This window comes from Dryas octopetala, chromosome 6, assembly GCF_963921425.1.
Source record: "Dryas octopetala chromosome 6, drDryOcto1.1, whole genome shotgun sequence".
NCBI lineage: Eukaryota > Viridiplantae > Streptophyta > Magnoliopsida > Rosales > Rosaceae > Dryas > Dryas octopetala.
The window spans coordinates 5771912-5883683 of record NC_141371.1 but is presented as its reverse complement, the minus strand read 5'-3'; the positions used below and the strand labels follow the sequence as shown (position 1 = coordinate 5883683).

Genomic DNA, 111772 nt, shown 5'->3' with positions numbered 1-111772 from the left:
TGTGGTCCTATATTACATAGATATTAATTAATAATTGACTACGCTGAAGGAATAGGTGTGAGGTTTTGTCTTTAACAATTTGGTGTAATTAAGAAAAATATGTCATTTGATGAGTGTGATAATTACTTAATCGATGTGAGACAATTGTACTTAATTAATAACTTCAAACATAATTGTGTAAGATGTATGATCTGATGTATGAAATTAAATTTGAATTTTAAAACAAATTATTAGGGGCATGTTTGGTTTGGTACCCGGCCATTTACCAAAATCTGGACTCTTCTGGAAACATGTAGCATCTAAGTGGGGCTGTTTTCTTAACTTTGAAGCTCTAGTAAGGACAAAAATTAGCACATTGGAGGACGGTCTCATTCATTCTTCACTTCCACTCATCACATCTTTTTACCTAATTACAAACTGGTGTTAAACAATGAGCCTGGACACATGTCATTGCTTATGATTTTTTTTTTTTTTTGTTTTTTCTTTTTTGGAAAGAAGGCAAGTTCAAGAAGCACAAATCATCAAAGTAACAAAGGATCGAAGACCCATATTTTATGCATGTAAACAATCATTGAGCGTGTTAATTAATTTATTTCTTGATTGTCACCCCCTGATACTGGGTAATTAAAAATATTTCCCAAATTCAAGGTGTAATTAGAAAATAAAATGAGATTACTAATTTGTTTTTGGTTATGTTGGAGGGAATTAAACTTGAACCTAACCTAATAATTTGGGTTAGTAATCTCATTTTATTTGGGTTGACCCCCAGAACTAGTAATTCCCCCAGAAATAGTAATTAGAAAATCATTTGAACCTATCCTCATCATTTGGGTTGACCCCCAGAACTAACTGCTAAATACTCTTTAGAAGGAATCAAACTGTGATTGTTTAGAACTCATATAGGATTCAACGTTTATGTAAATATTTTGTAAAAACAAAATCATTCTCTTATATATATGTACATAAAATTCATCCTAGCTAACACCTCAGTTCGCCTAACCATTATCCTGCTCATCAGAAGTTTAGAATTTGTTTATAAACCAAAGGCAAAGCCAAAATCATTGCGCAGTGAATAGAATATGTAATATATATGTCAATTAGGCAATGTCACGACATATCATATTCACACACTCGTACAAAATAATGAAGTATCATACTTATATCAGAAATTCAGAATTATATATATAACCATATCATCCCTTCAAGGTTCATATGAGATTTAAGAAGTGGCCCTCATGTGACCCTTTTGGCCTTACTGCCCTGTACGTGTGAACTCATAAATTACTGAGGTTCTCTTGTTTATGAAAATTTTCAACAAATCCACATATTGTTGCAGATAATGTGAATGTCCTCATCAGATAATTACATACCACATTTCATGTATTTATCTCCATAGATAATCATATAATATTAGCTAGATAAATACTCATTTTATTTTCCTGTATTTATCTTAGTGATAATGTATTTATCATAAGATGTATATCTGATGTAAATGTTTATCACTTGAAGCCTATAAATAGAGGCTCTATGGAATGAAAAAGACACTTTTCTCTCTGAAGTTCTTTATTTTTACAACACATAAATATATAGGTAAGCGCAAAACAATATTTCATAAAATAGACATTTTTAATTTCAAATATAGAGATATTTTATAAAAAAACACAAAATTTATGTATAAGAATATTAGGACTTTCATCTTCATTACATAATATAGAAATTTTGCAACATTACATAAATTACTCACCTTGACTTAAAGCATGTCCCTCAAGACTTATAGCATCTCTCTCCTTCTCACTTCCCATATATCTTCAAATTGCTTCTCTTAAATTAGCTTGTAACAGAGATGGAAAAATCGGTGATTATATAGAAGATTACATTTTGCATGTCATCTCCAAGTGGGTAATTAAAAGAAACAAGTGGCTAGAACAATGGTGAGGAAGAATGTGGCGTTGACAGCTCAAAAGGAAAAGAAATATCTTGTGTTTAGGCAATTGACAACTCAAGAACCCCCATGCAGTGGTGGAATGAAGATAAATGCTAGATAATATATTGTTTTGCTGGTGATTGTTATACATGGCCATCATGCATTAAGACAATTGACACGTACAAAAATGGCCTGGTAAACTTGCTAATAAATGTAACCAAATAACTCGATCAAGGCAACTAACAAGGTGTCTTGTTGCATGTAGCCAAAGACATGCACATCGTGGTAATTAATGAAGCGCGACACATATTAAGTCTATGCTTACTACACTAATTGGGTGGCTTGAAAATTAGATAATTAGTGTCCCGGCCACCTCCAACATGTAGCTCCACGAGATCATATGATATACAAATAAATTTGATAGTTTATAAATTTTTATTTTAGTATAAATTAAAAAGTGAATATATTTGATACATGTTTGTACCATAAATTTTTTCACCCATAGTACTGTATTCCAAAATTTTAAGCTATTACGAAATAAAATAACATTGTAATTAACGTGCTAATTAACACCCTCTCTCACATGTAGTCTCAATCTGCAGGTGAAGAGCAGACATATACTAACAAACAAAAACATACAGAATTATAGACGGAGGATTCAACACTATTGCGTAATTTATATCAAGATTCTTACCATGTTAGATAGCTGTTGTGATTAAAAGCTTAAACTGATGTATATCAACCAAAAAATCTCATTTACATGCAGAACAATGCACTTGTTTTGTACTGCATATAAATATAAACAATGTGATAACTGGTATGATGCGGAATTGCCCAAAAAAAATCAAAACTAATCCATTAATGTGTTCAATGGACTGTGGAAGTGATGTCTGTATCTTCAATTTTATGAATCATATATATACCAGAGATTGTTAGAGCATATATAGCCTCCATAATTGGGGGGTGGGGGGCAAGTCTATCCAATTTTTAATGATTATAGATGATATATATATCATTGGTATCTATCATATATAATTTTGTATGAATAATTGTTCACACTCTTTAAATAATACAGGTGTCACTGCAATATTGCAGAAATACGTCAATTTGGAATAGTTTACAATGCCCTTAGCCAGTTGCCAACGCAAGATACATTGATTACTTTGTGATCCATCTTGCTTCCATATATCAAATTCAAATATATAGTATATGATATGCATGACAGCAATAAAACGTCTTCTAAGTTGGCTTTATTGATCTCTGCCCTTTTTAATTATATGATGTATCTGTATGTACAGATATATAGATATATATATGGAATTGTTATCTTGCCACTTGCCAGAGAGTTGATTAACATAAAATGTTTATATTGTCATATTATAAATATAGATTATTAATTATATTAATTTTTATCAAATGTGTGTTTCCAAATTTATGATCTAACAACATAGTAGTGGTTCATGTGCATCCTTGGCACACTAGTTTCCTTTGCTTGTCAATTGCCCCTACCTCGATCAACTTCTTTGAAGTATTTCAATAAACATCTTACCCCATCTCCCATGCACCCTTAAGCAAAATAGCAAAGTAAAAATGAGTTGTTGGCCTATTTAATGGTTAAATAATATGTCGATGTAGGCGATTCCTTCACTCACCCTTAGGGGTGGGCATTTAAACCGCGAACCGGACACACCGAACCAAACCGGGGGTTAAAAAACCGTATTGACCAAAACCGGTCAAAGATTGGACCGAATTGGACCGGACCGGTCCTATACGGTTCCGGTTCCGGTTTTGCTTTCCTTGAAGCCGGGCGGGACCGGACCGGACCGGACCGTATGTGTATAAACATATATATATTTATACCATTTTATATTTTTATACACACATTTATATATATTTTAGATAATAAAATTAATATTAACCTAGTTATATTTTAGACCCTAAAATATATTTTATATATATCCCTATATGGCCTATATAGTATATTATATATATATAGTACTATATAGTATATAGTTTATAATACTATAGTATATCCTAACTTATAATTTTTTTATATATATTATTGTTTACTATAAGACTATACCCTATACCCTAAATGGCCTATGGCCCCTATACTCTAAACCCCAATTGAAACCCTCAAACCCCAATTAGATTAGTTAATTACAAATTACCAATTTAAACCCCAATTGAAACCCTCAAACCCCAATTAGATTAGTCAATTACAAATTACCAATTTAAACCCCAATTGAAACCCTAAAACCCCAATTAGATTAGTCAATTACAAATTACCAATTTAAACCCCAATTGAAACCCTAAAACCCCAATTAGATTAGTCAATTACAAATTACCAATTTAAACCCCAATTGAAACCCTCAAACCCCAATTAGATTAGTCAATTACAAATTACCAATTTAAACCCCAATTGAAACCCTCAAATCCCAATTAGATTAGTCAATTACAAATTACCAATTTAAACCCCATTTGAAACACTAATTATATATTTGATAGTATTATATAGTATATAATTTATAATACTATAGTATATCCTAACTTATAATTTTTTTATGTATATGTTTACTACAAGACTATACCCTAAATACCCTATACTCTAAACCCCAATTGAAACCCCAATTGAAACCCTCAAACCCCAATTAGATTAGTCAATTACAAATTACCAATTTAAACCCTAATTGAAAATTTGAAACACTAATTATATATTTGATAGTACCCATATAATATATAGTTTATAATATTATAGTATATCCTAACTTATAATTTTTGTATGTATATGTTTATAAGTTTATTATAAGACTATATCATATACCCTAAATACCCTATACTCTAAACCCCAATTAAAACACTAAAATTAAATGAAACCCCAAAATCAAATGAAACCCCAATTGAAAATTTGAAACCCTCAAAAAGTCAAACCCTAATTACTAATTAGATTAGTCAATTACCAATTTACCCATTTGGCCATTTTTGGCAATTACCCTACCCAATTACAGATTACCCCGATCCCCAACCCTAAAGCCCCAATTGATTTCTGTCTCACACTCTCACGCATCCAATCTCACTCACCCAGCCAAGTCTCTGCCTCTCTGACTCTCTCACGCAGCCAGCCAGCCAAGTCTCTGCTCTGTCTCTCACTCTCAGCTCTCACACTCATCTCAGGTAACCATCTCTCATCTCGCATCTCTCATGATCTCATCTAGTCATCTCTGTCTCTCATCTCTCACTCTCACTCGCGAATCGCAATCAGCTGACTCAACCACTCAAGTCTCTGATCTCGTCGGCGTCGGCGTCGTCGCAGCGAATCAAAAGCCGTTTCGGTACATCTCGTCGGCGTCGTCTCAGGTAACCATCTCTCTCACTCTCATCTCTCATCTCGCGTCTCTCTCTGTCAGTTTATCATCTCTGTCTCTCATCTCTCACTCTCTCATCTTGTCATCTCTTTGCAATTTGGGGTTTGATTTCGGGTTTGTGTTTCTATTAAGGTTATTCTGTAATTTTTGTGCAATTTTTTTGTTCTTCCTTGCAATTTCGATTTTAAATTAGGGTTTATAGTTAATGACTTAATGTGGGGTTTGATTTCAGGTTAGGGTTTACATTAGGGTTATTCTATAATTTTTGTGCAAATTTGTGGTTCTTCCTTGCAATTTTGATTTTAAATTAGGGTTTATAGTTAATTTGGGGTTTGATTTCGGGTTAGGGTTTACATTAGGGTTATTCTGTAATTTATGTGCAATTTTGTGGTTCTTCCTTGCAAGGGTCTTGTGGTGTATTTGATGGATGCTGGCAGGGGTTTTATGGTGTATTTGATGGCTGCTGGCAAGGTTTATTTGAAGACAATGAGTGATTTATGGTGTTTGCTGGCTGGGGGATATGAAATTTTGTAATTATTGATTAATGGGTTGTTTTGATCCATATTGTGAATCCTCTTTACATATCTGTATACTGTATAAGCAAATTTGTGTTTTATTGTGTTGTGCTGTGTTTTATTGTGTCAAATTACAGGGTATGTTTGATTGTAGACCATAATATGTCTGGCAGGCCCTTAGCTGCTATTCATGGTCTAGTTTCTGGTTACCAATTTGATTTGCTAGCTTGTGGCTTTGTTTTCTCTTGGATTTTAATTTTCTGTCGTTTCTTGAACTGTGGTGCAGTGAAAAGCTTATGAGTGCATGTTAATTTGTTATGAAATGAGAAGTGAGAACATGACAGGATGGTATAGTAGTATGGTTGATTATTTTTTGGCCCAAATTTTTAATTGGGCTCAGACTAAAAAGCCCAAAACAGTAAGGCCCAAAACAGAAACAGTGCACTGGACCGGACCGGAACTGTTACAGTTTGGTTTGGTCCAGTTCTGCTGCAACAATTCTCCCACACCGGCACCGCACCGCACCGTATTGCCCTCTACAGTGCAGTGCCGGTGTAGGGGGAGAACTGGGCCGGACCGCACCGTGCCCACCCCTACTCACCCCATCTAAATCTGTCACAAAATATAAGCATTTTATGTTGTCGTGACATTTTAATTGTAAATTATTAATATCAAATGAATAGTTTGACAAGGTGACAAATATCTTGATAAGAAAATTCTAGATATATCTAAGATATATAATAGTATAATACAGGCAATTATAATTAAAATTGAAGGCTGTGCCGCCACTAATAAAGTGCAAATGACACCATAACATAGGGCATGACACACCAGCTTGCTATATTAAATGTACTGGCCGGGGGAAATGATTGGTGCCCAAAGATTACAGAATAGGGAAAAGTACAACTACAAGAGAATTAAGTAGATGAAAAAAGGTCGAAATGGAAAATGGGTATACCCTTGTATAGTCATTCTTTCCCATTCACCATACCCTTAAAATATAGGGCAGATAGCTACATATAATTTGAAAACAAAACAATATTTGCAGTGGTGGCGGCTACCACTACTAGATGGGTCTGAAGAAAGAACCATTTCTGACTCTTCCCCCTCAATTATTTCAACTACCTGGGCTGGCCGTGACCATGACCCTCGTATTGTTCTTATTATTACTGCTAATTAACAATTTAATATACTATGATTTAGTTAACTAATTAATTAATTATAATAGTATTATTCTTCAGACTCCTAGCCTCAAGTTGGTGAGGTTGAGAATATTTAATTAAAATCATGATCTGGCAGTCAATATTTTACTGTTACATTGGTTTTAATTTATGCAGTGGAGGAGTTGTTGGGAATATTTGAAATTTGGTGCATAAAAGTCAACACGGTTCACGGACTGGGTCTTTTTGTTCCTCAACATGCTTTGGTTTCACTTCAGAATTGCAAATGGAATTGAATTCTCTACTATTTATTTTTAATGTTATTTTATATTTGTATCTAAAACAAAGTAGTTTGGAGTCTCAAAATTATATCATGTAATATGTCATATGTATTATTAATAACGGATTATAATAATTGATATAATCAATAAACTTCATAATGTAATATGTGATCGATCTAAAAATGTACTCCCTAAAAAAAAGGTCTATGTACTAGACGAGTACAAATCCAATAATGGTAGCATCCCCAAAATATCTGGTGAGGCTCTTCTTTTGGCTTTATACAGGATGTGCAAGTTTTGTACTGCAAGACCAATAGAGAAAGCTTCTCAAAGTGGTTCATTGGTTTTTAAAGTAAAAAGTAGTTTAATATTGATTTAACAAGAGAATTTGACATTTAACAGATTTGAGTAGTAGATACTATATACATGGGGCTGAAGCTTTTACCATATATATATATATTTGGCCAATTAATGACAATTCCAATCTGGATTGAGTGTGTTTAATGTCGTATTTTGTCGTTGAATAATTGCTAGCTAGCTAAGCCTTCTTGTCTGATTTGAATGCCTGCATAAGATCATGAGAGGAGCCAGACGTAGACATATGCGTACCTGGTCTAAATACCATACAGAGGCGTAAATCTTATATGTGAGAGGTGCCCCACTCATTGAAGACCCTCTCCCATACAGAGTACTAATTAACACTCTTTCACCTGCAGTCTCATCTTTGAAGAGACAAACTATATTATATTATTATTAGTATAGGGGAATCTTCATCGTTCAAGAAATAAATAAGGTGAAATTTTTCTTGAAATTTGATGCAGCACGCATAGCACATGATTATTGACTTTAGAGTAATAGGTGCAAATCTAGCCATTAGTTGGTGTCTGACTTTTGCATACCATACCTTTTTTGGAATGGAAACGACGAAATCGCGTTTAAAGTTGTTCTGCAGTTTTTTGGCTTTTTAATTGTCTTTTATTATTTTTAATATTTATTTTTGTTGTTAAATATACCATTTATGGCTTAAGGCTGTATGGTATTTAGACGTTTTGGTGAGATATAATAGAGGTTATTTTAATCTGATTAATAAAAAATTGAAGTTTCTTTGGAAACCTTTCTATCAACTTGGAATCCGTTTGGATCAACAAGGTTATAGGCCCCTTGTTCTTGGTATTCTTAATCTAGAGAAGAATCAACAAGTCTAAAGTTTGTGTGTGTGTGTGTTGTGATTCATCACCAGTGCTGTGTCAAAATTAGAATTCTGTTATCATGTCAAATAATTATTGAACTTAAAAAATTTAAACGGCCGGTGAGATAATAAACGAATAACTTGTAGATATGATTTGGTCTTCATATCTTATATGGTCTTTCTAAGTAGAGATCCAAAAACGAAAACAAGCTCAAACATGTGATTTGCATTGTAATGAAGACCATATAAGATATACATCCCAAGGTTGATTGAGTTTGGTGGAGGATTGATTCTTAGATCCCAAAAATTATTTAGCTATTGGTACATTTTGTACTTTGTCCGAAGGCTTAATTAATATATTTAGCAAGAAAGTTGGTCACGTACGTTTACCCAGGCCAATATGAAAAACTTTTTCCTTGATTAAACAAGGATTTTTTTAGTCCACCAATTATTATTGAAGTACTCAACTTTGATTGTTGGGTTGGTAGATGATCATGCATATAATATAACAAGTGTTGGGCAACTGCTAGCATGCCATGCATGATGTTTTGCCCGCCGCAAACCCATACGATGTGCTCCCACAAGAAATGACTAATTCTAAGCATCTCAACCATTCAATTTTAATTTTCTAAACCACACCATGTACCATTATTCACCAGATATATGTGTTTTATATATAGAATTTCTTATGAATTAGGTCTTCAATAAGAATATGTAATTTTTCAATGCCATTAAATAGAATGAGTAATACTAAATGGATCATATTGTTTTACTATGTTTTATAGTAATTGTGTGTCAATTTATAGTTGATGATATCAATTAATGATGTCATGTTATTAATTGGTTAATTTGGATTGTTAAGAGTTTTCGAAGTTAACTCAAGTGTTGAAGGTGAGTGGAGTAATAAGTTAAGATTATGATAGGTTTAGTGTTCGATTTTCTCTAATATAATAAAAAAAAATTATTAAAAGATTGAATGAATAAAATGTAACTCAAATTATGTTATATTTTTCAAGTTTTATATTAGACATGAATGGTTAAGATGCATAAATTAGACGCATCTCATCATTGTATCTTTGAATCGTCTATAATTCAAGAATTTATTGAAAATCCACTCTAGGCACTAGAGTTATACTATTTATATTTTAAATCTTTAAAAAGTGGAGCAATTACTAGCTGCTAGCCCCACAAATTATTGGTGATGAATTATCGATCTCATGAGCCTTGTTTGCTTTCCAACAAGGAGGCCATTAGTGTTTGGATTTTGACAAGACCTTCTTTAGTTCTTTATGCTCAAAAGCGAAGTTGTTTGTCCCATTATGATTTTCTAGGTAGCCGTTCAACGGCCTACAATCTTCAATCTAAAAGCCCTACAAAACTAAAGTTCTATAACCACAGCTATCATGCATATGTAGGTATATGGAGTTCCATCCAACTCATGAGTCATGAGTGGGGTGGCTTTCACAAATGCAGATCCCCAAGTCCCCAGCGGTCACGTTCTTGAACTAGCTTGATTGAAAAAGAAGAGATTCGTAGCTATAGCCTATAGCTAGCTAGCTTGGCTCATTGATTTTATATATTTACTGAGGAGGTCAAATGCTTCTTACTGTGATTGCAGTACTTCATCTTTTCAGTGTCCTATGATGTGTATGTTTGTTGTTACAAGATCAAAATCATGAGTTCATCTGTATGTAGACACATAGAGTGTATACACTCGTCAATTACGTGTGAATCTTTACTCGGAGTGAAGAGTAGTTTAATCCTAGAGAGAGACATGTTTGGGGACATTACAGCATGCCACATATTTGTTTAATTATTTACCATCAAACTTCTTTTACTCTGAAAGGTCCAAAGTAAAATGCAAACAGCTGTATGAGGCAAACATTGTGATGTGATCACAATCTACATGTAAAGTAGTTCCCAAGCCATTTTAAAAGAGGATATATCTTTCGTACGTCCACTTCCCACTAAATAAAGGAGAAAGCAACAAACTCCGATAGTCAGAATCATCACTGACTCACTTACTATTAGATGCTTGAAAAAGACTGACCCTTCATTCCAAGGAGAAAACAAAACAAAAAGACAAAAGCCACTACCGTCCATCAATCCTCCTCCATCAAACACTGACCCCCCTATCACTCATTTCTTCCAAGTTCTAAGCCCATCATGTCTTGAGCCCCAAGTATCAAGTAGTCCCAATTCCTAAGCCCTATGTCTCAAGCCATGGACCTTGAGCCATAAGCCACGAATCTCAGCCCGAGAATTCTAAGCTACAAACTCAGAGGCCCAAGGTTTGAAGTCAAGGTTTATAGCTCCGAGCTCATGACTTATGGCTCAAGGTTTGATAGGACCGATACCCCAAGCAATCACGAACCATGAAAGGGAATCGGGGTCTAAGGCTTGAGTTCAAACTTATGGATTTGATTTGCAGAAATCAAAGTTGGGTTTAGGATTCAATGTTCAGGCACTCAAGGTCCAATGTCCAAGGCTACTCAAAGCTTAAGTTTCAGAATTCAAGGTTTGGGTTGATCCTTTGGGGCTCAGAGGCCTAGATCTGAAAGTTAAGGCCTTAAGATTAGGATTTAATGTTTCTGACTTTCCTCAAACAATTCCACTCGAAACATTAAAAATAACTTCTTATTCTTCTTCTGATTTTGGATTGTATTTACAATATTTCCAAAACCGCGTTTTTTTTGGATTTATTGTATCCCTTATTTCCAAAAACAAGAAACTGTAAGTAGATCAAGAACCAAATGACACCTAGTATGTTCTTTGCATATACAACACTGTTCTATTACAATCAATTCGCACAGAGGAGGCATCCTTTCAACAGAATACCATTTTATATAAACATAATCCCCTGAAATCACTATGCAGGGACAACATCTGGTTGAATGGGTGGTGACCGACCATCCTCCACATTCTTACCCTCAGTGGTCTCTTTAGCCTCTTTATCTTCTTCTTGGAACCCTTGCTTGAATCTATCATAATTTGTGGTCTCGTTTGACTTAAATGGGCGCTCTCCCAATACTCGAATCAAGTCATCTTGGTGAAGGACTTCCTTTTCCAGCAACAGCTCTGCTATCTGTCCTACATGCTCTTTGTGCTCCTCTATCAGCTGAACAGTGCGCACATATGCTTTAGCCACCCATTCTCTAACTTCAGTGTCAATTATTGCACCAGTCTTGCTACTGTAGGGCTTGGTCATCTCAAATGCATCATCCCTTTGAGGAAAAGAAAGAAGACCCACCTTGTCACTGAATCCATACACTGCAACTTGGGCATATGTCATTTTGGTCACTTTCTCCAAGTCATTCTGTGCTCCAGTTGAAATCTTTCCCAACAAAACCTACTCAAGAGTAAAAGGGCAGTATGTTCATTAATGACTTGATTAGAAGTCAGTTGATAAAACCTCAGAAGTTACAAGGATATCTTCTGTGTTAAATTAGAATGAGTTGTCATCATAGCAATTCCATGACTTCAACTTTCTAGATACAGGGACCTCGTCATGCTAAACCACCCACAAGTTTTTGTCACTAGTAAATAACAAACTAAGATGTCTGATCACAGATACAGACACACACACACACACCCTGGTAAACACACAGAACTAGCGAAAGTAAGTGACGATCATGAGAATGTGAACACCTTTCTATGTAAGTTTCAAAAGGAAATGAAGTTCAAGAAGAGAGAAGCTTTCACCCCTCTGTTTTAAGAGCTACAAAAGACCCCTTAATGTCTTTTTGTAAACTTCAACCTTTGAGTCTACAGCGTCATGCATGATCATTTTATGAATAGTAAATTAATTGTGAACAGAATGAAACAAAACTTCGTCTGCAGTCACAAACTATTCAGACATTGCAACAGAAATGGGCATATTAGTTATGATTCAGCATTCATGTGAAAGATGTCATGAACAAGATGGCATTTTCAGAATTTTAAACTTCATATTTCAGTTTCATTTGTCATACTTCAATGAGTGATATACCAGGCTAAGAAAGAGACAGTAACTTCACCTGCTCAGCAGCTCGCCCACCAAGGGTCATGCAGGTCATATCAAAAAGCTGCTCTTTGGTCATAAGAAGATTTTCATTAGGAACATACTGAGCAAATCCCAGTGCTGCAGTACCACGTGGAACAATAGTTACTTTAAGCAAGGGTTCTGCATGTTCCAAGAACCAACCAGCAACAGCATGACCAGATTCGTGGTAAGCAACAGTCCGTCTTTCCTGCTTGCTTACTACCTGGAAAAAAAAAAAAAAAACTGTAAGATTTAAATATATTGGTAAAAGAATATAGAAAGTCTCTGATGTCCAAATAGTTGTTTACAACACTATTTTAGGTTGTTCAGGTACAACCTAAGAATTATTGATGCCAAAGATATTATCTCACTTTTGCATGTCTATACAAAACCTTCTAATACTCAGCTATTAATCTTTGAATCATAAAGGAGTCAAACAACTATGCAGGCTGCAACAGTTACCTTGTTCTTCTTTTCTAGACCACCTATCACCCTGTCTATAGCTGCCTCAAAATGTTCCATTGTGATCTTTGCGCTCTCATTCCTTGCAGCAATCAAGGCAGCTTCATTACAGATATTTGCTATGTCTGCTCCAGCAAATCCAGGAGTTAGAGCAGCAAGCCTCTCTGAGTAAAATGATGGTTCCCGATCCAGCTTGAGCTTGTTCAGATATATTTGAAAAATCTGGTTACGGCCTTTGATGTCTGGTTTATCAATAGTAATTTGTCGGTCAAACCGACCAGGCCTCAAGAGAGCTTTATCCAGAATGTCAGGCCTATTGGTGCCAGCAAGTACAACAACTCCAGCAGTGGTTCCAAATCCGTCCATTTCTACAAGCAACTGATTGAGGGTACTTTCACGCTCGTCATGACTACCTGAAAAGCCTCCACGCCCTCTTGCCCGGCCAATTGCATCAATCTCATCAATAAATATTATACTGGGTGCGCATTGTCTTGCCTCTTGAAACAAGCTTCGAACCCTTGATGACCCAACACCAACAAACATTTCCATAAAATCCGAACCAGATATTGATAGAAAAGGCACCCCAGATTCACCTGCAGTTGCCTTAGCAAGGAGTGTCTTTCCTGTGCCAGGAGGACCAACAAGAAGGGCACCTTTTGGAATTTTTGCTCCCAACTCCTCATATTTCTTAGGGATCTTGAGAAAGTGCACAAACTCCATTATTTCTTGCTTAGCCTCATCACAGCCAGCTACATCTTTAAAAAAAACCTGAATCGTAAGTTAACATTAGTGCAGTAGTTGTTAATAACTCAGTTTAAGTTTCACTTTAATACTCAGACAAAAAATATGATGAAGGCAAACACAAGTGATACAAATGCATACTTAACCTTGTTTTTGGCATTCTTATCCACTTTCGTGATCGGTGCTTTCCCTATATTGAATATTCCTCGGCCACCTTTTCCACCCGAACCACCAATGCCAGGCATTTTTCGCCCCATTAACCAAAGGGCTCCCAAAAGCATCACTGTTGGCCCATACCTTATCAACTCTTGGTACCAATTGACTTGGGATACATAAATTACAGGAACATAATCATGACGGTCAAACCCTAAAGCTTCTTGGGCTTCCTCCAATTTTTCCTCGAAAGATTCTACACTCCCAATGTTAAAATAAAATTTATACTGGCTTTTCTTTCCTCCTGAAGGAGAACCATCAAGAGGACCCTTGACAGCATCATCATTACTCTGATCTATAGTGTGTGGGGAGCTCCTCACATACACTTTTGCAACTGATTTGTTTGAAACTTCAATGTGATCCACCAGCCCAGGTTCAAGTAGAGTGTTTTTAAATTCTTGAAAACTTATCTGAGAAAAATATCAATCAGCTTAAACAGAAATAATTGAAGAAAAAAAATGGGAAAAATAAAGCAGACGACATGAAGTTTGAGAAAATTAGATATAATTTCTCCATAGTTGCAGGGGAAAATGCAAAAGCACAAGTACTAAGGTCAAAAATGTTTCAAACTTCAACAAATTATAGCAGTTTATCGGAGTACATAACAGCAGTGAAATGGCTAGGTTACCACCATTGTTCGGCACATGACCTACAAGATGTTAGTTCCAGTGAGTTTAAGAAATGCCATATCCATAACACTTGTGCTTTGGTTCCTCCTTTGGGGTGAATTTGACAGAATAACAATAATCTAAAATGCACCGAAGCTTGCATTCCATATGTATCATTCTAAGTCCCCAACACAGAAATCCACAACAGTCATATTAAGGTGAACATAATGCAGCAACATTTCATTAGCACCAACAAGAAGGATGTATGCAGATGCCAACAAATCAAGTGTTATCTAGCATAAGAAAATAGACTGTTATACACAAACAGTGTGACCTTAACTGACCTATCCATCTATTCAACACTAATAAACTAATTTAAGAACCAAACATAAAAAACACCAGCAAACAAATTTCTGTAAGAGTAGTTATAACCTGCTTCGCTTGATGAGGATTAAACAACAATGATGTTAAAACAAAGCTAAAGAACATTGAAGGAGCGATTAACATGCGTTGAATCGGAATTGAAAATTTTCCCTGGGTATTACTATTCCCCTGACCACCTGCACTTGATCCCTCTGAAGAAAAGCTGAAACTAATGAGCATAGTAAAATGATGTTGCACTTACCCACAACACATTAATGAGAAAAAAATAAAAAGATTAATATGTGACACACCTTTTGTCTTTGACCGGGATTTCTGTTCATTCCCTTTAGGAATTTCCTTCTTATTTCTCGGATAATAATTCTCATAATCTAAACCAATAACCCATATTGTAAAATACAAACATAAAATACATTATGCTAAGCATCAAATGTATACAACCAAACAAAAACAAGTTTTTCTTTTAATGGGCAGAGAGCTTCTTACTTTTCTTATCGGGCCTTTGGCTGGAGAAGAAGCGACGCATTCTAGGGTTTGCAAGAAGAGATTTCCAATTCGACAAGTAGGCATTCGAAACGAGCTGCATCCCAGCTCCATTATAAGTTAAATATCCCCTCAGAAACCGTAACCCGCCATCAACGCCTGAAATGCACGCATTGCCGAGTGGCGTCGACGACGGCGAAAACGGTTCAGTCCTTCCGTTGAATGTACCCGATTTTACGTTCTACACAGCAACATATCAGCTTTCATTAGCCGATAAAAAAGAATAAATTTAGAGAAAAATATTTAAATATGAGTTTAATTTTGTTTTCACTCTTTGGAATGTGGAACGAGCCGAGTGAGAGAGAGAGCGTCCGGTGCTTGAGAAAATCATGGTGTGGAGGCTTGAAAACTGGCAGAGGCGGGTGCTTCTGAAACCCTAGAGAGAACTTGCGGGTCCGTTTGGTTGCCGAGAAAATTTCAGCTGCGAAAGTTTTAAAGGGCATGGAATGGAGAGAAAGAGAAATAGCGCCAGAAAGGTTTACCGGGATCGGGATTGTTTGGGACTGGGAGAACAGAGACGGGGAAAGGAAATGTTTTCATGTCCAGAATCAGAAACCGCCTCTTTATTATGAAATTACGTATTCACCCTTGCTTTCGGGGCATAGGAAATGTGGCTAGAAAAGGTTAGTTTTGTCAGTATGTAAGGTTTCTTCAAGTTTGGGACCTGAAGAGGGTTCCAATATGGCAATATGTACGGTTGGTTTGGTCATCTCACTCAGTCACTCCCATGTTAATAGAATTATATAATTTTTTTTTTTGTTGGATAGAAATAGAATTATATCATTTAAACCTATAAATACATATCGGTGAAAAAAAATACAATTGAAGACATCAATGAAATAGCCCGTAAATTTCTTGAATCTCCTAATTACCTCTACTTTTTTATGGCCTTAGCATTTTTTTCCATTTCTGATTTTTCACGAGTTTTACCAATACAATAAAATTATAATTGTAAAGTGTGTAATGTTTCACAATCACTATTGCAAAGAATGTGCATTAACGAGATATAAAAATGTAACATTACAATAGCCAAATCAAATCTCAAAATTTTAGATCCTAATTAATGTGACAATACTTTATTTTTCTTGACAATTTTGCCTTGGAGGACCATATACCTCTTTCCCTTATGCATAGTATAACACAAAATCAACTTAACATGTCAAATGTCCCTATAGTATAACACAAAATTAACTTAATTCCTTATATAATTACCTTGTAGTCTGAAATATTCTTTCTTGCTTCCTCATATTGACTATAAATTAATAAATTCTACATTGGATTTTAACATACATGCATATCATTATTGCACCATATTGTATATAGTTCACATATATAGAAAGTCCTAGGATTATTGGGCTCTAGACAACTAAATATATGGACTCATCCAATGCTATATATGATTTAGCCCAACATCAAAATACCAAGTGGGCCAAGACAGAGAAGAAGGAGAGGTTGGAGGTGATCGATAGGAAGAGCATGAAGAATTTGAAGAAGCACTTGATGGGTTTCTTATCATAAATGGCACCACATCTTGAAGCAACCCTTGTGAGCCACGCTCTTCTTCAACAAATTCTTGATGGTAGTCCGTAAATGTGTTGGGCTGTGGTTCAGGGTCCAGGTCCGGGGTCACACTTCGTGGGCTTTCTTGGGTTTCTTGTTCTTGGTCTTGGGCTTCAGTCTGCGAGGTTTTCTTCTTAGGCTTTTTTGTTGGTGGACTGGTGTTCTGGGCCTGGCTCAGCTGGAAAAATGGGTATGCAAAGTGCAAGTGCAGCCCTTCATAGGTGATGACGAGTGTATCTGGGTCCTCACTGGCCCTCTCCACTTGCTTCTTTGCACTGCACCTTGGGTTTGTGCACCTGTAATAGCTCCTTTTTTGTTTTACAAAAAAACCCATAGAAGAAAAAGGCTTGGTAAGAAAATGTACAGCAAAAAAACAAAAAAGGAAATCAATTTGAGATATACTTGAAATTGCATGATTGTATATTTGTATATCATTATGCATTTGGGTTTGGACAATTTCTAGACAAGGTGGTGGGGTGGCTTTAGGCTTGTAGCAATGTGTCAACCTTGTTTAATGTCTTGTCAGAGTTGATACTGTTGCCTAGTCCTAGGCTTGGACCCCATTTAGGCTAAGTTTTATTTCTTTTTTTCTTTTTTTTGGTTGTACAACATCTAAAGTTACTTGCATGGGCATATTTAAGTATAAATGTATAATATATGTGGTTGAAGTATAAATGTATAATATATGTGGTTGAAGTGATGAATAGGGTAGTTGGGGTCATGTTGCACTAATTAGTATAGAGTATTGTTGTGAAGTCTTGCTTAATTAGTATTAAAGTCGTCTAAGTCATGCGGATTCCTACTAAGACATATAACATAATGAAGTGGTTTAGGATCATCCTAAGCTTTTAATGCAAAGTTGAATGGTTTAGGTCCCTAATAAACAAATGATGTGACTATTATTAACTCTCTCTCTCTCTCTTTCTTTTTTTTTTTTTTTTTTCCACTTTTCACTTAGAATGACTAGAGTTATAATTTACAATACACATTTTTACAATAACTTATATTTTTTTTTTTTCTATTAACTAAAAGATATCGCTATTTACACTTCTCTTAAAACTTTTTACACAAGTCTATACAAATAAAATAATTAGACGAGGCATATACATCTTCTTTTCAAATTAATTAACTCATTTTGAATATTTGTGAGAAGATGAAGTATAACACCGTCTCACACTAAAAACTTTTGCTCTATGAAAATTTAAAAAATTAAAATAAATAATTTTGCCCAAAAAAGGCAAAAGAGGATAAGATGGGAGTGCCCGTAGTGATTATGAAATATGCTATATTTCATTTTCTTATTGCATATAGAAGGAGAAGAAGAAGAAGGAGCTAAGTAAAATGGTTACCTAGGATTTGGGCTGTTCTTAATGGATTTTTGGCCGTACTTCCTCCATTTATACCCATCATCAGCCATTGTTCCATTGCCACAGCTTTTGATCTTCAGAGTATACTTGTGCTCAACCTTACTCAAACCCCTTTCCAATATTGAAAGTCTGTAACAAAATAACATAATGCATGCATTTATATCAAAATACAAAACCCAATTAAATTTTTGAAAATTCTTTGGTGTATGTGCATATCACATACACATACATTCTTAATCCTTAAATTTGACAAGTTCACACTTTTCTATATTATAAATTTGTACGTGAACCATTTTATCTGTTTGTATATCATAGTATTCGTATAATAGATGTACTCCCAAATTCCAAGTACAAACCTGGCTTGTGAAAGTTCTTGGGGTTGGACAGTTCCAGTAGTGACTGACAAAGCATTCTCAAAGTCATGGATTGTTGGGCCAGAATAGACATGGGGTATGAGCCGATTCATAGCCTCCTTATTGGAAAGGCTCATCAATTGCGATTCCACTGCAGCCTCCTCTGGTAGCACAAAGAATGGAGACTCATTGTCTAGAAGCTCTCTCACAAGCTCTTCTTCTTCCGACCCATCTGACCAATTAGTAGCAGCCATTGCTTCCTCCATTGTAAACTTGGTCATGCATTAGAAGAAGAAGCTTAGCTGTTAAATAAGAGAAGAAAAGGCAGAGATGAAATGGATTGATATATAAGAAGAGAGAAAGACTCTGATATGATGAAGAAATAAATTAAGAAGACAAAAAGTGGAGCAGATGAAGAGGAAGTTGTCACGTCTACGTGTTTGCCTCTTGACTTTAAAAGTAAGAGGGTGTGTGTGTGCGGGAATTTTGTATGGATTCTACTTTGACTTAACTAGGATTTCTATTCTTGTCAAACACAGTAACATATATATTTGGTAAACTCAACACTGGCCACCACCTCATTATTTTGATGGGGCATAGTCTTTTTCCTTGTGCATATATGCCAAAGTAATTTAATTGCCCACAAGAGGATCAAGTTAAACAAACAATTTTCTTTGTTTTTTTTTTTTTCTTTCTCATAATTTTACACAAGCAAGAGTCACTGGGTCATTTCCTTTCTTTGTTGCTTTGTTCATGCATTAATTCTCTGTGTTTTCATATAGGGTGTACCTTTGTCTAGTTATATATTGTGTTTTGATGGGATAGAGGCATTATGTTTAAGGTGGACCAAAGCTACCTGACCCATGACCCTTTGTTTCAACCAAAGCAAGAGTCAACCACTAAAGAATCAATAAAAATATACCCTTTTCAATATTGTTTTGGAAGAGTTGTTCTCTCTCTTCGAATAAACAAAGAGTTGATATCTTCATTATCACTCCATTCTCAGTTGTTTAAGGATGCATAATTGGCTAGCTGGATAGTTAACTTTTAAACTAGGAATAGATTAACTTTGATGAATTGAAAAGAAAAAGTATTCAATTAAGGGATCAAGTTATAGAACCCAACTTTCTCTAGCTCTCTTAATGATCAGGTTGGATATATATCATGGGTTCCACTCCATGGATGTGAGAGATTATAATTTGAAAAACAGTAGAAAAAAAAAAGTTTAAATTAAACTTATAACATCAAAAGTGATGTACATTTGATCAATTAAATTAAACCATAATTTTATTACTATTGCATGCTGTTGTTTTAAGTGTTAAACCACATGCTGTTTGCGTGTGTAGAGATTAAAAATTCTTTTGCAGCTGATATATTGGTCATAAAGTTCTTTTCTTGCTTCATTGGTATAAATATGAAATCAATAGATATAAATGAGTACTGATAATATTAGGTACCATACTTTGAAACATCATGTTTGAATTTACACTTGGGTCATTTTCAACATTACAAACAATCGAATATATGCTAATTATAGCACAGATAATATAAACATTAAAGCACCTATACTCCAATACTCGATCATAAGAGCTCTCAAGCTAAGTATTGGAAAATGCCAGGAAACCAAACCAAAGTAGTTCCTAGAAGAGTAGCTTGAGCTTGAAGAACCATTATATTAAAGTATTAAACACACTCTAGAAGGCATGATTTCCAAATCTCTACGTTTCATTATTTGGATTTTAGAGAGGTACATTTTTGTAGTCGGTGGACTGGTGGTGCAAATTTTGGTCAGTGCCTATGTCTAATTACAACTCACTGGCCCACAGATATACAATTGCCTCCATCTTTCTTAGAAGATGAAACCAAATTAACTCTTGTAACTAAATATCCATCCACATATATTCGTTCATTATGAGATTATACATATATATATTATGTGTTTCAGTGTGAGACTGTAAATCTAACCTACACATTCGGATTGAGAATTTAAATGGAACAAGTTATAACCACGTACATTGACAATTTGTCACGAGTCCTTGTTATGAAAGAAACGACATGTCGCATAAGAAATGGACAAGATAAAAACAATTTGAAAAATCTAGGGTGGTATGGTATGTATTATTGAACCACCATCGTATTTACAAGTTTATCTTGAGCACAAGGGGATCATCCGATTCCGAGTGGTTGCTTCAAAGTGAGGGCAGGTTTGGAAGTATGTGGCTTTGACTTTGTGAATCCTAGAAAAGGGTCTATAGCGGGAGCACGTGGCCCCACCACGTAAAAACAAACGGGGGGTTGACTGTCAGAAACGGGCGAGCGAGAGGCGTCGTTTAGCGAGGAGAGAGGAGGTGGGGAGGTTAAATGAGTTAAGACCAGAAAACCAAATCTCGGCTGGACGTGCTCTCAAAAGTCAACCCTTTTGGGGCGTGGGGCCGGCGAGTGGAGACACGTGTGAGAGCGGGGGTCCCACTGGTGTGGAACTTCACGAGTGGAGCTGTCGACGTCGTGGATCGGAGCCCTGGATCCGAAAAATGACGGTGCAACAACCAAAGATGCATGAAAGTGGTTTGGGGCCTTGGGGGTAGGACAAAAAAGAGAAGGAGGGGTGGGTCCCAAAGAAACTGGGTCTGCTCTCTGCGGGAAGGGCACATGTCCTAATCGTCCTTGGCAAATGGGTGTGTTTCCCGAGTAGTCAAAAACAATATTCTTTCTTCAGCTGCATGCGGTGGTTACAGTTGGCAAACCGTATGGGTCGGGCTAGTCCAATATTATAATGAGTCTGGTTTGACCCGTTTTTAAAAAGAGTAGGGACGTAGGGTTACCGCCTTATTCTCTCTCTGTTTTTCTTTTTTGTCCTAAATGGCCCATAGGTGATAGGTTCATACAAGAAGGTAAGAACAACTTTTTTTTCTCAAGAATGTCTCAACTGGATAAATTCACTTATTTTACCCAATTCTTCGGCCTTTTGCATGATTCAAATAAAATGTATTTTGAAAAAGTGACAATCAAGTGTTGTCATTGTATTTTGGGTTAGTATACCTTTTATTTTATATTTATAGAATTTAATTTGTCGACAGTCAACCAATCTTTTGGTTCATGGGGACATAAGGAAGATGTGTGGACCTAGTAGATTTTAGGTTAAAATCTCATTTATTAAATTGTGGAATAAAATGGCCCCACCAACTGTGCATTTTGTATTTCTCATTAAAAAAAAAAAAAAACAGTGCATTTCGTAGAGCCAAATGGGCTTGACTCAATAGCCCAACTATTGCCACGAAGATTTCGAAGTCTTTGGACTTGACTTGGGCCTAGTCTAGTTAAGATGGAATTGATTTAGCTTGACTTATTCAACTCGTAGATCTAAAAAAGCCCAAGATCGATGCGGCCATCACCATCTCTTTCCTAGGCCTGGACCAGCCTAGTCCAAACTTTTAAAAGTTCTAAAAAGGAGGAGAGAGAGAGAGAGAGAGAGAGAGAGAGAGAGAGAGAGAATAGGAGGATCAGCTATTCAATTTGAATGGCAGCTTGCCAGCTTCATAGTAATAATATTTGGCATCACACTAGAGATAATATACAAGGGGTGTTATTATGATAAAAAATTTCATGAGACGGTTCTATATATTTAATGTGTCTACCTCTTTCATTAATTTATATTTATCTTTCTCATTATGTGACTTGGATGTATAAGACTATCTCATGAAAGTTTTTGTTATGTACCTATTTATAATCCTAAGTTCATAACCCAAAAATTTAAGAGCAAATTTCATTTTGCATTTCTGAAGTTTGGTCAAATTGTCAAGTTGCTTCCTCAGGTTTCAATTTTGGCAATTTAAAACCTAAGATTTGAAATTAAAGACAATATGGTCCCCTAGTAAGTCCAACTTAATAGTTAGATGTTAAATATTGCTTATGTGACACATGTGGGACCCATATAGTTAATTGTTGATGGTTGCTTCAAATAAATTCAATTGTTGACTTATTAATAGAAGATTTAGTATCTCCGGCCATTAAGTATACAACAAAGCAGCACTACCATCACAACCCAGGAAGCCAACAAAATCAACCACATGATCTTTTGCCTTTTCTGTGCTCTTGCAAGATAAATGTTTTTGAAATTGCCTTTATGATGATTGCAGACATTAATTGTGGGTTCCACATATAACACATAAGTATTTAACCTAATAGTCAGATTTACTAAGGGGCTACATTGTCTTTGATTTTAAACTTTGAGTTTTAAATTGCTAAAATTAAAACCTGAGTGAGCAACTTGACAATATAAGCAAACCACGAGAGTGCAAAGTGAAATTGGTTCAAAATTTAATGCCCACACCTAATTCTTAAACAATATACCCTCATTGGGCCTTGTGGTACTCCAAGATTCCAAGCCCATCCTTTCGTTTAATCTATTTTAATGAAAGGTGGGCTCATGAACCTAAAAGCACTAAATAACTCCTACTCATCTTAAACGTGATATGGCCCATTAGCCGTATAAGCAACGGCCTAGACATTCCATCTGAACCACACACTCGATCTCCACCGTAGATCCAACCTCACTACCCACCGCTTTAAACTTGGCCCAACGAAACGTTGGAAAGCCATTTTCAAACGAATAAATTTCCCGCTACATTTCACTGACTCGAAAGTTGGCGCCGCCCCAACTTGAAAAAAGATAAAATATACAAACACGTGGAAGAACACGTAGATCTAAACACCCATTAAAAATCGGACACGTCGTCCCTCCCCCTCATGTTTAGCTGTCACGCACCCAACCACACACGATCACGCACCCACATACCAATTTTATAAGGTTGTAAAAAAACGTTTATAAAAACCGCGCTTCTCTTGTTGTACTGTGGAATCCTTGTGTGATCAACGGAGTTGTTGTCGGCTTCATCGAACGGTTGAGATTTGAGAAATGGAGGGTGGGGATTGTACGACGCCGAAGCGGCGGGAGTGTCGGATACCGGAGGCGCTTCGGTGTCCGCCGCCACCGAGGAAGAAAGCGGTTGGGGAAAAGAAGCGGGACCCACCGAAGAACGGGTACTTCCAGCCGCCGGACCTTGATGCTCTGTTTGCTCTGCCTCCGAGAACTCAAGCTTGTGCGTAGCACTTTTCGTTGAATTTGTCGTACACGGTGATTTGTTCGTTTGTTTTCTTCGGTACATATATAATGTTCTTCTTTTCTTTCTTTTTTTTTTTTTAATAATTTTTATTTTTATTTTGATCCTCTGTGAGGGATTGTGATTTTCCAAGTTTTTGTTATGAAGAAAAGATGGAAAATAGTGATTGCATACCACAAAGGCAGAAGCAAAAGTTGTGGGTCATATGTTATTTCACATTTTCACCTCAAGTGAATGTTGGATTACTCGATGTATTATTTGTTTCGATTTAGTCAAATATTACAAATTCAAGACATATGAATTCATGAATGTAATAAATTTGATTTCATGTTATAATTCATTTCCTTTTTTCTCATACACTTTCAGATATGAATTCAATTTTAATAATTATTTTATAATACATGACTAAAATAAAAATTAAGTGAAAATAAGCTAAGACAGAATTTCAATGCTTAAAAAATGAGCTAAAAAATACACTCCCGTTCTATTAAAATATCAATTATCTTTTTTAAAAAAATGTTTTGTTGTGATATATTATATGAGATGTTTTGTAAATGCCCAAATACATTAGGAAAAAAAAAAAAATACATACATGCTTTGTAGAGAATGGAAAGAAGTGCGTTGCCAATTGGCCATTAGAGAATGACAATTTCGGCTTAAGCAGATAGATGGATGAGGATCTTGCGTGGGACGGGCATCTCTTGGAGTAGGTTAAAGAGATTTTATTAGCTTTTTCTATAATTCATTATGTGTTTGTTGTAATATGGTTGCTCGCAATTTAGCTAGATTTGCATTACATTGTGATTCCCGAATTGTATAGGAGAATAAGGCTCCTCCTTGGTTGGAGCATCATCTCCTCTCAGACTTTTTTTTTTTTTTTGGCCACTCATCTCCTCTCAGACTTGTAATCCCTTTGCTTGCTTCAATAAAAATTTCGGTTATAAAAAAAAAAAAAAAAAAAAAAAAAAAAAAAGAGAATGACAAGTAGTAGTAGATGAAAAAGATGATGCAAACCTTTCCAATCACATTATGAAAATTTCTTTACAAGTGAACATGAAGCAAAATGCAACCCAATAAAAAGCTTCATCTGAATTTGGTACCAATGTGATGTGATCATTGCATTTGCATGTAGATGAAGGAGAGGCCTTGTGGCAGTCAACAAATACTGGGTCCTAGCGAGCGTCCTAGGCTGTTTGGCATATTACCCAATGAGTTTGATGCACTTCCTTCCCAAGCAATTGCTGCGCTTGATCTCGTTTGATGTTTTTTGACCAAACACATCATAAAGACATAAAGTGTTGACCACAATCATCACATCATTCAGGAAATTATAATTCTCTGCCTTTTCTTAATTACTAGGATTTCCAGATTACACAAACACTAACATATCGTTTACTCAAAAAGAAAAAAAGAAAAAAAGAAAAAAACACAAACACATATTAGTCAGTTTGACACGTGGCATGGATCAGATGGCCCATCCCTTTCCCCGAACCACTTGGTATTGTAGGACAGCTTGGTAGCTTCACCAACATGACCAACGGATGTCTTGGAGAGGACGTGGATGATTTGAATCGACTCATATGGTGAAAAATCTAATTATTTTATTTCTTAGTTTTCAAGATAGAATAGTTGGAGTCAGGCCCACGAGGAGGCCCAAATAAGGACTGCAAATAAAGGGAAATAGGAACTACCTTGAGCATACGTAAAAGGTAAAAGACGAATACTACTTAGTTTTCTACCACCACCTAAATTCTTGATTGTGGACTAGAAGTAACTTCTATGATTGATGATATATGCATGCCCCACCTACGAGATTGGAATTCATGGTTATTGTAGTTGTTGGGTTTGTATGGTTGATACAAGTCATGATTGCAGATAAAATTTGATCTTACATCGAAAATATGATTCAATAATTTATAGTATATAAAGTGAATACAAAACTAAGTTTTTTATAGATAAAACCGTAAACCTAGATGGGTTCATCTCGTGACCTCACCTTGTGTTAGACTATGAGTGATTATGTTAGTCGGGAACAATCAAATTTAGTAGTGAGCTAATGCTATCAAGTATAATTTGCTTTCTAACTTTCTATAGATGTTGTGTGGGGACTTCACAGTTTTCACACACTACTGGTTTAATTGTAAATCAATGCTCTTGCTAATTAAAACAATCTTAATTAAGCTGCACACACTACTGGTTTAATTGTAAATGCTCTCAAAGTAAGGAAAAATTAAATAAGAAGCCATTCCTAAAATGGGAAATCTACAAATTTAAGGTCGGTAACAATTCTACGCTAGCTAGTAAACCATGAATTAAGTGACTTGTTAACTACATAATCAGGCCAATTTGGCATTTCTTGACCAGAAGGGCTATTGGGGTAATCAAGATTAATGCAGATGAAACAGGTAGAATCTTACTTAATAGACACTCTAAAATTCAGCTCGACCAACAGCAAAGCTGAACACACAAGGAGAGACCATCTCAATCTCAACAGCAAACATGAAGTACGTACTCCCATGAAAATTCTGTTTCTAAAACAATATAATATTACAATCAACCCCCTATATTAAGGTATCTTCACTAGCTCTCTCTGCACATTGCACTCTCATAGTCTCATTGTTCAGAGTCTAGCCCCCAAAATATTGTCTCCCTCAGAGAGAAACACAGAGAGAGAGAGAGAGAGAGCATTAATGGGTTCCCTCCATTTTCCTTGTTCTACTTCAATGGCAGCTTTGCTGTTTGGTTTTTGTGTTGCAGTAGCACTGATGCCAGAGTTTGCTGCAGGCATAACAAGACACTACACTTTCAATGTACATTTATTCATCACTTTGAGCCTCAACAATTTGACTTTGATGCTATATGTATATGTATATATATGTATATGTATATGTAATTCCTAAATTTTGCTACTGATTTATAGATTAAGTACCATAATGTAACGAGGTTGTGCAACACAAGGAGCATTATAAGTGTGAATGGAAAATTCCCAGGGCCTAGATTGGTGGCAAGGGAAGGTGACCAAGTCCTCGTTAAAGTGGTCAATCATGTCTCAAACAATGTTACAATTCACTGGTATGAATCTATATCTATATAATTAGCATATGCATGCATGCATACATAGTGAAAGGAATTGAACAACTATGTTTGTTTGATTTGTAGGCATGGGGTTAAACAACTTAGAAGTGGATGGGCAGACGGTCCATCTTACATTACACAGTGTCCCATACAGACAGGTCAGGTATACACATACAACTTCACCATCACAGGGCAGAGAGGAACTCTGCTATGGCATGCTCACATCTCATGGTTGAGATCCACCCTTTATGGACCCATCATCATTCTCCCAAAGCGCAATGATTCTTACCCATTTGACAAACCCTACAAGGAGGTCCCCATTATTCTTGGTATGTAGCATAGCAGCTATAGCTAGCTAGAGTTTGGACAATTTGGACCATGTTGAATATTTTGACATTGTGTAAAACAAGTTTTTCTTTGCATGGATTTGGGTGTACAGGAGAGTGGTTTAACGTAGACCCTGAGGCTGTGATTCGCCAGGCTCTTCAGACTGGAGGAGGACCCAATGTCTCAGATGCATACACCATTAATGGTCTTCCAGGCCCATTATACAACTGTTCTTCTAAAGGTACAAATTTAAGAAGAATTCACATAATCAATTATTCTGATTGAAATTGACAGTCAAATTAACTACGTAATATAGCAAAGTAATGTTTTCTGAACCATGCAACATTCTAATGCATTCTCATGTGGGTTTTGCAGATGTATTCAAGCTGAAGGTGAAACCAGGCAAGACATACCTCCTCCGCCTAATCAACGCTGCACTCAACGACGAGCTCTTCTTCAGCATAGCCAATCACAGCCTAACCGTGGTGGAAGCGGATGCTGTCTACGTCAAACCTTTCGACACTGACACCCTTTTCATCACCCCAGGCCAAACCACAAACATCCTCCTCAAAACCAAGCCCAATTTCCCCAACGCCACCTTCCTCATTGCGGCAAGGCCTTACTTCACCGGGGCTGGCACCCTCGACAACACCACCACCGTTGGATTCCTCGAATACGAGCACCCATCAAGCACTCCCCACTCTTCCATCAAAAGTCTTCCCCTCTTCAAACCAAGCCTTCCACCCATCAACGCCACCAAGTTTGTCAACGTCACCCAATTTGTTCAAAACTTGGCCCAAAAATTCCGTAGCTTGGGCAACAAGCAATTCCCAGCCAATGTTCCACAGACTGTGGACAAGAGGTTCTTCTTCACCGTAGGACTTGGGACGAGCCCATGTCCCCAAAACTCCACGTGTCAAGGACCCAATGGCCTGAAATTTGCAGCTTCGGTTAACAATGTCTCTTTTGCCCTGCCATCAACAGCAATGCTTCAAGCACACTTTTTTGGACAGTCCAATGGGGTTTACACCACTGATTTTCCCACCAAGCCACTTGCGCCGTTTAATTTCACCGGGACGCCGCCAAATAACACCAATGTGAGCAATGTCACAAGAGCAGTGGTGCTGCCATTCAACACTAGTGTGGAGTTGGTGATGCAGGACACAAGCATTCTTGGTGTTGAGAGCCACCCTCTCCATCTACATGGGTTCAATTTCTTCGTTGTTGGACAAGGTTTTGGAAACTATGATCCCAATAAGGACCCTGCTGGATTTAATCTGGTGGACCCTGTTGAGAGGAACACCATAGGTGTTCCATCTGGCGGTTGGGTTGCCATTCGATTCTTCGCAGATAACCCAGGTATGTAATTCACAGTCTAATAAGATAATATGTCAAATTAAATTACCACTATCCTTAACCAACTGGTTTTATTTGATATGCTGTTTCTCAGGAGTGTGGTTTATGCACTGCCACTTGGATATCCATACAAGCTGGGGTCTAAGGATGGCGTGGATCGTTTCGGATGGGCCACAACCCAATCAGAAGTTGCTACCACCACCGTCTGATCTTCCAAAGTGTTGACTTTGACTGACCATATATGCGTCCGGATTTCCCTTCTTTTTTCCTCTTTTTGAGTGATCTTGTATTGATTTTTCCCATTTAACTTTAAAACTATGTTGACATGATCGAGTCATCAAAAGAATATATAACTAGGGATTTTCTCAGAAGCATCAATGTGAAGTTTTCCCTACCAATAAAATAATGTAGAGATAACACTGCCATAATGGTGTTGTTATTTGCAAAAGTTTTCGGGAAACGAGAATAACGCTCCCCTTTTTTTCGGATTAACCAGAATATATAAAAAGCTAGTCAAAATATTACTTGGTTACATGATTCACGTACAACAGATACATTAAAAACTGTACACATTTGCTGCTCACATCCAAGCAATGACTGCTACATCATAAGCATTGAAAAATACTGCTCGAATTCTTGATCAATGGTTGGCTTCCGGCTGCTTGCTGATTGAGCCTCTGCAAACACAAGAATGAAAATGCCACGCCAGTCAGTAAATGATAAAACAAAGATTCTACATGTAATTTTTTTGTCAGAGATTCTACATGTAATTAGATATATATTACATAGCAATGATGCAATGATACTTGATCCTGAAATCCTAAAACAGAAACTTCCATACAAAACCTCAATTACCTTGATTTACACTCCATCTTCCAGATGAAAGTACATAAGTATTTGGGTTCAAACTATTGGAGTAGAGAATATCTTCAACTTCCTTATCTGTACATTGCTCAATGAAGTCATCTCCACATTCTGAGCAAATGTAATCTACCTGGTTTCCAAATTTGTGAAATGCTTGTATTCCACCATCAGGATGGGTAGAAGCCGCTTTCACCACTGTTATACTTTCCAAACTGTTGCTGGTATCTTTTAAACTATTTCCAATGCAATCGACAGATGAAGTGGAAGGCCTATCGTAAGGGTATGTCTTTGCATAAGCAGGTTCAAGTTTAGCCTCGGAATAAACTGACATTACAGAATCAGAATCTCCAGTAAAACTATTGCTATCTTTTGCTGATTCAAGTTCAGACCCATCGTCCAGGGCTAGTCCCTTCACTTTTCCCTTGATTATGTGTGTCTGCTTCTTCTGTACTTCAGGATTTTCATCAAACATGGAGATAGGTAGATCAGAAGGAAAGTTCTGTTCCCAGCATTTATATTTTGATATAGGCAAGCCCAATTGCTCAGCCTGAAATTTTCTTTTCCTGATTGTCTTTAGAATATGGGATCTGCACGTATAAGTAAGTAACAGGATAACTAAGGACTGCAATTACCAATAATTTAGGCAAACAAGAATTACCAACTACTTCAGGTTCGCTAGCCTTTTGACAAACTATTGAGTCCCATTAAGTCCCAACTCCCATCTAAGTATAAGCCTAAGCTAAGACAAAATGAAGTGGAATATAATCAAATCACCAAGTATTAAGCATATGAAACTGATCAAGAAGTAAGAGCTTATTTCACAAGGAAGCCATAAAGATCAAGAACAAGAGCACAGCTTGGATAAATAAGTGACCAATAAATATATTACAACACAAAATATTAAACCCAAATTCAAAGTCATAGAACTGAAGGGCACAAAAGTAATCACTTCAGTAAATAAATAACAGTGAGAACAGAAATCCTTAGGCCACAACTTACCAAGCAGTCAAGTAAAATGACAGTGTCTGATGACAACTTTCCCAGTGGTAACAACCACTCATGATTGAAATTCAATTTTGTATTTGAGTCAGTGACCAACTGAGGCCAGGGATATAATTTGATTCTTTGAGCTCCAATTGAGTTGTGCGTGTTTATACTTAATTTGTTTTTGGGTTGGTATAATTTGGTTTTTTCAAGAATCAAGTGAGAGAAATAGTACTAGGATGTCTGGATCCAGTAAACAGATCCAATTTAACTCTACTTTATAACCGCCCCCTTTAAATCCAAATAACTAATTACTTCTATTTGGGGCAACCTATTTTGCATTAAATTCAATCCAAGATGAAAATAATACGCTCCAAATTTGGCTACTTGCAGATGAAACCCAAAAATAATTACTCAATTAAACGCACTGGGATCAATTCAGCTACTTCATTAAATCAAACAAAGGGCGATAATCTTTATAATGATTGAAAAGGAACAGAAAATAGAAACCCAGATATTAAAACCTGTCAATTTCAGATGGGCGTTCCTGGTAATCCTCCATCTCGACCCACAGAGAGAGAAGCTCAGCTCGACGAGTTTTACAGAGAACTCAACTCAGTCAACTCAGTGAATCCAAAACAAAAAAATGATATCGAGTGCTCTGACACTGATGATTTGCCATACTATATAGTACATACGAGAAACATATCTCTCCTCCTTTTGGTTTGCAATACAAACTTGACACAGTTTAAAAATGGCGCGTGAAATTAACGTGAGAAGAGAAGATCTGACAAGATCTGTACCGCTTGATTAAGGCGCGTTTTAAAGATTGCTCGGACGTCGCGTGGTTAATGACTTAAAGCGGATTCAGATAGGGCCATTTCGACTCCACGTGGTTTGGCGCGAAGTTCCTTGCTTTGAAGCCCCACTTTTATCAACATGGACCACCCCATTATTTAATTTCCAAAAACGCCCCGTTATTTATCCACAATAATACAAAGCCCCTTATATATTTTGTGTTTTCTCAGAGATATTGTCACTTGACTCACTTCATTTTCCTCATGTGCATGAAAGAGCATCTGAGAACTTGGGTAGGCATGAACATGTACATACACTAGCATTGGAGATGACAATTTTTGCCTGATCCTCAAAATTTTTAATTTCAATTGAACCAAGGATTCAGTAAATAAAAAGTGAAACATCATTTCTTTTATTTTTTTTTTAACGTTACAAAGGATTACAACTCTTCCAAGTTACACAAACAACCACCCCACTGTCTCCTCTTCAAAAGGTTACTTTGTTTGGTATGCTGGGATGCTGATTCTCTCTCTGTACAAACCTATCAGTTGAGAAGATGCTGTAAAGTGTAAACTATAGTTCAGAGTAACTACCCGAAGAAAAAAAGGAAAAAGAAATGAAACCACACATCCTGTGTCTAGTTGCTCAAAGACCGATTAGTTTTGGCTATTGACAAGAACCCTATATACTCATTGCTTCCCTAAAATCCCGTTACTCGAAAAGTTTCATGCACTCCTAGACCATGAATTTCATTTAGCAGGAGCACAAGAAAAGACCTTTTCTTCTTTGGAGCGACTCTTAGGAGGACACTTCAAAATGACTGCCAGACATCATCACAAGACCGAACTATACAACCCATCACACTGGTAAGTTTTGTTCTCACCAATGCAAACCAAGATGATGAACCAAGAAACTTCAATTTGACGTTGATACACCAGAAGGGTAATCATAGGCTGTACGGAAGTGAAGTCCGGATCCAATATGTCCCGATGTGGGGCATGCCCAACTGAAGATATTTGGACCTAGTACCTGAAGCAGTCAAACATGAATAGAATGTGATGGATGAGTAGAATAAAATCGTAATAACAAATACACCACAGGAGAAGAAGGGGAAATACCGTCGTCAAATTTTCATAGGCACCGAGATCATATGGATGTGAATAGATTTGCCCTCCTTTCTCTGCAAGCCACATAGCTCTCACTCCTTCATGATACTGCCAGAAAGGAAGGGAAAAAAAGTGCCAATGAAATAGTAATCCAGATATCAAAATCAGGTTAGGTTGGCCACCAAACAGCTGAACAATGAAATACAATTTGTTAATTCCTAATAACCTCAATTGTGGTCTTGTTTTGCAAAATGAGGTAGATATGCCAACCTAAAAGAACACTGAGTGCCACACACAAGGGAACTAGCAACAGCCCAGAAATGACCTGAAAATGAACATAAAAATGATTAGTAAACTGTCTCATATGCAAGGCTCAAACATACACCAAACACATAACCTTACATATGCAGCCCTAAAAGAGTCTCCACTTTGCTGCTCATCCTTTTGGAAATCATTGGTTAGACTACCCACAAGCAAAACCTGAAAATTGTAAGCGTAGAACCAACTTGAAAATAATGAAACAATTAAAATAAAGGAAAGCAAATTGTTTCAAAAAATATTGAAAGGAACACACCCGGAAGTCAATGCATGCAATTATAGTATAAGGAATAGTCAGGAAAAGGAAGAAAAATGCATAAGTCAAGTTGGATTAAATAACATAATAACTTACCAGGGAATAGGTGCATGCTATCACAGCATACACAACAAAGATGAAGAAGACCTTATAGTTTGCATGGCCGACACAATTGTTAATCCATATGCAATGGTGGTCCTTACAACCAAGAGGCAGCACTTCAACACATTATCCAGGGCATAGAAGGCATTAAAGATAACATAGATAAAGCATACCATTCGCAAAACACATCTTCTGCATACACGACAATGATGTGCACGAGCCGGCTTATAGTGAGAACACTTTTGGCAATATCTCAAATCACCTCCCTGCAAAAGCATTTCACCCAACAGTCATCTAGGAGACTAGGAATCAAAGCTCACTTTTCTATTCCATTGCAAGTAAGGATTACTTGTTCCTAATAGTTTTTTTTTTCTTATTGTTATTAATATAAAAGTAATAACGATTATAATAATAACAATAAAAATAATAATGATAATAATGTTGGACAACCATTTCAGATCACATCTTCATTGAAAGAAATCAAAGGCAACATGATTTACAAATATTATCAGTATCTTCCCCACGCTTGCCTACAGAACATAATTAAACTAGCAAACAAAATACAAGAAGAGTAAATTCTATAAAATGAGTATTTTTCCCGAAACAAAGATAAAAACCCAGGGCCTATCTCCACCTCAACCCACCCCTTCCCTTAACACTTCTAGCTAATGCCTAAGGATGATTGATCATAAGATAACAATCAAGTACAAGTACATGTGGGAATATGATCACAATCTAGCTTAACATCAACATACTATCCTGAACGAAATAAATCCAAACCTTTAGATGTCCACTAATGGTACCTAAGAAAAGTTGGCATTTTATGCAAGAACTGACTGACTAGGAGCAGCTAGGCCTGAAGGACAAAATATGAGAGATTAAAAGTGAATATTTGAGGATAGAGTCTGTTAGTTTTCCAAAAATATGTTTACCATTGATTTCAGTGCATCTATACAAAGACCATACCCCATGAATATAAGCGTTGTAGCGTACTGACAGCCTGGTGAGTTGGCCCCACTCAATTAACACAGAGACATTGTTCAGTTGTCACTTGTCAGAACAATTGAATATGAATATCCAAGAGGAAGTGACGGAGACTCAGAGAAATTTAAGGGTAAGCCAACCCTATTGGATTGGTTTTTATTCCAATTCAATAGTTGAAGATTCATGTAGGAGATCAAGGATAACGAGTCACAACAAATAATGTTAATCATCTTTCTGATCTTTCCATTTGAAATAGAAGCTGACATAAGACAATGCCCTTCAACGATCCAGGAAACGACAAGTGTTGGAAGTTGGAACCACATGTCCTTCAAGGCTTAGCAAAAAGTGAAAGCAGATACAGCTTTGACTGATATCATGTACATGCAATATAACGGCAGCTCACTATATTTATGATGAGCATTAAAAACCTTAACATGGATGTACTGCAATCTTCAGAACATTCCAATTTCCAAGTGTTTAAATGAAAAATTCATGCATTCCAGCCTTGAGAACAGCGGGTGGTGGAGCATTCATCCAAGTTATCTACTTTCTCATCATCTACAGGTTCCTAGGGATATTGGACAGCTTCATTATAAGTTTAGAAATTCAAATCTTTTTACTGTTTCAGGAACAAAGGTTCACTCACGGCCTACCAAAATCATTGTTTTTCCTTTTAAATCCATCTTTACGGTTATGATTCTACTCTTTTTTAATGCGTAAGCAAGGATTACAAAATTTTACTAAACCAGGATCCAAAGTTACTCAATAACTGTTACATGGTGAATTGCCTACTAATACACAAGCGCAAACATGCTATTTTGTTGATTCCTCTGACTCTAAATCAGCTCAGCTAAAATAATCACCAAATAACATCCTACAAACTCATAAATCCTTGTCACCATTACTCTCACCATGGGTCCAACAACGTTTAACAGGTCAATCCAAACCAAAAGACCCTGACTTTTTTGGCCAAAAGCTATCATAAGCATATTTAATCAAAATTCAAGCCACAATCTTGAAACATATACAAGAATGGGCATGACCCAAATCATAAAAATCCAAGAAATGACAGAAACAGAACATAAACCCTTAAAACAATAAACTCAAATTTCACGATAAAAACAGCGTGCGAAATTATATACCTTGCGCTTGATCTCGTGGATAGGGTTTTGCGAATCTTCGACGTCGGGCATGTACGTGGAGGGGACCCGACCCGGATCCCGGAACACGGAGACGGTGTAGTTGAAGACGCACATGAGGGCCACAGCGGTGAAGCCGGCGGCGTTCATCACCCCCGGCGACGACGTGAGACCGAACCAGCGGTCTATGAAGACGAAGACTGTGGAGAAGTAAATGTAGGCGATGGCGAGGACGACGACGGTTACGGGGAGAGAGAAGCTGAGGCTTCGCCGCGTCATTGTGTCTGGAAACGACCGCGTTTTCGGAGGCACCGGCGCCAAAACGACGGCGTCTCCCGGGTTTGGGTTGGGAGGGTGGTCCTTTTAGCTGAAAAAATGGGAGAGTTTTGGAGGTTGGTGACGAGCTTGCTTGTAAATCTCGATGGCGCCGTTGTTTGTGGATTTTACGGAATTACCCTTTGTGTTTTATTGTTTTTACGGGTAATGCCGTTTTGATACGGTTTTTTCATGGTCGTTTTTTTTCTTTTGGTAAATAAACATTTTTAATGAAGAAAGAAGAAACCAGACCCCTAACTAACCAGGAAACTATAAAATAACAACACTGTACAGATCAAACAGAAACATGCCAATAATATCATTGCAGAAATTTTTTGCTTCACATTTAAACAACAAGCCTGCACCTAACAGTTTCAACAGTCCCGTTCAAGTAAGGATGTTCTTACTTTTTTTAAAATAAAAACATCATCCCTCATTGTTACCCGCATTACAATTTCATAATCGAAACCGTTCATGTTTTAGATTCTTCCTCAAGGGTCATCATTGTAAAAAAGCAGCCAAATCAATAATTGTTTAGTCATTTAAACTATGCAAACAAATACAGTCTGACAGATAAAATTGAAATGATGTTTGATGTAATAAACTGGCTAAATAGTATTTGGTTGATTTTTAATAAAGGTAATCTTTGAATGATGTTCTAAAATATAAACATTCCGATTATTGAATTGTAGATCAAAAGATGATGTTCTTACTTGAAAATTTTCTCAGTTTCAATTATGGTTTTTTTATGTGGGTATAGAAAGATTCGAATTTAAAACATCTTTTAATACTATAGAGATAGATATAAGTAGACCAATAGCTAATTAATAATTTGAATTGTAGACTTATATGTAAAAACAAAAACAAAAAATAACCAGCTTACACATTTTGACGAATGACCGAAATTTGCATTGATTGGAAATAAATAAGATGCATGTGAACTGTTCATAAAATTTCAACGATGGGCAAAGCTTAATTATTAAATCATCTCTCTATGTTGATATATATATATATTATAACTAAATGAATTACATAAAAAAAAAAGAGAGAAAAACTATATGGATGAGATATTTTCGTTCGTTCTCTTCTACTCATAAATATTGTATTTTAATTCTTCTTCAAATCTCATTTGTTTCCATTTCTTTTCATATCTAATATTAAAGAGAGAGAGTTTGGGTCAAGTAGTCTTTTTAAGGGTTCGACCTAACTTATTTAACAAGTCTACTAGTCTAGTATGTATCAAAATATGAGTTAATTACACTTACACCCCCTGAGGTTTATCGTCTTTTCACATACACTCCCTGGGGTTTCAATAATTACACATACACCCCCTGAGGTTTCAAAACTGTTGCATATAACCCCCTATAGTGAGACAAAAAATGATAATAAATTATGCAAAAAGGCATACTAAGGGATAAAATGACCTAATAAGATTACTCAAGGTGTAAGGTTCAACCTCAATACAAATATTTTCTTTTTTGTTTATTTATTTTTTTCTCTTGTAGGGGGTTATATGCAATAGTTTTGAAACCTCAGGGGGTGTATGTGTAATTATTGAAACCCCAAGGGGTGTATGTGAAAAGACGATAAACCTCAGGGGGTGTAAGAGTAATTAACTCATCAAAATATTTTGTATAGTGTTGAGATGGTAGGTTGGTATACGGGATGAGTAAATTAATTCTCTTTAAACGTAACATTGTGTATACCCAAGGAGTCAAATTTCGAAATTTTCAGTGAAATTTCGCCGAAAATTTCGTTTTTTAGGGGTATGGAAATTTTAACACCATACCAAATTAATTTTGAAAAATTTTGAAAAATTTCGCCGAAATTTCGCCGAAATTTTCGATATAGAGATCGGAGAGAGAGGGGAGGCTGAGACCGGAGGGAAAAAGGCAGAGCCGCCGCCGTCACCATCGCCGGAGGGAGAGACAGAGCCGCGCGCGCCATCGAAGGAGGGAGAGAAGAGATCCGGGGAGGGAGAGAGGGAGATCGGGAAGGGAGAGGGAGATGGAGCAAAGAGAAGAGAACATGGAGAAGGAGGGAGTGAGGGACTAGGAGAGAGAAAGAGAAGATGAGAACTGAAGAAGGAAAGAAAAAAAAAAAGAAGAGGTCTGGAGTCTGGACCGTCTGGTTAATCACGGGGGCAGGGAGGAAGAAGTGAAGAACAGAAGAAGGAAAGAAGAAAAAAAAGAAGAAAAAGAAAAAGAAAGAGAGAGGGAGGAGAGAAAAGAGAGAGAATGAGTGGGGTAGGGGGGTAGGCGTGAATCACGGGGGAAGAGAAGAAAAGGGAAAGAAAAAAAAGAAGAGAAAAAGAAAGGAAAAGGAAAAAAAAAAAGAAAAGAAAAGGAAAAAAAAAAAGAAAAAAAAGGAAAGAAAAAAAAAAGAAGAGAAAAAAAAAAGGAAAGAATTTTTTTTTTTTTTTTAAGGTAGATTGAGATTTGGAGTCTTTAGACAATTGGAAAGAAAAAAAAAATTTAAGATTTTATTTGGGGTTTGATTTGGTCATTTTGGTGTTTCGTTTAATTGTAAACATAAATTATGAAAAAGACATAATATGGTATATTAGTAAAAAAACGAAAAAAGACATAACACAGGCTACACAACAAGTTAGTATTTGGATCTGAAGATTAATAAAATAATAGAGTTTACAATGGGGTACATAGGTCAGATTGAGCAAATGTGAGGTGTTATTTATATAATTATTAATTCGTGACCTATTTTTTTAACAGTATTTACCATCAGCGCGCATTATATTTATCTTATATTACATAAAACCTACTATATAATTTAGTTTTTTCAATGTTTTTTATCAATACAGTAGATAATATGTTAAATAAGCATATGGTCAAGTTTCATTCAAAATTTCCGTGTTTTGATAGCAATTTCCGTCGTTTTTATCTAATTTTGTCGAAATCGAAATTTTAATCAAAATTTCCACGAAAATTTCCGTCGAAATTTCCATCGAAAATTTCCTCGAAACCGAAATTTTACTCCTTGTGTATACCAATTAAAAAACTCTCACATTAAAAGATATATACAATATATTACTTAAAAGAAAAATGATATTCTATTATATTCAATACAATAACTGAATGGCATTACAAGTCAAAACCCTACCAATTCTTTCATAGAGTAGGAAAATACTAAACCCTAAAGGAACAATGAACATACTATGAATCTATCATAAGCCTAAAACCCTCAAGACCTTTTTTGCACAACCCTTTTTCTAGGAGCAACAAGACAAAAGAGAATGAAATGAAACAAAACAAATCTATGACCAAAATTTGAAATTAACATTTGGGAAGATCAGACGGTGGAGGAGGCAACTTTTGATTGCGTCGCTTTCCATCCGTGACCACCCACGCCATCTTCAATCCCCAGCTAGTGTGCACTTCTAGGTGGCAGTGCATGAACCAGACACCTATTACATCACCAGAGGCATAGAGATCAAACAAATTAGTCAGATTGCATAATCATAATTTACAGCCTAAAAGAGATACATAAAGTCTAAAAGTGACCAAGTTAGTAAAGTTTGTTAAGGTGCACTATGCTTTTGAGGTTTTGAATGACTATAGTCTATAAGTTGTGGGGTTTTCGTACAAAAATTCCATAATTATCTCAATTGAGTATGTTTTATACATGAATTTATTGTATTAGAAATTTAATAAGTTAAGATAATATAAATAGCAGTACTTTTCGAGCAATAAACTATACATAAATAATTAATTACCTGGATTATCCGCGCGGAAGCGTATGGCAACCCACCCACCAGAGGGCACACCAATGGTGTTCCTCTCAGCAGGATCAACAAGGTTATAATTTTTAGGGTCCTTGTTGGGATTAAAGTTTCCAAATCCTAACCCCACCACGAAAAAATTAAAGCCATGGAGGTGAAGTGGGTGGCTCTCCGCCGCAATAATGCTAGTGTCTTGCAAAACCAACTCCACGCTAGTATTGAAGGGCAGCACCGCCACCTTAGTCCCACTGCTCACGGCAATGTTGCTTGGCGGAGTCCCCGTGTAATTGAATTTGAATGGCGGGTTTGCCGGGAAATCCGTGGTGTACACGCCCTTGGATTGGTTGAAGAAGTGGGCCTGGAGAAGAGCCAAATTGGGCTGCACAAAGGTCACGTTGTTGAAGGCCGCTACAAGCCTTGTGTTGTTTGGGCCTTGGCACGATTGGTTCTTTGAGCATGGGCTTAGTCCCAGGCCCACAGTGAAGAAGAAGTTCTTGTCCACGGTTTTGGGGACATTTGCTGGGAACTTGGCATTAGCCAAGCTACGGATTTTCTTGTTGTACTGCATGGAAAACGACGTGTCGTTCAGCTTCGGAAGCACTGGTGTGAGAAGAGGGAGCTTCTTCTTGTTCTTGTTGTTCTTGTTGCTTGAGGCAGAAGTAGATGTCTCGTATTCGAGTAGACCAGTCGTGGTAGAGTTGTCGAAGGCCGCTGGGCCGGAGACCAAAGGCCTAGCGGCCATGAAAAAGGTGGCATTTGGGGAATTAGATTTGGTACTCAACAAAACATTGGTGGTCTGTCCTGGGGTGATGAGAACAATTTTGGTATTGAAAGGCTTGACATACACTGCATCGGCTTCGACCACAGTGAGGGTGTGGTTGGCAATGCTGAAGAAGAGCTCGTTGTTGAGTGCAGCGTTGATCAAACGGAGCAGATAGGTCCTCCCTGGCTTCACCTTCAGCTTGTATGTATCTGCAGCATGAAATTATTAATATTGGACATGGTCTATTCTCTAAACCACAAAATTATTGCTATAATTTTGAATTAGTCAATGTTAATAGTAGTACGACCTTTGGCTGAGCAGTTGTACAAGGGCCCTGGAAGACCATTGATGGTATAAGCATCAGAGACATTTGGTCCCAACCCTGTTTGTGTGGCTTGGTTGATGACTGTTTCTGTGTCTGCTTTCCACCATTCTCCTGCAATTCAACATAAGTTTCATGATTGCTAAAAGACAAATCAAATCGAGAATATTTTTTTTTACTGGGTAATGTTCTCCTGTCAGATATGTGACATGTTATGTTCGTTTGAGTAGAGGGAGTTACCAAAAATGATAGGAACTTCTTTGAAGGGTTGTGGGAATGGGTAAGGCACATGTCTTTTAGGGAGGATGACAATAGGTCCATACAGGGTTGCCCTAAGCCAGGAGATGTGCGCATGCCAGAACAAGGTGCCTCTTTGGCCAGTAATGGTGAAGTTGTAGACAAAACTCTGCCCTGTCTGAATTGGGCACTGTGTGATATATGAAGGCCCATCTGCCCATCCACTCCTTAATTGCCTGATTCCATGCCTGCAATAATTCTCCAAATTTCAAGCACTCAGCATACTGTTTAAAATTAAAAAAAAAAAGGGTTTATTTGATATTTAGTACATAAACTTTGACCCTTATCTTAATGTGGTACCTAAACTTTTATTTGTCCCAATTGAGTACCTAAACTTTTATTTTGTGTCTAATAGGTACCAAAATGAATTTTTGTTAAAATTGTCAATAAAAATTAGGGGCAATATAGTCAAAGTATATTTTAATTATTTTCTTTATATGTTTAAAATTATTAAAAAAAACACACAACAAACAAAAAAAATTAAAAATTAAAAATAAAAAATAAATTTTTTGAAGTGACTATATTGCCCCTAACTTTTGTTGATAATTTTAACAGAAATTCATTTTGGTACCTATTAGACACAAAATAAAAATTTAGGTACTCAATTGGAACAAATAAAAGTTTAGGTACCACATTAAGACAATGGTCAAAGTTCAGATACTAAATATGAAAAAAAAAAACCCTAAAAAAAAAAATATGCAAACTAACCAACCAAAGCTAGCTATAACCACAAGACAAAGAATTGGGCAGTTGGTATACCAATGGAGGGTGACATTGTTCTGAACATGATTGACAACCTTGATCACTAGCCTGTCACCTTCCCTTGCTATGATCCTAGGCCCTGGGAACTGCCCATTCACAGTCAAAATGCTCTTCGTTTGACAAAGCCTTGTCACATTTTGTAACTTGATCTGTGCAAATCAATAAACAGAGACAAGCTAGCAGATTAACATGTGTCAGTTTCACTTAATATTGTAAATGAAAATTAATGCAATATATGCATACATTAAACGTGTAGTGCCTGGTGACCCTTGCATGTTTTGCAAGTGCTAGGTCGGGCATTAATAAACACAAAAATGCACAAACGGCAAAGAACATAGCCATTGAACTAGAATCCATCTCTCTAATCTCACTTAAAACCGCTGAACCTTTTCGATGCTGAGTTGGAGTTGTATGGATGAAAGAAAGAGCAGGCTGATGAGGCATTTTATATGGTGAGAAATTAAGCTAGCATGCACTGCAGGCTTTATTAATTAGGTGATTGATTGAGATGTGCGAGTGAGATGACTTTGCAGGTGCAGACAAACCTATGCCTTCAGCAACAAATTACATGCTGGTCTGGTCAAGCTTTACTTTAGAGTGCTGGTCAAGCCAGATTATGTTTGTTAATTGTTTCTCTAACGGTATCATTGGAATTCCTGAAATGCCCCTTGCAGACTAGAGGAACTAACAATGTTGATTGAGGTCACTGTCTGCATAATTACATATACTACAATTGGATCAGCCTGTAACGCGGATAAATAATAAATAAGCATGAGCGTTGACATGATGCGAATACGGTGTCGACACATCATCAACTGGCTACAGCAAATCTTAATTTCATGTGTCGATATTGTGTCCGCACTATGTCGACACCCACATTCATGTTTATTTACTGTTCATCTGTATTAAAGCCTACCCCTGATACAATTAAAAATTTATTATAATTCTTTAAATGGGCATTTATGTCAAATTATTTAATTTTTTGGGTGAGAAAAGGGATTGATTGGAGAATGGGAATGGTTGCCTGGTAGCCTTCAACCTCCTACCGTTGATACTTTGAAACCAAGGCAGAAGAAGCAGCAGGTGTGTTACACCATCTTGTTAGCTGTCGTTTGTTCATTACTGTACAATCTTAACAGCTTTGATGTTAATGGACCTTGTTATACTTCTAACCTTTCAAATTTCATTGTCCTTTTCGAGAAAATATTCCATATTCTCTCATTTACCAGTACCACCAACCAAGCCAACAGCTGAAAAGCAGCCAGCCATACCAGATCAATCAATATGAAGTTTGAGAATGTTACAGATAAAGAAAAGGAAACTCCACAACTAATATTATATGCCAAAAGATCTAATCCTAGGGGTGTTACATTAAGACATTCTTTTGCGTCAAACAATAAAATTAAGAGATTATCACTTTTATTTATTGTGATCTACAAAATTACTTATTTTAAGATGTAGAATTACGTTAGATTCTAAAGTTTATATATTAAGTTGGACGTTTACTGATACCATGTAGATATTGGGGTGAGATTTGAAGATAAATTTTTTAGATTAAACTTTGAAAATATTAAATCAGTAATGTTACACTTATCACATTTTTATACCACAATTTCATACCATCTTACATGACATTCATATATTGGACACTAAAAATTAAAAAAAAAAAACTTAAAAAAAAAAAAGAAATACCCTTTCAGTAAAGTAATGACACATCAGATAGGATACAAATGTAGGAAAAAAAATATGGAACAACTAGCATTATTGATATTAAATCCATATCTATAAAGTTATAAACAGCAACACTAACCCTTACTACCATTGACCAAAAAAAAAAGTCCCAACTACCAACAACAAGTAATGGGCCTTCCAACTATGCTGTTGACAAACAAACCAACAGAAAGATTACAACAGCTATGGGCCTTAAGCTCTGTCTAAATTACAGCAGTATTGGGCTTGAATAGCATTATGTTTGCAAGTTCTAAACAACGGCCTTTTACCATACATAATTATTGTTGTACCACCAATCATAAAGATTGGGTGGTGATGAACCATTATTGGTCCAAAAACATAAGAAGTTGAAGGAAGCAAACCAAGTACTATATCTAATAATGAACCACTTTGATGCTGTCAACCATCACATTGGTTGCTCAATTCCCATTTTAAGTGTCAATAAACTTTATGCTGAAATCGATTGTTTTTCCTTTCTTAGAATCTCAACTAATACCACAAGATTTAACAAAATAAATTAATTGAGCATTAGTAGACTACCAAAATTTTAAGAACCAACTACTGTGAGACTTTACTCTTATACGTTTTGAGTTTAAGTATTTGAAAATTTCACGTGAGTGTTTTTAGGTAAGAACATGATAATATGATATTACAAAGTACAATAACACTTATATATTTGGAGTTTTAAAATTACAATTTAATTTACCTCAGTATTTTGTCAATATTTTTGTGATTTGATACTCCAATATTTTCGCTAACATCAACATTTAACAATTTTTGTAAAAAGATAATTACACAAACTATACATAAAAAAACACAAATAAACTGTTAATATTAGGTTTAACTGTGACATCTAAATTGTTTTTCACAAAATCAACTCTCCATCACACATTATTGGCAAAAATAAGTTTGTGCAACAATCTTTATCCTATATCTATCTAATCTAGTCTTATCGTCCAATCAAAAATGGTCCATACAATAATCGTATGGCACAGAATGAAGACAACAAAATCGTATTAAATATTTTTAGGACCACTGTAATATGGTTTTTAGCTCCACAATAATCCAACCGGTCCAATTGCAGTACTATACACTCAGACCAAATCTCTGACCCGCCAAATCACACTGTACCTGAGCTAGACCGATCCTGGAATTTAGAAGATCAAATTCCATCCACACATTTTGCTGATGATGGTGACCAATCACATACGCCTCCACACCCAAAAGGTCAGAGTTCCCAAACGTGAAGCAATGCAGCGAATCATTCCCTCTAACTTGACCCGGTACCCGATACAGTAACTGATTACCCGATACCTTCATATCGGCTCCCCGAAACATTAAAGTCACGGAAGGTAACTGGGGCAGTCTTGGTTGACCCGGTGGGACCCGGTAGCACAGATCCATAGCTCCTTGGAAAACAAAGTTCGGGTCATCCAAAACCGTCAAAATCTTGGCGGTTTGGTTCAAGAACTCGTTGCGTAAAGCGGTGTAAACCGGCCCGAGTAGGAAAGTGAACTGGGTCCCCGAGTCGACCATGGTCTGGCCCGCCCCGGTATGGTCCGGTACGAACACGGATTTCGGTATCGGAAGCAACTTATCGGAAACCTTAATGCCTTCGAGCTGGACGGTGTAAGCGACTCGGTCGAAGTACGGCAATGGGGTTGAGATTTGGATCAATGGGGTGTAGTTTAGCGGCGCGATCCAAGAGAAATTGGCGTCGCCGAGAAGTAACAGTCCCGAAAAATCGGAGCCTGAAATGCAGTACGAAAACTTCGGAAAACCCATTTGGGAAACGAAGGAAAGAGACCCGCGGTTCATGCCCATTAACCCGGTGGTCTTCGAGTCTTCCTCTGAGTTGGAGCTGAAGCTCGAGACCATGCAGCCGAATATCAAACCCGAAATTCCGGAGCTTCCGATGTAGAATGTATCGGAGGCGAGATTGCCTTCGGAGGAGGAGGCGTCAGCGTAGGAGAGAGTGGCGTGGCAGAGTTTGTTGGAGTCGCACGAAGCGGGTATGGGTAGGTCTCGGGTCCGGGTCGTACAGGTGGCTGAGGAGCATGGGATGGGCGAGTAGGAGGAGGAGCGGGTCGGGTCGAATGTGGAAAAGTTTCGGGTTTTGTTGCATTGAAGCCACGAGAGCTCGCTTCCTGTGTCTATGACCATGGAAACGTTCTGTGGAGGCGTTCCCACTGCGACAGAGACTGTGAGGGTGACGTTGTGGTGGAAAGGGAGCCTGTTTGGGGACCTTGGGGGGGACCCAGATGGAATTTTTTGGGTTTTGAGAGGCAAAACAAGGAATGGAGTTTTAGAGAAGCAGAGTATGGTTTCAGTACTGAAGCAAATGATAACAACAGTGCAGAATATGAGAAAAGACTGAAACTTGAGACACGGGTTTGGCTTGAAGTTGCAGAAAGTGCAGGCTTTCATGGTGGTTTAATATAGTGGGCTTCAAATGGACTGGTTTAAGTGAGCAAAAACGTGGAAGAAATTAAAATGGTAGTTTGAGGAGTGAGTGAAGTGGATGGTCATAGGTGAGTGAGGCCGTGAGGGTGAGTGAGATCTATTAATGAGCAGGTTATGGTGGAATGTGGAGTGTCCTGTGTTTTGGGGACAGACTACTCAAGAGTCTGAATGTACTGAATAAGTCTCAGGCTACTCTCTCTCTCTCAGCAAAGATGTTTCACCTTCTCAGTTTTTTATTGCATTCAAAAGATGGGGAGATATCAGAACAAACAAAAAAATCTACAGATGGTGAGATCTGTGTGAGGTAGAGACCGGAGAGTCAAACGACAAAATCCCACGATGTCGTTTGGTATGGTTACATACACATGATACTTACAAGTGTTACACCAGAACAAACTACCTATATTGTCTTGTTTGGTACATGTCAGTTACATGGTTTTATAGCTTAGTCATTGTGTAGTTTTGAAGAAGCCTTGCATTTCCATGGCTCATTAGCTCTGCAACCGAATTAGTTTGAGAATGGTCCAATCCCATTTTATGAGTAATTGACAGGACTAATTAGGCACCTGTCCCTTATCAGAACGCCCCCAAACTCCCAGCTGTAACAATTATTTATTATTTCATATTTCATTCTTGTGGTGCCTATTTTCTAACAACTAATTCATAAGTTGTTTTAACATAGTATTGTAGTCTTACTCCTATGAAATTTTGGGTTCGAAACCCTTAACAATCATTTCTCACTTTTTGATAGGTTTGCAAGATATAGGGTGGGACTACACTTGTATCCTTTCTCAACTTATAATTGTCTAAATTTTCACATGTAGGATGAGACTGCACGTGAGTGAGAGTTTAAACTTGATATACATTATTGACTTATTCTCTAATAACTTAAGTTTTTAAGTCTAATAATTGCCTAACATATATATTTACTACTAAAGTAACCAGGCAATGCATTTCATAATTTTTTTTTTATTCTTTTTAAAGTGTTTACATCACTATACTAATGATCAAATGACTATAGTATGTTAGATACATATTTGAAGGATCCAGTGATTCATCTCTGAAAGACTCTGATAAAAGGGGATACCAACATTCATACTGGAAGTTGGTTTGACTATATATTGGAAGACCAATCTCACCAAGGAGAGAGCCAAATTTTGCAACCTTTGCTTATTGGGTTGTTCTTCTCCGCAGGGTTTACCAGGTTTAATGTGCATAGAGTTACAGAGTACTTGCAAGGTTACAGGGCACAATTGAAGTATGGTGATGATGACACCCTCGTGCAAATTAAAAGTATGGTGAGCAAGCAAACCTTTCTTGTTGTCGGTTGTACTCAGAATTTATTTAAAGGGGCTGCTGCACATGGCTGATGAGTAATGACTCTCCTCCTTGGGACGAGGGCAATTAGGCTTTGTGAGATGGACAGCTCCCACATGACAATATGACATATACCCCTCCAAGGTCCCAATAAGCAAGGCTTCCTTTTCTTTTTTTGGTCCTACAAATAAGGGCACTTCAGACAACACAGATATCTTGGTGGATTAATCAGTCTACTACAGATAATGGGTATCTACTATCTGATATCTCCTTTGCTCTACCAAACAAAAAAGCCCACTACTAAATTACTAATTTCAAAACTCAAATGATCAGTAGCTAGAACTTTCTGCAAATCATTTATACACATGTGGACAATTCTCATAAGTTGATGTATGTGAGATTGGATCACTGGACGATTGTCAGTCATTGATGCAGCATACTTGTTAGCATTAACTTTATACGAAAACTTGAAGTGCTTAAATTAATCTACATCTACAAGACTAAACTGAAATGATGTTCAAGTTTAAGTATGTTAAACAAAGGAAAAGACCAGAAGATACATGCAGGCTGCAGCCGGGTATTAATGTATCATATATGGTTCAACAGTAAGTACTTAAACCACACCCTAATGAAAATAAGAAATTCATATTGGTAACTCACTCAATCACTAAGGTATGAGGTTGTTGAACTCATATTTGAAGACTGATGGGTGTTTTGTTTTCATCAATACATAGTTTGTCAAAAATGGATAAGTAAATAAAATTAGGGACTCATGTGCTGGTGCTAATTGTCAAATCCAATACCGGTGGTGAGGCAACCAATGCAATTGTGAATGCTATAAACAGAACTGTCAGGCGGTTGCACATGTTATGCTGAGTTGTGAGAGGACAGGAAACAGGACTGTTGTACTGTACATGATTGAGATACTAGGGCACTAGTTCTATTCTCCTTCCCTGTTTGGCTCGTGAATTAGAAAGTTGGAATGAAATTAATCCCGTTTAGTGAGTACATGAAAGGACCAAATTTCCACTTATGCAAATGAGGTGGTTTTTACTACTTAACAAGAATTAAAGCCACTGCATTTCACAGACTGAGTTGTTCGTACGTGGAGAAAGTCTTAGATACAATGGTTGTATCACGTGGTGCAGCAAACCAATGATGGAATGACACATAATCATTCTTCCCGGCTTTAGTTTTTTCTCAGAAGAATAATCCATGTGTGCATCAAAATAGTTTGTGGATGCCCTTTCACTCTTTCAGCATTAGACTGGAAAACATGTGTAATTAACTAAGGAAGAAAGATTTCTGAAAGAGGTTGTGAACCTGATCAGCAGCTCAAAAAAAGAGCTAATATACAAGCACATATCTTTCAGACAATTCTTATTGAGTTGTAATTTTAAAAAGGTGGGAATTAACTCATGCTACTTCTGGCACTCAACAAAAGGGAGCTTCCAAGTAGAGTTAAGCTATTGTTCTCCTTCAGGCCATTTGGTCAGCTATTCTTATAATTGCTGAATATGTGCCAATAAAAGAGCACGCCACCCCCACAAGTATAATCAAAATGCAAAATGCAGTCTGCAAATTAAAACAAGCAATGCGAAAGGCATTATGACAGAAGCAAATTTCTGATAAATTAAGGGGGGTGAAGTATGCACACTAATGATAATGATGGATATGGGCAGATTAATTCTTAGTTTCTTACCTCCAACTTGGTTACTCCGCCTTTGTGTAATCTTAGATAACACATGCATGGGAAGATAACAGCCTGTGCTCAAGGAACATTAGAAAACGAAATCTAATTAATTCATTATGAACTGCATGCATTAATCTAGGTTTATATGCGTATGATGAAATTGCTCACCTCTAGCATTGCAACGAAGGATCCAATCAATGCCATCGCAGAGCCTGCAGTCCAGTTGACAAAATGAATAGCTTAGCAGACACCACACATTTTGTGTATATTCAAAAGGGTTTGGAAAATGTTCTCTTGCTACACAATCTATTATGTCGTGTTGTTTGATTACCAATTTAAATAACTGATATATACATAAACCCCTTCCACTGAGGAGATTGTGATGGAACCTGGAGTGTCCTTTTTTTCGGGGACAGAGTACTGCATAAGTCTCAGGCTCTCTCTTTATCTCAGCAAAGAAGCTTCACTTCCTCAGTTTTTTCTTGCATCAGAAAGATCTCCAGATGGTGAGATCTATGTAAGATAGACTTACAGCAGAACAAACAAACTGTTTTGTCAAGTTTTGTATGTGTCAGTTCGATCATACACTATTTTTATTTTTTCTGTCTTACATGGTTAGATCATTATCATGTAGTTTCGAAAAGGCCTCCATTTCCATGGTTCATTGGCTCTGCAACAGAAGTAGTTTGAGTGTTTGAGATTCTGAGAATGTTCCAATCCGATTTTATGCGAAATTGACAGATTAGGAACCTGTCCCTTAAGAGAATTAATGCCCCTAACTCCCAACTGTTACAATTATGAGCGCTGGGGCTAGAAATTATTAGACTTCTTTGCTAACAACAGTTGTTTATAAGCGTGTGGACGATTCTCATATGTTGCTGTACGTGAGATTCACGGGACAATTGCCAGTCATTGATGCAGCTGACTTGTTAGAATTCACTTTCTCTGAAAACTTGAAGTGGCTTAGATTAATCTACACTCAGGAGACTAAACTGAAATGATGTTCAAGTTTAATGCATGCAGGGTATGATAAACACAGGAAAAGACCAGAAGATGCATGCAGGCCGCAGCAGGGTATTAATGTATCTTATATAGTTAAGCCATACCCTAATTAAAACAAGGTCTAAGTCTTAGATACAACGTGGTGCAACAAACCAATGATGGAATGACACACAGTTGTTCTTCCCGGCTTTAGTTTTGTTCAGAAGAAGAATCCCAGTGTGCATCTAAGTAGGTTGTGGATGCCCTTTCAGTATTAGACTGGAATACATCCATTTTTAAGTAAGGAAGAAGATTCCTGAAGCAAGTTGTGAACCTGATCAGCAGCCAAACAAATGAGCTAATATACAAGCACATCTTTGATCAGATAATACAGGTGGGAATTAACTCATGCTTCTTCTGGAACTCAACAAAAGGGAGGTTCCAGGTAGAGTTGAGATATATTGTCCCCCTTCAGTCAATTTGGTCAGATATTCTTGTAATTGCTGAATATGTGCCAATAACAGAGCAAACCACCCCCACAAGTATAATCAAAATGCAAAATGCAATCTGCAAATAAAAACAAGCAATGTGAAAGGCATTATGACAGAAGCTAATTTCTGATATGATAAAGGGGGTGAAGTATGTACACCAATGATAATGATGGATATGGGTAGATTCTTAGTCTCTTACCTCCAACTTGGTCACTCCGCCTTTGTGTAATCTGAGATAACATAGGCATGGGAATATAACAGCCTGTGCTCAAGGAAGTGTAGAAAACAAAATTGAATTAATCCATTATGAACTGCATGCATTCATCTAGGTGTATGCTTATACGAAGAAATTACTCACCACTAGCATTGCAACTAAGGATCCAATAAATGCCATCACAGAGCCTACAGTCCAGTTGACAAAATGAACAGCTTAGTAAACACCACACTTTTCATGGATATTCAAAAGAATTTGTATTGTCTTATTAATTTAAGCGAAAATGTTCTCTTGTCCTATAGTCTGGCATTGTTCATTCATTAATCTAAACCATTGTAGCAGTGCAAATGTTCTTACCAAAGAATGGAAAATTCAACGCCACGACCAAAGTTGATAAAACTAGAAGTGTTCTGAGACAGATTGAGAGACTGTGAGATCCCATCCAAGCTTGAGGAAAGAGTTCCTCTACACTCAAAGCCACGGGTGTCATTGTCAAGGCATACTTTGTCATTGGACACACAATCTACACAATCCAAAATGTAATACTCTCAAAACTATGAACAATTGGGAAGTTTGGACTGGGAATTTGATAAAGAAACTCTGACAAAAAGAAGCAAGTTTCTCAAATCGTACTGTTGTCCAGACTGCAATTTTAGAAGCAACAAATTCTTTGGGCATGTTTAAAGTGAACTGAGACTGGATTGCATCTCCAAACATTAGATAGCCGCATACTGCTACCCCAGTGTACATTAAAAAGCAAAAGGCAAAGCTGCAGCAGAAGAAACATATATTAGCAAAGCAATTAGTCCTGCATATAACTTCTGGGCACATCTGCAGATTAAAATGAATTCCTCTTTTGGTCACCTGGTTATTAGAACTGATGAAAATTGTGATGGTTCTCTCATGGATGTGTAGATATTTGGGAAAACTGAATGACCCGCGTAGCAGAAACCGTATATACCAATTGTGACAGACAGATTTGCAAGGTTTAAGGCTGTTCCACTGTGATGAAATCCAACCTGGTTCACCACCCCAACCCATAACAAGCAAAGTGCCACCAGAATCGATGCAATCACTCCTCCAACTGAAAACATTGGTAGAATAATACAGTTGCTAGAGCTTATAAATTAGATGTCCAACATTGAATTATGAAATTGAAGCATAAGATTGCAAGAAGATAAGTGATCAGGATATGAAACCTGAGAGGTAAGAGAGCAAACTAAGGTTTTGAAGCCACACAGTTGGAAGAACTACAAGAGTCGCTGTGATGGCAAAGATTTGATTACTATCAAGATGGATTCCAGAAACTGACATGGTGGTGTTTGGGAATAGTGCTGACAAGTTATCACTCATCATAGTCAGAAACTCCACACAAGCACCCTATACAAGAGTAAACCCATTCACCTTTCAATGCATGCATAATGAAAAGAGGGAATGATAAAGCAAAACAGATAGAGAACAGATCCAAATTAAGGCATATATAGAGGAAATTAAGAGTTCAGTGCACTTACATATAGTTCTAGATACAAAATTACCTGCATGGACCAAGAACCTAGTGTCAGTGTTGCTTCAAACAGAGAAATATCCACTTTGTGATGCAAATCCAGAAATCAGGCATAATTGTTACATGTGTCCATCAAACAATTTCAACTTTTATAAGTCCATATACAAATACACGAAAATTTTCTTTTATTAGACAATCTAGTATGTTATGTTTAGACCACCAATTATGTGGTTCAGGTTGACAATTTGATAAAAGAACATTGTGTTACATATGCATACAGGCATGCGTGTGAAAATAGGAAATTTCATATACATATTAGAGACCATGAGAGACTTACAGATAAGAGTAAACGACCAAGTGGGCCGAAAGCAGCCTGGGCAATATCTGGGTAGGTTCGGAGTCCAGGACAGCTTTCTAAGCATCGCTTCAATAAAGTTCCAGTATAGCAACAGATGACACAAAACATGAAAAGCATTATGATGCTCAACCACCCTCCTTCTCTTAGTGCATATGGGGTTGTAAGTAGTCCTATCCCACATAGCACATTCGTTCCTGCATAATCAATGACACATAAGAATCTCAACTTCTAAATGCAATTGCACGCGCCTTAAGATTATGATAGGTACGTCATGAGTTCGATTGACAAATACAAAACCAAGAGCGATTGTTATTTTACCATTAAGTAGAGCTTGGGAGAATGAACAGCAGTGTTCCTTTGCCGGCGGCAATTCAGTGACGGAGAATTTTGAGAAGGAAGAGTAGATAGATAATTTCTCAGGTGGGGCAGTTAAGGTAGACACTCCTCTATCTAAACTTCTATCCGAAATAACTTTGTCGTCTAAACTTGTTTCAGAATTGAGTAATTTGGCACTTAGCGAAGCAGATTCACAATCGGGTGACAAGTATTGTTGCCTCTTGTAACTTGCGGACAAAGGGGAGCTTATTCCTGTGAAACTGGCCCCTGCTGTTAGAAAACTAAGGGAGAGAGGCGTCACACTAGTGTACATATCCATCGACTGCCTGCACATAACATTCAATAAAGAAAGTGAAAATTAAGATTTGGGTAAAATTTCTGCATAAATGTGATCAATAAATATGATACAAATAATAGTATTGTAACATATGAACCAAAATTGTTCGCTATCTATCTCTCACGCAACTGAATGAATAAATTAATTACCAATAGCTCTGAGGCCACGCAGCAGAGGGAGTGTTAATGTCAATGCCGTCATGAGATTGGTCTGGTGAGGGAACTCTGACGATATCGGATTCGGTGTCGGCTTCGTACTGGTCGGAAGCCCTATGTTCTTGGTTATCTTCATCGTCTGTTTGGAAGTCCTCGTGATCCCCACGGTTGGGTCCAAGATCATCGTTCCAGTAGTACTTCATCGCACTGATAAATATCTACTACTCCTCGATCACTAGACACTAGTACTAGGTGCCTAAGCAAAAACCTAGGATTAATGCAAAAGAAGACAATAAGATTGATTGGAGCTAATTTCTGGTTTGGTCAGGACTCGGACTAGGTTGTTTCATGCATCTACGTTATAAAGTCCCGAGGTTTTCGGAGGTGACAGCATGGATGTTTGCTGTATGAATGTGGCTGTGAAACCTCATCAAGCGTACGCGTGATCAAGTGAGACACACCCGGCTAAGGGCCTGTGCAACTATACACGTGTCACTTGATTCATTGGCTGCTCCTGCGCCCGGGAAGGATACGATCCGAACTTCAGGCTCTTGTATTTATAATCAAATTTGGTTTCTCATAGTCACCCCACAGTTAATGGCTTTCCTTTCTTATCAAAATTCAAAACTTTCTTAGATTTTGTCATCGTACAGATGAATTGGTAGTATCTTATTACGTAGAAATAAATGAGATTTAGAGTGATGTTTTGATGTCTATAACACTATTATGCATTGCCTCTTACGTGGCTCAAAATTTATCTCTCATTTGAACAACTTTGGTCTCTAGCATTACTCTATAACTATATATAAGCAGCTGGCCGGTTGAATGTGGTAAAGGTGATGAATCTCTCAAATAAATGTCATTAATCATAATACCATTGAAATATGGGAGCATTAATGATACTTCTAAAGGATTTTGCTCATTACTCAATTGTCTTTCTTCCTCTTTAAACTTCCCTAGTTGGCTTTTTCTCCCTCATACCTATTCAGCAGTTTGAGGTAGGTAAAGGGATGATTACGGAAGATCCAGCAGCTTGAACGATCAGCATGATCAACTACACTATGATGGGTTGAATAATATTGTGTGATGTAAGTTGCTGTGGGTCACAACTCACATGAAGGACAGCAATAATGCCCTGTGTCAGAAGCCTTGGGCTCGTGACACTGCAAGGCCTTCATTTGCTCTCAATACAAAGTGTATCTTATTAATTATGAAAGAAAACATTGATGTATCTGTAGCATTAAATTTGCACAATGATCATTGAAAACAATAAATGTGACAATGTTAAAGGGCATGCAACCTTAGTTGTTCATAGCTTGACAGTAGCAGTGAGATCGAAGTTACAAAACAGAGGAATATTTAATTCTATGATTTGTCGATTTGGTTGAGCTTGCCAAGGCCATTGCAACGAGCACACACAATCTGAGCCTGGTCCTTCCTTGCTGCATTCGCTCTCAAGGTCACACCTGCCTTCCTAACGAAACCTGCCCCATCACATTCAGGACACCTAAAACAACAAACATATCAAACACAAAGTTGAAGCCAAATATTTTGTATTCGGGTTTTGAAGAAACCATAAAATGGAATCAAGTTTAGCTAAAAAAGAGAGCAATGAAATGATGAGAGGGGTAATTAATTATTTACGTGTCCTTGCGGGAGAAGAGGATTGGGAAGGCAGTTCCAAGCAGAGCCACTGCAGCAGCACCGGCAATCAGGTAGGGGGTGCTGTCTGCGGACACATCTCCCACCGCCGCCACTACAGTCAATGGTCTCTTCTTGTGTTTCCCAATTCTGTTCCATAACAGAGCTGTTGTTGGCCCTGCTGGTGTTGTCCCAGCTGAGTGCATTCTGAAGAGAGAGGGGCTGGCCACTGCTACTGATTGCTTCAGTGGTTCTGCAGAAATGATATTCAGAGGAGAAGACATTGATCCCATCTCCTAGAAATTTGGTAACCTTCAATTTGTTGGCTTGGAACTACGAGAGAATATCAGGAGTTTGAGGAGGATGTAAAAATGGCATTTTGTTATGGTTTGTATTCAGGGTGTATGGATTTTTGTTCATTCTAAATGGATAGGGTGGCCACATCAGAACTCAAGATTTCTATGGTTTTAAAGATAAGGCTTTGGGTCCCGCGAACCTCACTGATTCAATAGAAGCCAACATCTACCTGCCCCTCACTTTTGTAGGGGACTAGTAATAACAAATGTGATTACTTCGGATCAAGTTTCAGGAACGTAACACTATATACAAATGTGATAATTCCAAGTTGTGTTTATGTAAAAAATTGTCACCCCTACTTCAAATGGAGTAAGTTGTCCGGTTCAAGCATGAAGTTAGCTCCCTGGGTAATGGCATAGACAAGGCAAGGTAAGGGTGGAGTGCACTTGTTACAAATTGAAAGGGTTTGGAATTTTGTGGCTTGTGGTGAAAGACTGAAGCAATGCAGTAGCATGCTAACAGGTTATGGCATGGCACCCAAAAGCAAGACAAGGAGCTGGCAAGCTGGTCCTTTCTTTTTCTTTCCTTTTTGTGGACTGAGATGGCAAGTTGGTTGGGTGTAGTTATGTGTAGCAGGGCCAACATTATAATGTGCCTGCGTGGAAAGTTTGTTCAAAAGGGTTGTCATGAAGAAATATGTTTTTACAGGCAATTACCATCACACAATGATCAGTACAAAGCGCAGAACCTATGAAGTTGATGATACATGGGGTAGCTGCTTGAATAGGACCCAGATGATGCTTTTACTTCCATCATATTTCTTTATGAAAAATGCTTGGTTCCTCATGGCCAAATAAATAAGTTCCACCATAAGAGAGAAGAGAGTTGGGATAGTGAACCCCATTATGGACTCATTTGATTGGCTATAAGGACAAGGTTGGTCCCAAACATTGCTCTTTCTTTATTCAATGAAAAACGTGTTTTGGATTTACAGTATCAAGTGAACAACCACTTAAATGTGTGGTCACCCAAAGAAGGGGAAGAGAAAAACCCAACATAAATCTCTCATCCATAGCAAACTTTATTCATGCAAAACCTGTGGCAGTATCAAGGAATCAACACACTCTGTTGCTTCATCTTACCCAGGAATATATTCCTGAATGGCATTACTCAAGTGGCAGCAATGTCAAGCAAGCAACTCATCTGTGGCTTCATCTTAGACAGGAAGATACTCCTGAATGACACACAAACTCCTCCTATATACTTAAACACATACACCAAAGCAACACTGCAAAGATAACAGGAGCATACTTAACCACTACATCCTCTCTCGTATCCAATAAAATGGCACCTACTAATCAAGTATCATGAAATTGTACCTAAATTTGGATTCCAAGAATGATTACTTGTAATCCTTTAGATGAAATTGTAATTTCTGAGTGATGAAGATGGCCCCATTGCCAACTGGAAGTTTCTTTTATATTAAACATAGCACATAATAAATTCTGACATGAGGAATTTAATCACATGCTACAAGGAGAATACAATAGATGCAGACCCTTTTAGACCCCCCACTGTAATTTAGATTGGCATCTTGAATCAAATCTTGCTGATCATAAATGCAACAGCATCATACAAGGGAGACAGTAATCACTTTAGATTAAACAAGAACAATCAAAACAATTCTAATACAACAATAGACCAAAAAAGGCCATCAGCTTCTAAGTTAATTCACTCCAAGTCTGCAACAAGCGAGGCCTAAAGTCCTAACAAAAGTGCAAACAATAACACAAAGGCTTCTCTAGTTCCATTAACTTTCGAGTTTCGAATGCTCACCACTCTAACCCCTTAGCTTACTTCTCCTCCTCCTTCCACATTGTGGAAACTAATGCCCTACCAACTCAAAATTTCCATCTCTGCAACAGAGCCCCAATTGAGAGACTCTTTGGTTTTCTGTCATCTATTGCTATTTACACCAAACAAACGATAAATGTACAAATTTTTGCCTTCCTTAACAAAAGCATTAGCACAATTTCAATCAAATATATAAGAACAAAAAACAAAAACAAAAAAACTAAACCTCCATCAGTTATCATCCAAAGCCCATTGCTGGCTCCGCCTCCGCGAGGATCTACTGAACACATTACTGGAGCGGCTTCTTCGAGTTAACCCTGACTCCGAGCTCGACCGAGTAGATGAGCTTCTAAGCCTCCCAAAGAACGAGACAAAACTGCGAAAAGCACGGGCCAACCCACCAGTCTCCCTCGCTCTTCTTCCACTGGAGGCCCACGAAATCCTCCGAGGAGCACCACCAGCTGTGTTGAACCCACCATCCATCTCAGTGTAAACCACAGGAAGCTCACGCTCTGCGGCTCTTCTGCCCCCAGTGAACCTCCCCACAGCGAACCCTCCACCGGGCAATCTCCATATAGTCAACCCCACAGTCTCTTCCTCTCCGACCACACCCGACTCCGGCGAGGCTCTGCCACTGCCACTGCCACGCACATCAGTCGGCAGCTGATGGCGGCACACCGGGCATGAATTGCGAATCGAAAGCCACGGGAAGATACAGTCGGAATGGTAAATGTGCTTACAGGGCATCTCGCGCGCCTCGCAGTCGAGCTCGAACGCCTCTTTACAGACGGCGCAATGCGACTCCGTCGAGACGTGGGTCTCGGCGATTTTGATGGTGGGCATGGACTCGATGGCGGCTTTCGAAGCCGGAGGGTGGTCCAATCGTCCGACTCCGTTTTCCAATTGGGTCAATTGGTGCAACAATCGGTCAAAACCTGAGCCCATCAAGAAGTCGGACATGCTGGAGGGTAAGGGGCGAAGACCCAACCCGGCTCCGTCGTCGTAATAGAGCTCGAAGTTACCCGGGTCGGAGTCGGTGGCGGCGGAATCGGGCGGGCCGCGGAGGACAATGACCGGGTTGAACGGCGAGCGATCGCGGCTGCTTCGCTGGCTTCGACGCAATCTGGGGCTGGGGCTCTGCGAAATGGGGGTGTTGTCGAGGAACATCGCGGCGGTGGGAAATGGGTGGTGGAGAGGAGATCGGGTCGGAGTCTGGATTTCTTCGACGAATCCGGCGCCGCAGTCGGGGCAGAGGATCGAATCTTGGGCCCGGACCCGAACCCTAATCAAGCGGCTGCAAGTGTAGCACCAGTACGAGGAGACCATCGAAGCCATCGAAGAACGAAACCCTAATTGAGAGTAAAATTGAACAAAAAGGCGAAGACCCTTCCCTTTTCTTTCTTTTTCCGGAAATGAAAGAAAAGATTGAATCTTGATGAAGTAAATTGAACCTTGAATGTAATCCAATGGCGAATTCACCTCTCAGGAGTTCAGATCGTACAGTGAGAAATTGAACACCGAGTGAAGACACAGAGATAGAGATAGAGAGAGAGAGAGAGAGAGAGAGGTGAAAAGGAGAATACAAAGCTTTTAACGGGTGAAGGTAGCGCGTTGTTCGTTTAAAGCGTGGTATTAACGCTACACATGTAATTAACCCCCAAAACGAAAGCAAAATTCATAATAAATTATAAATAATATTTACCCATAATTACAAAGAAACGGAATGTCGCCGACTTTGACGTTTGGGTCTCCCCGGGCGTTTGAAAAGTCGTTAGACATCAACGCACCGACACGACATGTCGTCTGGAAGTTTTTTTTTTTTGACAAGCTTTTTTGACAGCCGAAAGCTTAGAGTGAAGAGGGGACTGGTGGACTACACAGTCTACACCTATCACATATTCACATACCAAAAGACAACATTTTGTGGGAGACAGAATATTCTACGTTTTCCCCACCATTTCTTTTTTTAATTGTTTGAATTTTGGAGCTTAATTATTGGCCTAGTGAAGTGGCCATTGCTAACACCTAGCAAGAGAGTATAGTATTACCAACTAATACACCGCCCAAGCGCAAATTAGTGAGAGCGATGAATTTAATAAATCTTGATACAAATTTTACGACAGCCAAGCATTGAATTAGAAATTGGACGTCACTTTTATTTTTTGAAAGTATAAAAAAACATTACCAATTATGACCAGTTCTGCAATTTATTTCGTTGACTATGTTTTGTGACACTTTACCCACATTTTTTGTTGTATAACTAAGGAATCTTTGCATCATGGAAGATAACGATCCACCTTAGCTTACAAACAAAACTAAGGTCTATAAAACTCTTGGTGCTTAGAGTTAGACAAGCCGTTTAATTTTCACTAACAGTCCAAGAAGCAAATTAAACATGAGTTCAAACACAGTGGAGGTTGCAGTTGCACCGACTTATGGGTCATTTTTGCCAGTTCCAAATGTTCAAGAAATAGTAAGAAGTGACCCTTTGCAGGTCCCTGAAAGATACCTTATTAGGAATCAAGAGGACATGCCAAAGAGTGTAGATCATCATACGAGTCAACTTTCTTCTGAGATTCCTATCATCGATTTCTCTTTGCTCTCTAAAGGGCATCAGGAGGAGCTTCACAAATTGGACATGGCTTGCCAAAAATGGGGATTCTTTCAGGTAATATTTGACATTCAACTATAGAGTACTAATGTTCTTTTGATACATATATCTGATATGTTATGTTCTCAGAGTTTTAATCTTGAACCGCACATAAAAAGCAAAATAATCAATGATTTATATTGACAATCTATCAACATAACATTTTAAATTGAATTGTCTTACAAAAAACATTTTCATGCAACTGTAATATATAATCTGAATCCCAACAACAGTACCATGCAAAAGAGTGGCCTAATTAAAAGTAGAAACCTGGCCTCTTAGTTGAACTTTTCCAATTAAATAAACTTTGCAGATTGTAAATCATGGAGTGGCAACAGAAGTGTTGCAGGGCATGAAAGATGCTGCGGCTAAGTTTTTTGAACTTCCATTAGTAGAGAAGAATAAGATTAAAATGCCATCAGATGACATACAAGGCTACGGACATGTGTGTGTGGTTTCCGAAGAGCAGATACTGGAGTGGTCTGACGCTCTGTTTCTTGTGGTTTACCCATCAAACTATAGAAAGCTCAAGTTTTGGCCAACCACACCAAAGGAATTCAAGTATGTTTCCAAAATTCATGGAAAAAGCAAAGAGTATATATTGTTTCTTGAAATTTGAAAATACTAATTTTTAACATTAATTTGTTGATTATTGAAGGGAGGCTATCGAGACATATGCTAGTGAAGTTAGAAAAGTTGGAGAGAAGCTCATAAGGTCTCTATCTTTGATTATGGGGATGGAAAATGATGCTCTTCTTGGACTGCATAAAGAGTTGGTCCAAGGTTTTCGGATGAACTACTATCCTCCATGCCGCATGCCTGATAAAGTACTTGGCCTAAGTCCACACTCGGACACGAGCACCATAACCATTCTTATGCAAGAAGACAATTTGACAGGATTACAGGTCCAAAAAGAAGGTGAATGGGTGCCAGTCAAGCCAATTCCAAACGCCCTCGTTGTGAATGTTGGAGATGTTCTTGAGGTACTGTATATAGCTTAGGAAATGAATAAATATGATTCTAATTGAACTACATATAAAAGATAACAATATTTTATTTAAGCTTCATATTTGTTATTGCTATGGCAGATATGGAGTAATGGGAAGTATAAGAGCATTGAACACAGAGCTGTGACAACCGAAAGCAAGGCGAGGTTGTCTTATGCATCATTTCTTATTCCACATGACGATGTGGAAGTTGAACCATTTGATCATTTGATCATGGAGTCCCCAGGGTCTCTTCGGATGTACAAGAAGGTTAGATATGGCGATTATGTGAGGGAAGCCTTTAACAGGAAACCGGAGGGGAAGGCACACACTCAAATGGCCAAGATTGGAAACTAAATTTTCAGAAACCAGAATAAGAGAATAAAAAGATTCAAATCAAATCTTCCATCATGACTTTAATTTATGTGGGTTAGATTGTCATATAAATGTAATATTATAAATGTTGGAAGTCACATGCAAATTAAATAAGTGAATAAAAACATGGGTTGGTAACTGGTTTTTCAGCACACCACGTACATGTTTTCACACTTCTTATATGTAACTAGGCTAGCTCTACTATTTCACCAACTAGTAATAAATGAGTTTGCTGACCTTTGTGATGAAAGCTCCCTGTACAAGGGATATGTGTTTGTAAGTTTGGATTAAGTAATTAGACTTGATTATTCAGTCCAATAAAATAAATTGTTTTCTCTCTCTTTTATTTTTGAGTATGAGTGACTATTGTGATAAAGTTTGTAAACTTTTCACCCATTTATTTGGTATTAGTTTGTAAAGTCAATACCAACAATCCATGCTTTTTTCATTTGTTTGTCAATTAATGCTACATGTAGTAATGGACCATCCCCCATTCTTTCTTATTCTGATTTATTTTCCTCTCCAATTTCATGTTAGTAAACATAATCTTATAGATTTGTCGTTTCTGTACATTATTAACATTATTGGAGCTGCTTCTTCGCGTTAATTCTGACTCCGAGCTCGACTGAAAAGATGAGTTTATGAGTCTCTTATGACCAATTTCGTTAACTTTTTTTTATAGCAGTTAACATTTATACTACTTTGATACAATTTTGTAAATTCGTAAATTAAATTGACATTTTTTATAATTAGTTAATCAAATAAAAAATTAAAATAAAGTTCGTTTATCATTTTTATATTTAATCTTATAAATAATATTTACCCAAAAATACAAATTAACAAAGAAACGGAATGTCGCCGATTTTGACGTTTGGGTCTCCCGGCCCGGAAGTTTGAAAAGTCGTGCGAAGTCCTTTTTTATTTTTTTATTTTACAGGCTTTTTACTACTGAAAGCTTTAGAGTGACGAGGGGACTGGTGGACTCCACCTACCACATACCAAAAGACAACATTTGGTGGGAGACAGAATATTCCACGTTTCCCCTACCATTTATTTTTTTATTTTTTAAATTTTAGAGCTTAATTATTGGCCTAGTGAAGTGGCCATTGCTAACACCAAGCAAGAGAGTATGGTATTACCAAATAATACTCCGCCCATGCGCAAATTAGCGAGAGCGATGACTTTAATAAATAAATTGTGATACATATCTTGCGACAGCCAAGCACTTAATTAGAAATTGGAGGTCACTTTTCTTTTTGAAAGTACTAAAAAACATTACCAATTTATCCAATTATGACCGGTTTTGCAATTGATCTCTTTGAGACTTTGACTATGATTTGTGACACTTTATCCACGACTTTTTGTTTTATGAAATCTTTGCCCACAGATTATTACCCGTCAAACACGAATTTATATTTTGTCGAAAAATTGAAAACATTTGTTAAGTATACATGACACACGTCACTCTATACGGCAGCACGTGACCATATTTTTTCAAGACCAAAAATGCCCTCAGATCAATGTCCAAAAAAAATGAGACTAAAGTACCCTTAGAAATATGGCCCCGTGATGTCACATAGGCATAAATGAAAATATCCACGATATTGTTAATATATCCACCGAGATATCTGTAATTTCATCCACCGATATTTAAATAGGCTGTAACCAATATTTCTTCGATATTAGTATATTTCAACAAAATATCAATATATGTCAAAAAGATATCGGTATATGTTGACAAAATATCGATATATCGGCAAAATATCAGTATATATCGACAAAATACGGTAGGATATCGGTATATATCGACATAATTGTATAAAAAAATTTCAAAATTTGGAAAGGAAAAAAGGAATAAGATAAAATCAAATCAAATCCAACCCTAATTAAATCAAAACTCATCCACTAATTCTAATTAATCAACAATAAATCAACAAAAGAATAAAATTTAACTCAACTTTCTTTACACCGATATCTATCGAAATCGGTATATCCATCAATATATCCGTAAATTTGAATACCGATATTTAAAGAATTTCCAATATTTTTATCCTTGCACATAAGGCGTATAGTGTCACAAAATAGTTAATGGGTAAGGTGCAAATCCCGTCGTTGATGGGGGTGTTTTTGTAATTATCGTTCTTTTAAATTCAGTATAAATGGGCCATCCTACCCAAGACCGAAAGCCTTGTTCACAGTTCATTGGGCCTTCAAACCTCAGCCCACCAAATTTGACTAGCAAGCCCAAGACCCATCGGTGCCCTGCCCCTGTGTGTTCTTTTCAGTCTTGAAGTTCCAGAACTATCAAGAGGTTTCGGGAACCTGAAGTCTGAGCGGTACTGTGTATTTACTCTTTCTATAAAGACTGCTTTAAAACTGTTTTTCTATAATTTATTGTTTCTTCATCAATTAGCAGAGGAGTGAAGGCAGAGCTTTTAGGGTTTCTTTTCTTTCAGACGAAGCAACAATGGCCAACGACGGAGGACCCAACTGGGAAGGACTGCTCAAATGGAGCCTCGCACACTCTGACGGCACTCGCCCCAATCGCAATTTGAGGTACACCCCCTCCCTCCTCCCTCCAAAAATGTTACTAATTACTCTATTATTTGATATACATGTTCCAGTATTTATACATGTGTATGAGAATGTTTGAGATCGAATTGAGTGGTTTGTGCTGTTGGGTTTTGTAGTGAGGAGGATCGGAGATGGTTTATGGAAGCGATGCAAGCGCAGACTCTTGACGTTGTAAAGCGCATGAAGGAGATAACCCTTGTCATGCAAACTCCTGAGCAGGTTTTGGAAGCTCAGGGAGTGACCCCTGCTGATATCGAAGGTATTTCTTCTTTATCAAATTCAGGGTTTTACTTTTTTTGTTTTTTATTTTTTTATAATTGTAACATATTAATCTTCTTGGTACTTTGTTTGGGACTCTGCAGATTTGTTGGATGAATTGCAAGAGCACGTTGAGTCCATTGACATGGCCAATGGTAAGTTTCTTACCCGTTTCCTTGAAGTAAACATTGTGCTATCATGTAGTTGGTTTGTGCTGTTTTGCATATTGATATTTGGGCATGTTTCATTGGCTGTTGTTTGTATGAGTTATAGATCTTCACTCCATTGGCGGGTTGGTCCCTCTTCTTGCTTACCTAAAGAATCCCCATGCCAATATTCGAGCAAAGGCTGCAGAAGTTGTGACCACTATTGTTCAGAACAATCCCAAGAGCCAGAAACTGGTTATGGAAGCAAATGGCTTCGAATATCTGTTTACTAATTTCTCATCCGACCCTGATGTGACGGTTCGAACCAAAGCTCTCGGTGCAATTTCTTGTAAGTTCTTTTTAGCCACTATGATGAATTTTTTTTTTAGTTTAGCCACTCAAGCTCTTGTGTTTAAGCTTTTTGGAGTCTCCGATGACCTTCTTCTGAAAGGATGTTGATGTTGCTCTTGCTTTGCACATGAATGATCTTCAGCTTTAATCCGGCACAACAAACCGGGTATCACTGCATTTCGCCTAGCAAATGGTTATGCAGCCTTGAGAGATGCTTTAGCTTCTGAAAGCGTGAGGTTTCAGAGGTAATAGGATTTAGTTATAACTTCTGTTCTCTTTTTGTTCCGTTCTATTTTTTATATTTTGAAATTAAAAGATAGCAAGGAAATGGATTAAATCATATATTTGGATATCTTCAGATGTTTATTGTGCCTTATTTTTTGTCTCTTCCTTAGTGTCTCCAATTATGATCTTCTTACTGAAATCAACCCTTTTTCAGGAAAGCCCTGAACTTGATCCATTTCCTACTCCACGACAATAATTCAGATTGCAACGTAGTAAGTGAGCTAGGATTTCCACGCATAATGATGCACCTTGCCTCTAGCGAAGATCAAGAAGTACGAGAAGCTGCACTCCGGGGCCTTCTTGTGCTTGCTCAAGACAAAACGGATGGGGTCAATGGTAGATTAGCTGAAGAAGACGAGAAACTGAAGCAACTTCTTCAAGAAAGAATTAAAGGTATCAGCTTGATGTCTCCTGAAGATCTTCGGGCAGCTAGAGAGGAGAGGCAGCTGGTAGACACCCTCTGGAATGCCTCCTACAACGAGCCATCTTCTCTTCATGAGAAAGGGCTTCTTGTGCTTCCCGGGGAAGATGCACCGCCACCTGATGTTGCCAGCAAGTATTTTGAACCCGCCCTTAGAGCATTTGCTCCAAATCCTGCTGATAAAAACCCTGGTACCGAGAAGAAAGACGCTCCTCCTTTGCTGCTTGGTCTAGGTCCGCCACCCGAGGCTGCAAATGTTCAAGGTAGTTCTAGTGGTAGAGATGATCCCAATGGGAGCTTGCAGACAAATCAGTGATACTGATATAGCTATGGCTGTTTTTATTGCCTCTCTCTAATTAGCTGGTGGAACCTGTTCATTTGTTGTAATTTTGGTCAGTCCCCATCTCCCCCTACTTGTATTTCGCATTAGATTCAGAAGGTTTTGTTTTGCATCCATATTATTAAAACAAGGCTTTAGTTGTTGCATATATATCGCAGAAATTCAGTATTGTGGCCATATTCGGATTACAAAATCTGCTTTCATCCTTAATTTGTATCTTGTAGAGATATAGAAACATAGAATTTTCTATCACATCACTAGTAGTGGCCTTAGTGATTCGACGGTGTGGAGTGGAATGGCCGTTAATCAACAGATAAAATTTATTCAAAGGATAACAGGCTGATGATATGGTACAAGGGATACAAGAATGTGGTTAATACAACATTAATCGACAAAGAAATGAAACACAGTGTCACGGGCTCACTTTTTAAGCAGCGGAATTTGCCCGTGCGGCGCCAAGATTTCTCTGAATCAAGGCCAGCCATCCTTTCTCTATGCTCCTTTCACGATTTCGACCCATTCATTGCCTCCTTGAGGTTTGCCAACAAGAACTACTCATCTCGAGTCTCGCTCGTAGCGACTATACGATTGCTTCCTTGTGTCAAGGTTCTCAGCCTAGACACTCGCCCGATCGATAGGTTCTTATGACGCCGGCATTCCATTCTCACATGTCGAGTCTTGCTTTGTTCCCACATCTCATTTCTGCTGGCACTAAGGGCAAGCTCGCGCCCATAGTCCTTTCCTCAAGTTGAACATGCAAGCCAACCTGCAAGCATGCCACCCGAGTGAGCAACTCTTCTCCGATGCCCCACATTAGCTTTCTCTCGTTGGCACGGGGTCGCCCCTCCCATGCCTGTTAGCATCATGTATTTGCATGGCCGAACCCAAGCCAATGCCCTCGATGAGTACTACATGGCCAATGAGCACCGTGGAGTCTCCGGGAGTTTACATGTAATGGGCGTGGTGTGCATACAGTGCGGCATAATGGAATTCCGCTTGTAGCCTCGTCTGCGCGCGCCCAGCGCAATACAAGCACTCCCGCTCGCTTGTACTGTCCGTGGGACCTCCTGTCCCACGGAGACACATGACCGCCCTCCGGAAGTCATGTGCCCGCCCCCTAGGTCCCCACAGGTTCCTAGAGTAGCTCGCTTAACGCCCCATGGGTGTGGGCGCCGGGGGTGGTGGAGAGCCTGACACCATGTCTCCCCCTAAAGAGCATTTTATGTCTTTCTTCACAAAACAGGAGGAAACATCAACTTGCGCGAGGAGTCATAATTGGCCATAATTAATTCATCCGAACTCCGATTGACGAACCGTCAGTTGCGTTGGACTCGTTTCGACCTCCTGGATTTACCGGTATTTTTAGATTTCCCAAATTCCAACCGGAAGATCCCGAAACAGCCAAATTACGAAATTACCCTTCCACGCGCGCAACCCGGCCACTCTTCGCCAAACGGATGCCATTCTCTTGGCATTTGGCCCTCCATACGTCATATTAATGTCACGGAAGCACAACTCGAAGTGCGGACCGTGACATCCTCCCCCACTTATCTTGTCGATGCCCTCATCGACATGCCTCCAGTTTTGTTCCGAAATGCTCTTTAGGTCTTCTTCCTCCATTAGGGTTGCTACCAACGAGTACTGTCCCTCTACCTCTGTAGAATCACCTCTGTGACGACCTTCTCGCGCCCACTCTTGGACTTGGCCAAAGACATGTACTGAAGCATTCCCCCAAACTTCATTCTCTTCTGCTTGAACTCAATATTGATATGATTCCACCACTTCCATTGCCCGCTTGCTCCTCCGAGCTTGGATATGTCCATTCTTGGATATGATTGTACTCGCCGTACTCCTCGAATTACTCCTCTGAGCTTCAATGAGTCCACTCTTGGACGTAAAATTTCTCTCATAGCTTGTTTGATGGCTCCTCTGAGCATCAATGAGTCCACTCTTGGACTTGGAGTCGCATGTACTTCTTGTTTGACTCCACTCACAGAGAGATGCACCCCGCCGGGTGTAGCTTAAAAGCTAACCGCACTCTTCTGCGGCACCCTCATGCTCATTCATAGTGGAAAGGGCCCATTGCACCCCTGCATTATTGGTTCCTTCCCCATCTCGGCTCCTCTTCAGCTCTCTAGTCTTCTTTGGCACTTAATTGCCCCATTTGCTGGCACCAGTCAACTCCTTGACACAATCGTCGTACCACAAGGCTTCGTCCTCTCACATACTAGACCCCTTAGCAGAAGTCATGCACAAGTTAGTGAGCTGAACAACCCCTGTTGTAGTTTCACCCTCGCGGATCCACTTACCAGCACTCTTCTTTCGTCCCTCGATGTATATTTGCCTCTCGTAATGCACCTCTGTGCGTTTGACGCCGATGTGCTCTCGTGGGCTCCCCCACTTAAGCTGGGATGTACTTGTCCCCATTTGCCTCTTCTCGTGCACCTCTGTGCATCCCTTGTGTTGACATTAGTGGGCTCCCCCACTTTTGCTATCAGCACTCTTGTCGATAGACTGCTTGACTAGCTCAATACAAACTCCACTCAATGTCCATGCAACCGTCTCGCAAGTTCTGAAGGAAGTGCGCCCCTCTGGGCGAGGTTCTCTAACCTACTACACTCTTGTAGCACCCCGCTTACACAGCTCAAGTGATCAACCGCATGTCCCTCAAGTAGGGTAAGCTTGAACTCTGTCCGCTTCATTGTTCCCTGCTTTCTCGGCCCTCGTGGCCGTTGCTTCAGTGTATTTGGCCCTCGCGGCCTTCAGCTTCAATGTAATTGGCCCTCGTGGCCTTCAGATTCTGTGTATTTGGCTCTCGTGGCCTTCAGCTTCAGTATACTTGGCCCTCATGGCCTTCGCTTCAGTGTATTTGGCCCTCGTGGCCTTCAGCTTCAGTGTACTTGGCCCTCATGGCCTTCGCTTTAGTTCGTTTGACCCTCGTGGTCATATATCAGCTCTTTCGCCTCTTGGTTTGCTCTTTCTCAGACTCTTCACCTTTGTTGTGCTCAGTATGTTGCCTCTTGCAACTTTCATGCGGCTCATCCACTCTTGTGTAGCTCCTTGCTCCCTTATGTGCCTCCGCACTAGGGTGCCTTCGTTTCAACTGATTTACACAACGTTGGCTTCTTTGCTCGTCTCAATACTTCAATAGGATTGTTGGCAACCATATGACAACTGTCGTGGCTTACATGAACTCGACTATCACAAGAGCAACCCACCAATGCGGCTTACAAGGTACCTCTGAACCCATGCGCTCCTCTAGCGGCTTACATGCTTCAATAGATCAATGCGCCACTGCGACGGCTTATAAGAATCTAAGGAAGAATGCGCAACTTCAACTCTCAAGCTCTTGTGACTCCTCCTTGCACAATGCACTAGTCTGTCATAGGTGTCAACGCTTCCGTTCAGCATGTCTCTCCATTGGGGCTTCACTCTAGCCCGTTTTCTCATTAGGTGCCTCCGCACTCTGTTCTTTCATTTGTTTGGTGCCTCCGCACAATGTTCTCTTGCTTGTTTTGTGCCTCTGCACATTGTTCTCTGACTTGTTCGTAGGGCTGTGTCTCTGTTGCCCATCTCCCTGTTTCAACCTGCCCTCCGTGGGCTTCTCTTTGCCTCACATTATGGCTTTGGGGTTCTCTTTCACTAAAGATGTTGCCCCGCTCGACATCTCCGTCTGATAGCACCATCCAAGTTAGCATCATCCCCGACTTGGCCACTCTTGACCAACCTGGCTCTGATACCAACTGTCACGGGCTCACTTTTTAAGCAGCGGAATTTGCCCGTGCGGCGCCAAGATTCCTCTGAATCAAGGCCACCCATCCTTTCTCTATGCTCCTTTCACGATTTCGACCCATTCATTGCCTCCTTGAGGTTTGCCAACAAGAACTACTCATCTCGAGTCTCGCTCGTAGCGACTATACGATTGCTTCCTTGTGTCAAGGTTCTCAGCCTAGACACTCGCCCGATCGATAGGTTCTTATGACGCCGGCATTCCATTCTCACATGTCGAGTCTTGCTTTGTTCCCACATCTCATTTCTGCTGGCACTAAGGGCAAGCTCGCGCCCATAGTCCTTTCCTCAAGTTGAACATGCAAGCCAACCTGCAAGCATGCCACCCGAGTGAGCAACTCTTCTCCGATGCCCCACATTAGCTTTCTCTCGTTGGCACGGGGTCGCCCCTCCCATGCCTGTTAGCATCATGTATTTGCATGGCCGAACCCAAGCCAATGCCCTCGATGAGTACTACATGGCCAATGAGCACCGTGGAGTCTCCGGGAGTTTACATGTAATGGGCGTGGTGTGCATACAGCGCGGCATAATGGAATTCCGCTTGTAGCCTCGTCTGCGCGCGCCCAGCGCAATACAAGCACTCCCGCTCGCTTGTACTGTCCGTGGGACCTCCTGTCCCACAGAGACACATGACCGCTCTCCGGAAGTCATGTGCCCGCCCCCTAGGTCCCCACAGGTTCCTAGAGTAGCTCGCTTAACGCCCCATGGGTGTGGGCGCCGGGGGTGGTGGAGAGCCTGACACCATGTCTCCCCCTAAAGAGCATTTTATGCCTTTATTCACAAAACAGGAGGAAACATCAACTTGCGCGAGGAGTCATAATTGGCCATAATTAATTCATCCGAACTCCGATTGACGAACCGTCAGTTGCGTTGGACTCGTTTCGACCTCCTGGATTTACCGGTATTTTTAGATTTCCCAAATTCCAACCGGAAGATCCCGAAACAGCCAAATTACGAAATTACCCTTCCACGCGCGCAACCCGGCCACTCTTCGCCAAACGGATGCCAATGTCTTGGCATTTGGCCCTCCATACGTCATATTAATGTCACGGAAGCACAACTCGAAGTGCGGACCGTGACACACAGCATGCTTAGAGGACTTGGACTTAAATCCTTTTTTAATTCTCGTCATGTGGTTTCTGTTAATTGAAGCATCTGCTTAATTTCCAACCTTTGCCATTTGAGTCTGGGCCTTCCCCTCCATTTTCATCTTAAGGGATTGCCCCAGATAATCTCCATATCGAACTTTCTTGCACATCCGAAGAGACCCTGGGGACTTTACCATATGATCAAATGGTTCAACTTCCACATCATGTGGAAAAAGAAATGATGCATATGATAATCTCGCCTTGGTTTGGGTCGTCACAGCTCTGTGTTCAATGCTTTTGTACTTCCCATTACTCCATATCTGCCATAGCAATAATAAATATGATGCTTTAAATACTTAATATTGTTTTCTTTCATAGTTCAATTAGCAATTGCATCATATTTCACTTAAACGGTTAAACCTATAAAACTTTTGTATCCCTTCTTTTTTACTTTACTATTTTTCATTTCTTAGGAAAAGTTTTAGAGAATTAGTGAAACATTTTTATGCTACTCACAGTACGTACCTCAAGGACATCTCCAACATTCCCAACGAGAGCATTTCGAATTGGGTTGACTGGCACCCATTCTCCATCATTTTGAATCTGTAATCCAGTCACATTGTCTTCTTGCATAAGTATGGTTATGGCATGCAGCATAGAGGATCGTAGTTCACCCGCAAAGCTTGGACCAACTCTTGATGCAGTCCAAGAAGAGCATCCTTCTCTAACCCCATAATTAACGATAGAGACCTTATTTGCTCCTCTCCAACTTTTTTGACTTCACTAGAATATGCCTCAATAGCCTCCCTTCACCAATACAATTTTATCAACAAATTGAAAGTCAAGGGAGTTTAGTTAATTAACTTGTTCACATATGTGTAGATGATTCTAAACCATTCTAAACCGTCAATGGTATAAAAACTCACACTTATAACGGCTATCAATCACCTATCCATGAGTGGACGACTGACACTAACATTTCTCTTTTGAGTTCAACTAGTGCTTTCAGATTTCAAGAAACAATATGTTAGAAACATACTTGAATCCCTATGGTGTGGTTGGCCAAAACTTAGGCTTTCTGTAGTGGGATGGGTAGTGGTTGGCCAAAACCTCATCTCTAACTCTAAGCACCAAGAGTTTTATAGGCCTCAGTTTTGTTTGTATGCTAAGGGGGATCTTCTTCTTCCCTGATTTTAAGATTCCTTAGTTATAGAGCAATTGGAGCTTTCCATCTGTTTAGTTTTGAACTTTTTGACATTAAGCACACACTAGCTTACTTGTGTGTTTCATCATTGGATGTATTGCAACTTTGTTTCGGAAACTCCAAAGGATAACAATTTTATTATGTTAATTTACTCCATTTCAATGGGATTAAATAATGTACGGAGACAGGACAAATCTATAATAGGGATGGTACATGTAGCATTACTTGACAAACAAATGAAAAACAGCATTGATGATGTTACATTTATATGACAAACCCACATAAAAGTCATGATAGAAGGTTTGATTTGAATCTTTTTATTCTCTTATCCTCTGGTTTCTGAAAATTGAAACATCTGCTTAGTTTTCAATCTTGGCCATTTGAATGTGTGCCTTCCCCTCCAGTTTACTGTTCAAGGATTGCCTCAGATAATGTCCATATCTAACTTTGTTGTACATCCGAAGGGACCCTGAGGACTCCACTATATGATCAAATGGTTCAACTTCCACATCGTCATGTGGAATAAGAAATGATGCATAAGACAACCTCGCCTTGCTTTCGGTTGTCACAGCTCTGTGTTCAATGCTCTTATACCTTCCATTACTCCATATCTGCCATAGCAATAACAAATATGAAGCTTAAATAAAATATTGTTATCTTTAATATGTAGTTCAATTAGAATCATATTTCATTTCCTAAGCTATATACAGTACCTCAAGAACATCTCCAACATTCACAACGAGAGCGTTTGGAATTGGCTTGACTGGCACCCATTCACCTTCTTTTTGAATCTGTAATCCTGTCACATTGTCTTCTTGCATAAGTATGGTAATGGTGCTTCTGTCCGAGTGTGGACTTACACCTAGTACTTTATCAGGCATGCAGCATGGTGGATAGTAGTTCACCCGCAAAGCTTGGACCAACTCTTGATGCAGTCCAAGAAGAGCATCCTTCTCTAACCCCATAATTAAAGATAGAGACCTTATGAGCTCCTTTCCAACTTTTTTGACTTCACTAGAATATGCCTCAATAGCCTCCCTTCACCAATAATCAACAAGCTAATATTAAAGTTTAGCTCAGTCGTCCAAACACACATGAGCGACTCTAAATCATTGATGGTTTGTGAAGTCCACACTCATCAACAATTTGCAATCACCCCTGTGTATAAACAGACCAATTACACTAACATTTCTCTTTAACTACTTAAAATTAGTATTTTCAAATTTCAAGAAACATTATATGCTCTTTGTTTTTTCCATGAATTTTAGAAACATACTTGAATTCCTTTGGTGTGGTTGGCCAAAACTTGAGCTTTCTATAGCTTGATGGGTAAACCACTAGAACCAGAACGTCACACCAGTCCAGTATCTGCTCTTCGGAAACCACATTGGTTTGGCCGTAGCCTTGTATGTCATCTGATGGCATTTTAATCTTATTCTTCTCTTCTAATGGAAGTTCAAAGAACTTAGCCGCAGCATCTTTCATGCCCTGCAACACTTCTGCTGCCACTCCATGATTTACAATCTGCAAAGTTTATTTAACTTGAAAATTTCAACTAATAGCGTTTCTACTTTTAGGCCACTCTTTTGTGGTACTTTTGGGATTCAGAATATATATTACAGTTGTATGAAAATGTTTGTTGTCATACAGTTCAGTTTGACATGTTATGTTGATAGACTGCCAATGTGAACCATTGATTATGTTGATTTTTGCTTGCATGTGCGGTTCAAGATTAACACTCTGACAACAAAACATATCGGATATCTACCAAGAGAACATTAGTACTCTACAGTTATATTCAATGTCAATTACCTGAAAGAATCCCCATTCTTGGCAAGCCATGTCCAGTTTGTGAAGCTCCTCCTTATGCCCTTTCGAGAGCAGAGAGAAATCGATGATTGGAATCTCAGAAGAAGGTTGACTCGTATGATCTACAGTATTCTTTGGCATGTCCTCTTGATTCCTAATAAGGTATCTTTCAGGGACCTGCAAAGGGTCACTTCTTACTATTTCTTGAACATTTGGAACTGGCAGGGATGACCCATAAGTCGGTGCAACTGCAACCTCCCCTGTGTTTGAACTCATGTTTAAGTTGCTTCTTGAATGTTTAGTGAAAATTAAACCGCATCTGTAACTCTAATCACCAAGAGTTTTATAGACCTTAGTTTTGTTTGTAAGCTAAGGTGGATCTTCATCTTCCATGATGCAAAGATTCCTTAGTTATAGAACAATTGGAGCTTTCCCTCTGTTTGGTTTTGACATCAAATGCACAAGAACACTAGCTTACTTAGTTACTTGTGTGTTTAATTATCATATTCGTATTGGATGTTTCACAACTTTGTTTCGGAAACTCCAAAGGATGACAACTTTATTATGTTAATTTACTCAGTTTCAGTCGGATCACATAATGTAAACTATAGTTGTTATTATTATTTTTAGGTCATTAAATATAAGTCTCTTAAAGAAATAAACATGAAAGACCCAAGGCCGTCTCAAAGAATTTGGGGCCCTGTACAAAAATTAAATTAGGGCCCCTATAACTTTCATATACAAATTATATATATTATCAAAGAGCATTTTCTTTCTCTGTGTCGTAACCATGGAATTAAATTAAAAAAATTTTCATTTTTTTGAGGTTTCGAAATATTACCGAATCGAAATTGTTGAAATTTTGTTAAAAGTTTTAATTATTTTAGTCCAAATTTTCAACGAAAACAAAATTCTTCCTCAAAATCTGAAATTGGACTCTTTAGTCTTGACAGAGAAAGAGTGGGATAAAGAGGAGATCAAAGAGGGCGAGAGAGAGAGAGAGAGAGAGAGAGAGAGAGAGAGAGAGAGAGAGAGAGAGAGAGAGAGAGAGAGAGAGAGAGAGAGAGCAGTGTGGCGACACAAAAATGAAGAAGAATATTGTTAGGTTAACTTGATATATTAAATCCAAATATATTAATATCAATTTATTACATAGTATGTGTTTAAATATATGTATTGGAAGAATAATTACAATTGCGTTTAATCGTTTAGTGGTTGAAGTGGTTGAAGCGTTGGTTTCTACCCTCTGTGGTTCTTTGTTCATTTCTTGTTGTTGGTAGTGTGTACCATTTCTTTTTTATTAAGGCTTTTTTAATATTTTGGGGCCCTCCCAAATTGGGGGCCTGTGCGACTGCACAGCTCGACCCCCCTCAAAGCCGACCCTGCAGGCTCAAAGACCTTGCTATTCTTCAACCAAGACAGAGGAATATGATTATGTAAAACGTTTACTTGTACAAATAAAAGTAACAAAATGCATAAGATTATTTTACTTATCCAATAAAAGAGAAAAGTGCATAGGATTTGTGGCTTACAGTGACAAAGAAACCAAAAACAACATGCTTGATGTTAACAATATTTTAGAAACATACTTGAATTCCTATGGTGTGGTTGGCCAAACCTTAAGCTTTCTATAGTTTGATGGGTAAACCACGAGAACCAGAGCGTCAGACCAGTCCAATATCTGCTCTTCGGAAACCACATAGACATGTCCGTATCCTTGTATGTCATCTGATGGCATTTTAATCTTATTCTTCTCTTCTAATGGAAGTTCATAGAAGTTTGCTGCAGCATCCTTCATGCCCTGCAACACTTCTGCTGTCACTCCATGATTTACCATCTGCAAAGTTTATTCAACTTGATTGAAAAGTAATTCCATGAAGAGAGTTTCTACTATTAGGCCACTTTTTTGTGTGGTACTTTGTTTGGATTCAGATTATATATTACAGTTATACGAAAATGTTTATTTTCATATAGTACAGTTTGACATATTATGTTGATAGACTGTATGTAAACCATTGATTATGCCCATTGAGTCTTTCGGCTATAGAACAATCAGTGCCGTCTTGTCTGCAATTTGGGGTTTCGTGAGTTGATCGCCAACGCGGTTAAACGTCCGGAACTAATAAGCACCATGCAGGTTCACTGATCACTTATGATAAATCTCCTTTGGTTTGCGTGTTGTTCTAGATTAACAGTTTGATAACATAGCATATACCAAGAGAACATTAGGACCTCTGTTAAACCTTCTCATGGTGACCAAATTGGATCACAATAAAGGAAAGAAAAAGAAATACAAGGAAAACAAAGATAAAAATATTCTTTTAATTCATTGATGGTAAGGGTTTTCGTAACTCTATTTAAAGTCACTTAAAGTTACTTGTAGTGAATGACTTCTAAGCTCACCGATACTCTAAGGAATAGGTAATTGAAAAATTGACTTCCTGTAAAATGAGACTATAATTATTCTGCTTAATAATTAAATTAAACTCTTAACAGTTTTTACAAGCAACACTATTTAAAGTTGCATATATGTATTTATAAGCTGCTAAACACCCAGAGCTTAATAGACCAGTGCTCTAATTACTCTTTCCTTAATTAGGTTTGTTTGTTAGTTGAGGTGGATCTTCTTCTTCCTTGATTTAAAGATTCCTTTGCTGTAGAACAATTGGAACTGGCTTCCTTTCTACTTGTGTGATGGTTAATGTGGTGTTACAAATGCACTTAATTTATCACACGTATACATTAATTACTACTATCTAGTTATATCCTCAGTGATAAATCCAAGACTGATCGATGTTAATAACATATGTCAATATGGCAGGTAGATTTGTTTAAATTTTTGTTCTTTTGTTATTAGGTTTCTTATAAATTAATCCCGTCACTCCTTATTCATAGAATATTTTACTTAAAGGGGGAAATTTTGATTTTTCTTAATATGCCAACCAGCGGTCCAGCACAACACAGCCAGCTAGTTATTAATTTTTTATTTTTCCTCAATGAAGCTTCATTTAAAACCCCAAACGGGAAAGGAACTTACTAACAGATCGACGGCAATTGGGAGAAAGATCAAACCCGACAAACAAGAACAAACAACAAAACAAACAAATAAAAACAACAAAGAAAAGAGTCATGTAATTTTTTAAAGATATGAGAATCTTTTTTTTTTTTTTGTAACCGAGGGTGTTCGGGGTCAGCTTTCACGCATCAGACTAATCTTTTTGGCAGGCCAAAAGCAGGCAATTCACGCTGAGCCTAGAGAATTCACAAGGTATTTTATCTCCTTTGCAGCTTGGCTGTAAGGATCAAACTGGAGACTCAAACTCGAGTCTCTTGGTTTACAGCTACCCTTCCAATACCTTGGAATTAGAGATATGAGAATCTTTACTGAGCAGTTGGATGCTGTTATCATTGCTTACGCAAATAAGCCTATTGGTGACTTTATATGCATCAAAATTTTGTGAGTCTGATGTAACACCTTCTTTGTTGAATAATTTTGGCTTATCATTTGACCCCCCAAAAAAAAAGACGAATAAAAAAAAAATACAAAAAGAAAGCACAAAATCTCTAAATCAAGCACAAAAGAAAACTTAGAAATTCAAAAGCGACAGTTTTATTGATATCAAAATCAACTAATTTGTGATTTAGTGGTATTTTTTTTCTTAATATTAAAAGAGGTCTCAAGTTTGACTCCTTCTACAGATTAAACAAACAAAAAATAATTAAGAATCTAATTATGGGCCGGGATAATTTCATGGTTTATGCCTGGGATGGATCATGGATGCTGTTGTTGTATTAATTTTATCTGTTTAAACCGGATCAGACAATGGCAATTATAATTTTTATTCATTTGGTCTTTTGTTTTGTTTTTCTTGTTTTGTTTTTTTATATTCTTAACTAGTTCAACAGTGTTTAATAATCTAAAGAATAATACAATTTTTATTGCATGTGGTGCAATGCTGCAATTGCATCAAGGCAATTTGGCAGTTGAGGTGGCCAGGTGACAATATTCCAATTTTTAATAATTTTAGTGTTTTTTTTGTTTGTTGTGGACTTCTCTAATTGACCCAATGGGCTAGTTGATATCCTTGTTTTACTGGTGGGGCCGTTTAGTGTATCGAGTCTCTTTTTTAGTGGGCCTGTTAGTGTATTTAGTCTCTCATTTGATCCTTTATATAATTGGGCCAATTGCATTAAACTAGCAAACTACAGAGCAGACACGTCCCAGATTTCCAGTAGCCCCTGGAGAAACTAATTATTGTCTCCATTATCCATCTAATTTAATTTCTTTGAGAAATTTTAATCAATAACCTATTTTAATACTCCCTAAATTATTTTGACCCCTTAGTCCCAAATCTTATTTTTATGGCCTTTTTGCCTGTGAAATATCCATAATATCCTACATATAAAACCCTCTTATTTTACTGTAGCTTTTTTTTTTTTTTTTTTTTTCCCCCACTTTCTCTTCCCCATCCAACCATTGCCTCATCGTTGCCGCGCTACTCGCCATCCCAGCCGTCAGCACCCCCATTCCTCGCCGTTGCAGTAAACCCAGCAGATGCAGCAAACCCAATTGATGCAACAAACCCAACAGATGCAGCATCAAACTTAGCAAAATCCAATGAAAAAAAACTCACGTCGCCCGAGCAAAACTCACAAAAAAAAACCTCATAAAATAAATTTTTCTTTAAAAATATTCAGATCTGATCGAATTTGTGGTCATCACATGGTCAAATTTGTGGTCGCCACATGGCTATAGCATATTCCACCATGTGGCAACCACAAATTCGACCATGTGGCTACCAAAAATTTAACTAGATCTGGTTATAGCACATTCCACCAGATCTAAGTTTTCAAATTTTTCAAATTTTTTTTAAGATTTGGGTTGGGAGAGAAGATGATGGGTCGCTGACCGGTGCCCACCACCATCCTCCACCTCCCCCAGTGACATCTCATCTTTGTCTGTCTTTCTCTCTCTCCTCCCTCTTCCCTCTCAACTTATTTAGAGAAAAAGCCAAATCTAGGTTTTTTTTTTTTTTTTTTTAGATTTAATTTAAGAGAAAATGGAGAGAGATAGAAAGAGGAGATGATGGGTGTTGGCCGATGATGGAGGTTGCTCTCTATGATTGCTGCAGCCTACAGGAAGAAGATGGAGGAAGGTTTGACTGCTACAGTAACTCGACTCGCCACATGGTCGCCAGGAGGACTGTTTGGTCGCCACAATGTATTTGTATAAGGGTATTTTGGTCTAAAAAAAACAAAAGGGTCATAAAAATAAGATTTGGGACTAGAGAGTCAAAATAGTTTAGGGAATATTGAAAGGAGTTATTGATTAAAATTTCTCAATTTCTTTTGAGCATCTCCAACAATGCTCTATATTTCTTAGCTAAATTTTAGTTAAACTTGCTAGTTATAAATGTTATTTTAGCTAGCCACTTTTCAAGTGACTATTCTAACAATATTCTCTTTTTCTATTCTAGCTAATATTAAATATTTAATTATTTTTTAATTCAAACAAGCATTAGTTTACTTCTAAACATAAAATAAAGCAACTTAAAATATAACATATTAAAAAATAAAAAATAGAGAGCCACTCTCACTCCTCAAATGTAGAAAGCCAAAATTTGGATGCCGCTATTAGGACCAAATTTATTTATCAATGCCTCAACACACTCTTTTTACCCAATTTAATTTAAAAAAATATTAAAACTTATTAATATACCTAACATATTTTCCTAATCTACCCTTACTAAAACTAGTGGTTGGAAATGGGTCGGGCCGGGCTAGCCCGACCCAAATTTTTCAGATTCGGGCCGGGCTCGGGCTTGAATTATAGAAGCCCAATAGAGCTTTCAGGCCGGGCCAGGCCGAGCTTGGGCTTTAATATACAAGCCCAAGGCCCGCCAATCGGGCTTTGACTTGCGGGCTTGGAGGGCCAGGCCGGGCTAGGCCCGAACGTGCGGCCCAAAATGGGCCCAAAGCCTATTTAGACACATATATATCTTCAAAAAAAATATAGGATTTTGGCTATATTGTGATTTGAACATGAAACCTCACATAAGAAGCTTCAACTCTCAATCAACTGAGCTGACTAATTTATTTGTCAAGTTTGTGAATCATAACATATTTAATAGCTCTTTCGTTTGTTTACTTCAATAAATTATTAATATGCTTATTAAGTTATTATATAATACTATTATGTTAGTAATAGTGTAATACCATAAATAATAAACTTTTAAAATTATATACAACATTACAACTATAATAAAACATAAATTTACATATGTCTTATTATATATTTTGTTACATATTTTTATAAACAAACGATGCAATTGTGTTGTCAACGATCGGAACCGTTCAAATTTTAGTTCCTCACTCAAAGATAATTCGTGCAAAAAATTAGCTCAATCGGAGATGTAAAAGTGACATAATGGTGATCGAATTAATGAACGATCGTGGTTTTTCTAATGATCATCGAATGGGTAGATGAATTTCGATTTAGCCGATTTTTTGTACGGATGATCTTTAACTATGAACATAGAAAATGAACGGATCAGATTATAGATTACAGTTATATTCAATGTCAATTACCCGGAAGAATCCCTATTGTTTGCAGACCAGGTCCAGTTTATGAAGCTCCTCATTGTGCCCTTTTGAGAGCAGAGAGAAATCGATGATCAGAATCTCAGAAGAAAGATGACACTTATCTACACTCTTTGGCATGTCCTCTTGATTCCTAATGAGGTATCTTTCAGGGACTTGCAAAGGGTCAGTCCTTACTATTTCTTGAAAATTTGGTACTGGCAGATACGACCCATAAGTTTAGTTTTGAATAAGTTGTGCAATAGCAACCTCCCCTGTGTTTGAACCCATGTTTGCTTCTTGGACTGTTTAGGTAATATTAAACCTCATCTCTAACTCTAAGCACCAAGAGTTTTATAGGCCTTAGTTTTGTTTGTATGCTAAGGGGGATCTTCTTCTTCCATGATTTTAAGATTCCTTAGTTATAGAGCAATTGGAGCTTTCCATCTGTTTAGTTTTGAACTTTTTGACATTAAGCACACACTAGCTTACTTGTGTGTTTCATCATTGGATGTATTGCAACTTTGTTTCGGAAACTCCAAATGATAACAATTTTATTATGTTAATTAAAAATTTACTCCATTTCAATGGGATTAAATAATGTACAGAGACAGGACAAATCTATAATAGGGATGGTACATGTAGCATTACTTGACAAACAAATGAAAAACAGCATTGATGATGTTACATTTATATGACAAGCCCACATAAAAGTCATGATGGAAGATTTGTTTTGAATCTTTTTATTCTCTTATCCTCTGGTTTCTGAAAATTGAAACCTCTGCTTAGTTTTCGATCTTGGCCATTTGAGTGTGTGCCTTCCCCTCCAGTTTACTCTTCAAGGATTGCCTCAGATAATCTCCATATCTAACTTTGTTGTACATCCGAAGGGACCCTGAGGACTCCACTATATGATCAAATGGTTCAACTTCCATATCGTCATGTGGAATAAGAAATGATGCATAAGACAACCTCGCCTTGCTTTCGGTTGTCACAGCTCTGTGTTCAATGCTCTTATACTTCGCATTACTCCATATCTGCCATAGCAATAACAAATATGAAGCTTAAATAAAATATTGTTCTCTTTCATAGTTCAATTAGAATCATATTTCATTTAATAAGCTAGGAAGACTTTCACAGTATCAGTGAAAAATCTTGGATACTGCTTACAGTACCTCAAGAACATCTCCAACATTCACAACGAGGGCGTTTGGAATTGGCTTGACTGGCACCCATTCACCTTCTTTTTGAATCTGTAATCCTGTCACATTGTCTTCTTGCATAAGTATGGTTATGGTGCTTGTGTCCGAGTGTGGACTTACACCTAGTACTTTATCAGGCATGGAGCATGGAGGATAGTAGTTCACCTTCAAAGCTTGGACCAACTCTTGATGCAGTCCAAGAAGAGCATCCTTCTCTAACCCCATAATTAAAGATAGAGACCTTATGAGCTCCTTTCCAACTTTTTTGACTTCACTAGAATATGCCTCAATAGCCTCCCTTCACCAATAATCAACAAGCTAATATTAAAGTTTAGCTCAGTCGTCCAAACACACATGAGCGACTCTAAATCATTAATGGTTTGTGAAGTCCACACTCATCAACAATTTGCAATCACCCCTGTGTATAAACAGACCAATTACACTAACATTTCTCTTTAACTACTTAAAATTAGTATTTTCAAATTTCAAGAAACATTATATACTCTTTGTTTTTTCCATGAATTTTAGAAACATACTTGAATTCCTTTGGTGTGGTTGGCCAAAACTTGAGCTTTCTATAGCTTGATGGGTAAACCACTAGAACCAGAGCGTCACACCAGTCCAGTATCTGCTCTTCGGAAACCACATTGACATGGCCGTAGCCTTGTATGTCATCTGATGGCATTTTAATCTTATTCTTCTCTTCTAATGGAAGTTCAAAGAACTTAGCCGCAGCATCTTTCATGCCCTGCAACACTTCTGCTGCCACTCCATGATTTACAATCTGCAAAGTTTATTTAACTTGAAAAGTTCAACTAAGAGAGTTTCTACTTTTAGGCCACTCTTTTGTGGTACTTTTGGGATTCAGATTATATATTACAGTTGTATGAAAATGTTTCTTGTCATACAGTTCAGTTTGACATGTTATATTGATAGACTGCCAATGTGAACCATTGATTATGTTGATTTTTGCTTGCATGTGCGGTTCAAGATTAACACTCTGACAACAAAACATATCAGATATCTACCAAGAGAACATTAGTACTCTACAGTTATATTCAATGTCAATTACCTGAAAGAATCCCCATTCTTGGCAAGCCATGTCCAGTTTGTGAAGCTCCTCCTTATGCCTTTTCGAGAGCAAAGAGAAATCGATGATTGGAATCTCAAAAGAAAGTTGACTCGTATGATCTACAGTATTCTTTGGCATGTCCTCTTGATTCCTAATAAGGTATCTTTTAGGGACCTGCAAAGCGTCACTTCTTACTATTTCTTGAACATTTGGAACTGGCAGAGATGACCCATAAGTCGGTGCAACTGCAACCTCCCCTGTGTTTGAACTCATGTTTAATTTGCTTCTTGGATGTTTAGTGAAAATTAAACCGCATTTGTAACTCTAATCACCAGGAGTTTTATAGACCTTAGTTTTGTTTGTAAGCTAAGGTGGATCTCCATCTTCCATGATGCAAAGATTCCTTAGTTATAGAACAATTGGAGCTTTCCCTCTGTTTGGTTTTGACATCAAATGCACAAGAACACTAGCTTACTTAGTTACTTGTGTGTTTAATTATCATATTCGTATTGGATGTTTCACAACTTTGTTTCGGAAACTCCAAAGGATGACAACTTTATTATGTTAATTTACTCAGTTTCAATCGGATCACATAATGTAAACTATAGTTGTTATTATTTTTTTTAGGTCATTAAATATAAGTCTCTTAAAGAAATACACATGAAAGACCCAAGGCCATCTCAAAGAATTTGGGGCCCTGTACAAAAATTAAATTAGGGCCCCTATTACTTTCACGTACAAATTATATATATTATCAAAGAGTATTTTCTTTCTCTGTGTCGTGACTATGGAATTAAATTTAAAAATTTTCCATTTTTTTAAAGTTTTGAAATATTACCGAATCGAAATTGTAGAAATTTTTTTAAAAGTTTCAATTGTTATAGTCTAAATTTTCAACAAAAACAAAATTCTTTTGAAATTTCATTCGAAATTTCTTCAAAATCCGAAATTTAACTCTTTAGTCGCGACAGAGAGAGTGGGATAAAGAGGAGATCAAAGAGGGCTAGAGAGAGAAAGAGAACAGTGTGGCGACACAAAAATGAAGAAGAATATTGTTAGGTTAACTTGATATATTAAATCCAAATATATTAATATTAATTTATTACATAGTATGTGTTTAAATATATGCATTGGAAGAATAATTACAATAGCGTTTAATGGTTTAGTGGTTGAAGCGTTGGTTTCTACCCTCTGTGGTTCTTTGTTCATTTCTTGTTGTTGGTACTTGGTAGTTTGTACCATTTCTTTTTTATTTAGGCTTTTTTAATATTTTGGGGCCCTCCCAAACTGGGGGCCTGTGCGATCGCACAGCTCGACCCCCCCTCAAAGCCGGCCCTGCAGGCTCAAAGACCTTGCTATTCTTCAACCAAGACAGAGGAATAGGATTATGTAAAACGTTTACTTGTACAAAAGTAACAAAATGCATAAGATTATTTTACTTATCCAATAAAAGAGAAAAGTGCGTAGGATTTGTGGCTTACAGTGACAAAGAAACCAAAAGCAACATGTTTGATGTTATTAATAACAAGCCCAATTAATGCCATCATGCAAGACTTTGAATTAAATCTTTTTTTTTGTTCTGGTTTCTGATAATTTAAATATCTGCTTATGTGCTTAACTTCCAACCTTGGCCATTTGAGTGTGTGTCTTCCCCTCCATTTTCCTCTTAAAGGATTCCCTCACATAATCTCCATATCTAACTTTCTTGTACATCCGAAGGGACCCTGGGGACTCCACCCTATGATCAAATGGTTCAACTTCCACATTGTCATGTGGAATGAGAAAATGATGCATAAGACAACCTAGCTTTGCTTTCGGTTGTCACAGCTCTGTGTTCAATGCTCTTGTACTTCCCATTACTCCATATCTGCAATAGCAAATAATAAGTATGAATTTTTGTCTTTTACAGTTCAATTAAACCCAGCACCACTTATGCATCCCCTTTCTTTTTACTTTATTCAATTTCATTTTTTCAGGAAGACTTTCACAGTATTAGTTAGACATCTTTATGTAAGTCCAAGAAGAGCATCCTTCTCCATCCCCATAATTAAAGATAGAGACCTTATGAGCTCCTCTCCAACTTTTTTTGACTTCACTAGAATATGCCTCAATAGCCTCTCTTCACCAATACAATATTTGTCAATAAATTCAAAGTCAGTTGAAGTTAATTTCAGTCGTCCATGCACATGTAGATGATTCTAATTAATGGCTATCAATCACCTACTCATAAGTAGATGACTGACACTAACATTTCTCTTTGGAGTTCAACTAGTGCTTTCAAATTTCAAGGAATTAACAATATTTTAGAAACATACTTGAATTCCTTTGGTGTGGTTGGCCAAACCTTAAGCTTTCTATAGTTTGATGGGTAAACCACGAGAACCAGAGCGTCAGACCAGTCCAGTATCTTCTCTTCGGAAACCACATAGACATGTCCGTATCCTTGTATGTCATCTGATGGCATTTTAATCTTATTCTTCTCTTCTAATGGAAGTTCAAAGAAGTTTGCTGCAGCATCCTTCATGCCCTGCAACACTTCTGCTGTCACTCCATGATTTACCATCTGCAAAGTTTATTCAACTTAATTGAAAAGTAATTCCATGAAGAGAGTTTCTACTATTAGGCCACTTTTTATTGTGGTACTTGTTGAGAGTAATGTGGAGCAATGTCCCACATCGGAAAACTAAGGCTTAGGATATGTGCTTATAAGTCTTGGGCCTCTCCACCCATTGCCAATTGGTTTTGGGTTGGATGCTCTAATTCTATCATGGTATCAGAGCTTGGTTATCCGCGTGTAAGGCCCAACGGTCACACGTGCTCCCACGTCACCCAATACAATTTGTTCACGTGTAAGGCTCAAAATATCGCCACACGTGCAGGGGCGTGTTGAGAGTAATTTGGAACAATGTCCCACATCGGAAAACTAGAGCTTAGCATATGTGCTTATAAGTCTTGGGTCTCTTCACCCATTGCCAATTGGTTTTGGGTTGGATGCTCTAATTCTATCAGTACTTTGTTTGGATTCAGATTATATATTACAGTTATACGAAAATGTTTATTTTCAGATTGTAAAGTTTGACATGTTATGTTGATAGAGTGTATGTAGACCATTGCTTATGCTCATTTTTTGGTTTACGTGTTGTTCTAGATTAACAGTTTGATAACATAGCATATACCAAAAGAACATTAGGGCCTCTGTTAAACCTTCTCATGGTGACCAAATTGGATCACAATAAAGGAAAGAAAAGGAAATACAAGGAAAACAAAGATAAAAATATTGTTTTAATTCATTGATGGTAAGGGTTTTCGTAACTCTATTTAAAGTTACTTAAAGACTTAAAGTTACTTGTAGTGAATGACTTCTAAGCTCACCGATACTCTAAGGAATAGGTAATTGAAAAACTGACTTCCTGTAAAATGAGACTATAATTATTCTGCTTAATAATTAAATTAAACTCTTAACAGTTTTTACAAGCGACACTATTTAAAGTTGCATATGTGTATTTATAAGCTGCTAAACACCCAGAGCTTAATAGACCAGTGCTCTAATTACTCTTTCCTTAATTAGGTTTGTTTGTTAGTTGAGGTGGATCTTCTTCTTCCTTGATTTAAAGATTCCTTTGCTGTAGAACAATTGGAACTGGCTTCCTTTCTACTTGTGTGATGGTTAATGTGGTGTTACAAATGCACTTAATTTATCACACGTATACATTAATTACTACTATCTAGTTATATCCTCAGTGATAAATCCAAGACTGATCGATGTTAATAACATATGTCAATATGGCAGGTAGATTTGTTTAAATTTTTGTTCTTTTGTTATTAGGTTTCTTATAAATTAATCCCGTCACTCCTTATTCATAGAATATTTTACTTAAAGGGGGAAATTTTGATTTTTCTTAATATGCCAACCAGCGGTCCAGCACAACACAGCCAGCTAGTTATTAATTTTTTATTTTTCCTCAATGAAGCTTCATTTAAAACCCCAAACGGGAAAGGAACTTACTAACAGATCGACGGCAATTGGGAGAAAGATCAAACCCGACAAACAAGAACAAACAACAAAACAAACAAATAAAAACAACAAAGAAAAGAGTCATGTAATTTTTTAAAGATATGAGAATTTTTTTTTTTTTTTTTTTTGTAACCAAGGGTGTTCGGGGCCAGCTTTCACGCACCAGACTAATCTTTTTGTTAGACCAAAAGCAGACAATTCATGCCGAGCCTAGAGAATTCACAAGGTATTTTATCTCCCTTGCAGCTTGGCTCTAAGGATCAAACTGGAGACTCAAACTTGAGTCTCTTGGTTTACAGCTACCCTTCCAATACCTTGGAATTAGAGATATGAGAATCTTTACTGAGCAGTTGGATGCTGTTATCATTGCTTACGCAAATAAGCCTATTGGTGACTTTATATGCATCAAAATTTTGTGAGCCTGATGTAACACCTTCTTTGTTGAATAATTTTGGCTTATCATTTGACCCCCCAAAAAAAAAGACGAATAAAAAAAAAATACAAAAAGAAAGCACAAAATCTCTAAATCAAGCACAAAAGAAAACTTAGAAATTCAAAAGCGACAGTTTTATTGATATCAAAATCAACTAATTTGTGATTTAGTGGTATTTTTTTTCTTAATATTAAAAGAGGTCTCAAGTTTGACTCCTTCTACAGATTAAACAAACAAAAAATAATTAAGAATCTAATTATGGGCCGGGATAATTTCATGGTTTATGCCTGGGATGGATCATGGATGCTGTTGTTGTATTAATTTTATCTGTTTAAACCGGATCAGACAATGGCAATTATAATTTTTATTCATTTGGTCTTTTGTTTTGTTTTTCTTGTTTTGTTTTTTTATATTCTTAACTAGTTCAACAGTGTTTAATAATCTAAAGAATAATACAATTTTTATTGCATGTGGTGCAATGCTGCAATTGCATCAAGGCAATTTGGCAGTTGAGGTGGCCAGGTGACAATATTCCAATTTTTAATAATTTTAGTGTTTTTTTTGTTTGTTGTGGACTTCTCTAATTGACCCAATGGGCTAGTTGATATCCTTGTTTTACTGGTGGGGCCGTTTAGTGTATCGAGTCTCTTTTTTAGTGGGCCTGTTAGTGTATTTAGTCTCTCATTTGATCCTTTATATAATTGGGCCAATTGCATTAAACTAGCAAACTACAGAGCAGACACGTCCCAGATTTCCAGTAGCCCCTGGAGAAACTAATTATTGTCTCCATTATCCATCTAATTTAATTTCTTTGAGAAATTTTAATCAATAACCTCTTTTAATACTCCCTAAATTATTTTGACCCCTTAGTCCCAAATCTTATTTTTATGGCCTTTTTGCCTGTGAAATATCCATAATATCCTACATATAAAACCCTCTTATTTTACTGTAGTTTTTTTTTTTCCCCCACTTTCTCTTCCCCATCCAACCATTGCCTCATCGTTGCCGCGCTACTCGCCATCCCAGCCGTCAGCACCCCCATTCCTCGCCGCTGCAGTAAACCCAGCAGATGCAGCAAACCCAATTGATGCAACAAACCTAACAGATGCAGCATCAAACTTAGCAAAATCCAATGAAAAAAAACTCACGTCGCCCTAGAAAAACTCACAAAAAAAAATCTCATAAAATAAATTTTTCTTTAAAAATATTCAGATCTGATCGAATTTGTGGTCACCACATGGTCAAATTTGTGGTCGCCACATGGCTATAGCATATTCCACCATGTGGCGACCACAAATTCGACCATGTGGCTACCAAAAATTTAACTAGATCTGGCTATAGCACATTCCACCAGATCTAAGTTTTCAAATTTTTCAAATTTTTTTTAAGATTTGGGTTGGGAGAGAAGATGATGGGTCACTGACCGGTGCCCACCACCATCCTCCACCTCCCCCAGTGACATCTCATCTTTGTCTGTCTTTCTCTCTCTCCTCCCCCTTCCCTCTCAACTTATTTAGAGAAAAACCCAAATCTAGGTTTTTTTTTTTTTTTTTTTTTTTAGATTTGATTTAAGAGAAAATGGAGAGAGATAGAAAGAGGAGATGATGGGTGTTGGCCGATGATGGAGGTTGCTCTCTATGATTGCTGCAGCCTACAAGAAGAAGATGGAGGAAGGTTTGACTGCTACAGTAACTCGACTCGCCACATGGTCGCCAGGAGGACTGTTTGGTCGCCACAATGTATTTGTATAAGGGTATTTTGGTCTAAAAAAAACAAAAGGGTCATAAAAATAAGATTTGGGACTAGAGAGTCAAAATAGTTTAGGGAATATTGAAAGGAGTTATTGATTAAAATTTCTCAATTTCTTTTGAGCATCTCCAACAATGCTCTATATTTCTTAGCTAAATTTTAGTTAAACTTGCTAGTTATAAATGTTATTTTAGCTAGCCACTTTTCAAGTGACTATTCTAACAATATTCTCTTTTTCTATTCTAGCTAATATTAAATATTAAATTATTTTTTTAATTCAAACAAGCATTAGTTTACTTCTAAACATAAAATAAAGCAACTTAAAATATAACATATTAAAAAATAAAAAATAGAGAGCCACTCTCACTCCTCAAATGTAGAAAGCCAAAATTTGGATGCCACTATTAGGACCAAATTTATTTATCAATGCCCCAACACACTCTTTTTACCCAATTTAATTTAAAAAAATATTAAAACTTATTAATATACCTAACATATTTTCCTAATCTACCCTTACTAAAACTAGTGGTCGGAAATGGGTCGGGCCGGGCTCGGGCTTGAATTATAGAAGCCCAATAGAGCTTTCAGGCCGGGCCAGGCCGAGCTTGGGCTTTAATATACAAGCCCAAGGTCCGCCCATCGGGCTTTGACTTGCGGGCTTGGAGGGCCAAGCCAGGCTAGGCCCGAACGGGCGGCCCAAAATGGGCCCAAAGCCTATTTAGATACATATATATCTTCAAAAAAAATATAGGATTTTGGCTATATTGTGATTTGAACATGAAACCTCACATAAGAAGCTTCAACTCTCAACCAACTGAGCTGACTAATTTATTTGTCAAGTTTGTGAATCATAACATATTTAATAGCTCTTTCGTTTGTTTACTTCAATAAATTATTAATATGCTTATTAAGTTATTATATAATACTATTATGTTAGTAATAGTGTAATACCATAAATAATAAACTTTTAAAATTATATACAACATTACAACTATAATAAAACATAAATTTACATATGTCTTATTATATATTTTGTTACATATTTTTATAAACAAACTATGCAATTGTGTTGTCAACGATCGGAACCGTTCAAATTTTAGTTCCTCACTCAAAGATAATTCGTGCAAAAAATTAGCTCAATCGGAGATGTAAAAGTGACATAATGGTGATCGAATTAATGAACGATCGTGGTTTTTCTAATGATCATCGAATGGGTAGATGAATTTCGATTTAGCCGATTTTTTGTACGGATGATCTTTAACTATGAACATAGAAAATGAACGGATCAGATTATAGATTACAGTTATATTCAATGTCAATTACCCGGAAGAATCCCTATTGTTTGCAGACCAGGTCCAGTTTATGAAGCTCCTCATTGTGCCCTTTTGAGAGCAGAGAGAAATCGATGATCGGAATCTCAGAAGAAAGATGACACTTATCTACACTCTTTGGCATGTCCTCTTGATTCCTAATGAGGTATCTTTCAGGGACTTGCAAAGGGTCAGTCCTTACTATTTCTTGAAAATTTGGTACTGGCAGATACGACCCATAAGTTTAGTTTTGAATAAGTTGTGCAATAGCAACCTCCCCTGTGTTTGAACCCATGTTTGCTTCTTGGACTGTTTAGTTAATATTAAACCTCATCTCTAACTCTAAGCACCAAGAGTTTTATAGGCCTTAGTTTCGTTTGTATGCTAAGGGGGATCTTCTTCTTCCCTGATTTTAAGATTCCTTAGTTATAGAGCAATTGGAGCTTTCCATCTGTTTAGTTTTGAACTTTTTGACATTAAGCACACACTAGCTTACTTGTGTGTTTCATCATTGGATGTATTGCAACTTTGTTTCGGAAACTCCAAAGGATAACAATTTTATTATGTTAATTTACTCCATTTCAATGGGATTAAATAATGTACAGAGACAGGACAAATCTATAATAGGGATGGTACATGTAGCATTACTTGACAAACAAATGAAAAACAGCATTGATGATGTTACATTTATATGACAAGCCCACATAAAAGTCATGATGGAAGATTTGTTTTGAATCTTTTTATTCTCTTATCCTCTGGTTTCTGAAAATTGAAACATCTGCTTAGTTTTCGATCTTGGCCATTTGAGTGTGTGCCTTTCCCTCCAGTTTACTCTTCAAGGATTGCCTCAGATAATCTCCATATCTAACTTTGTTGTACATCCGAAGGGACCCTGAGGACTCCACTATATGATCAAATGGTTCAACTTCCATATCGTCATGTGGAATAAGAAATGATGCATAAGACAACCTCGCCTTGCTTTTGGTTGTCACAGCTCTGTGTTCAATGCTCTTATACTTCGCATTACTCCATATCTGCCATAGCAATAACAAATATGAAGCTTAAATAAAATATTGTTCTCTTTCATAGTTCAATTAGAATCATATTTCATTTAATAAGCTAGGAAGACTTTCACAGTATCAGTTAAAAATCTTGGATACTGCTTACAGTACCTCAAGAACATCTCCAACATTGACAACGAGAGCGTTTGGAATTGGCTTGACTGGCACCCATTCACCTTCTTTTTGAATCTGTAATCCTGTCACATTGTCTTCTTGCATAAGTATGGTTATGGTGCTTGTGTCCGAGTGTGGACTTACACCTAGTACTTTATCAGGCATGCAGCATGGAGGATAGTAGTTCACCTTCAAAGCTTGGACCAACTCTTGATGCAGTCCAAGAAGAGCATCCTTCTCTAACCCCATAATTAAAGATAGAGACCTTATGAGCTCCTTTCCAACTTTTTTTACTTCACTAGAATATGCCTCAATAGCCTCCCTTCACCAATAATCAACAAGCTAATATTAAAGTTTAGCTCAGTCGTCCAGACACACATGAGCGACTCTAAATCATTAATGGTTTGTGAAGTCCACACTCATCAACAATTTGCAATCACCCCTGTGTATAAACAGACTAATTACACTAACATTTCTCTTTAACTACTTAAAATTAGTATTTTCAAATTTCAAGAAACATTATATACTCTTTGTTTTTTCCATGACTTTTAGAAACATACTTGAATTCCTTTGGTGTGGTTGGCCAAAACTTGAGCTTTCTATAGCTTGATGGGTAAACCACTAGAACCAGAGCGTCAGACCAGTCCAGTACCTGCTCTTCGGAAACCACATTGATCTGGCCGTAGCCTTGTATGTCATCTGATGGCATTTTAATCTTATTCTTCTCTTCTAATGGAAGTTCAAAGAACTTAGCCGCAGCATCTTTCATGCCCTGCAACACTTCTGCTGCCACTCCATGATTTACAATCTGCAAAGTTTATTTAACTTGAAAAGTTCAACTAAGAGAGTTTCTACTTTTAGGCCACTCTTTTGTGGTACTTTTGGGATTCAGATTATATATTACAGTTGTATGAAAATGTTTGTTGTCATACAGTTCAGTTTGACATGTTATGTTGATAGACTGCCAATGTAAACCATTGATTATGTTGATTTTTGCTTGCATGTGCGGTTCAAGATTAACACTCTGACAACAAAACATATGAGATATCTACCAAGAGAACATTAGTACTCTACAGTTATATTCAATGTCAATTACCTGAAAGAATCCCCATTCTTGGCAAGCCATGTCCAGTTTGTGAAGCTCCTCCTTATGCCCTTTCGAGAGCAGAGAGAAATCGATGATTGGAATCTCAGAAGAAAGTTGACTCGTATGATCTACAGTATTCTTTGGCATGTCCTCTTGATTCCTAATAAGGTATCTTTCAGGGACCTGCAAAGGGTCACTTCTTACTATGTCTTGAACATTTGGAACTGGCAGAGATGACCCATAAGTCGGTGCAACTGTAACCTCCCCTGTGTTTGAACTCATGTTTAAGTTGCTTCTTGGATGTTTAGTGAAAATTAAACCGCATCTGTAACTCTAATCACCAAGAGTTTTATAGACCTTAGTTTTGTTTGTAAGCTAAGGTGTATCTTCATCTTCCATGATGCAAAGATTCCTTATTTATAGAACAATTGGAGCTTTCGCTCTGTTTGGTTTTGACATCAAATGCACAAGAACACTAGCTTACTTAGTTACTTGTGTGTTTAATTATCATATTCGTATTGGATGTTTCACAACTTTGTTTCGGAAACTCCAAAGGATGACAGCTTTATTATGTTAATTTACTCAGTTTCAGTCGGATCACATAATGTAAACTATAGTTGTTATTATTTTTTTTAGCCGTCTCAAAAAATTTGGGGCCTTGTGCAAAAATTAAATTAGGGCCCCTATAACTTTCATATACAAATTATATATATTATCAAAGAGTATTTTCTTTCTCTGTGTCGTGACCATGGAATTAAATTTAAAAAATTTCCATTTTTTTGAGGTTTCGAAATATTACCGAATCGAAACTGTCGAAATTTTGTTAAAAGTTTCAATTGTTTTAATCCAAATTTTCAACAAAAACAAAATTCTTTTGAAATTTCATTCGAAATTTAACTCTTTAGTCGCGACAAAAAGAGTGGGATAAAGAGGAGATCAAAGAGGGCTAGAGAGAAAAAGAGAGAGAGAGAGAGAGAGAGAGAGAGAGAGAGAGAGAGAGAGAGAGAGAGAGAGAGAGAGAGAGAGAGAGCAGTGTGGTGACACAAAAATGAAGAAGAATATTGTTAGGTTAACTTGATATATTAAATCCAAATATATTAATATCAATTTATTACATAGTATGTGTTTAAATATATGTATTGGAAGAATAATTACAATTGTGTTTAATCGTTTAGTGGTTGAAGTGGTTGAAGCGTTGGTTTCTACCCTCTGTGGTTCTTTGTTCATTTCTTGTTGTTGGTACTTGGTAGTTTGTACCATTTCTTTTTTATTAAGGCTTTTTTAATATTTGGGGCCCTCCCAAATTGGGGGCCTGTGCGACAGCACAGCTCGACCCCCCTCAAAGCCGGCCCTGCAGGCTCAAAGACCTTGCTATTCTTCAACCAAGACAGAGGAATAGGATTATGTAAAACGTTTACTTGTACAAATAAAAGTAACAAAATGCATAAGATTATTTTACTTATCCAATAAAAGAGAAAAGTGCATAGGATTTGTGGCTTACAGTGACAAAGAAACCAAAAGCAACATGTTTGATGTTATTAATAACAAGCCCACTTTAATGTCATCATGGAAGACTTTGAATTAAATTTTTTTTTTTTTTTTTGTTCTGGTTTCTGATAATTTAAACATCTGCTTATGTGCTTAACTTCCAATCTTGCCATTTGAGTGTGTGTCTTCCCCTCCATTTTCCTCTTAAAGGATTCCCTCACATAATCTCCATATCTAACTTTGTTGTACATCCGAAGGGACCCTGGGGACTCCACCCTATGATCAAATGGTTCAACTTCCACATTGTCATGTGGAATGAGAAAATGATGCATAAGACAACCTAGCTTTGCTTTCGGTTGTCACAGCTCTGTGTTCAATGCTCTTGTACTTCCCATTACTCCATATCTGCAATAGCAAATAAGTAGTATGAATTTGTCTTTTACAGTTCAATTAAACCCAGCACCACTTATGCATCCCCTTTCTTTTTACTTCATTCAATTTCATTTTTTCAGGAAGACTTTCACAGTATTAGTTAGACATCTTTGATGCCACTTATAGTACCTCAAGAACATCTCCAAGATTCACAATGAGAGCGTTTGGAATTGGCTTGACGGGCACCCATCCTCTGTCTTTTTTAATCTGTAATCCAGTAACATTGTCTTCTTGCATAAGTATGCTTATGGTGCTCTTGTCCGAGTGTGGACTTAGACCTAGTACTTTATCAGGCATGCGGCATGGAGGATACTAGTTCAGCCGAATTGCTTGTACCAACTCTTTATGTAAGTCCAAGAAGAGCATCCTTCTCCATCCCCATAATTAAAGATAGAGACCTTATGAGCTCCTCTCCAACTTTTTTTGACTTCACTAGAATATGCCTCAATAGCCTCTCTTCACCAATACAATATTTATCAATAAATTCAAAGTCAGTTGAAGTTAATTTCAGTCGTCCACGCACATGTAGATGATTCTAATTAATGGCTATCAATCACCTACCCATGAGTAGACGACTGACACTAACATTTCTCTTTGGAGTTCAACTAGTGCTTTCAAATTTCAAGGAATTAACAATATTTTAGAAACATACTTGAATTCCTTTGTTGTGGTTGGCCAAACCTTAAGCTTTCTATAGTTTGATGGGTAAACCACGAGAACCAGAGCGTCAGACCAGTCCAGTATCTGCTCTTCGGAAACCACATAGACATGTCCGTATCCTTGTATGTCATCTGATGGCATTTATTCTTATTCTTCTCTTCTAATGGAAGTTCAAAGAAGTTTGCTGCAGCATCCTTCATGCCCTGCAACACGTTTGCTGTCACTCCATGATTTACCATCTGCAAAGTTTATTCAACTTAATTGAAAAGTAATTCCATGAAGAGAGTTTCTACTATTAGGCCACTTTTTTGTGTGGTACTTTGTTTGGATTCAGATTATATATTACAGTTATACAAAAATGTTTCTTTTCAGACAATATAGTTTGACATGTTATGTTGATAGACTGTATGTAAACCATTGATTATGCTCATTTTTTTGTTTGCGTGTTGTTCTAAATTAATAGTTTGATAACATAGCATATACCAAGAGAACATTAGGGCCTCGTTTTATGCATAATTCCATAGGATTGGATTGAATATGACAAATGGCTAAATTCATGTGTATTTAAGGAAGAATTTGGAGGTTTAGCTGGGAACTCCCGAGCAAGCAACTCTTATAGATGAATTCCAGCGGGGTCTTCTAACTTGAAGGAAGAAGATGGATTATTCATAAGGGGAAACATATCCCCACTAATCCCACTATTTTTTGGGAGATTGGAAGGAATAAGTTTCCCCTTATGATTAGTCAATGTTCTTCCTTGAATATACATGAATTTAGCCATTATCCTATCCAATTCAATCTAACCCAATGCATCAAACGAGGCCTAGGACTCTACAATTATATTCAATGTCAATTACCTAAAAGAATCCCCATTCTTGGCAAGCCAGGTCTAGTCCGTGAAGCTCCTCCTTGTGCCCTTTTGAGAGCAGAGAGAAATCAATGATAGGAATCTCAGAAGAAAGATGACACGTATCTGCACTCCTCTTTGGCATGTCCTCTTGATTCTTAAGAAGGTATCTTTCAGGGACTTGCAAAGGGTCACTCCTTACTATTTCTTGAACATTTGGAACTGGCAGAGATGACCCATAAGTCGGTGCAACTGCAACCTCCCCTGTGTTTGAACCCATGTTAATTTAATTTTCTTCTTGCACTGTTTGGTTAAAATGAAACCCCATCTCTAACTCTAAGCACCAAGAGTTTTATAGACCTTAGTTTTGTTTGTACGCTAATTAAGGTGGATCTTCTTCCATGATTTAAAGATACCTTTATAAAAACAATTGAAGCTTTGTTGGAGTTGTGGCTCGATACAAGCCATGCATGTGGAAAGGAATCTCACATAGAAAATGTGACACAACAATCTAGAGTATATAAGTGAGTCATCCACTACTAATTAATAGCACTAAGACAGTTGAATTCCAACATATCATGACCAAGATATATAACCATGGCTTATTCCTATTGTTTCGGAAACTCCAAAGGATAACACTTTACTATGTAAATTTACTTCGTTTCAATCGGATCAAATAATTTAAAATATAGTTCTTTACCTTACTATTCTTCGAGAGAAAAACAGAGGAAAAGGACTATATAAAACGTAACAAATTAAATGCATTAGAGTAGGATTATTTTACTTATCCAACAAAAGAGATAAGTGCATACAATATTTGTGGCTTACAGCAACAAAGAAACCAAAACACAACATGTCAACATGCTTGATATATGTTATTAATAACAGGCTCATTGTAGAGCCATCATGAAAGACTTGATTTAAATCTTTTTTTTTTTTCTTGCTTAACTTCCAATCTTGGCCATTTGAGTGTGTGTCTTCCCCTCGAGTTTCCCCTTCAAGGCATTCTTCATATAATCTGCATATTTGACTTTCTTGTACTTCTGAAGGGACTTTGATGACTCCACCATATGATCAAATGGTTCAACTTCCACATCGCCATGTGGAAGAAGAAAAGATGCATAAGATATCCTGGCTTTGCTTTCGGTTGTGACAGCTCTATGTTCAATGCTCTTGTACTTCCCATTACTTCATATCTGTTATACCAATAAATTAATAAAATATCAAGCTTAAAGAAAATATTAATTGTACTCCGTTTGAATATCTAGTAGTTAAGAGCACATACCCCTACACTCAAAGTTCCGAGTTTGAATATTCCCTCCCTCGATCAATATCTTTTGATAAAAAACAAACAAAATAAAACTAGGCTCATTTATATATACCTCAATAACGTCTCCAACATTGACGACAAGAGCGTTTGGAATCGGGTTGACGGGCACCCATGCTCCTTCTTTTCGGATATGTAGTCCGGTAACATTGTCTTCTTGCATAAGTATGGTTATGGTGCCTGTGTCCGAGTGTGGACTTAGACCTAGTACTTTATCAGGCATGTGGCATGGAGGATAGTAGTTCACGCGCAAAACTTGGAGCACTTCTTGATGTAGTCCAAGAAGAGCATCCTTCTCCATCCCCATAATCAAAGATAGAGAGCTTAGGAGCTCCTCTCCAACTCTTTTAACTTCACTAGAATATGCCTCAATAGCCTCCCTTCACCAACACAACATTTATCAATTAATTGGAAGTTAGAGTTTCGAAACTTAGAGGATTAAAGAGTGTCCTCTAAGATCATACAGGACGCTTTTTAGCTGTCCTCTATTAACTGTTTTGTAGTAGTGCATATATACTCGAATTCATTCTTATATAGAAACATACCTGAATCCATTTGGTGTGGTTGGCCAGAACTTAGGCTTTCTATGGTGAGATGGATAAACAGTGAGAAACAGTGCGTCGGACCAGTCTAGTGTCTGCCCTTCAGAAAGTGCATAGGCTTGGCCGTAGCCTTGAAAGTCATCTGATAGCATTTTAATCTTGTTCTTCTCTTCTAAAGGAAGCTCAAAGAACCTGGCCGTACCATCCTTCATCCCCTGCAACACTTGTGTTGGCACTCCATGATTTACCACCTGCAAGTTTATTTTGTTCATCACAGTCCCACATTAAATGGAATAAGGACTTGGTTGCTGGACTGGACAATATAGGACCAAATTATATATCTTGGAGAAGATAAGACTGGACTGGACTGTGTGAGAGTCATGTCATGTTGTGACCCGGCCATGTCTCAGCTCCGGTCAATTGGGCTGAACTATTTTAGACTCAGATCCAAAATTTTAGTCCAATCTGAAATCTTATTAGGTACACCAAATATGGGTTAAGACTGTTGTCAATTTTAATTGAACTTATATGACTTCAATATATTTAACTTTAAAAATGTCCAAGAGAATTGGGACTCAGATATGATACAGTTGTATTTTTATATATTCAATATATATGATGAAATAAATACCTGAAAGAATCCCCATTCTTTGCAAGCCTGGTCCAGTTTGCCAAGCTCCTCCTTGTGGCCTCTTGAGAGCAGAGAAAGATCAATGATAGGAATCTGAGAAGAAAGATGGCAAGTATCTGCAGTAGTAGTAGTACTACTCTTTGGCTTGTCTTCTTCATTGACATTATTATTCCTAGTTATAAGGAATTGTTGAGGGATCTGCAAAGGGTCACTCCTCACCAATTCTTGAACATTTGGTGCTAATACTGGCACATGATGATCAGGGCTACAACTCATGTTTCCTGGCTCTTGTTAATTCTAAACGCTCCAATGGGTTTCAGATATGGATCAGTGTTTTTGTTAGCTGAGAGTCAGTTAGTCTCATGCCAGGTGTCATGTTCTGATTAGTTTGTCACAACTTATTGTGATTCTGTTAGGATCAGTTTTACTATTACGATATAAACGGTTCACTCTTGTAAAACTGATATTCATTCATTCATTCAATATACAGATGAAAACTTTTATGATTCTCTTTACAATTCTCTCTGTCTTTTTCAAGCTTTCATGCTAAGCTTTCATGGTATCAGAGCTTGGTTATCCGCGTGTAAGGCCTAACGGTCATACGTGCTCCCGCGTCACCCAATACAATTTGTTCACGTGTAAGGCTCAAATCTCGCCATACGTGTAGGGGCGTGTTGAGAGTAATGTGGAGCAATGTCCCACATCGGAAAATTAGAGCTTAGCATATATACTTTTAAATCTTGGGCATTTCTACCTATTACTAATTGGTTTTGAATTGAATACTCTAATTCTATCAGTTTTCTTTATCTAGATCGTGAGAGAGGAGCTATGCATATATGTTCTCTCATTGTGTTAATAATTAGTGTTAAAGTAGAAATTGATTTGAATATAAACAGTGCATGTTACGTAAAATTCTTAATCAACAGTGCTATAATGCTCTGTTCTTACTTTTGTCGGCCATGCATAAACATAGTGATCAACCAGGTAACAGTTCTGTGTTGGCCTACGTAGCACTAAATTATCATACCATACTGAGTATACTCTTATCAAAATCATTCTCATACTCAAATGATGAAAGCACTCTCTCACTCATCACCACGTAGTATTTTTTCTTTCTTTTTCTCCCTGTTGGTGCAATTTGATTGATATGGTATTCTTGTAGTGCTCCACATTCCTTCTAATGGTACTTTTCATGATTTTTGAGTTGTACATATTAATGCATGTATTGTTAAATAAATTTTATTAGTGTGATGGCGGATGCTGTTGCTTCACGTGTGGGATGGCCTCCCTTGTCCTCATGTTCTTCTGGTGTTTTGACCCTTCTCTATTTTCTTCTTTGCTTAATCTTGCTTAGACTTGTTTGGTTGGTTGGGTTTTATGTGTGTTTTCTGCTGTTGATTTTAGCTGTTTACCTCTTTGGTTTCCATTTTTGTTTGTTCGGGTTTTGGCTCCCCTTTGGGCCTGTGCCTTCGGGCTTTTATGAAATTTCTTTTTGACAAAATTATTTTTTATTAGTGTGTAGTAAAATTGTGGAATTTTTCTTATATAATTTGAGCAGCATAAATGATTATTAGATTATAATGTTACAAATAAAAAAAAATGGAGATTATTAGACATGTTGCCAGGAGTATCTTGTCATTTTGTTTTGGTGAGTAGTATCTTGTCAATTTTTTTGGTGAGGAGTATCTTGTCATTTTCAATCATTTTCAAAAGGTGGAATTTTATTAATAAAATTTTAAATTCATGGACAGAGTCACAGAGATCAAATTCATGAGCGCATGTACTTCCCACTACTGAATAGTCAATATCTATCTTACCAATAATATCGGTCCCCCAATGCCATTGTTGGTTTGTGGGCTTCTTTTAGGGCCTTTTTGGGGCCTTGTGCAGTCTTGCTATGTGGGCCTATTCTTTTCAGCCTTGTGTTATCTTGTTTTGTCGCTAGTAAATTTTTCCTACTACAATGTTCTGATGCTAAACATTATTGCAAAATTATGTTATATTGTCCATTCTTATATTACAAGCCCACTTAAAATCATGATGCAAGACTTGATTTTTGCTCTATTCCTTTGCCTTTGAAAATTCAATATCAGCTTAAAAATTCTAGGCGCAAATTAATGGTGAAGATCTGCTCACAAAATGCATAAGATTATTTAAACTTATCCAACAAATTAAAGAGAAAAGTACGTAGGATTTGTTTCTTACAACGAAGAAGAAACCAAAACACAACATGCTTGATGTTATTCATAACAAACCCACTTAAAGTCATTGATCATCATGGAAGACTTGATTGAGATTTTATTTAATTTTCTGGGTTTTAAAAATTGAACATCTGCTTAACTTTCGATATCATTCTTCGCCATTTGAGTGTGTGTCTTCCCTTCAAGTTTGGCCTTCAAGGAATTTCTCAGATATTCTCCATATTTGACTTTCTTGTACTTCTTAAGGGACGTTGATGACTCCACCATATGATCAAATGGTTCAACTTCAACATATCGTCATGTGGATAAAAAAATGATACATAAGATAACCTGGCCTTGCTTTCGTTTGTCACAGCTCTGTGTTCAATGCTCTTGTACTTCCCATTACTCAATATCTGTCATACCAATAATGAATGTGAAGTTTAATGATAGTTTAGTATAGTCCAGTTCAATTTACTTAGTAAAGCAAGCACAGTTCTTAATTAATCTACTTAATTATAGTACTCGCATATATACCTCAATAACATCTCCAAGATTCACAACAAGAGCGTTTGGGATTGGCTTGACCGTCACCCATTTTTGTCCTTGTAGAATTTGTAATCCGGAAACATTGTCTTCTTGCATAAGTATGGTTATGGTGCTGGCGTCCGAGTGTGGACTTAGACCTAGTACTTTATCAGGCATGCGGCATGGAGGATAGTAGTTCATCCGAAAACCTTGGACCAACTCTTTATGCAGTCCAAGAAGAGCATCCTTTTCCATCCCCATAATCAAAGATAGAGACCTTACGATCGCCTCTGCAATTTTTCTAACTTCACTAGAATATGTCTCGATAGCCTCCCTTCACCAATAATCAACAAATTGAACGTTAGAGACTTAGAGTTTAATTAGCTCGATCGGCCATCCAAACACATGTGGGTGACCCGGCCTAAATCATTGATGGATGGTTGTGAAGCCAACACGTACTCATCAACGATTATCAATCAACTAACGCTAACACTTCTCGCCAAAGTCAACTAATTAATATTTTCAAATTTCAAGAAACAATACTCTTTTAGAAACATACTTGAACCCCTTCGGTGTGGTTGGCCAAAACTTGAGCTTTCTATAGTGGGATGGGTGAACTACGAGCATAATTATGTCGGACCAGTCCAATATCTGTTCTTCAGAAACCACATAGGCATTCCCGTAGCCGTGTATGTCATCTGATGGCATTTTAATCTTATTCTTTTCTTCTAAGGGAAGTTCACAAAACTTGGCCGCAGCTTCCTTCATGCCCTGCAACACTTCTGTTGCCACTCCATGATTTATTACCTGCAAAGTTTATTATTCAATATAACATCAATCAGGCAATTGGAACTCAAGATATGAGTACTGCTAGGGACCCCAAATTTGTATAACAAATTTAGGTATCAAATGATGTCGCATAATTCCATTGATTCATATATGAGTTTACTCTGAGCTCATTATTTATAACAAGTGAAATACTGACACGTATACTGCCATATAATTGTATTCTCTATGATGAAATACCTGAAAGAATCCCCATTGTTGGCAAGCCAGGTCCAGTTTGTGAACCTCCTCCTTGTTCCCTCTTGAGAGGAGAGAGAGATCAATGATCTGCACTCTTTGGGATGTCTAGCTAGTTGATTCCTAAGGTATCTTTCAGGGACCTGAAAAGGATCATTCCTTATAATTTCTTGAATATTTGGTACTGGCAGAGATGAGGCATAAGTTGGTGCTTCCTCCACTTGCATTGATGCCATGTTTAACTTAATTCTTGGACCCTTCAGTTTTAAGGCCAGAGCTTTATAGACCAGTGCTCTAAATGCTCTTTGCTTAATTAGGTTTGTTTGTAAGTTGAGGTGGATCTTCTTCTTCTTAATTCCCTGATTTAAAGATCCTCATGATCGATCTGTTGTAGAGCAATTGGAGCTAGCTTCCCTTCTGCTTGGTGATAAATTATTTGTGTGACGGCAAAAGTAGTGCTACAAATGCACTTAAATTATGACACGTGTATAATAAAAACTAATATTTAGTTATATCCTCAATATCTGAGGTAGATTTATTTAAAATTTTTTATTCTTTTGTTATAGGTTTTCTTATAAATAAATCCCTAGTCAACTTCTAATTCATAGAATTTTTTACTTCTTGTAAGGGAAAGCTTTTATTTTTCTTAATAGAGAAAATTTTAAAAAAGGACTTAAACTTTAACCCTGTATCAATTCATGATGCGTATTATGAGTTGTATTAATGTGCTCAATTAACATTAATTTTGAAGCCAAATTGCTCATTCTGTTAGTCCAGTTATAATTTTCGTTTAAAAAAGAGCCGTGTACGTGAAGTGGTTTGACTTTTTTGTATGTTTATTATATGTGAAATGATGAATTTATTCCTAAAAAAGTGCTTTGGACAAAATTTGTAACTGAGTTGACACAAGTGGCATATTAGCATCGAAAGTAAAGTTGAAGGAACATATTAGTACAATTTATAATTCAAATCATGAATTGAAACATAGGGTAAAGTTGAACTCCTTCTTAATATGCCAACCATCACAACACAGCCAGCTAGTTATTAATATATTTCTCTTTTCTTTTTTCTTTTTTCTTTTTTCTTTTTTTTCACTGAAGCTCCATTTAAAAAACCCCCAACGGGAAAGGAACTTGGAGACAGATCGACGGCAATTGGGATAAAGATCAAATCCAACCAGGAAAAAAAAAACAAATAAACAAACAAATTAAAACAACAAACAAAAGAGTCATGTAACTAGCTTCTTAGAGATATGATACCCTCTGCTGAAAAAACAATGGCACTAAGACGCATAAATTGCTGTTGTCATTGCTTACGCACATGAGTTTCTTATACATCTTCTTTGGATAAATTTCCTATGGGTTGACAAAAAAAAAAAAAACAGAATCCCAAGAAACAAAAAAGGAAATACAAAATCCCAAAATCAAGCGCAAAGAAAATTTAAAAATTCAATAAATTTGTGTACTAAATGTGGGTTCCAATGACGTGAAATATGCAACATATATAGAGTTCATCCGCATTATTTTAGGTTTTATTATTTTTAAATAACTTCAAATTGATAATGTAGTACATGACATATTGACATATCATTTGGAACTCAAATTTGATACACAAATTTAGAATATCTAACATTACTCATATCTAAAAACAAAAAATTAATAAGAATCAAATTATGGGGATTATTTCATGGTGCCTAGTGTAACAAGGCTAATTTTTCGTTTTCGCCTTGCTCGGCACTTAGCACCTCCTGCACTAAGTTAGCCTTCTCTCTCTGCCTACCACCGAGGCTTGAGTGCACTCACACACACTGTTTTGTCTAGCAATCACCACACAACAAGCGTACGGGCCACGTGCCCAACCTTTCTTTCTATTCACAAAGACAAGGATTTACAACCTAACTTGTTGGATCGCCACAAACCCCTTGGTGTGTTTCTCTCAAGAATGAACTGCCAAGTGTTGACGCCTCAACACCTATTTATACACAAAGTTTGCAAGGGACAACCCCCACTTGCTGGGTTTAACCGCCCACTACCTTGGGAAGTTATCTCCCACTAAGCAGCCCACATAACCACCCACTCTCTTGATGGTTGCTGCCATAACCACCCACTCTCTTGGGAAGTTATCTCCCACTAAGCAGCCCACATAACCACCCACTCTCTTGGTGGTTGCTGCCACTTGGGATCATGGGAAGTTAGCAACCACTGCTAACTTCCATGCACTAGGAAACCGCCCACTCTCTTAGGCATGCTCCCCCATTTTCGGCCACCTCTTGTAACCGCCTGCTGACATGGCGCCCCACTTCCATCAGCCACTCATCTGATCTCTTGGAAGCACATGACATGCACATGTCGCCACCTAAGTTGGCATATGCCTCTCACATGCCACCTTAGTACCTTGGACTCAGCCCGCCTGGTCAAGCCCACCTAGCCATGGTCCGCTCATGGCCAGAACCTTTGCGCCGCTGCTGCACCTCTCTTGCATCAACGCTTGCGCAACACTTGCGTGCTAGGCCTCGCTGCCTATGCTACGCCGCTGCCATGCATGCTAGGCCTTGCTTCCTACGCCATGCATCATCTCTAGGCACCAACTTGTCACGCCCTCATGCGTGTGCTGCTCTCTTCAGCACCTTGACAAGCCATCTCTGCGCCTCTGCCTTGCGTTTGCTCACATCTTGGCATGGTTCAAGGCAGCCGCCCATGCCAAGACTTGTAAGGGTCTTACACCTAGCCTGCTATTGTGTTGATTTGATCAGTTAAGATCGGATCAGACAATGGCAATTATAATTTTTATTCTTTGCGTCTTTTTATATTCTTAATTAGGGCAACAGTGGTTAATAACATTTCAGAATAAACATTTTTTTTATCCGATTAAAGAATATTGTATACATGCCGGACTTCATATTCTAATCTTATTCCAAGTCCGGCAGAAAAAACCAAGGATATATATTTGATTATAAAACTCTGTTGAACAAGGGTGATGTATATTTGGATAAAATGACATATTTTTTGTTTTCCGTTTGTTAATTTTAAGGAAGCCGAAATTCCCTTTTATCCTTGGTTTGTTAAAGAAAAATTAGTTAAAACCAGCCACCTTAGCTACAATCTTCCTTTGTTGTGTACTTATCTAAATGACCCAATGGACTGGTTGATGTCTTTGTTTTAGTAGTGGGCCGTTTAGTGTATCGAGTCTCTCATCTGTCCTTATTTGGTATTTATCCTTTATCTAATTGGGCCTATTGTATTTAACTAGGATATTACAGACACATTCTAGATTTCCAGTAATCCGTGAAGGAAAAATTATTGTGTATTGGATTTATTATAAGTCACCCACCTAGATTATGAGTCAGTTTGCACTTCACTATCCAAATCAAAAATTGAATCATGAATTTAAATAAATTTGCAATGTCATGCCTCCATCCAATTCCATCATTTTTCAAGAGTTTTTTTCGTAATTCTAAGCCTAATCCCCATCTCCACTGCCACCACCAATCTTCAGCCACCCAACCTCTCTCTCTCTCTCTCTCTCTCTCTCTCTCTCTCTCTCTCTCTCCTCCTCCTCCTCCTCCTCCTCCTCCTCCTCCTCCTCCTCCTCCTCTTTTCTACCTCCACATTAACCCTTCTTTTTTTTTTTGGAAACGCCATGGATCCAAGAAGCTCTCCTCCAACATTCTCATCTTCTAGGACTAAATTTTAAGTCTGGATCTGAACCCCAATTCGAGTTCTATATTGCCGCAGTGGTCGATTAGAGAGAGAGAGAGAGAGGTTGGGGTGACTGGAGGTTGGTGGTGGCGGTGGAGATGAGCATTAGGCTTGGAATGACGAAAAAACTCTTAAAAAATGACGGAAAAGTTAACATAATTGAATGGAGGTGTGATATTGCAAATTTTTTTAAATTCAGGTGAAAGATTGATTCAATTTTTAATTTGAATGGTGAAGTGCAAATGAGGTCATAATGGTGGGTGACTTTTAAAAAAACGTTGATTATTTGATTGTGACAGATCCCATAAAAGAGAGTAGACGCCATCTTCCAATGATGAAGAAGGAAAAACAAAATAAGCACAATTCAAGATAGAATACCACAATAGAAGCCTTTTTTTTTTTTTTTCAGATTTATTTCCAATCTAATAATTTTATAATTGCTAAGGGTACGTTTAGGGCTTTGGCTACTTGAATAGCTATAGGCAGTTTAGTATTGCTCTTCGTTGTACAAAATACATAAAGATTATTTTACTTAACCAACAAAAGAGAAGAGTGATAGGATTTGTTTCTTACAGCGACAAAGAAACTAGAAACAACATGCTTGAAGTTATGTTTTATATATATATATATATATATTTTTTTTTTTTTGGTACATTGGCGGGCCTAAGCCCAAGACAGAGAGAAACTAAGCAGGAACAGCCCTACTAGCAGCAACACAAGCCTTATCAGCAGCTAAAATACCTTCCAGACCAGCCTCAGTTTTGGTCATGATTTGGGTTTTTATGTTATATGTTATTAATAACAAGCCCAATTAGTTTGGTTCAAGTTTTGAAGGTCTATTTCCAGGTTAGCTAGGTAAGTACATGGAAGATAAATTAATTCTTGGCCCAAAGGAATTTGATGTCTTTATTAGGGGAAAATGAAAATCTTGCTCCAGCAAACTAACTCTGCTATTATTTTAAAATATTATCTTTATTGTCATTCCTTAAATAAATAATAAATGAGAGTATAATTAGAAAACTGACACTTTTCATTTTTAATTTTTACACAACCCAAACATAAGAATGAAAATAAAAAGGTAATTCCTAGTTTACTTTCCTAAGATTACCAAACACAGGAAAGAGAATTTCACATTTCATTCCCACCGAAAAATATAAAGGAATTGATTTCCCAAGAAACCAATTATGTGAACCAAACGGTTAAAGTGACCAAGCCCACTTGATTTAATTTTTATTTTTCTGAGTTTTGAAAATTAAAAATATATCTGATCGATTAATTTCCAATCTTCGCCATTTGAGTGTGTGCCTTCCCCACCAGTTTCGCCTTAAAGGCATTAACCAAATATTGACCAAAGTTGACTTTCTTGTACCTCTGAGGGGACCTTGACGACTCTAGCAGATGCTGAAATGGTTCAACTTCCACATCGCCATGTGGAAAAATAAATGATCCATACGATATCCTCGTTTTGCTTTCAGATGTCACAGCTCTATGTTCAACGCTCTTGTACTTCCCATTACTCCATATCTGAGTCATACAGTAATATTAAAAATGAAGTTGAAAGAAAATAATATATATTAATTATGTGTCACATCAATTAGTAGGTGAAAATTGAAATAATAGTCGGTGTTTCTAACATTTTTTATTATAGTTGGATGAGTATGAATACCTCAATAGCATCTCCAACATTGATGACGAGAGCATTTGGAATTGGGATGACCGGCACCCATTCTCCATCTTTTCGAATATGTAATCCGGTAACATCGTCTTCTTGCATAAGTATGGTTATGGTGCCTGCGTCCGAGTGTGGACCAAGACCTAGTACTTTATCAGGCATGGAACATGGAGGATAGTAGTTCACGCGCAAAACTTGGAGCACTTCTTGATGTAGTCCAAGAAGAGCATCCTTCTCCATCCCCATAATTAAAGATAGAGAGCTTAGGAGCTCCTCTCCAACTCTTTTAACTTCACTAGAGAATGCCTCAGTAGCCTCCCTTCACCAACACAACATTTATCAATAAATTAATTGGAAGTTGGAGTTTAGCTAGCTTTACTCATAATTAGTTTAGCTAGCTTTATCACTAGAGAATGCCTCAGTAACCCATAATTAGTTGGTTATTAGTCATCCATCCATTCCTCTAAAAAGTCAGTGACTTGGGAATGATAATGGCAGGATTAAACTACTAAAGTATTCTCACTCCTACGTACCCATTCCAGACTTTATTTGCAATCAAGAATAAATTATATACACGAGACTCACATGGCCTCATATAAAATCAAAAATCTCGTCCATCAAAAAGAGAGAGAGAGATATATACATATATATATATATATATACATAATATAATATTATTCTCTTTCTTCTGGATGTTCAGAAACTTCAGTGCACTGTGCACATAGTTGCTTCGATCAACAACATATTTGTCATATATTATTTTTATCTCATTTTCAATAGGATGCTTTCTTTATAGTGTAGAATATCTAGTAGAACTTAAATTTTTAGGTTTTTTAGATTTTAAGTTTTAACTATGTTAGGTTAGACAATAGCTCAAAATATAAGAGTTAAAATATAAAAATTAAGTGATAGAACGGTGTTGATCACTCAAATGAGGCAAAATTTTCAACTCTCGATCTATCGCACCCGCATCCACGTTTTGGAATTTGCTTCCAGATAAGAGAAAGATTATGTGTGCATGTATGCTATGTTTGTATCATATTTATTCTTTTGAAAAAATATTCCACTTGTGTTATAAATACATTATATGCTATATATACTTGTGGAAAAATATTTTTATTTAATAATCAAATTGGTTTTCATTTTCATTTCTTAAAGTTAGTCGACATTTTAATGGAATCAAACTCGATAAATGCCATCCCAATTCGAGGTATAATAGCAACGCCTCATTTTGATTCTCTTATTTCAACTTATTCGTATTATTCTATTGGTCTAATGATATTTTTCTCTACATTATGTAAGAGAAGTCCAAAGTTGTAGAATAATCTCTCTCCAAAAAACACTATACGACAGGAATTAGTTTTAGAAACATACTTGAATCCCTTTGGTGTGGTTGGCCAAAACTTGAGCTTCCTGTGGTGCGATGGATAAAGAGTGAGAAACAGTGCGTCAGACCAGTCCAGTGGGTGCCCACATAGGTGTGCCCGTAGCCTTGAAAGTCATCTGATGGCATTTTAATCTTATTCTTCTCTTCAAAGGGAAGCTCAAAGAACTTGGCTGCAGCATCCTTCATGCCCTGCAACACTTGTGTTGCCACTCCATGATTTACCACCTGTATATATTCAGAGTGTTTTTTTAACTTGAAAACTGTCTGTTCGATCTGTATGATGATTGATAAAATACCTGAAAGAAACCCCATTCTTGGCAAGCCTGGTCCAGTTTTTGAATCTCCTCCTTGTGCCCTTTTGAGAGCAGAGAAAGATCAATCATAGGAATCTCAGAAGAAAGATGACAAGTATTTTCATTAGTAGTACTCTTTGAGTTGTCTTCTTCACTCCTTATAAGGAATCTTTGAGGGACCTGCAAAGGGTCACTCCTTACCAGTTCTTGAACATTTGGTACTACTGGAAGAGATGGGGCAATTGCCATATCATCAGGGTTTGAACTCATGTTTTCTTGATCTTGTTCCAGGTGGGTTGGCTTCAATGGAGGCAGAGGAGATCTGTAAGAGAGGGTTGGGTTGTTTCAGGGAATCTTTTGTGGGTGTGCAGCGGTGCGAGAAAGAGGTTATATACTTATATATGTGTTGTCTCATTAATTGTGTTTGTACATGCTAGGTAGAAGTCTGAATATAACACGTGTTAGGTAGAAATGTAGAATATAATTAAAATAGTGTTGGTGTTATACATGCTTCATTGTATATTCTAAAATATATAATAATGTGATGTATAGCCAATTAATTTTGGATTGAATAAGGAGAAGATGTAAAAGAGGGTTGGGTTGCTTTAGCAAATCTTTTTTGGGTGTGCAGAGAACTGAGAAATATGTTGTTTCATTGTGTTAGCTAGTGTATTAGGTAGAAATATATCTTAATTTTAAATTTGTTAGATACAACTTTAATAACATGTTAGCTGCATAATATTATGTTAAATGGCATTATGCCTGTTCGACAGAAGAGTCTAGTTTACTTGTGTATTACATATTGGATGTTTTGCAACTTTGCTTTGGACACTCTAAGGATAACAATACTATTATGTTAATTCCCTCGTAACCAAAAAGTATATATATACTATTTAAATCGGATCAGAGAATGGAAACCAAAAAATGTTGAACTAGTGTCATTTTATATAATTGGGCCAATTACATTAAACTAGGACATCACAGAGCACACACATTCAAGTAGCCCTTCAAGAAACTAATGTCCCCAACACTGCTCCATTTGCTTCAAACAGATCATAAATTCAAGTATAGAATAGTACTACTACATACAAAAGCCATTGGCTTCATTGCAAAGCCATATTTATGGCAATCATGTCTACAATCCCCTTCTACCAATGTTGCTCATTGGGGAGGGCAGAAAGTGATGACATACCGCGAAGCCCTGCATTTGTTTAGGCTGGAAGAGTCATCAAAAGCATAGCTATAAGCCTTGGGGCATATGGCCTTAAACAGATGTGCAAAAAGAGTAGGCTTGCAAGTGTTTGGGTTTGCATAGCTTCCTGTGCAGCAATACTTAGCGGATTGCATGGCTAAGCAGGCACTCTTACATCCCACAACCCTACCTCCTCTCCTCACTTCCAAAGCAGATGGGCAGCAGATGTTCAAATCAACCTCACATGAAGCAACACCACAGCCTATGCCACCCCCAACAGGCTTCATTGACACAGGCAAATTGAAGCCATCAACCAAGCTCACATCATAGAAATGCAGGGGTGAAGTTGATGATCCGAGTGTCATTTCGACCACGGTGGCTGGAGGCACACCCCCTTTTCCTTGGCATTGCAACTGGCCGAAACAATCGCCGGTCTCACAATTTCCTTTCCCATTACCGTCAAAGGAGCAACCATGCCTGCCCCATATCCTTCCTGACCATTTTTCAGGCACATCAAGAACTACTTCCTCACCACTGCCAAGATGGAAACCTCCACTTTGGGGAGTGGCTAGGCCTGCACTGCCAAGTATACCAGGCCATATACTCTCATTGCAGTTGTTTACTAGAATGAGTTGAGCCCCATCTGCAACAAAAACCCCAATTAATTAAAAACCCAAAAAGAAAAAAGAATAGAGCATTAATGAATAGAGTACAGCAAATACATAGTTACATAGAAGAAGGAGATGGAGAATTACTTGTGATTGAGAGAGAGGTTAATAGACAGAATAGGAAGAGAAAAGAGGAAGTTGGCATTGATTTTTAGAGTTTAATTACTTGAATTTTGTAGTGAAATGATGGGTCTATTGTGAGAAGGCTAAGGAGTGAGAATAGGAGATTAAGGTACTTTGAAAATACTTCACCACCACAATAGCATATATATAAGTCGAGACAACAGCAAGCTTTTTAAGTGAAAGGGTTTGTAGACAAGGTGAGCATCCTCTCTTAATGGCTGTTTCTGTTTGTTTTGCTTTCTTTCTCTACCCTCTTTTCACTTTCACTTTCATGATAAAAGGCATATATTCATTGCTTCCCATCGAGGGCTTTCTTTAATTTCTCCAACACTGTCTGTCTATAAACAATCTTAAAAATATTATAACTAATTATATATCTAAATAAAGAAAGAATAAACAAAGACATGGTCACCAAAGGGAAAATGGGACCTCTTCTCTTGTAGCGGTGGTGGTGCACATAATGAGAAGTGAGATGATAGATATCATGTAATGTGTGAAATTGAATATTGATGGAACTTTTATTTGGATTACTTGATCCTCAATTTATTCCTGTGAATCAAATGTTTATGAAAGTACTAGGATTTACAAAAAGGAGACAATGATCACTGTTGTTTTAAATTAGAAGTGGCAGCAATTATAATCAAAAGTAATATTGCTGGTGGCTTTCACTTTAATTTGCAACTTGTAAGTATAATCTACATCATTGTTTAAGATAAAGTGATTTCTAAAATCATGATTGCATCTTTCTTTAAGTTAAATCACAAGATCTTTCTTCTTTTGTGTCTCTGAAGCAGATGGTAAGCATGTTTGTGAGTGATAAAGTTTGGTTTGGGTAAAGAAAATAAAAGATTATGGACCAGGGAAGGTCCTAAAGGATAGCCTCTTGCAGTCCTGCATCTTATTTGAGTACCCAGGTTTCCCAAAGGTTTGATTAGTTTGTTCTTAAACTGTAGAGAGACTTTTCAAAACACCTTCTATCTGGAAGTGCTTTGGACAGGACCAGAAGGCATTGCTGCCTCATGTATCCCAGTCCTTTCATACTCCTAAGTCCTAGGAACCCAAAAAAAAGTCAAAAATAAAAATTAAAGACCCATAACAACATATGCCAAAAGAATGGATCTGTTTGATTTGAACACCAAAATTACTCATTTGACACTCTTTATTATTTCTAGGTAATGATAATACAATTTTACCAATTTTTTTATATTTCACATTCATTTTTGTTTTTATTTTTCAAAATTATAGTATAGCTATGGTGGCATAGATATACGGTGCGTAGAGGTGTAGAATTCCTCAAGGTACAATTATGGATGCAGAATTTGTGCAAGCTACTTTAGTGATTAAAAGCATTTACTCATACATCTAAAGTCTCCTATACCTAAAGTCCCGAGTTCAATTTTCATCTCTTTTAATATTATTTAAGGGAAAATTACAGATTTTATCTACTTATTTTATATCTAGTTCAATTTTGGTCTAAGATCTTTTTTAAGTTCTGTTTGGTTCA

At 37.5% G+C, this 111772-nt stretch overlaps 17 protein-coding genes, 1 long non-coding RNA gene and 6 pseudogenes across 21 annotated transcripts; 4 read left to right on the top strand and 20 right to left on the bottom strand.

Moving 5' to 3' along the window:
• Positions 1 to 11051: 11051 nt before the first annotated feature.
• LOC147281629 (ATP-dependent zinc metalloprotease FTSH 10, mitochondrial-like) lies at positions 11052 to 15912 on the bottom strand. 2 transcript variants are annotated; one of them, XM_086246841.1, is made up of 8 exons: positions 15675 to 15912; positions 15347 to 15584; positions 15154 to 15231; positions 14912 to 15054; positions 13805 to 14281; positions 12918 to 13685; positions 12451 to 12678; positions 11052 to 11783 (listed from the first exon to the last, which is right to left on the bottom strand). In XM_086246841.1, exons 1-8 carry the CDS (start codon positions 15732 to 15734, stop codon positions 11304 to 11306), a joined length of 2472 nt encoding a protein of 823 aa, XP_086102967.1. In that variant the 5' UTR covers positions 15735 to 15912; the 3' UTR covers positions 11052 to 11303. The 2 variants fall into 2 exon arrangements, with proteins under 2 accessions (XP_086102967.1, XP_086102968.1); XM_086246842.1 differs by lacking the exons at positions 14912 to 15054; positions 15154 to 15231; positions 15675 to 15912 and having other exon boundaries at positions 15347 to 15580.
• Positions 15913 to 16793: 881 nt separating this feature from the next.
• Positions 16794 to 18949, bottom strand: WRKY49 (WRKY DNA-binding protein 49). Its single transcript, XM_086246608.1, has 3 exons — positions 18687 to 18949; positions 18313 to 18459; positions 16794 to 17271 (listed from the first exon to the last, which is right to left on the bottom strand). Exons 1-3 carry the CDS (start codon positions 18947 to 18949, stop codon positions 16794 to 16796), a joined length of 888 nt encoding a protein of 295 aa, XP_086102734.1.
• Positions 18950 to 23534: 4585 nt separating this feature from the next.
• On the top strand, positions 23535 to 24148 carry LOC147281627 (cyclin-dependent kinase inhibitor). Its single transcript, XM_086249103.1, has one exon. The coding sequence runs from the start codon at positions 23599 to 23601 to the stop codon at positions 23788 to 23790; it is 192 nt and encodes a 63-aa protein (XP_086105229.1). The 5' UTR covers positions 23535 to 23598; the 3' UTR covers positions 23791 to 24148.
• A 2345-nt stretch (positions 24149 to 26493) lies between these two features.
• On the top strand, positions 26494 to 28873 carry LOC147281626 (laccase-17-like). Its single transcript, XM_086245971.1, has 6 exons — positions 26494 to 26613; positions 26724 to 26875; positions 26963 to 27207; positions 27318 to 27446; positions 27581 to 28564; positions 28656 to 28873. The coding sequence occupies exons 1-6, from the start codon at positions 26494 to 26496 to the stop codon at positions 28784 to 28786; spliced, it is 1761 nt and encodes a 586-aa protein (XP_086102097.1). The 3' UTR covers positions 28787 to 28873.
• A 152-nt stretch (positions 28874 to 29025) lies between these two features.
• Positions 29026 to 31128, bottom strand: FHL (far-red-elongated hypocotyl1-like protein). Its single transcript, XM_086245972.1, has 3 exons — positions 30934 to 31128; positions 29417 to 30012; positions 29026 to 29238 (listed from the first exon to the last, which is right to left on the bottom strand). The coding sequence occupies exons 1-3, from the start codon at positions 30969 to 30971 to the stop codon at positions 29162 to 29164; spliced, it is 711 nt and encodes a 236-aa protein (XP_086102098.1). The 5' UTR covers positions 30972 to 31128; the 3' UTR covers positions 29026 to 29161.
• Positions 31129 to 31592: 464 nt separating this feature from the next.
• On the bottom strand, positions 31593 to 35528 carry LOC147281624 (DHHC-type zinc finger family protein). Of its 2 annotated transcripts, XM_086247752.1 has the most exons (7): positions 35116 to 35528; positions 33163 to 33255; positions 32984 to 33085; positions 32716 to 32793; positions 32540 to 32638; positions 32326 to 32421; positions 31593 to 32236 (listed from the first exon to the last, which is right to left on the bottom strand). In XM_086247752.1, exons 1-7 carry the CDS (start codon positions 35389 to 35391, stop codon positions 32123 to 32125), a joined length of 858 nt encoding a protein of 285 aa, XP_086103878.1. In that variant the 5' UTR covers positions 35392 to 35528; the 3' UTR covers positions 31593 to 32122. The 2 variants fall into 2 exon arrangements, with proteins under 2 accessions (XP_086103878.1, XP_086103879.1); XM_086247753.1 differs by lacking the exon at positions 31593 to 32236 and having other exon boundaries at positions 32413 to 32502; positions 32584 to 32638.
• A 3093-nt stretch (positions 35529 to 38621) lies between these two features.
• LOC147281623 (laccase-17-like) lies at positions 38622 to 41697 on the bottom strand. The gene is made up of 6 exons (XM_086247812.1): positions 41551 to 41697; positions 41305 to 41456; positions 40489 to 40733; positions 40234 to 40362; positions 39158 to 40135; positions 38622 to 38848 (listed from the first exon to the last, which is right to left on the bottom strand). The coding sequence occupies exons 1-6, from the start codon at positions 41662 to 41664 to the stop codon at positions 38718 to 38720; spliced, it is 1749 nt and encodes a 582-aa protein (XP_086103938.1). The 5' UTR covers positions 41665 to 41697; the 3' UTR covers positions 38622 to 38717.
• Positions 41698 to 43879: 2182 nt separating this feature from the next.
• On the bottom strand, positions 43880 to 46094 carry PCS1 (Eukaryotic aspartyl protease family protein). The gene has a single exon (XM_086247659.1). It carries the CDS (start codon positions 45463 to 45465, stop codon positions 44125 to 44127), a length of 1341 nt encoding a protein of 446 aa, XP_086103785.1. The 5' UTR covers positions 45466 to 46094; the 3' UTR covers positions 43880 to 44124.
• A 2134-nt stretch (positions 46095 to 48228) lies between these two features.
• Positions 48229 to 49096, bottom strand: LOC147281621 (uncharacterized). The gene is made up of 4 exons (XR_015123141.1): positions 48843 to 49096; positions 48680 to 48723; positions 48521 to 48583; positions 48229 to 48393 (listed from the first exon to the last, which is right to left on the bottom strand). It is a non-coding gene; the product is annotated as an uncharacterized LOC147281621 (long non-coding RNA).
• A 492-nt stretch (positions 49097 to 49588) lies between these two features.
• LOC147281620 (Transmembrane amino acid transporter family protein) lies at positions 49589 to 53215 on the bottom strand. The gene is made up of 11 exons (XM_086247811.1): positions 52882 to 53215; positions 52378 to 52721; positions 52039 to 52253; positions 51709 to 51732; positions 51397 to 51577; positions 51062 to 51281; positions 50831 to 50966; positions 50555 to 50720; positions 50342 to 50385; positions 50183 to 50245; positions 49589 to 50059 (listed from the first exon to the last, which is right to left on the bottom strand). The coding sequence occupies exons 1-11, from the start codon at positions 53088 to 53090 to the stop codon at positions 49964 to 49966; spliced, it is 1698 nt and encodes a 565-aa protein (XP_086103937.1). The 5' UTR covers positions 53091 to 53215; the 3' UTR covers positions 49589 to 49963.
• Positions 53216 to 54116: 901 nt separating this feature from the next.
• On the bottom strand, positions 54117 to 54961 carry LOC147281619 (uncharacterized). The gene is made up of 2 exons (XM_086246827.1): positions 54532 to 54961; positions 54117 to 54394 (listed from the first exon to the last, which is right to left on the bottom strand). The coding sequence occupies exons 1-2, from the start codon at positions 54819 to 54821 to the stop codon at positions 54253 to 54255; spliced, it is 432 nt and encodes a 143-aa protein (XP_086102953.1). The 5' UTR covers positions 54822 to 54961; the 3' UTR covers positions 54117 to 54252.
• LOC147281617 (protein LATERAL BRANCHING OXIDOREDUCTASE 1-like) lies at positions 54468 to 60672 on the top strand. The gene is made up of 5 exons (XM_086246826.1): positions 54468 to 54477; positions 59133 to 59347; positions 59643 to 59890; positions 59988 to 60312; positions 60418 to 60672. Exons 1-5 carry the CDS (start codon positions 54468 to 54470, stop codon positions 60670 to 60672), a joined length of 1053 nt encoding a protein of 350 aa, XP_086102952.1.
• Positions 56459 to 58240, bottom strand: LOC147281618 (putative E3 ubiquitin-protein ligase RHC2A pseudogene; annotated as a pseudogene).
• A 2302-nt stretch (positions 60673 to 62974) lies between the features above and the next one.
• Positions 62975 to 65258, top strand: LOC147281616 (hsp70 nucleotide exchange factor FES1-like). 2 transcript variants are annotated; one of them, XM_086247572.1, is made up of 7 exons: positions 62975 to 63026; positions 63107 to 63246; positions 63381 to 63523; positions 63627 to 63677; positions 63796 to 64017; positions 64162 to 64264; positions 64459 to 65258. In XM_086247572.1, the coding sequence occupies exons 2-7, from the start codon at positions 63158 to 63160 to the stop codon at positions 65039 to 65041; spliced, it is 1191 nt and encodes a 396-aa protein (XP_086103698.1). In that variant the 5' UTR covers positions 62975 to 63026; positions 63107 to 63157; the 3' UTR covers positions 65042 to 65258. The 2 variants fall into 2 exon arrangements, with proteins under 2 accessions (XP_086103698.1, XP_086103699.1); XM_086247573.1 differs by having other exon boundaries at positions 62998 to 63026; positions 63147 to 63246.
• A 4755-nt stretch (positions 65259 to 70013) lies between these two features.
• LOC147281615 (protein LATERAL BRANCHING OXIDOREDUCTASE 1-like) lies at positions 70014 to 71232 on the bottom strand (annotated as a pseudogene).
• A 273-nt stretch (positions 71233 to 71505) lies between these two features.
• LOC147281614 (protein LATERAL BRANCHING OXIDOREDUCTASE 1-like) lies at positions 71506 to 73231 on the bottom strand. The gene is made up of 4 exons (XM_086246605.1): positions 72959 to 73231; positions 72423 to 72670; positions 71860 to 72184; positions 71506 to 71757 (listed from the first exon to the last, which is right to left on the bottom strand). The coding sequence occupies exons 1-4, from the start codon at positions 73229 to 73231 to the stop codon at positions 71506 to 71508; spliced, it is 1098 nt and encodes a 365-aa protein (XP_086102731.1).
• Positions 73232 to 80319: 7088 nt separating this feature from the next.
• On the bottom strand, positions 80320 to 82081 carry LOC147281613 (protein LATERAL BRANCHING OXIDOREDUCTASE 1-like). The gene is made up of 4 exons (XM_086246604.1): positions 81809 to 82081; positions 81273 to 81520; positions 80710 to 81034; positions 80320 to 80571 (listed from the first exon to the last, which is right to left on the bottom strand). Exons 1-4 carry the CDS (start codon positions 82079 to 82081, stop codon positions 80320 to 80322), a joined length of 1098 nt encoding a protein of 365 aa, XP_086102730.1.
• A 1495-nt stretch (positions 82082 to 83576) lies between these two features.
• Positions 83577 to 89556, bottom strand: LOC147281612 (protein LATERAL BRANCHING OXIDOREDUCTASE 1-like; annotated as a pseudogene).
• Positions 89557 to 90097: 541 nt separating this feature from the next.
• LOC147281611 (protein LATERAL BRANCHING OXIDOREDUCTASE 1-like) lies at positions 90098 to 91859 on the bottom strand. Its single transcript, XM_086246603.1, has 4 exons — positions 91587 to 91859; positions 91051 to 91298; positions 90488 to 90812; positions 90098 to 90349 (listed from the first exon to the last, which is right to left on the bottom strand). The coding sequence occupies exons 1-4, from the start codon at positions 91857 to 91859 to the stop codon at positions 90098 to 90100; spliced, it is 1098 nt and encodes a 365-aa protein (XP_086102729.1).
• Positions 91860 to 92800: 941 nt separating this feature from the next.
• Positions 92801 to 95284, bottom strand: LOC147281610 (protein LATERAL BRANCHING OXIDOREDUCTASE 1-like; annotated as a pseudogene).
• A 457-nt stretch (positions 95285 to 95741) lies between these two features.
• LOC147281609 (protein LATERAL BRANCHING OXIDOREDUCTASE 1-like) lies at positions 95742 to 97797 on the bottom strand. The gene is made up of 4 exons (XM_086246828.1): positions 97505 to 97797; positions 96877 to 97124; positions 96387 to 96711; positions 95742 to 96200 (listed from the first exon to the last, which is right to left on the bottom strand). The coding sequence occupies exons 1-4, from the start codon at positions 97778 to 97780 to the stop codon at positions 96195 to 96197; spliced, it is 855 nt and encodes a 284-aa protein (XP_086102954.1). The 5' UTR covers positions 97781 to 97797; the 3' UTR covers positions 95742 to 96194.
• A 2043-nt stretch (positions 97798 to 99840) lies between these two features.
• Positions 99841 to 101471, bottom strand: LOC147281608 (protein LATERAL BRANCHING OXIDOREDUCTASE 1-like; annotated as a pseudogene).
• A 4734-nt stretch (positions 101472 to 106205) lies between these two features.
• Positions 106206 to 108555, bottom strand: LOC147281607 (protein LATERAL BRANCHING OXIDOREDUCTASE 1-like; annotated as a pseudogene).
• Positions 108556 to 109236: 681 nt separating this feature from the next.
• LOC147281606 (Pathogenesis-related thaumatin superfamily protein) lies at positions 109237 to 110436 on the bottom strand. The gene is made up of 2 exons (XM_086248425.1): positions 110233 to 110436; positions 109237 to 110120 (listed from the first exon to the last, which is right to left on the bottom strand). Exons 1-2 carry the CDS (start codon positions 110288 to 110290, stop codon positions 109447 to 109449), a joined length of 732 nt encoding a protein of 243 aa, XP_086104551.1. The 5' UTR covers positions 110291 to 110436; the 3' UTR covers positions 109237 to 109446.
• Positions 110437 to 111772: the final 1336 nt, after the last annotated feature.

Bases quoted from the DNA above. Each gene is read 5' to 3' on its own strand.
- LOC147281629 (XM_086246841.1), bottom strand. From the start codon at position 15,734: ATGATTTTCTCAAGCACCGGACGCTCTCTCTCTCACTCGGCTCGTTCC. The intron at 15,585-15,674 runs GTGAAAACAAAA...GTTGCTGTGTAG, and splicing joins CTCGTTCCACATTCCAAAGA to AACGTAAAATCGGGTACATT. The intron at 15,055-15,153 runs GTGTGTCACATA...GCTTTTCTTCAG, and splicing joins ATCCCGGTCAAAGACAAAAG to AGGGATCAAGTGCAGGTGGT.
- WRKY49 (XM_086246608.1), bottom strand. From the start codon at position 18,949: ATGGAGGAAGCAATGGCTGCTACTAATTGGTCAGATGGGTCGGAAGAA. The intron at 18,460-18,686 runs GTTTGTACTTGG...ATTTTGTTACAG, and splicing joins CAAGAACTTTCACAAGCCAG to ACTTTCAATATTGGAAAGGG. The intron at 17,272-18,312 runs GTAACCATTTTA...AAAACAAAAAAG, and splicing joins AAGAACAGCCCAAATCCTAG to GAGCTATTACAGGTGCACAA.
- LOC147281627 (XM_086249103.1), top strand. From the start codon at position 23,599: ATGGAGGGTGGGGATTGTACGACGCCGAAGCGGCGGGAGTGTCGGATA.
- LOC147281626 (XM_086245971.1), top strand. From the start codon at position 26,494: ATGGGTTCCCTCCATTTTCCTTGTTCTACTTCAATGGCAGCTTTGCTG. The intron at 27,208-27,317 runs GTATGTAGCATA...TTGGGTGTACAG, and splicing joins GGAGGTCCCCATTATTCTTG to GAGAGTGGTTTAACGTAGAC. The intron at 27,447-27,580 runs GTACAAATTTAA...TGGGTTTTGCAG, and splicing joins ATACAACTGTTCTTCTAAAG to ATGTATTCAAGCTGAAGGTG.
- FHL (XM_086245972.1), bottom strand. From the start codon at position 30,971: ATGGAGGATTACCAGGAACGCCCATCTGAAATTGACAG. The intron at 30,013-30,933 runs GTTTTAATATCT...TTATACGTGCAG, and splicing joins CGCCCATCTGAAATTGACAG to ATCCCATATTCTAAAGACAA. The intron at 29,239-29,416 runs GTAATTGAGGTT...TTGTGTTTGCAG, and splicing joins AAGATGGAGTGTAAATCAAG to AGGCTCAATCAGCAAGCAGC.
- LOC147281624 (XM_086247752.1), bottom strand. From the start codon at position 35,391: ATGACGCGGCGAAGCCTCAGCTTCTCTCTCCCCGTAACCGTCGTCGTC. The intron at 32,422-32,539 runs GTTATTAGGAAT...CCTTTCTGGCAG, and splicing joins AAAACAAGACCACAATTGAG to TATCATGAAGGAGTGAGAGC. The intron at 32,237-32,325 runs GTATTTCCCCTT...TGACTGCTTCAG, and splicing joins CCTATGAAAATTTGACGACG to GTACTAGGTCCAAATATCTT.
- LOC147281623 (XM_086247812.1), bottom strand. From the start codon at position 41,664: ATGGATTCTAGTTCAATGGCTATGTTCTTTGCCGTTTGTGCATTTTTG. The intron at 40,136-40,233 runs GTCGTACTACTA...TTCATGCTGCAG, and splicing joins GTACAACTGCTCAGCCAAAG to ATACATACAAGCTGAAGGTG. The intron at 38,849-39,157 runs GTAATTAATTAT...GTGATGTAATAG, and splicing joins CTTCCGCGCGGATAATCCAG to GTGTCTGGTTCATGCACTGC.
- PCS1 (XM_086247659.1), bottom strand. From the start codon at position 45,465: ATGAAAGCCTGCACTTTCTGCAACTTCAAGCCAAACCCGTGTCTCAAG.
- LOC147281620 (XM_086247811.1), bottom strand. From the start codon at position 53,090: ATGAAGTACTACTGGAACGATGATCTTGGACCCAACCGTGGGGATCAC. The intron at 50,967-51,061 runs GTGACCAAAAGA...CTTCTGCTGCAG, and splicing joins TCATCAGTTCTAATAACCAG to CTTTGCCTTTTGCTTTTTAA. The intron at 50,246-50,341 runs GTGAGTAATTTC...CCTTGAGCACAG, and splicing joins CCTTAGTTGCAATGCTAGTG to GCTGTTATATTCCCATGCCT.
- LOC147281617 (XM_086246826.1), top strand. The intron at 59,348-59,642 runs GTAATATTTGAC...TAAACTTTGCAG, and splicing joins AAAAATGGGGATTCTTTCAG to ATTGTAAATCATGGAGTGGC. The intron at 59,891-59,987 runs GTATGTTTCCAA...TGATTATTGAAG, and splicing joins ACCACACCAAAGGAATTCAA to GGAGGCTATCGAGACATATG.
- LOC147281619 (XM_086246827.1), bottom strand. From the start codon at position 54,821: ATGGGATCAATGTCTTCTCCTCTGAATATCATTTCTGCAGAACCACTG. The intron at 54,395-54,531 runs GTAAATAATTAA...TTGTTGTTTTAG, and splicing joins CTCTTCTCCCGCAAGGACAC to GTGTCCTGAATGTGATGGGG.
- LOC147281616 (XM_086247572.1), top strand. From the start codon at position 63,158: ATGGCCAACGACGGAGGACCCAACTGGGAAGGACTGCTCAAATGGAGC. The intron at 63,678-63,795 runs GTAAGTTTCTTA...TATGAGTTATAG, and splicing joins GTCCATTGACATGGCCAATG to ATCTTCACTCCATTGGCGGG. The intron at 64,265-64,458 runs GTAATAGGATTT...ACCCTTTTTCAG, and splicing joins GAAAGCGTGAGGTTTCAGAG to GAAAGCCCTGAACTTGATCC.
- LOC147281614 (XM_086246605.1), bottom strand. From the start codon at position 73,231: ATGAGTTCAAACACAGGGGAGGTTGCAGTTGCACCGACTTATGGGTCA. The intron at 72,671-72,958 runs GTAATTGACATT...TAAACTTTGCAG, and splicing joins AAGAATGGGGATTCTTTCAG to ATTGTAAATCATGGAGTGGC. The intron at 72,185-72,422 runs GTATGTTTCTAA...TTATTGGTGAAG, and splicing joins ACCACACCAAAGGAATTCAA to GGAGGCTATTGAGGCATATT.
- LOC147281613 (XM_086246604.1), bottom strand. From the start codon at position 82,081: ATGAGTTCAAACACAGGGGAGGTTGCAGTTGCACCGACTTATGGGTCA. The intron at 81,035-81,272 runs GTATGTTTCTAA...TTATTGGTGAAG, and splicing joins ACCACACCAAAGGAATTCAA to GGAGGCTATTGAGGCATATT. The intron at 80,572-80,709 runs GTACTGTAAGCA...TTGCTATGGCAG, and splicing joins ATGTTGGAGATGTTCTTGAG to ATATGGAGTAATGCGAAGTA.
- LOC147281611 (XM_086246603.1), bottom strand. From the start codon at position 91,859: ATGAGTTCAAACACAGGGGAGGTTACAGTTGCACCGACTTATGGGTCA. The intron at 91,299-91,586 runs GTAATTGACATT...TAAACTTTGCAG, and splicing joins AAGAATGGGGATTCTTTCAG to ATTGTAAATCATGGAGTGGC. The intron at 90,350-90,487 runs GTACTGTAAGCA...TTGCTATGGCAG, and splicing joins ATGTTGGAGATGTTCTTGAG to ATATGGAGTAATGCGAAGTA.
- LOC147281609 (XM_086246828.1), bottom strand. From the start codon at position 97,780: ATGAGTTGTAGCCCTGATCATCATGTGCCAGTATTAGCACCAAATGTT. The intron at 97,125-97,504 runs GTATTTATTTCA...ATAAACTTGCAG, and splicing joins AAGAATGGGGATTCTTTCAG to GTGGTAAATCATGGAGTGCC. The intron at 96,712-96,876 runs GTATGTTTCTAT...GTGTTGGTGAAG, and splicing joins ACCACACCAAATGGATTCAG to GGAGGCTATTGAGGCATATT.
- LOC147281606 (XM_086248425.1), bottom strand. From the start codon at position 110,290: ATGCCAACTTCCTCTTTTCTCTTCCTATTCTGTCTATTAACCTCTCTC. The intron at 110,121-110,232 runs GTAATTCTCCAT...TTTTTGTTGCAG, and splicing joins AACCTCTCTCTCAATCACAA to ATGGGGCTCAACTCATTCTA.